The sequence below is a fragment of the Pseudorasbora parva genome, chromosome 9 (genome assembly GCF_024679245.1).
Source record: "Pseudorasbora parva isolate DD20220531a chromosome 9, ASM2467924v1, whole genome shotgun sequence".
NCBI lineage: Eukaryota > Metazoa > Chordata > Actinopteri > Cypriniformes > Gobionidae > Pseudorasbora > Pseudorasbora parva.
In genome coordinates, this window is record NC_090180.1 from 6,751,699 (window position 1) to 6,895,877 (window position 144,179).

General features: G+C 38.9%; 1 protein-coding gene across 1 annotated transcript; it reads right to left on the reverse strand.

Annotated features, from left to right (window-relative positions):
• Positions 1–20,593: 20,593 nt before the first annotated feature.
• On the reverse strand, positions 20,594–82,743 carry cdh18a (cadherin 18, type 2a). The gene is made up of 12 exons (XM_067453677.1): positions 82,600–82,743; positions 68,692–69,173; positions 49,696–49,990; positions 47,467–47,586; positions 37,548–37,715; positions 37,044–37,231; positions 36,654–36,907; positions 35,394–35,530; positions 32,382–32,503; positions 27,972–28,086; positions 24,414–24,665; positions 20,594–21,349 (listed from the first exon to the last, which is right to left on the reverse strand). Exons 2-12 carry the CDS (start codon positions 68,920–68,922, stop codon positions 20,844–20,846), a joined length of 2,388 nt encoding a protein of 795 aa, XP_067309778.1. The 5' UTR covers positions 68,923–69,173; positions 82,600–82,743; the 3' UTR covers positions 20,594–20,843.
• Positions 82,744–144,179: the final 61,436 nt, after the last annotated feature.

Below are 144,179 nucleotides of genomic sequence, written 5' to 3' on the forward strand. Positions count from 1 at the left end.
GTTATTTTCTATGAGTGCCACTATGAGAGTAAAAAACACATACATACAAATCCATATTAGGTAAAACAAATAACATAAATACTGTTCGGTTTCTCGCAGAAACCAATCGTTGCGTATTTTAAAGACATCAATGTATAAGGGTTTTAATATGGATTCATATGTATGTGTTTTTTACTCTCATAGTGGCTCTCATAGAAAAAAACCCATTGACATGCATCACAAGGCAACGGTTGGAGTTTAAAACCTTCATTTGTGTTCTACTGAAGAAACAAACACACCTACATCTTGGATGCCCTGCCAGTAAGCAGACAAACATCAAATTTTCGTTTGCAAAACAAACGTTTGCATATGATATAGCTAAATATTACATGTGGAACTCTTGGGAAATCTTTCAGCACATTTTTTTTTTTTTTAATCATTTTTTTATTTTTTATATATTTATTATATTATATTTAAAAAATGGCATGAAAGGTTGCAGTGATGAGCATATAGCAGATTATGGAAGTTTTGGCAATAGTCCAGAATAAACTCAAGCTGTTTGATTGACAGCTCTGTAAAATGAGTGTTCTTTTCTATTATTGTTCTATTTATCGTTTAATCACAGTTTAAATATCTTATAATTTTCATCCTACTAAGAGAAACAATGTGTTGAGTTTTTTTTAAAAAGTTGATTGTTTAGTCACAGGTTTGATTTACTGACACATAGACAAAGAACATCTGACTGTACATGCATGATCACTTATCAGAACTCACTGTTCACAGATCAGGCATTAGAATTAACACATTTACTTATATGTTGTGGCATTACTTTAGAGTTCAAGTCGAATGCACAAAATGCAGTGCAATGTCCAGAATATAAATCAATGCAGCATTAGGATCCTTAATTGGGAAGGTAGTTATTTTTAGTCTAGTGATCCTGTATGGCTCTTCTCTCCTCGTCATCTCACTAACACGTCAGTGAGCGGGGCCAAACTGGCAGTGATGAAGTAGACGTTGCTTCTCTTCAATAAATGTTTCAACAATTCGTTTTTGGACTAACAAGGAAGCTTTCAGTTCTGAAACTTACAGGATATCCTTATAATATGATGACCTTATGTGTCAAAAGGTCAAGGAAATGTTGATTTCTCAAGTCATGACCTCTTTAAGGAGGCATCAACTTGATTTTCTCATAGGAAACCAATGTCTGCAGATTCTGTAAAGTCCTGCCCATGTGCACGGCAGCACAAACAAGCCTCCATATTTCAAGATCAAGACAATTTATTTACCTAGAAGTTCATTTTCCATTTTACCATGATATTCTAACTGAAAATAAAACATTTAAAATGGGCCAAACCCCATCTGCACACTCTCATAGCAGCCGCATAATGTACATTTGAGTAGAGAGGAGAGAAATTATTCTCTTTTTTCCTCCCTCAAAAGGAGAGTAAACTGCTGCGCTTCCATAATAATGAGATCAATTACACTTCTCCATCGTGTTTTCTGCCTCCATTCCCAATCGATTTTTTTTGACAGTCCTCTTTGAAGTTTTTGCTGCTCCATTTTTCAGAGCCATTCTTCTATTTGTCCTTGCCTTTATGAAGGTATGTACCTGATAAAAAACATACCCAGGGGATGGAACATGGCAAGAAAAAAAATCTGCAATCCTTTGAAGGCGCAGTGAGTCGAACGTTTTGGAGGCAACCCACAATAAAAATTAAACGTTTCTTCTCCATCTTGCTATAAAGCAGGAACTCGGAATGACATTGGCTTAAAAGGAGATCAAAACCCCTGGGTTGCCCTTTGAATATCAGTCAGTTTCAATGTATTGCAGCAACCACGCTCTAACGCCCCAGTTCCAATGTGAAAGACCACATTAAAACTTTCAATTTCTTCAAAGTGTAAAAAACCCTTACTTCTAACAAGCCTTTCTGCCCAGGTATTTCCTTTTCAGTAGTTTAACTATTATTAAGGTGTCACTGTAGCGGAATTTGGAAACGGCGGATGTTGGAAACAGCTCACAAAAAGGCTCTTTCAGACCAAGCAGCTTTTTGTCAGTAAATGCAGAAAATTTGCATAGGGAGATATCCTGGATTCCAACAGAACAACAATAAATAAGAGTTCATCTTTATTATAATTTATATTATAGCTTTCTGAATATTGAATTCTAGACTGGTAAACCGTGCCATCCATTTCGCTATAGCCATGAGATGTACAGTTCGTCTGCGCTACACTCTTAGAAGAAAAGGTTCAGGATCAGGCTCTACGTATTTGGAACCCCTTAAATGTTCTATATAGAACCCTTTTTAAGGGTTCAATCAAAAGAACCCCTTAGGGGTCTTTGTAACCAGGAAAAATGTTCTATATGGAACCTTTTAGAGGTTCATTCATTATCATTTATTTTGTCCTTTCCGGATTAAATATTTCATATTTTTGACAAACATTTCACCACATTATTACACAAATTACAAATTGTGTATTACACATACACAAATGCATTCATGAATACATGTGAATGATCACAAAATTCAAGATATGGGGGTTAGAAAATGTGTATATTTACATGTGTATAATTTTATGTAGTTACTCAATATCATTTTTTCTCCTCCAAAAATCAGCATGATTAAAATGTGATATTAAGTTACTACAACAGTTTAATGAACAATAATATAATTACAACTACAAAATGTTGCAGAATAATGAAATATATGAATGAATAATAGCCTAAAGAACCTTTGTGCCAAAAGGGTTGTTTCTTGTCATTATAGAACCTTTTTAACATAAAAGGTTCTTTGGAGTTGAGTAAGAACCAAAATAAACCCTTTTTTCTAAGAGTATACTTTCATGGCTCATATCACACTGCGGACTTACTCCAAATTGTGCCATATTTCATATCAGTTATCAATTGAAAATGACATTCAGTGTGTATTTTTACAATGTTCATCTTGTCAAAGCCAATTGTTTTGTACAATGTTTTTTTACCGGCAACTTTTTGATAATATACAGATGAAATTATACGTACATTTTGAACACAAATCTATTTTATGGTCACCTTTTTATTTATTTGCTGAGTAGAAAATGTACACGTCTCCCTTTTGTAAGATTTGTGAGCATTGTCTCTACTGCTCTTCCTTATATGTCACCAAAATATCATCAACTTCCCCATGCATGCCCCGGTGACATCTCCGGCAGACAGCAATATGTCAACTCCCTTCATCACTCTCGTGTCATCAATCATCCCGCTGAAGCAATCAAGCCAAGCCAGGGAAAATTGTTTCGGAGGGATTGTGGTGGTCTGAAAAATCAACATGTCAAGCACAGAACTAAGAACTGCAAATAAAAAAAACCCAAAACAAAACAAAAAATCTGTATTTAGCTAAACGCTGTTGCTGACAGCAATTGTGTGGCATTGTTGTTACCATGTTCTCAGACATTATATTTAGGTCTTGCTTTTTATATTGCTGTACCATTTTGACAGGCAGCCAGTTTTAAAACACCCTGATAACTGAGTAAAAGCGTTTGAATCTCTGTAAGTCTGATACAGTGCGATCCTATGGGGCTGGGGAACAGTCAAAGTGCTGTGTCACAGTGGACTGACATTATTTTCTCATTCTCTTTGTCTCTTCCTTGCCTGTCAGCCCCCCCACTGTGGTAGACAAGCAGGGGAGTAATCCCTCTGACTCAACCTACCCTGACATTCACAAAGCACCTGCGTCTGGATCCAGACAAACAGCAGGATGCTTGTGCCTCCATATCAAAGCATTTGAGATGAGCTAAGTTTATGCCCATCTTAAGCTCACAACTCTATATTGTCCCTCCTGTGGCGCCAACATGATTCATTACAGTCGTGCATTAAAACACTATTTGGACAAACAAAACTGCTTTCTCACCCCCTGCTGCATTAGAGTGAGCCTAATTTCATGAAAATAACTAATAAAGGGGGTAATAGAGTGTGATTTGTCTTTTTAAAAACGGTACAATTTAGGTTGTTTAAAATCTCTTGATTTTGTTGTGAACGGTAAATGCCTCTAGATCATGGTTGTTCTCTGTTCATGATACTTAACTGATGTCATGCTAATTTAACAGCAAAGCTATGGCAAATCAATCAACATGGCATCACGGCTAAAATAGCAAAGGGAACTATTCATTAACTTTTGTAAGGGGGTCACTTGGTGAATTAATTTGAAATTCCAATTTAAATTGGGAGCTACGGATACATACAAATGGCACAATTAAATTATACAAAAAAAAAAAAAAAAAAAAAAAAAGTCTACAGGATGCTAAGTGATTCAAGCCTTAAAGCTACTTCGACTAAATTCCATTTTACAAAGTATGTTACCCTGACTCACCTGTCATATGGTCAGCTTGAAATGAAGCAGAAGCTTAATACATTCTGTCTTTCATTACGCCTCCATTAAGGATGGAACACCTCATTTGACTAAAGCTTTAATTTAATAACCTTCATCTAGATCTCATTAGGCATGCCTGTTTGACCTAAAAACTGCCATTGGTCACTAATAAGCCTATGAATAGAGCTCTAACCTACTTAGAATATTGTAACATGTTCTGATGTAAGCATATTGTGTCGTATGAAAAAAGAAAAAAAAATGTGCCAAATGCAAGTGACGAATGTTATGTAGCCTCAACTGTTTGGAAAGCATCTGTGAAAAATCTCATTGAGGACATTGACATTATGTTTTAAAGGAAATATGCCATCTCGATACAGGCTACAAAAACACAGGAAAAGCCGAGAGAGAGAGAGAGAGAGAGAGAGAGAGAGAGAGAGAGAGAGAGAGAGAGAGAGAGAGAGAGAGAGAGAGAGAGAGAGAGAGAGAGAGAGAGAGAGAGAGAGAGAGAGAGAGAGAGAGAGAGGGGGGGGGGGGGGATAAAAAAGGATAAAAAGAAGTCTGTTACGTGCAAGCTTATTAATGACAACAGAGATGTCAAAAAACCAACTCATCACTAAACCCCGCCCTAAAAACATCATTGACCAATCATATCTTTAACTACCATATTTTCTTATATAAGTTTATGAAAGTCATGTTCACTTGGATACTGGGAAATCTAGCTAAACCTAGAAACAGTAACCAAGTGGGAGGGCCTTCTCAAAGGCTAATCTATTACATCTCTACAAACCGCTGGACATTAGTCATATATTATAGTCCATTAGTGATGCACGGTAAGCTGTGAAGCACTGATCAATAATGTAATGAATTATTGTAACAAGCTAAATGTACTAATCCCTAATAATTCACTATAATAGACTTAACTTCATTTGATCTAGGTTAAACATTTTTCAATTTTTCTAGTGTATTTAACGGTACCTACTGTCTGCTTAGCAGTTTTTTATTTTTATTATGTCATATCTTTTTCTTGACTACAGAGGTTCTGAATGACTTCAGAAATTCCAGTCACACAAGAGTGGCAGTTAAAAATAACTCTATGCTCCAGGAACCGAGCTGCCAAAGATCTGTGCCCAGGTGAGCTCCACAACCTGAAGAGACGGGTAAGTAATAATACATTACTGTCTCCTATCATATACATATACAATATGCCAGAAAGCCATGATATTGATATTGGATATTGGCCTTGGCTTAACATGTTTACATTTACAAGGTATTTGCCATATAAAAATGAGGAGATTTTTGTTTTTATAATTTTGTAAACAAAGCCAGTAGTCGTATTAAAATAACACATTACCCAATGCTTTAAATAATGTATGTATGTGTGTGTGTGTGTGTACATGTTTTTCTAGCCTGGTGAGGACTTCAAACTGAATGCACACAGACTCATGGGGACTCGTGTCACCGTGGGGACCTAAATTGAGGTCCCCATGGGTACAAAAGCTTATAAATCATACATAATGAGTTCTATTGAAAATGTAAAAATGTAGAATGTTTCCTGTGATGGGTAGGTTTAGGGGCAGGGGCAGTGTAGGGGGACAGAATATATGGTTTGTATGGTATAAAAACCATTACGTCTATGGCAAGTCCCCACAAAGATAGCGCACCAGACATGTGTGTGTGTGTGTGTGTGTGTGTGTGTGTGTGTGTGTGTGTGTGTGTGTGTGTATATATATATATATATATATATATATATATATATATATATATATATATATATATATATATATATATATATATATATATATATATAAAATTATATCATTTTTATATATTAAAACAAACCATAATGAAATATTATTACAATTGAAATAAATACAAAGTTCTGTCATGAAACTCTTGATGTGGCAGGTTGATAGGTCATTAACTCAATTTGCAATCAATTAAAGCAATCACATTCTCTATAGGCCACAACTGATTGTCAAATACTTGCTTAACATTTGCTTAGCAGTGTATCCTGCTTTTTTAGAAACCGTCCACATTCCCCAGCTCCACCTGTATAGATCTGCGCTGGGTAATTCATGTACGCTATATTGTACAGCAGCAGCATGTCTTACTTGCTCACAGCAGCGTGTCGTGTATGTATTGACAGTAGCATATGCAGCATTGCAGACATAACGCAGACATAACACATTGTCATACCCATTACCATGCCAAACACTTAGAGAGTTGTCATGACAGAACAGTTTTTATCATATATATAAGCTGAATTTTCAGTTTATGTATTGCTTAATGCAGCGTCTTTTTGTACAATTATAAAGTTCATCATAAGCCTATACTTTTTATACTAGTTTTTTTTTAAATGAGTCATGAATTGAGAAATGATCTTTCCCTTGAGATTTTGATATAAAAGGTCATGGTGATTTAAGAATATGCTGTATGTTTCAGAGCCAAAAACTTCCTTGTTAGTAAAAGACAGGCTTTTATTGAGACCTGGCCAGAATATGCTACACCTTAACGTCATCGTCAGGTGAAACAGCGCCTCAATAGAAGAAGAACAACCCCTGATTCTGTAGCCCCGCCATCGACTCGTGTCACTGACATGACATAGGCCTGCATAGAGCTAAACAGGATCGAACTTCTAAGCAATAAACATACAACATAAGCTTGATTCGGATTCCAATATTATGAACGCATGGATGAACTTTATTTTTAATGAATATCTAAGAACTGGTTTTACTTCTAAGACAAAAGCTGAGATCCAACGTAAAAGCAATAAAACTCAATAATCGCTAAAAGATGATCTCACAGAAAGAGTGTGACCGTTCTGCCCTTCTCCCCTCGTGATTATTGTTCCAATTATACTTTTTGTTATGAGTAAGCATGTGCGACTCACTTAAATGTAAAATAGTTCATTCTGCAATCCTCTATTTTAACAGAACTGGCTAATTTGTGTCCGTGAGGTAATGTAATTAATTATTAATTTTGCGAGCATTATCCTCTGAGTGACTTCTGTTCCCATGGAGGAACAAATAATGGTGATAAGAAATTCTAAGAAAATCAAAAATCTAAATTTCATCACAACTAATTCTTTAACCAGCCGCCACTTTATAAACGCACCAAACTTAATGCAACCACATACAATTGGAGTCAGATTAAATTATTTAGATTTAAAATTCAATATAAATAAATGAAGTGCTTTTAAAAGAAATGCTGAAAAGTCTTACACGCAGAAGTCCTTCGACCAGCTGCTGGATTCCTACGTTGGGCCAAGCGGGTGGAGTTTACAAATATCCAGCTCACCTGGGGAAGCCGTTTTTTCCCTTTATTTCACCACAGATTCGTTTGTATACATAAGATTGGATTTGTAACTGAACATACCTCAGCACGCTGTCAAAGGCTGAATATTCCTTTATTTGAGGTGTTGTTGGTTCATTGCGATTCAGGATCAGACTCAGACATGTATGGGCCAGGGCTCGCAAAGCCCAATGTCCCGGGGCTAAGTGTTTTCCAGACAGACTAATTGGAAATTGGACAGTTGAGGACTGGAAAAATGTTGCCTTGTCTGATGAGTCTCGATTTCTGTTGAGTCAGAATTTGGAGTAAACAGAATGAGAACATGGATCCATCATGCCTTGTTACCACTGTGCAGGCTGGTGGTGGTGGTGTAATGGTGTGGGGGATGTTTTCTTGGCACACTTTAGGCCCCTTAGTGCCAATTGGGCATTGTTTAAATGCCACGGCCTACCTGAGCATTGTTTCTGACCATGCCCATCCCTTTATGACCACCATGTACCCATCCTCTGATGGCTACTTCCAGCAGGATAATGCACCATGTCACAAAGCTCGAATCATTTCAAATTGGTTTCTTGAACATGACAATGAGTTCACTGAACTAAAATGGCCCCCACAGTCACCAGATCTCAACCCAATAGAGCATCTTTGGGATGTAGTGGAACGGGAGCTTCGTGCCCTGGATGTGCATCCCACAAATCTCCATCAACTGCAATATGCTATCCTATCAATATGGGCCAACATTTCTAAAGAATGCTTTTTAGCACCTTGTTAAATCAATGCCACGTAGAATTAAGGCAGTTCTGAAGGCGAAAGGGGGTCAAACACAGGATTTGTATGGTGTTCCTAATAATCCTTTAGGTGAGTATATATATACTGTATATATACAAAAAAGTCAAACATTAAATAATTAAATGTGACTGCTAACAATGGAAGAAGACACAGAATGTGATAACTCGATTGGACAGCTAAGGTTGATGACAATAGACTATATTACATGTCCTCACAGCATGTCATAGTAGACTCATTGGATTAGTGCCTCTACAGAGGAATGTCCTGGTGTGAGTCTTCCAGTGTCAGAGCAAGCGTCAGATCTATAAACCTGCTCCCAGCTATGCCCGAAGGCACCACTTTCTCATTCAGCCAAACTCACACTTATGACAGCCTGACAAATGATTACTACTGTGGACAGACTATACTAAATACCTCTCATGTGGCAGCTCGCGTTGCCTTTAAAGAAATCAACAAGAGTATGGAGACCAGTGGTCATGGTTTCAGTTAGTGAAAATGTTAATAGCAAGGCTTGAGCGGATAGTCAGGATTTTACAGGATTTGGACATTTTTAGAACGTCAAGAATCTGGACTTCTGCCATTAGCGAGGCACAGTCGTGCCATTTAACCTGCTTGTTAAGTGTCTGGATCCAATTATCGCCTGAACAATCTGCCTAATTACACTTATGTCATTTTCTGCAATTTTCACTCGCAATGTTTAAAAGGGGAAACAGAAAACACTATTTGGGCAAAAATGTTTCACAGCATGCAGTTTTTGCTGCAACGTGTCCTGCCTAAATGTTCCACGGGGATGATGCTAATTGTTTTCATAATTTCCATAGTCTAGTAAGAGTGCCTTGAGTTGTTGCTGTCTGCTCTCTTGATCATCGAAAAGCAGAAGCAGTCTCATTCAGCCATCTGCCATTTTTAACATCACTAAGCAAGTTTGCGTGTATGCCTCTGGGATGTCTAGACTTAAATGGTGTGTTTTGTCAGATATGAGCTGATAAGTGCATCTCCTTTCCCGTTTTATGTAAATACTTTAAAACACTAACATTGTAATAATGGACTTTTACGGTTTTCACTGTATTTAAAAACAAAAAATTTGCTTTTAAAATTTGTTTTTTGCATTACAAAAAAAATCTAAATTTTAACACTCCCTTACTGTAAATATACATATTATATTTTTAAAGCATATTACAAACTTCATATATTTTAATTTCAAAGACAATACAGTACCAAGACTTTCCTGGTAAAATTTAATGTGTTCACCACAGTCAATGTTATTAAAACAAATAATAATAAATAAATAAATAAATAAATAAATAAATAAATAAATAAATAAATAAATAAATAAATAAATAAATAAATAAATAAATAAATAAATAAATAAATAAAGTTTCCATTTTAATACACTTTAAAATGTTATTCACTCCTGTAATGGCAAAGCTGAATTTACAGCATCATACTCTAAAATGATATATATACAGTCTTGTTGAAAATAATAGCAGTACAATGTGACTAACCAGAATAATCAAGGTTTTTAGTATATTTTTTATTGCTACGTGGCAAACAAGTTACCAGTAGGTTCAGTAGATTGTCAGAAAACAAATGAGACCCAGCATTCATGATATGCACGCTCTTAAGGCTGTGCAATTGGGCAATTAGTTGAAAGGGGTGTGTTCAAAAAAATAGCAGTTTCTACCTTTGACTGTACAAACTGAAAACTATTTTGTACAAACATTTTTTTTCCTGGGATTTTTTCATTTAGCAATCCTGTGAATCACTAAACTAATATTTAGTTGTATGAACACAGTTTTTTAAAACTGCTTGACATCTGTGTGGCATGGAGTCAACCAACTTGTGGCACCTCTCAGCTGTTATTCCACTCCATGATTCTTTAACAACATTCCACAATTCATTCACATTTCTTGGTTTTGCTTCAGAAACAGCATTTTTGATATCACCCCACAAGTTCTCAATTGGATTAAGGTCTGGAGATTGGGCTGGCCACTCCATAACATTAATTTTGTTGGTTTGGAACCAAGACTTTGCCCGTTTACTAGTGTGTTTTGGTCATTGTCTTGTTGAAACAACCATTTCAAGGGCATGTCCTCTTCAGCATAGGGCAACATGACCTCTTCAAGTATTTTAACATATGCAAACTGATCCATGATCCCTGGTATGCGATAAATAGGCCCAACACCATAGTAGGAGAAACATGCCCATATCATGATGCTTGCACCTCCATGCTTCACTGTCTTCACTGTGTACTGTGGCTTGAATTCAGAGTTTGGGGGTCGTCTCACAAACTGCCTGTGGCCCTTGGACCCAAAAAGAACAATTTTACTCTCATCAGTCCACAAAATGTTCCTCCATTTCTCTTTAGGCCAGTTGATGTGTTCTTTGGCAAATTGTAACCTCTTCTGCACATGCCTTTTTTTTAACAGAGGGACTTTGCGGGGGATTCTTGAAAATAGATTAGCTTCACACAGACGTCTTCTAACTGTCACAGTACTTACAGGGAACTCCAGACTGTCTTTGATCATCCTAGAGGTGATCATTGGCTGAGCCTTTGCCATTCTGGTTATTCTTCTATCCATTTTGATGGTTGTCTTCCGTTTTCTTCCACGTCTCTCTGGTTTTGCTCTCCATTTTAAGGCATTGGAGATCATTTTAGCTGAACAGCCTATCATTTTTTGCACCTCTTTATAGGTTTTCCCCTCTCTAATCAACTTTTTAATCAAAGTACGCTGTTCTTCTGAACAATGTCTTGAACGACCCATTTTCCTCAGCTTTCAAATGCATGTTCAACAAGTGTTGGCTTCATCCTTAAATAGGGGCCACCTGATTCACACCTGTTTCTTCACAAAATTGATGACCTCAGTGATTGAATGCCACACTGCTATTTTTTTGAACACACCCCTTTCAACTAATTCAACTAATTGCCCAATTGCACAGCCTTAAGAGCGTGCATATCATGAATGCTGGGTCTTGTTTGTTTTCTGAGAATCTACTGAACCTACTGGTAACTTGTTTGCCACGTAGCAATAAAAAAATATACGAAAAACCTTGATTATTCTGGTTAGTCACATTGTACTGCTATTATTTTGAACAAGACTGTATATGGCATGCATGTGCAACGTTACTTACAGTCAACATAATGTCTAAAAGGGACCATCAAAATCAAGTGTAACTTATAATTATATATTTTAAACTCTGTTACTCCTAAGCAATTATTGTAAAAGGCTTTTCGTCTATACTTTTTTAGAGAACAGAATAACATACTCAAAAAAACGATTGACCTTGGCGAGAAGTTACCATGATGCATCTCTGCTGTCTAGATTGGCCCCTAGTGCTCCTGTGGCCAACTAGCCTATATAGACTTACTTGGAGATGTTCATGGTAGCAGTTCACTGTAGTTCACTATCACTGAACAGCGTGCACTTAATCATTTTCTGATCCCACACAGGCTGAGCTTAAGGGCCAAAGTTTTAGAAAACAATTTGATCTGACCCAACATAATGGACCTCTTGTTATGTTCTCTTTGACTGAGGGTAATGCTACTACACATCACTAGCAGTGCTAGGACACTCTAGAAACTGGTACATCCCCAGGTGGGTATAGAAAGTTACGGCAGTTTATTGCCTACAAAAACGGCAGGTTTGGACTACAACAAGCTTCTTCCCGGGTTGGTGACATCATAAAGCCTTACTAGTCACCGCAGATGTGGCTTCTGCCCGTAATGGTAAGGGCCGTGGCGTTTCCGGCAACCTGTGCTTGGCACTTCAGCCAATAAAAATACAGGAAACTACATTTGGCCATCTAACCAATCTAAGACCATTGCATTTTTCAGAGGGATGAGCTTCATAGAAGCAGGAAGCAAACGAACCATTCAAAGGACAGTGAAGACAGTGGTGTGGAATAAAGGTCAAACTTTTTGACCCTTTGATGACCAAGAGCAATCTTGGGTCAGTTCTGTAAATATGGAGCAGTACACCTAAAAACCAGGACAGGCTTATAAGGGCATTTGTAGTTCGACAAAGCCTCTGCCCTTTTGATAACATGGTTTCTAGAGAGCTCATTGTTCTTAGCAGAAAAGCAGAAGATAAACAAGTCTCGCACTAGAGCACAATGCATGTCTTGGAAAGGGCATCTAGGTCTTGGGAAGTAATTACCCTCAATCTACAGACAAAAAGGCTGTGTGTCATCTATGGGCCAGTAATGAAATGGGCAATTATGTAGTTCATTATTTTTAATGCAAGCTGCCATGTTGAACAGGGGCGTGGAGAATCACCAGCGTTAGCTCCTGTGCCATAAAAGTAGTCATCAAAGGCAGCGTGGGAAATTGCTGCACACTAGCAAGCTCTGTGTCGTACAGCTCATCACGGTTTGATTCCCCAAGCAATTTATGCAGACGGGATCAAATACATTTGACATTGCGGGACTCATTCAAGGTCTATTTTTGTGGCAACTAGTACATCTGAAGACAAACAAAGAGGGCAAAAAAAAAAAAAAGGAATATGACAAAAGAAGCACTTTTCTAAAATAGCTAAGACTGGGGCCTTGCAGGCTTTCGCATGCATAGTTATGAAAACAGGAATGTTGGGAAGTATTATTATAATTTAAATGAACAGTTTCCATTTTAATACACTTTAAAATGTTATTCACTCCTGTAATGGCAAAGCTGAATTTACAGCATCATACTCTAAAATGATATATATATAGAACAGCATTTGTTTGAAATGGAAATATTTTGTTACAATGTGTTGTCACAACTTTGTGACTGACCTTTTGTTGATTATATAATATATATATATTTTTTTTTACAGTCTATGACTATAAGTAACCGTGCACCTACACTAACCTTGCACCTAAACACCTACAATCACCCAATCAAGCAGTATTACACTGTATTTTTTTTCTTTTTTTTTTTTTTTAATAAGTTACCTGGTTGCCTTAAAATTTTGAGTTAAACATCTAAGTTAATGCAATGAACATTTTTGAGAATCAACAACCTTATTCAAATATTTTGTAAGCATATTGGGTAATTGTATACGTTTATTTGTGAAGACTCAGTGAAACATGCCAAATTGTGCTATTTTCATGATTTATCAAATTTGTATGTGGTTCAGATACAATAATATTTTGAGTTTCTATATATAAAAACAATTTTCTTCATTGTATCAACTAATTTTTGAATTTCAATAAACTAACATTTTTAAGGCAAACCACTTACTTTTTTAAGTTAAACCAACAATATATATATATATTTTTTACAGTGTAGTAGACTGTCTACTTACACATTATTCTACTGACTAGAAGTATTTTTTTAAGTAGGTGTCACCTTATTCTACCCTAATCACGTAGTCTACCTACACTCAACTAATATCCGATGGAATAGGATGGGACTGGGATGCACACACGGACACACACACACACACACACATGGACACGCACACATAATTTGCAGCAGCACACCAAACAGAAGTCATTGTGGGCTCGCCTCCAAATGAAACCGAGAACAATGACAAACTAAAAGACAATCATCAATCACGCAAGAATCACAAATGATTGTTCCAACGTTTCATTATACTTTAGCCCTACAGGAGAATTTGCCAACTGAATCACAAATGATTCCAACCTTCGAGACGTTTTAATTGCTTTGAGAGTAAGAAAGATAAGTTTGGTGGATCTATTGAGTTGTCTTTAAATATATTTGCATAGCAAGTTCCCTGAGCATTCTCCCAGCAGAGATCTGTTAAAGCAGGCTAGCACGTAACAGTAAAACTCATTAGTACAAACCTAACTTCACTTCTATCATACAGCATTATTATACAGGCATTTTATTAACAATTAGAACCATTATGTTTTTCTATATCTTCTGTAATTCTTTAGATTACATTACAATGACTCACAGTTCAGAAATGAATTTGTCTGATAGGTCTAAACAGAACAGAACTGGGCCACTCGCCTCAGCCACGGCATTGATGAGTTCCTCTAACACTAATTGGACTGCATAATTAGAACAGTGCATGCAGGCAAGACAAAGCTGAGGGATATTAAAGGAGAAATCTGTCAACAAAATCTGTTGATTATGATTTTTTTTATCTCTGAATTATGAATATGACATTGAACTAAAAACTATAAAAGCTTAGAAACAGATGACCCGACCTGGTCCATTAGGGTGCCTTTCTTTTTTTCAGCGCCACTGTATTTGCATTATTAAAGGAATAAAAGTGGAGAAGAAAAAGCGAGGACATGAAATTAAGTCCCATGTTGATGCGAAAATATTACTGTGAGCAGCAAGAGTATCACGAATCTGTTCCAACAAAATAGAACAGCTATTAGGTAATCACACGAAAAAGAGGACACGTGCAGGGAGGAAAAAACTTTAAAAAAAAAAACATAATATCTAACAAATAACTACCGTTATTAAAGGACATAACTTTCACTTTAGGATGGGGGTCAGATTGCTTTAGTACTGTATTAGTGGTGGTTACGCTTAATTATTGGCTTATTTTGGTCAATAAACTTAAATACCACTCAATAAGTGCCATAATTAACAAGGATAAAACTTTCACTTTAGAATCAAATTGTTTTTATCACGACTTGTATTATTATTATGACTTGCAGGGTTTAAGATAAGTTGTTTTAAAGCTGTCAGTTCATATTAATAAATAATAATGTGCTATAACTCAGTCAACTCTAATGCTGCGTTCACACCGCACGCGAATAACGCGATTCGCGCGAGTGATTTACATGTTAAGTCAATGCAGAGACGCGAATAGGCTTTCTGCGGCGCGATTCGCGCGAATGAGGCGGCGCGAATGGCGCGATTCGCGCGAATGAAGCGGCAATGATCACGCGAATTGAGCGTTTTGAACGCGTGATTCGCGCGAACCGCGCGAAACACGCGAATCGCTCAAGTTGAAAAATCTGAACTTTGGCAGATATTCGCGCCGCGTTAACCAATGAGGAGCCTGCTTACTGCTGTCACGTGGTGAAGTGACGGATGGGAAACCCATAGGGGAACCCCGAGGCCAGAGTAATTTAAAAATACTACTCTATTGTGTCACAAAATGTACTTTTAATAGTTTTTCAGGCGAGAATGTAGTTGTTTAAAGCTCAAATATGTGATTTATTTATTAAGAGAGCTCCTATTTGAAAATTTGATCTGGTGTTTTCGGAGGTGTGAGACCCAGGCGATCACCGGAGCTCAGCGCTCATCAACCCCGGTGAGAGCAGCCTTAACTCGGCTAGTCTTTCTGCCGACTGCCGCTGCCTGGCAGAACCCACTCCCATGACGCGAATTTGCGTCTGTTGTGTAGTGAATGTCACACGCGAATGAGCACTTTTTGTATAAAAAAAACACAGATTTGAGCATTAAACAACAATATTATCGCCTGAAAAAGTCTTCAAACTACGTTTTGTCACACATTAACAGTAGTATTTTTTACAGAAAAGAAGTCAAGTGACCCAGTCAAAATGACTAGCAGAACCCCCTCCCATGACGCGAATTCGCGTCTGTTGTGTAGTGAATGTCACACGCGAATGAAGCGAATTTGACGCGGGAATGAAGCGAATGGATTCAAAATGTTCACGCGTCCAACTTCGCGCGAATAGCGCGATTTATTCGCGTCATTCGCGTGCGGTGTGAACGCAGCATAATGCTGCGTTCACACCGCACGCGAATGACGCGATTCGCGCGAGTGATTTACATGTTAAGTCAATGCAGAGACGCGAATAGGCATTCTGCGGCGCGATTCGCGCGAATGAAGCGGCAATGATCACGCGAATTGAGCGTTTTGAACGCGTGATTCGCGCGAACCGCGCGAAACACGCGAATCGCTCAAGTTGAAAAATCTGAACTTTGGCGGATATTCGCGCCGCGTTAACCAATGAGGAGCCTGCTTACTGCTGTCACGTGGTGAAGTGACGGATGGGAAACCCATAGGGGAACCCCGAGGCCAGAGTAATTTAAAAATACTACTCTATTGTGTCACAAAATGTACTTTTAATAGTTTTTCAGGCGAGAATGTAGTTGTTTAAAGCTCAAATATGTGATTTATTTATTAAGAGAGCTCCTATTTGAAAATTTGATCTGGTGTTTTCGGAGGTGTGAGACCCAGGCGATCACCGGAGCTCAGCGCTCATCAACCCCGGTGAGAGCAGCCTTAACTCGGATAGTCTTTCTGCCGACTGCCGCTGCCTGGCAGAACCCCCTCCCATGACGCGAATTCGCGTCTGTTGTGTAGTGAATGTCACACGCGAATGAGCACTTTTTGTATAAAAAAACACAGATTTGAGCATTAAACAACAATATTATCGCCTGAAAAAGTCTTCAAACTACGTTGTCACACATTAACAGTAGTATTTTTTACAGAAAAGAAGTCAAGTGACCCAGTCAAAATGACTAGCAGAAACCCCTCCCATGACGCGAATTCGCGTCTGTTGTGTAGTGAATGTCACACGCGAATGAAGCGAATTTGACGCGCGAATGAAGCGAATGGATTCAAAATGTTCACGCGTCCAACTTCGCGCGAATAGCGCGATTTATTCGCGTCATTCGCGTGCGGTGTGAACGCAGCATAATACAAAAAAAATGTCTTACAGTGTTATTTTGTTAAATTGCCATTCACAAATCATGAACCATGTTTTTTTTTCTGGCACAAGATATTCAACGAGAAAAATATAATGCAAAACTTATAAAGGAGTAACTGATAGGATGACACTACTTCTACTAATAATAATACAAAAAATGGATTGTGAATTTTGAACTATAAAATGTTATGTTGTGTTATGTTAATTTTGAGTTCATTGAAAGGAAATACTTGAGTTAATACAATGAAGAGGATTGGTTTACTATATAGAAACTCAAAATATTATGTTATCTGAACCACATTCATTATTCAAGTAGATTTTTCAAAAGATAAAAAGTTGTGATAAATCATGAACATTTTTTGTTTTGTTTTACAGTGTGGGTCTATGAAATGCAAAAGTTTAAAATAAAATGCATTTAATTTCTTTAAAGAAACAAAAAACATCCAAGTTAACTAAAGCCATCATAACGTATCTTTTGCTAAAAGCAATTCATTTTTTTATGATAAAACCAAAAATCGCTCTATTCTACTGTCACAGATCTCAGTTTCATTACAGGGACTTCTGGGATCTTTTGCTCAGTATGAAACTCTCAAAATGGTGCACGCTACACCCATCAGGCAAGCGTCAAAACTAGACTTTGAAGAAAGGAGTCACCAGATCGAGGCTAAATCACATATACTTGCCACAAAGTCAAGTCATTAAAAGTATTTTAGTCCAATTCTTAAATCCCCAACCTGATATTTTTTCTTCATTATTATACATTTTGAGTAGACTGGTCTTATACAATACCTGAATTATTTCCTTTCATGCTTTTAACAGTGTTGGTGAATTGCTACATTCTGCTCAATTCACTTTGAATTCAGATACCTACAAAAAAAATAAAAAAAAAATAAAAAAAAATTCAAAAGAAGAATCAAAAGTGACATGGCAATCTGTGTACTTCATCCAGCGTCAATCACCCAAATTGAACAGGTCATTTACTATAAACCCAGACTCATTTCACCCCACTTGAACTGGTGTTAAACATTTATCTTCTTTTTGTCGCATGATAATGATGCATTCGGCTCACAATAATCAGGGTGAGAGTGTTGATGAGCTGCCAGATTGTGTAGGAAAAGTCCATATCTGTGATGAGGCTAATCAACAGTCTAGATCATCATCCCCACCACCACCACCATCATCATTAACTGCAAAATAGCCACTTCTTTAGTGCAAACAAAAACAACAAATTATCAATCAACACTGAAGGCTGAAACAGGAAGACAAATGCACTGGTGAATTGGGTGTGGTGTGCGTGAGTAATTTTTATTCTGTGTTTGTTGGACGGGTGTAGAGGAGTTTATAGAGGCACAGATATAAAAAGGTAAACATTCAAAATGATCAAATGATATAGTTTATATTAAAAACATTATAATAAAATGTCCTTAAATAACTTTAACACCTTTCAGGTATTGAAGTAAAAAATCTAGTCTTGAGAAAAGGCTGTTGGTACGATTATCAGTCCAGTGCATATTACGCCGGTTTCACACTGCATACGTAAGCAGGGCGTAAGCGGTGTATTTTTTTCGACGCTCATGTTAACAGATGAGTGCATTCACACCGGCAGCAGAGGCAGCGCAGCGCAGCGGCGCGTAGCAGGAGCAGAGCAGAAGCGTCAGTGCCGCGATCGTTTTGGCGCCGGGTCTATTTTTGACTCGCTGCTCACGATGAATTAAAGCCACAGTACATTGTTCTGATCAAAATTAACCTGGTTAACATGAAAAATAACACATTTAACCATGAAATAATTTAGTGAAGTGTTCCGTATGTTTCTCAGTCACCATATGACATCCGGCGATGTGAAAAAAAAAAAAGTTCTACACAAAAACCGAAGTCACTGCCATAAGTTTTTGCCTGAACTACAAAACTAATTTTAAATAATGTATGCCAGTTTAGCTTAAATTAAATATGAATTAAATTATGTATATATTATAACTATATGCTGGCATAAAAACAGAAACAAAAGCACGTGGTGTCACAGGCAGTGTTCTTCAGAGTGCACCTGGAAAGACAGCAATGGACGACACTCGTCTCATCGTGGAGGTTGAGAAGCACACAGTTCTCTATGATCCACACAATTTGCTTTATAAAGACTTGCAAGTGAATGAAAAAGCATGGGAGGAAGTTGGTGAAGGTGAGCGGCTCTTGGTGCTGATGGTAAGTCATTTTAAAGTGTTTTTGACAATCTTTCGTTGTCTCACGAACAAACAACTAAATATGGAATATACACACATACAGTATAGACATGTAGATAGACTATGATGTGCGTTATTTTGTCATTTAAAAAAAAAAAAACTTTTTTAGATAATTTGCTCATTTAGCCTACAATATATCATTTAGAAGTTTCCTCTTAGTTATTACAGTCATTTATGAATTATCTTTAAGAGGTTTATGATGGGTAATGCATGTAAATTTGATGCCTATCCAATATTTCAAGACAATTTCCTGAATTTTCTCGTGGTCTTTTCATGGACATATAGTGTGATGGCCTTTCTTCTATCAAAAACTCGCACTAAACGAAATAAAATACATCAGAAACAAGTGAAACGATTTTTAAAAATAAAATTAGCTTCATAATAAATCTTTGCTTTATTTCCATTTCAAATGCATTAAAGAGAAATACAAACTTATCCATTATAGAGTACTCTGTACACAACTGCACGTGACGACTGCGCGCAACAAACGCTGCCTGTGTGAAAGCAAAAAGTGTGCGCGCTGCTATTGCTTTACACACGCGCTGCTTCGGCACTGCCTACGCCCTGCTTATGCGTGTAGTGTGAAGCCGGCGTTGGCCTGTCAAAAACAAGGTTCATATCATCATTTTAACCAACTGTCTCTTTAAAATCATTGATTTTGCTGTCAGTAGGTATGTTCCCGGCTTAGGCTTACCAATTAGCTAATGCTGCTGTCAGAGGAAATGATCGCACTTTTGAAACTCCCTCTGTATTCAAAAAGTCGTCCTCTTAAACAATCAAACACTACTTGTGACAGCCGTGCACATTTAGATCAGTAAAAGCGGCCTTCGTGTTGACGCTCTCGAGTCATCATCATCATTATGCTGGCTATTAAAGCAGTCTGTGGGCTCTTTATCTGCATGTTGTGAGGCTCGTGGGAATTGATCAGGACTGGATTGCAACACAGACTTTTCACAGTTGATTTATAAGTCCTAGGAAAGTAATAAAAGGTGCCCACTCAAGCATTTGAATCCAATTATCTTTCACAGAATGCTGTTGTTATCCAATTAAAACTCTCTCTGCTCATGAGAATTATAATAAGTTATTTTCTTGCTTTTGACAGAGGTGATTTATACTAAACGTTTCACACTATACGTTCAATGTCGATCTAGTATAGAAGGGAGAAGGCATCATATTGGTGAAAAATGGAAACTTAAACACCGCAGGCTGTGAAAACAGAAATCAAATTTCTATTTTGAGAAGGAAAATGATCAGTGTAGTGCGACAGATGTCATCACAAACCAGCCAGGATATTGAACTGGATGCTTTTGTAGCTGGAAAAGAAGGAATATTCAATAGATGCATGTTTTACTTATCTGGAATCATGAATTTTTATTAAGCAATAGAAAATATACACCAGGGAAAATAGCTTCCTTTATGAGTTCTCATTTTTTTCTCAATTTTAAACTTTTTCTTCAAAAATCAACTTACTTCCACTTTTGGAGGCCAGTGAAAAACAACAGTCAAATAATCCCACATCAAAACTGGATGACAAAAAACCTTCAGTCTTCACCAAAGTCCCATTTGACCAGACATCAGGGAAACGACACAAAACGTCTGGTTTATGGAACATGCGCAGCCATTAGGGGGTGTGCTGCTGGCCTTTCTCTTGAAATACTCTGCTAAGTATTTGTACCTCGGGGCCCCAGTTGTCTACCTCACTGAGGTCCAGCTCCGACTGAAGCTCTGGCAGGTCCAGAGAGCTGATGGAACCAGACAGGGAGCCGCGGCCCTCATAAGCGTACGTCTGAAGAGAATCATACGGAGGGCCACTCATGTCCCGGTCTGCCTCGACCACCTTGAGCTTAATCACCTCGTGGATGTCCTCGTCTGGTAAGGTCAGCGATGGGCTGAGAGCCTCAGTACCCATTGCCCTCCACACCTCCGACCGCAGGTCCTTCCTTATTCTCATCTCCTCTGCTGCCTCAGGGTTCCTCAGCGCCGCGATGTCAAAGGCCTCTGTGTCTTCCTCGCCTCCCCCCTCGTCATCGTACGTGACCACGTTCTCTCTGATATCCTCTGCTGAGATGATCAGAGGCTCCTTTTTGCTCTTCTTGCTACGCAGAGTGACAAACAGAACCACGATGGCTACAAGAGAGGAGACATAAGCTCAGTTTGTTCATCCATGTAAATTATGATGTGAATTAGCTTTATTACTATTGTGAGTTAGTTACGTATCACATGGGAGTGCAATCATCTGTCTGCTGACATTTTCATACAGAGAAACGCTTTGTCTGGGTAAATATTCACCTAATCACTCATGTATTGATGTGAAATCAATGATGTTTTGCCATAAATAGCTTCATGAGCCTCTTTATTCGAACAGATATAGCACTGTTCTAAAACCTAGTGAGCTGCCATACTGCCTATAGACAGCTTCTTTTTAAAGCCAGCATACAAAATATCCCAATACTAAAGCAATACTGATTTATAATGAATGGAATTTAATTTAGATTGCCTAAATCAATGTGCCACAAATAATGAACCTCATGTGAAGGGCAAGGGAGACTCTTGTTGCAAACAATACATATGCCCCCAGTTTCAAAGACAAGCCTTTAGCTTGTCCCAGACTAAAATTCACGTTTAAGCTGTTTCAACTGACATATCTTAAAAGATGTCACTGCCATATATATATATATATATATATATATATATATATATATATATATATATATATATATATATATATATATATATATATATATATGGCAGTGACATCTTTTAAGATATGTCAGTTGAAACAGCTTAAACGTGAATTTATATATATTATTATTTTTTTTTTTAAGACATGTTTATTAAATATACTTACATTTCCTAATTGAACTAAGTCCTTAATCTAAGCCCTGTGTGAGAAACCAGACCTTACATATCATACATACACTCACCTAAAGGATTATTAGGAACACCTGTTAAATTTCTCAGTAATGCAATTATCTATCAACCAATCACATGGCAGTTGCTTCAATGCATTTAGAGGTGTGGTCCTGGTCAAGACAATCTCCTGAACTCCAAACTGAATGTCAGAGTGGGAAAGAAAAGTGATTTAAGGAATTTTGAAAGTGGTATGGTTGTTGGTGCCAGACGGGCCAGTCTGAGTATTTCACAATCTGCTCAGTTACTGGAATTTTCACACAACCATTTCTAGGGTTTACAAAGAATGGTGTGAAAAGGGAAAAACATCCAGTATGCGGGAGTCCTTTGGGCGAAAATGCCTTGTTGATGCTAGAGGTCTGAGAATGGGCCGACTGATTCAAGCTGATAGAAGAGCAACTTTGACTGAAATAACCACTCGTAACAACCAAGGTATGCAGCAAAACATTTGTGAAGCCACAACACACACAACCTTGAGGCAGATGGGCTACAGCAGCAGAAGACCCCAGCAGGACCACTCACCTCCATTACAAACAGGAAAAAGAGGCTAGAATTTGCACGAGCCTACCAGAATACCAGAATTGGACAGTAAACAGAATGAGAACATGGACCCATGCCTTGTTACCACTGTGCAGGCTGGTGGTGGTGGTGTAATGGTGTGGGGGATGTTTTCTTGGCACACTTTAGGCTCCTTAGTGCCAATTGGGCATTGTTTAAATGCCACTGCCTACCTGAGCATTGTTTCTGACCATGTCCATCCCTTCATGACCACCATGTACCCATCCTCTGATGGCTACTTCCAGCAGGATAATGCACCATGTCACAAAGCTCGAATCATTTCAAATTGGTTTCTTCAACATGACAATGAGTTCACTGAACTAAAATGGCCCCCACAGTCACCAGATCTCAACCCAATAGAGCATCTTTGGGATGTGGTGGAACGGGAGCTTCGTGCCCTGGATGTGCATCCCACAAATCTCCATCAACTGCAAGATGCTATCCTATCAATATGGGCCAACATTTCTAAAGAATGCTTTCAGCACCTTGTTGAATCAATGCCATGTAGAATTAAGGCAGTTCTGAAGGCAAAAGGGGGTCAAACACAGTATTAGTATGGTGTTCCTAATAATCCTTTAGGTGAGTGTATATTAGGTGAACTAGTCTATGTTTTTTAGATATGACTATATTACTAACATTTCTCTCAACTGGATGAAGGATTTCACTGAGTTAAAGGAAAGATAAAAAAAGGTTACCTTAGCTTAATGTTGCTGTCTACTTCGTTAGTCATAACCTACGTAAGGCTGTCAACCCTGTTGAAAACACCCAGTTAAACCAACCTAAGCTGCTCACCTTTGCTGGTTTAAGACTTGCCAAGCTGATATTTATTTAGTTTAACTGCACAAAACCCCTCTAAAACCATGCAGCCAACAAACCAACATGACCAGGCAGGGAGACAAACTGACATTTGAAGACCAGCTTAGGCTTGCATAATGTTATCATCAGCAAAGTAGGTAGGCAGCTCAATAGACTTTGAAATAAACCTATTGAGTTTGAGTATTATGCATTGGTCTGGCAAAATCGTCTGTTTTGTGTTTTGCCATAAATGAACATCTAAATTCAAGAAGACTGTTTTGCCCAAAATTTGGATGTCTATTAAGTTATGTGAATGTTTTACCCGTTGTTCCTGATTTCAGCCCACACATTTGTGCGGAATTCTTGAGTAGTGTCTATATTTGGCTTTGTCAGTTCCAGAGTGAGAGAGGGGGTTTTCACACTTTCTGCAGGCTGAAACTTCTCATCTACAACCAGTGAATTTTAAGCAGTGTTTCTTAGGACGTCAGGTCAAATAAATAAGAAGAAAAGAACATCTTGAATATACATCATCCCACAATTCCTTGGATTTGTCTATGAAAATTATAAAAAAACAATGTAAATATCATATTTGCTTGGTTATCCTGCAGTATCCATCAGTCCATCCATCCGTCCATCTGTCCATCCATCCATCCGTCCATCCGTCCATCCGTCCGTCCATCCATCCACCCATCCATCCATCCATCCATCCATCCATCATAAACAATGTGAAAACAAAATACATAATAATTTTTTTTTTTTTTTTTTTACTATTTCACTCAAAGAACTATTTTTTTACTATTTCACTCAAAAATAAATAAATGAATACGTTTACTAGAGGATTCAAAACTTTGGACCCCATTTCTTTGATGGCAAATTCATTGAGGAAAGAAACAAGCTTTTCTCTTGGCCCTTGAGTTTTGAGTCTTACCCAAGAGGATGAGCACACATAGCAGGATGGCAATGAGGGCTCCAGTGCTGAGACCGGCCGAGGACAGGAAGGCTTGAGCCCTGCACACTGGCGTTCTGGCCCCGCGCTGGCACGGGCACACCCTGAGCGTAAGCGTGCTGGTGCTGCTGAGGAGGGGCTCTCCTCCATCCCACACAACCACGGGCAGCTGGTACAGCTCCTGTTCTGCCTGGCTGAAGCCTTGCCTGCGCGCCAACACGCTCACGCTGCTATCTGTCAGAGAGAGCAGAGGTTTATTCTCGCTGGCTGCATGCATGACGACGCCGTGCAACAGAAGCCAACAAAACAATTCGCTCCCCATCCTTGGCGGTTGCCTCTGAGAATGGAGAACAGCTTTTTGAATATTGCATTCTGTTACTTCATTTTAAAGCTGTCTGATATGGGTTTGGATTCTTCGCTGTTGAAATGACAACGTCTATAAAACGGCAGCCACAGCAGTATGATAAAAGACAACATTTATTAGAAATGTGATTTTTAATGTTACTGGTTCAATAAGTAAAGCAGGCCGATATATTTAGACAAATAAATTATAGCCAAATGATAATGGGACCCCATAATTTTCTAGTTGGCCTATCCACCTTATTTTGCAAGGCGGAAGTATTTTTTGTGAATGTAGGACACTTCTGATTAATTAGCCATTATAGGTAAATACCTAGAATAACACATTGCAGTAAATTGCTAACCTATTTGTGTTACAAATCTGTGTGTAATAAAAAATTATACAAAAATATATTAAAATAATATGGTAAGGAATACACATTTTTTTCTTGAGCTCCAAATCAGCAAATTCAAATGATTTCTGACTGATCATGTGGCACCACTGAAGTTCAGCTTTGCCTTCACAGGAACAAATAATTTTAAAATATATAAAAATAAAAGTCATTTTAAATTTTAAATGATATTTGACAGTATTATTGTTTAACTGTACTTTGTTTTAAAAAAAATGCACAAAAAAAAAAAGAAAAAAAAAAATTATTAGGCCCAAATATCTGAACAACAGCAGCAGTCAGATCATCAGAATTTAGTGTTATACAAACCAGAAAATTTGCAGTCAGCAATAATTATTTACATGTTCATGTTTATGTTTTCTGATTTATATTGGTCCATCTTACAAAAAAAAAAAAAAAACCTTTGCTTTTCTGCTGTTCCTCCCTTACAGGAGTGTTGGAGCGCCGGTGTGCTGACAGACTGTAAACCCCACACAGTGACAAAAACATCATGCTTTATTAACTCCCTACAGTGCATGCTCCAACTTTTCTTATTTTTGAAAGGCTTGTGCAAGGTTTATCACCTCCTCTCTAGCTGTCGCTACCTTGCTTTCTTACACACGCACACACCCACCAACAGGCATGTCCTAAGCATCTCAGTGTATGCATGGTCATGCAGCTTCTTCACATTGCAAATGTGGTTTGATCTAGTGTCTTCAGACTCTGCAGCCTGGGAGGATTTGAGGGGGTTTGGGATCCAACATTAACCCTGTCTCCCTCTGAATATTAGCCAGCGGGAGAGCAAGAACGTGAGTTTGGGCTTAGCACTGATGGGGGCATTTTTATGTCAATCATGCTATTCAAATGCACCATGTTTACATCGATGGAGAAATTGTCTGTTTTCAGTTCCATTCGTTAACTGTGATTGCTAGAAAAACGTGATAGTATTTACTATTCTCTTTGGTGGGGTCAGTGGCATCCACACCCAAATCTTCACCAGTGCAGAGGATGCAGGGCCGTTTCTCTTAAGGGGTTTAATGCTTGCAGCACCAGCACTGATTGTGCATGCAAGATACTAGGGAAAGAAAAGTTTTCAAACTCAAGGTTACGTTAACACTACCAAAATTAGCATCTCTGAAATATTTACGCATAAATCAGCCCTTCATGTAGTGACCCCTAGGTTTAGCTCATTTGTGTTTGATTTCATGCTGTAGGGGTTTTATGAAATGGCCTCCAGGTAGACTCCATTTAATCTGTCCAAACACTATTAAAAAAATGGACATGAAAAGACAGAGGGTGGAACGATCATTAGCGCATCTTTACAAACAACATAGAAAACGTGGTCTGTAATTATACATGGATGGGAAATTCACAGTTGTGCTTTGATTTATGTAGCAGTGAGTCGTAAACACTTTCCCTGTTAAAATACATGAGAGCGAATCATGCATGTACTGTGGATAATTAATCATCACTGTGAGATGGGTCGTGCAAAAAATATTCAAAAAATAAATAAAGTAATAGGAAATAGCAACAACAACAACAACAACAACATATACTGCCAATACTGCAGTTCTGGCATGAGTCCTGATCTCTCTAGCTGCTATAACTTAATGTGAGTGTTTAAATGGTGGAGATAAATGGCCTGAGAGAGACCTGCAGTGAAGTGGCCCAGGAGGAACCCTCTCGATGTAATGTGTTCCATCCCAGATGACACAAACACAAACACTCTTGCCAAAGCCGTGGCACGCTGTCAAACTTGATGTAGGCTATCTTTGTGAATGTGGCGCACTGTGCATTCCCTCACCCATTCTAGTGAAGCAGTGGAGAGCTTCATTACGAATGCTTCCTGGATTCAGAATATGAACTATGTCGAAAAATGTAACAGTCAAGATGATTATTATTCAATTGAACTCACCGCCATTTCCCGGGGGGAAAATAAGTGCACCTCCGGAGGGAATTTCCATCATATTTTCTTCCGCCTCACCCTGGCGAGCACTATGGTCATGTGGACGCTGGCATAATGACAGCAGTGCCAGGAGAGAAACATCTACGTGATCAAGGATGACAGCCCCACACGCCCACTCAATCACAGCAAGCGCAACAGAGCATTCCTCAAGTGTGTTCCGAGGAGTGCGCCAACCCCCAACGCGTAAAATGGCCCATAATGGTCCATCCGGTGGGATATTATTTAAGGATGAAGTGGCCTGGGGGGGACCTTGGCTAGGATACAAATTCAAATAAAGCTCCTCTGAACTCTGCTTTTAGCATCTGCCTTGATTGCCCTGTTAAACTCAGACCGGTCCACCTGCAGTCCCGATTCACTGAAGCAGCAGTACGGCATTAAAAGAAAATCATTACAGCCCGGCCGTCTCCACCAGGGAGCCTTGAGCTAACATAAACACAGACCTGGTTTCCAGGGAAACGGTACCGTTGGCCTTGCAATGATATTAAAGAAAGCGCAAGAAGAGGAGGGGAAGGCAGAAACTGAGGGTGATCTGTGTGACAACATGTGGTACTAAATATGTTTGTGGAGAGGCACTGAGGGTTTGCCCTGAGCAAACATCAGGAAATCAGTTGGAAAACATTAGAAAGATTCCATTACGGAGAAGCCATCGGAGAGCCTCTTTAGATCAGTCGGATCTTATTTGACTTTCATGAGAGCCTGTGTACAACTTAAGTACTGAATATAGAATTTGTTTTTGCAACCAACTCTTTAAATACAGGCTTGATTCATCAAACTATTTCTAATGAGATGTTTTACCAAGCTGAAACAAACCCTATGGGAGCGGCTTTGTTATTGTTTGTACTTTACCTTCATTGTCCTTCAGAGTGAAGTTTGGATTCGTCGGAAGGTCTTCTGGTAGAGCAAAGGTGAACCTTCCGTTGGCGAAGTTGTCCTTGTCTGTGGCCCTGATGATCTGAATGACCTACGAGGAGAAAGAAACCGTAGAGAAACCGTAAAGCTCAAGCTTAGTTTTTTTCTTCTTTCAAAATTAAAGTTGAATGGTAAGTGGCACTAAAAATATCTAAAACAGATGCCTTTGCTTCTCTGAGAGGCGGGTTGTTTCACTCTCTATAACCCAGAAATGTAATTGGACCACCTGGGCCTCTTCTTCCTCTCCTCTTTTGAAAGACATTAACTTCAGACTGCTGACCCGAAGCCCTTTGGCCAGTTGGGTGTCTGGATTACAGTCATTGAAAAGATAGCTGGTTTGAAGCATTGCTCAGCCTCATGATGTTTTGTCAGCTTGTTAACCTAATTGGCTCCTGCTAGCACATCAGTTGCAAGTGGGAATCTCCTCATGCAGAGTCTGGACCAATTATTGAAGCCTTTCACCTGTCTGTGCTGCACGACCCATGTTAGACCAGGGGTTTCTCTCTCTAGGGCACTTTCACTTCAGAGCATGTGGTGTGGATTCGAGTCGGTTTGACGGAAGAGTTTGGAGAGTTTGTTTGGTTTTATGGTAGTTCTCTTGCAATTGGTATGAAACCAACCTGTTCTAATATGTGGAAGGGAACCGATATTCATTACATATAATTATGTAACTCTGCCTTCTGCCATCTGGGAACAGCTCACATTTTGGTGGTTAATCCAAAGGGATACATCAGAACTAAAAAAATAATATTTTTTACGGCTGCATCAGAAAATAAATGCAGCCTGAGTGAGCATAAGAAAAGACGATTCGGTAACACTTTACTCCAAATCTCACAATTAACTAGTTGCTTACTAGCAGGCATATTACTAGGATATTGGCTGTTTATTAGTACTTAAAAAGCACATACAGTATTAATGCCTTATTCTGCATGACCATATTCTACATCCCTTATTCCTAACCAATTTCTATCCAACTCAAATTTACTGATGCAAAAGTTATAGTTAATAGTTAAATAATAGTGAGAACTGGACCCTACACTCTTAAAAAAATAAAGGTTCTTAAATGGTTCTTTGGCAGGGTGTATGGTTCTTTGAAGAACCTTTAATATTTTCTAAAAAACCTTTCTATTGCACAAAATGTTCTTTGTAGTGCAAAAAGCTTCTTTAGACTATAAAATAGTTAGGAAAAGAATTTTCTTTAAAGAACCTTTGAATGAATGAATGAATGAATAAGACATTTATATAGCGCTTTCATATGTACTACCAAAGCGCTTTACACTCCTGTCAGGGGTCTGACCAGGCTCAGCCCTGCTTAGCTTCAGTGGGAAACCAGTTTTGGGCTAAAGGGTGATATGGCTGCTGTTCACAAAACGGTTCTTTGGAGAACTCAAAATGGTTCCTCTATGGCACCACTGTGAAAACCCATTTTTGGTTCTTCCTGGCACCTTTATTTTTACGGGTGTAATCGAATGTAATTACCAGCTTTGTAAACATTGACACGGTTGCTGTTTAATTGTTTGTATTGACAGTATGTGTATGTTTTTATTGTGAATATATGTATTGTGTATGTTATTTTATTGTTTATGCTGACCTGCCAAAGGACTGCGGGTGAAAATTAGCTTTGAGCTAAATATGGTAGCCTACAATACATGAAATGGAAACATTTATGTTAAAAATTGTACATGGTCCTTTTTATAAATAAATTAAAGTAAGTAAGTGTGTGACCAAAAATTCTACATGCCACAAACTTACATCCATAAATTCAACACACTTTTAGCTGTAAAGGTATGGCATAGGGATGCACGATATTGGATTTTTGCCGATATCCGATATGCCGATATTTTTCAGCTCATTTTTTGCCGATGCCGATACCGATGCCGATATATGTTTATTTTTTCCCTTTGTTTGGAAACAACACCATTTTGAGCAAAAACTATTTTTTTTCATTCTGGTTTCAGATTTCTGAGGTATCCTTACTAAAAGGATTCTTGTTGAAGATAAATAAATGTTAATAAAGTTCTTTTTATGATAAGAGTACATTAAAAGCTCTGAAAATAACAATAATAAAGTCAGTAATTTTTCACCCCAGATGCAGCTGTAACCTAAATATTGTATTTTTGGATTTAACGTTTGTGCACATGAAGTGGGGGTGGCATGACATCCATTGATGCTGTCTTTTAATTCTACAATTATTGTAGAGCTCCTTGGATTATTTTTCATCATCCATTTCGTAAATTTTTATTACAGATTAATACACTGTATATAAAAGTATTTAATTTTAATAAAAGTGTCATGCTTGTGATTTATGACATCATTACTGATTTGTTTATTCAGAACAAGAAGTAACTTCAATTTATTTGTGTATTCTACTTTTCATTGTATTACTGTAACAACAGCGCCCCCACTACATGTATAAATATATAGCGGTCTAGCTGGAGGGCACTAGGACCTGGAGGAGCTTCTGCTGCTGTGGAGGCTGCCGCACGCGCTAGAGGGGGAGACGCGATTGGGCTTGTTTTGGGCTAGTTTTGTTGTGAAAACGTGGCAAATCTGCTGCTGATGGTCACGTCCTTCTGTACGTGCATTCAGAAATTCAAGGCAGCCTTTAAAAACAGTCAATATAAATCACTGTACATGCAATGTATTTTCTTGTTTTCACTTGAAGAATGACTGCAGTGCTGACATGGTCTCATCGCTGTAGCACTCCTTGCACACGTGAGTTATTGCAGGCGCATATCAACACGTTATCATATCGGCAAGGCATATCGGCATAATGTTTTCATATCGGCCGATGCCGATTTTTATATTTTAAGCGTTTATCGGCCGATTCCGATGTCGTGCCGATAATATCGTGCATCCCTACATATAATGTCAAACATACTGAGTGCTTTTTTTTAATCACCTTCAAGACTTGATGCTTTCAAATCTATCACACTTTTCTCACACTTTCAGTGGTGCAAAGTAGAATAGAACTTGGGTTCGGACCAAGCAAGAGTGTGAAAACCACCAGTGTCACTACATTACAACTTTCTTCCCTAATTACAGTGCATGGCCTCATGCAGAGCACTGTTTTGGATCAGTGCATTGCAGATCAAAAGGAAAAAGCTTCCAGTGAGTTGATGCCAGTACAAGTAACATGGTTCTGCCTTATCTCTGTGGAAACACTTAATCAAGAGCCACAGCATGACCACAATCCCTGGTTATCTTACAAAGTTACAATCACAAATTTCAGTAATTGGGACGAGGATTTTATTTAGATGTTAGATGGACCGATTTGAGCCCAGCAGACCAAAAGTCATAATTAATGAGAGCCCGTATCTACGCTTATGAATGGACCGCTGCCTTATAAAAAACAGTAAATGGGTTACTGGGCTTGAATGAAGTAGAATTTAACAAAAAAAAAGCACCATGGTGCTTTAAAAACAGCCTTTAATTAAGCAAGGCTTCAAAATGAAAACACAACTATGGACATTAATCACACACATTCTTTCAGGCAGAATAATTTAACCATACCTTTAGACTTGGATTAAATCGCTCTATTCATATGGATTCATGTTATAACACTTTTATGACCTTTTAGGGTCTTCTACGATTTGGTTACCTGGACTATCAAAGGAGAGACAGAAACTTCTCAAGTTTAATTAAGAATATCTTATTATGGGTTTGGAATGACATGAGGGTGAATTAATGATGACATAATACCTTATATGGTTTACCACCAGCACAGCAGACACAAATGACCAGAGAGTGATATTTAATCACCCAAAAAAAAAAAAAAAAAAAAATAGGAAACCCTGCATTGTCGCCCACTGTGTGTGAATTGTGTGTGTCAAACCGCTTAAATCATAATCTCATTCAAGGGTAAAGCTATAACGGCTATGCCGCTGCACTGCTGTGCAATGCTGCACATGGGCCCACATTTCAACGTGCAATGATTAACATTTCCTGTGAGCCATTCTTAGTGCGCTTGATGCGGACTCCTATCTGCCGGTGAATACATTGGTACATGCTGAATTATTTATAGGTTTAAGAGCCTCCGAAGTCTGTCGGGCCACAGATAAATCCATCCTTGATGGTGTCAGACATATCATAAAGGAAGCGTATGCGTTTCTCATTTATGCATGTGTCCCTAGCATTTGTGTACATGGGAACGTGTGGGTTCATACATATGGGAGAACTGAAAGGCAAAATTAAAGCATGAAAAAAGACTGTTGGAGAAAATAACAGGGCAGGAGAAAAAGACAGGGGAAAAGTGCAGATAGGAAAAACGGTTTCAGATGGGAGCTGACAGGTCGAAAAAGAATGATAGGGACACACACAGAAAAGGACTGAGAGGTGATAACTAACCTGGCCTGCCTTGGAGCCTTCACACACAACCAGAGCGCTGTCTGTGGCAATATAGGGGGCATTGTCATTGACATCCAAGACCTGGACTGTGACTGGGACATAGCTCACCAGATTTGGATTGTCTGGAAAAAAAAAATATGACAAATATTCAATCATGGATATTTTCTGTCAGGACAATTATAAAATAACTGGCAAAACAACAATGAATGAATGATGTATGAGGGATTTCACATGATTGAATTCATGCCATATCAGAACAAACTGGCGTGAAGCTTGAATCAGCAATATTTGCTGATATACACCACATTTGATTTACAATACAGAGATACTGTGACCCTGTGTAGACTTTTTAGACTCTTACTAGTTTATTTGTGTCCAACAGTACATGCGTCACAGATGAATTGTTGTTTCACCACAATGTAATTAACAGCAAATTTTAATAACTCTGTATTGTGTTTAATAATATTCTATCATGGAATTGAAATTTTAGACATTTATTGAACAAAACGACTGACTCCTTTGTTTTGTTAGAGCTAATTTTCCATTTGCATGTATTTCAAATATGAAATTAAATTATATTTTCAAATGTTTTGCTTAATTTGACAAAATCACTGCACACATCACATCTCATATTTCATTTCACATGACTTACATGGCAAAATTAATGCATTTGTTACATTATTTATTTTTGATGAAGTCAGTTCATAAAAATAAAAACATTTTAGTTAATGTTGGCTCAGGTTTATTAAATAATATCAATAGATACAACTTTTAATTTTAAATTTTAATAACGCAGACCTATTAGCAAATGTTAAAATTAACATCAACTAAGATTAATAAATGCAACAGTATTTTAAGCATTGGTTTTACAGCTAAGACAAAAGCTGTGATCCAACGCCCTGCGTTAAAATAATAAAACTCACTAATCTAAGGTAGAATCTGTAGAGAGAGACTGTAGGAAACCAAGACCAAAACCACCTCCTCCCCCTTCCCTTCCCTTCCCTTCCCTTCCCTTCCCTTCCCTTCCCTTCCCTTCCCTTCCCTTCCCTTCCCTTCCCTTCCCTTCCCTTCCCTTCCCTTCCCTTCCCTTCCCTTCCCTTCCCTTCCCTTCCCTTCCCTTCCCTTCATACTACAGATGATGTATTTTGTGAATCTATTGTTTTATCCCTTTCATGTCCAGTGTCTTTTTAAAGGTCTCGATTGGTAAATTGGCGTCAACTTTACTGTATAGTCACTAGTAGGATGAGAAGGATTGAAACATATGAGATTTCTGTGCTCTTTTTTGAGTGATCTTTGAAAGATATCTAAAACCTCTCCTCTGAGACTAGGTGATTGTGTTGCAAATATTTACAACCTTTTGTTCTGGTATGTGTATATAAGGAAGGCCAGCAGAGCTCCCATTTGGGAACATTCTTTAGCCAGGGCCCCCATGCCGTGTCGTGTCCATGTCATAATAGTACTCACACAAGCAGTATGTATTGTGCACGATATAATGACTCTTTGAAACTATTTTTATATTACTTAGTAATTGTGTTTTATATTTTTATGCTGAAAGTTGTGGACTAAGGAATCGTGATTTATTCTGCATCTTTCTGAAATCATTATTCTAGTAGTGTCGCATGAGGAGTAGTAGGAGTTTCCGTAAATCCTTTCGTCATGACTGAAGCATAGTGCTAAGCATGAGGGAAATCCGATTTCTGACTGTCACTGTTATTAACAAGTTGCAGCTTCGTGACTATTACTAAAATTACACTTTTCATTATGAGTAAGTGCGACTCACTTAAAGGTAAAATAGTCACTTGGCCTCCTTTGTAATATCAGAACTGACTAATTTGTGTCCGTGAGATGATGTAATTCGCAAGCATTAGCCTCTGAGCGACTCCGGGTCCCAAGGTGGAATGAATATTTGAAATTAAGAGGTACTAAGAGAAATCAACAAACTAAATTAAATCACAACTAAAATGATGAGCTGTTAAGCTGCAAACATAACAAATTTAAGGAAGTCACATAGAATTGGAGTCAGATAAAATTATTAACGGAGTCAGATATGGAAATCGATAACAATAAATAAAGTGAATTTAACAGAAATGGTGAAAAGGCTTGTCCTTCAACCAGGCCGTTAGATTCGGTTATTGGGCGGATTAACGGATGGACCTTACAGTATTTTTCATTGTTAGTTGATGTTAACTGATGTTAACAAATTGAACCTCAGTGTAAAGTGTTACCAAAAAAACTTTATTAAAGCAAAACATTTTGTTGGGGTGGAAATGACACCACAATCATTTTCACACAATACATTTTGAGAAGAATCCTTAAGGTTTTCAACATATAAGTAAAGGCAAAATGTGAAAAATAAATCCTGAAAAGCCTGAAGTTACCATTTTGAAAACCTTACAGTGAGATATAAATGATTCATGCTTCTCTCGTGGGATTCACTGAAGCGTGGCATGAATTTAAAATTGGTGTGGGAAACATTAGACCCATTTTGCAGTTATTGGACCCATTTCGGACACAACGTCATTCCGTATGATGCAACTGAGATATATAATGCCCTATAACATTATCAGTCCACTATCAGCAAGAGTTAACAGAGGGCAGGTTTAGCTCATTAGCTGAACACCACTGTGAAGAAAAGCGAAGAGGAAAGATAATTGCTTAGATAAGCATCTGTAAAAAAAGAAAAAGAAACAAATAGGAAAAAGAGAAGAATTGATTGACCCTGTCCACCTTCAAAACCACACGAGCATGCTAGCAGCAGCCTCAACATCAATCCCACAATGCAACACTCCTTCAAGGAGACATTTGTTTTGGTCAGTATCGATGATTTCGACTTCAGGGCCTATGATTCCCTCTTGGACAAGGTGTTCCCTGTCCAAACTTCAAGAAGAATGCTTGATTCAAAACGAAGATATCATTGGTAAAATGGTTCCCTATGTTTTTCTTAGAAACCAACATACAAAAAAAAAAAATCAATGAATACAGACAGGATTCTGGCCTGAGAGCAATACATACCAATCTCTGAAGCCATCACTGTGATGTTGTGCCAGGCTACCTCTTCTCGGTCTAGACTCCTGGTGGTTGTAACAAGTCCACTGTCAACATCAACGCTGAAAAGTGCATCACCTTCTGCATTTTGATCAATGGAATACCTAAAATTGCAATACAGAAGTAAAAATTTAAACTCAAATATATTATTCAAGTTATGATGACGTACTTCAGATGCAGTTATAAAGATTTTAACGCTTAAAGAAATGGCGTTCTTGAGTTTAAAAATGAATTCTGTTAAACAATGATTATCAAAAAGTAGAATTAGTAAATAGCTTTTATGAATGCCGTAGTTGTTCTTTTGCCGGGGAAAAACTGAATATGAATGGACTTTATGCACTACTGTGGCCACTGCGACTTCTGGTGAAGTGCAAGGCATGGAAATTAAAAAAAAATGTCATAATGACTAAGTCATTGAGTCATTCATTCAATTTGTTCAAACAGCTGATTCATTCAAGAGTGAAGTAAATGATTCTCTTTATGAATGGTCCACTGAATCATTTGTTCACCCGATTTGTTCAAAATCAGAACGCAAATTCAATGTGTGTTGAGAGGAGACGAACAGCTCTGCCTTGTGTTTATATTTTCATTGTATTGTCACTGTAAATTAACACAGTATTAACTTTTAATTTATTTGCACTTGTGATATTCAGAACAGAAAAACTATGCACTACCATATGATGTAAATAAAACATAAACCGGGGCATTTTTTGCCCCCATATCTTGTATTTTAGGCTAATTTTAACAAATTGTATAGGCTCTATAACAGAGTGAGTTGTTGCCCTGCATCATATTCATCATCTTTCAAATAATCAGTTAAATTGACAGCTATAATATATATATATATATATATATATATATATATATATATATATATATATATATATATATATATATATATATATATATATATATATATATATATATATAATGTTATACTTGTTATATATGTATACTTGTTTTTTTTTTTTTTTTTTTTTTTTTTTTCTCCACTCCGATTTCTCAATTATTTTACCTGCACTCTCAATTGCCTACTGTTGTTCTGTCTACTCTGTTTGTCAATTGGCTTTATTATTGTTTGTTTATTGTAAAGTGTCCTTGAGCTCTGAAAAGGCGCTATATAAATACAACTTATTATTATTATTATTATCAACAGTTAGAAATATGTCAGGAAGAGGAATATACTCAATGGCGTATATATTAGCATTATTCGCTCTAAAAACTCACCTGACTTTGCTTCTAGTGCTGTCTGGGTCTTGAGCTGTTACCATGGCAACCTCTGTCCCAGCCGGAGCGTTTTCATACACGTCCATGATATAGTAGTCCATAGTAAACACTGGAGGCTCATCAACATCCCCAATGATGAGCTTGAGCGTAGTGGTGTCTTTAAAAGGGCCCAGGTAAGAAAAACGCGGATCCAGATGGGTGTTGACACCTTCAATGTTCAAAGAGTATGCCTTCTTCTTCTCGTAGTCCAGAGGCTAGAAAGAACATCAGCAATCAGATCAAGGGAGAAGCGGAAATTGAAAAGACAGGGCATGGCTGAATGAGCAAACATAAGTTAACTGTAGAACCCAAATCTGAAGCATCGGTTCTGTGTGAACATCTAGTTCAGACCTTTCTGAGGGAGATGATTCCTTCTCTTTTGTCACTGTCTGTAGAGATGGAAAACATGGCAGCTCCTTCTTCATTGGTAATTCTGTATGTCATCTCAGCATTGACACCAAGGTCTTCATCATTGGCTTTGATTTTACCAACTGCTTTCCCCACCTCAGCAGATTCTGGCACATAAAGCTGATAGTTCTCTGAAGTGGAGAAAAAAACATAAACACAACAGATGGGATTTCATTAAACATCTCAAAGCTTTTGATGCAAATATTAAAAAGTGTTGCTTGCGATCAGTTAATTTAGAGGGTTTATATGGGATAAACCTGAGCAAGCTCAATAAAAGTTGTTTATTTTCACAAAATAAATCTCAAACGAATGCAGCCATTTGGGATAAATTCACGGTACATTCAAAGGATTTAGGGATTAGATGGTCTCTGTAGAAGGGGTGTACTTTAAAAAAATCCAGACTTTTTTTCAATGGTGAAAGAGACTGAGTGAAACTGAGACTCATACTTTGAGGGAATCGTGGTGGATTGTCATTGACATCGGTCAGTGAGATGTTGACTGTGGTAGATCCGGACAGACCACCAACAGAGCCGGCCATGTCTTTGGCTTGGATGATGACGGAGTACATCTCTCTAGTTTCTCTGTCCATGTTCGGCAAAGCTGTCCTGATGACACCTGTGACCCAGAGGACAGAAAGCATACATGACCGCGGACCAACGTGCCACATGTTCAAAATGGTATTCCCATTTTCTCCTGTGTTAAAATGAAGGTGTTAAAGTACAAAAATTAAAATGACCTACATTCCTACACCAAGCAATGGTCGAAAAAGAGCAGTTTAAACATTCAGACATCTTCATGTTTTCAGAAAGGAAGTGAAATAAGTTTAAATATTTTTTTTTTTTTGGGTGAACCATGCCTTTAAATCAAGCTTCTAGTCGTTCGATGGCATTTCCAGCAATAAGAGCCCTGTTCACTGGAAGGGTACGTGTCCAGAATATCATGTGCACACTGCAGATCTTTGACCCCTAGTTATTGAGGCGGTGAGCTCACAACGAGTGGTTATCCTCTGATTTGCCCCTGCTCTGACCTGGTACAGGTTCTTTTCGAGCTTGACAACACACCAGCGGACAAGTGCTGACCCCTCTTCTCCATGCACTGTTCGTATATGGCGTAAGCCCTTAGCATGAACCTTCCTGTTCAGATGTGCACATACACATGTGCAAAAAGCACACTGGTGATCATCTCCAGCATACTCCACAACTCTAAAGCAAAGTCTGCCATCTGCTCCAACTGTTCCCTCAGGAGATGGAGGATAAGATATGGATGAAGGGAAGGCTGCAAAGCAGAACAGCTTGGGTTTGCCATGTGAACTTGCATTTGAGCCCCTTTATTCCATGAGATCCCATGGTAATATTTACTGTGAAATGAGCACCAACTGGCAAGACAAACTTAGGCACCAGTGCACCAACACCCCCAACAAAGGGTGTCTTTACAAAATAATGGAAATCGATAGCATCATTTAAAAAAACATAACCTCTGTCAGTACATAGCACTATAGATACATTTTATTTACTTGTTGGTATCAGTATATATGTCTTGACAGTTTTATCAAATAACTGTACGAAAGGCCTTGAAATACTCAAGGTTACCCATCATCCTTATGGAGAAACCATAGTACATATACATACAAGCAAATATAGTACATATCTCATTGTTTTCTATTGATGTTTTACAGTTAAGTAAAACCTAAGAAGACCTAAATGTGTGTGTGTGTGTGTGTGTGTGTGTGTGTGTGTGTGTGTGTGTGTGTGTGTGTGTGTGAGCCTGTTTATGTGGTTTATGAGGACACAAATTTATATAACTACATGGGTATTTCACTGGTATTATACTATAAATGTGGTTTATGAGGACATATCAAATGTCCTCATAATTCAAATGGCCTTAAAAACATACTAAATGATGTTTTTTTGAGAAAGTAAAAATGCAGAATGTTTCCTGTGATGGGTAGGTTTAGGGACAGGGGCAGTGTAGGGGGATAGAAAATACGGTTTGTACAGTATAAAAACCATTACGCCTATGGAGAGTCCCTGTAAATCACATAGACCAACATGTGTGTGTGTGTGTGTGTGTGTGTGTGTGTGTGTGTGTGTGTGTGTGTGTGTGTGCATGCTTGTTTTTGTGAAATATCAGGACACAAATTTGCATAATGACATGGGTATGACATTAGCCTGGATGCCAGCCGAACTTAGCCCCACCGACAAAATTTTTAGGTCGGGCAGTTCGGTCTGGCCTCGCTCCATAGAGGAGTGATTATCTCCAAACAGAAACTGTTCGGACCAATGAAACCATCAAGGTGGGCTTTAGACGATGACGGACAGATGATCAACAGTAATGTAATCATCACGTCATCAAAGGGGTTTGAATTATATCAAATTGTCAAATTTTAAATGGAGAGCTTGTTTGTATATGCATTTACCTTCACAATTTCTCTCAGAAATGATGATCATGTTGGGTAAGTACTCTGTGTATCATTAAATTCTTTAATTTTTTTACAAAACCGGCTAAGATCGTTTATTCCAGCGCACGTGCAGACAGGGTTGCCAAGTTTTTACAACAAAATCCGCCAACTACTAGCCCTAAACAATAGCTTCTTGGGGGGTTCTCTGGGGAAAAAATGGTGTTTGGGGGGTAAAATGTGTGTTATTTTGGCAAGGTTGCCTGCTAAAATTCGCACTCATGGGTCTATATATATCTATATATTACACATAGTCGCTTCAACCCGCGGACATAGAAAACAACCGAAAAAAAAAGGACTTGGCAACACAGTGCAGTTGAACCCTGTCTGTTGACATTTGACAATGCGTCGCTTCATTGCTCTGATTGGTTGTAGGTCTATCCAATTGAGGTCTTTCCTGGTTCGGTTGAAACACGCCTCATAATCACAGCCCAATGGAGCAATTTCAGACTCATATTCTGACTAGAATTGAGTATGACCACGTCAGGCTAGTATGACATGGGTATTACAAGGAGTTGGTGAAATATGAGGACATTACCCATGTCCCCTTTTTTCAAGTTTTTCAGAGAAAGTAAAAATGCAGAATGTTTCCTGTGATGGGCAGGTTTATGAGCAGTGTAGGGGGATAAAAAATACGGTTTGTACGGTTAAAAAAAATTATGCCTATGGATCACAACAAGAAACGTGTGTGTGTGTGTGTATGTGTGTGTGTGTGTGTGTGTGTGTGTGTGTGTGTGTGTGTGTGTGTGTGAGTGCACATGTTTTTCTAGCCTGGTGTGGACTTCAATCTGAATGCATGCAGACTAATGGGGACTTGTGTCACCATGGGTACAAAAGCTTATAAATCATACAGAATGAGTTATTTTGAAAATGTAAAAATGCAGAAAAGTTTTGTGTGATGGGTAGGTTTAGGGACAGGGGCAGTGTAGGAGGATAGCATATACGGTTTGTATGGTATAAAAACCATTACGTCTATGGCGAGTCCCCAGAAATATATTTATAGTATATAGCCAATTTGGCTAATTTGCTAAATGTTTAAAAAGTTACCAGTCATTCAGAACTTCTAATAACCAAAACAAAACAAAGTGGAATTAATGAGTTTTAATTAAGTTCTTTGAAAGAAAAAGAAAAACAGCGCGAACGGAAACAAAAAGAAAAACAGCACAAACGGAAAGATAAAGTGTGAACTATATTATTTATCTCGGAATCATATTTATTCAAGCCACAAAAGAAAACCTTTTTTCTGTTACTGAAAAATGCACAATACACAATCTCCAAGGGTGAAGTCATTACATACATATACTTATCCTAAACTATTGTATTTCAATGAAAAAAACTATGATGAGTGGCGTGTTGGTGCAGCATGATTTTGAACAACCGGAGTCTTAGGTGCCGCCGGTGTGTGTACAGTCATTAAAAAAAACAATGTCTTCAAATGTTTAAAGCACTGCGTTTCTCTCAAAGAGTGACCCTAGTTGTTTTGCTAATATTTGAGGGTCCTTTTAGCGGAATGATTCTGTTAGCGATGCAATGCAAAGTGATAGAACATCCTTTATTAATCATAACCCGCCAAATTGGCTATAGTGTGTCGATAGGCGTTACCAGCCACAGTAAATTTTCCCCTGGTGTTTATTTGAAACCCTGATTGTAATCATTTTGATCACACCTTTTAATAATTGCTTGAGATCATTGTTTCTGCTAAACGAATACATGATGTTAACTAACTGCATGACTATTATCTCATAACTGTACATTTTTGGACATTACTTTGAACGGTTACCTTACATTTTTTTTTTGTTTTTTTTTGGTAAAGCTACTTTGAAACGATATGTATTGTAAAAAGTGCTATACAAATAAATATGATCTGAACTACACCATCAGGCATAACACTATGGCTACCTTCCTAATATTGTGTTGGTCCCTCTTTTGCTGCCCAAACAGCCCCGACCCATCGAGACATGGACTCCACTAGACCCCTGAAGGTGTGCTGTGGTATATGGCATCAAGAAATTAGCAGCAGATCCTTTAAGTCCTGAAAGTTGTGAATTTGTGACTCCATGGCTCGGACTTGTTTGTTAGCACATCCCACAGATGCTTGATTGGATTGATTTAAATCTGGGGAATTTGGAGGCCATCAACACCTCACACTCGTTGTTGTGCTCCTCAAACCATTCCTGAACCATTTTTTGCTTTGTGACAGAGCGCATTATCCTGCTGAAAGAGCCACAGCCACCAGGATATACTGTTTCCGTGAAAGGATGAACATGGTCTACAACAATGCTAAGGTAGGTGGTATGTGTCAAAGTAACCTTCACATGGATGGGAGGACCATCCAACAGCAGAACATTGGCCAAAGCATTACGCTGCCTATGTATCTTTGTATTAAAGTGGTCATGAACTGGACTTTTTACTTTTTTATACTCTTGTCTGAAGTCAGCTTATTACATTCATATATTTTACATTCAAAAACATTCTAATGAATAAATGTTTTGAGCCTCTCTCCTGAACGCTCAGTTCTTATGGGCATTCCAAACTGAAGACTTGGAAGCCAATGCCCCACTGCTATGATTGTAAAATAGATTTGCATATTATAATGAGTTTCAACTCCCCCGTCAGAACACGTGGGGAATTGTTTTGAAAATGTCCAATGTGAAAGAATGGCAAGTGTAATGATTCGCCCATACATGCCCCGAGTCTGATCCTGAATCGCAGGACAAGAACACCTCAAATAGATATGATATTGCAGCCTGTGACAGCTTGGTAAGTTATTCCTAATTAAGTTTATTTCTAATGTATCTGTTTTTTCTAATTTTATTTGATAGTGTAACTGAAAATGATCTGTAACAATGCAATGCAATTCTATATATTCTTGTCGGATCCAATATAGAAGGCACAGCATTGTGTTTTAATCTCAGTATGTCTGCAAATCTCGACCTGTGTCATGAAATGTGAAATGGAAGTCGGGGAAAAATGTGTCTTACACACGTGAGTTGGAACTACATTAAAAATGAAGTGCATCCACTCATTCCTGATATTAGAATCGGAAAGAAACATATGCAGGGACTGTGTTCTTCAACATCCAGGCACAGTGCAGTATCTTACTCTCTTCGTCATGTTTATTGCTAGGCAGTGCGATCCGTTTAGCTCCGCGAGTCGGTGGGAGGGGCTACAAAAGCAGACATACATATTTATCTGTTGAAGCAGCGTTTCAGCATACAATGACCTCAGGGGTCGACATATTCTGAGTCAATAAAAGCACTTTGACAGACAAATAAGTTTTCAGCTCTGAAATGTACAGGAAATTCTTATATCACGATGAACTTTTATATATCAAAGGCTCAAGGGAAAGTTGATTTCTCAATTCATGACCCCTTTAACTTTTTGAGCAATTCAAGCTACAGTAGCTTGTCTGTTTGATCGGACCACACGGATCAGCTTTCACTCCCCACGTGCATCATTGAGCCTTGGCCGCTCATAACCCTGTCGCCGGTTCACTACTGTTCCTTTTCTTGGATGACTTTTGATAGACACTGACCACTGCAGACTGGGAACACCCAAGAGCTGCAGTTTTGGAGATGCTTTGACCCAGTCGTCTAGCCATCACAATTTGGCCCTTGTCAAACTCGCTCAAATCCTTACGCTTGCCCACTTTCTCTGCTTCTAACACATCACTTTGAAGACAAAATGTTCACTTGCTGCCTAATATATCCCATGATGAAGAGATAATCAGTGTTATTCACTTCACCTCATGATGTCATAATGTTATGGCTGATCGGCATATACACATACACTTGAAAAAATGCTATATACAGTATAAAGTATTTGCCAGAATGACAAATATGGAATTTCAATTTTATGCTATGTGTGAAAGTGCGAGATGGACAATTTATATATTTGAACGTGCAGTTCTCTTTTTAAATGGACATGACCAGTGGGAGTGAGACAAAATATGCAAACAGATACCTCAATCCGCCAGAACAAATAAACACACGCCAGTGTTCAGCCCCAGAGAATGTCATAGAGATTGCACCCAGCCCATCGAGAGCAGACACCACCTGCCAGGACAGGGGATTTCAGCAGACAACACAACGGAAAAAGCAAAATGTTCATGTTAAACAGGCTCTTAGTATTCAGCTAGTAGCCACAAAGCACAGACAGAAAGTAAATAATGCAAACAGGACCAGACACTGATGCAGACTTAGTAAGCCCTGCTCTATATACTCGAGTTTGATTTCCTATGGAACAACAGATAGTCAGCCCTTTCTAGCGAAAGTGCGAAACATCACGCAGGTTAAGCATCACCCGCCGGCAAATGGGGCAATCTAACTACTACACAAAGGTAATTCTCAGCTAAGAGGATTAGACACAGTGATGCAACTCATTGTTCTTTATACAGAAGTGAATGGGTGGAAGCTTCTACAGTTGGAAGAAAACCAAATAAAGCATCCTCTACGATACCAAAATACACAGCACAATGCTACACTTTACCATACTGTATACTCTACAGTACATCATACTAATATATTATACAATACTACACTATTCTGTAGTTTACTATACCAGACCACATTATACTGCACATATTGAAGAATAGACTAGATTAGAACAGAACAGAATTAAATAAGCAAAACAAAAACATTAATGTTTCACATCGAACACTGGAACTGTTTAACATTTATGAAAATGGATTTCACCTGAGAACGAACTCAAGAGATCTAAGCTGCAATAAGACAAGAGAACTTCAATCATCCAAATAAAAGCTCTAAAAGAGAAAACAAGACTCCACCTGACCCAATCTTATCTCCCCCTGCTGAGACCTGACCTTCTCACCTTCTCTGTCTCAGGGCCCACACAATCATGCAAATCTCACGGATACTGCCACAAGGTTTCTTTGCGGTCAATATAAATACTTTTGGTGCAATTGATAAAAAGATTTTAATACCCACATCAGTAGAACAGGACATAAAGACAACAGGGCTTGTTACTTTGGTGTGGGAAATGCTCATAAAGATCTTTGATAAACCTTTGCTGTCATCCCCCAAAGGTAGGCATGACTATTTTTTCGCAAGTTCAACCAAAAGATGCATACATATTTGGGTGCAAACTATAATAATCATACACTGTGTGTTAATTGGCCAGAGGAGAACTGGCACCCTGACTGAGCCTGGTTTCTCCCAAGGTTTATTTTTCTCAATTATGCACCTGATGAGTTTTGGGTTCCTTGCCACTGGCACATTTAGCTTGGCTTGCTCAGTTGGGGACACTAAATAACCAAATCAATTTAATTACTAATCAAAATTAACTCTGTCAACTTAATTACTGATCTGCCTACATTGTCGCTATATGAAGAGATGAGTTTGATAACATCACCATTTTTTTCAAAACAGCTGTACAGCCGAATCAAATTCCGTAGCATTATTTTCCTGTTAACACTGTGAATCTGCTTTGAAACAATTGCCATTGTAAAGAACGCTATATAGACTTGACCTTGACTTTGACTTGACTTTTGACTGTTTATTGTTCTTTGTTCTGGTTGAGTATTTAAAGGGAATCGACAAACCACTGAAGGAAGCAACTGTTTTCAGAACGCAACACTGTTGCGATGTGTCTTTGAAACTATTTTCATGTTATTTTGTCATTGTGTTTTATATCGTATGCTGATCAGTTGAGTATGATGGATACAATCAGAGTCAGATCAAATTATTCATGGAGTCAGAGTGAAAATTGGATCTTCACATTTTAATAAATTAAAGTGATTCTTCCAGAAGCGCCAGAAAAGACGTAGAAGTCCTTCAACCAGCTGCTGGATTCCTACATTGGGCCAAGTGGGTGGAGTTTATACATTGAAGATTAAACATTACCAAATATAGACCAGAAAGTGGCTAAGTCACTGACAATAATTACCTATATAATGTGTTGGAAGTGGTTGACTGATGTGGAATTTTTGATGGTTGATGCCACTACTGTAATTTTACATACATTAAACAGTGAATATAGCAGCCAAATGGATATAGAGCAGCAAAGTTCAAAATCAAGGATGACAGAGATGAAAAGAGATGAGCTTATGTACATCTGCGTTTTGAGTGCTGGCGTTCTCATTGTTGTCTGGTGTTATCATTATGAGCATATACACTATCAAACGTTTTTGGACGGTAAGATTTTTGAATTTTTAGTTTTCATTTATTTGATCCGAAATACAGCAATATTGTGAAATATTTTTACAATTTAAAATAACTATTTTCTATTTGAATACATTTTAAAAAGCGAGGAGATGAGCCTCCATCAGTACCCTATCCCTCTCCTAGAGCAAAAATGCCTCTAGACCTGGAGTATTGGCACAATTCAAACACCCACTGCTCTCAGTGCTAAGGGAACAGACACGTCCTGCCAAAACAAGGAAGCAATGCTGATATGCAAGAGTGCAACTTTAAACCAACACCCAATGATACAACCCTGATGTGAACATTATCATATGGCCTTTTAATCCCATCAAAACCTCCATAATAGCTACAAACAGGGGATTAGAGCTGAGAAAAGAGTTGAAAGAGTGGCCGCGGCAGGATTACAGTCCATCCAATCTCATAGTTTTAGCGCCAAATACACCACTAAAAGACAAACCGCCATCAAAGATCCCGCTTCAGTGGAGGACGACGACAATCCCACGGGTCCCAGTAGGAGGGAGACTGAATGAGCAATTACACATAATAAATAAATACACAGTGGAGTACCCATGAAGCAATTCTGTGTAAATTGGCATGGTTTTGTGGCAGATATTTGAGGGATGGAAGTATGTTTTGGTGCTAAACTGAGTCTCTGGGGTCAATAGCTCATGCTGTTACTGACAAGGGGCTGCTGAAGAACTATACACCCAATAACAGCTGTGACAGATGCTACTCACCAGATTACCTTGTACACTGCTGATATAGACGTGCATACAGTTGCACACACCACCCTGGCACGCTCAACAACATATAAGCCAAGCAAATTTATCCTGCACCAAATAGGCTCTATCGTGGGATAAACACTCTGCAGGTTGGCGCTTTCAAACTGGGACAAACACCCTCCAGGCACATTCAACCTGACATAAACAAACACCACCACTGTGGAAATTGAACCAAATGGCTACTAAGCACAGAATGAAAAAAGGAAGGAGCAGAGGAAACATTAAATTAGGATATACACTGTAGGCGAGTGGTACATCATAACAAGTAGGCCACGGTTCGGGTGCTTTTTGCCACCACAGAACACTGTAGTCTGGGTCGTGCAGTCTATGTTTCAATCATGTGTTGATAATATTATGAAAAAGATTTGTTTATCCACCCGGGCTTTGCAAAAGTAATTGAGTGTACCATGTAAGTCTCAGTAGAAAACCATCCATATTCATCACCCTCAGTTTATTGATTTATTTCTAAGATACGATTGAAAGTGACATATCCCACATTTCCCGCATTATTTAACGGAATTTGAGTCCGAGTGCCTTTCGAAAGAGCATACAAATCTAAATATATTCTTTTAATGCTTGACTGATGTCATTGTGACAAAAGACGCATTCTGGAATTGGTCAGGAGGGTTTTTTCCTCCTCACTCTTCTGGGCTTTTTGCTGTTTTCATTTCTTCAGAGGTGGAAACATCTATGACAGCCCATCAACAAAGTGAGAACACATCAATTATGATCCACTTAGGGTACCGCAATAAATTGGGAGTTCCTTTGTGAGCCTGAAAGCAGTTTAACAGAGAAACTGTATCTGTGTTTCCTACAGCCTATTATTGTGGAATGACTCATCCGCTGGTGACTTTGCACAAGCTGGCAGGAACAATCAGAAAATATTCAAGTGGAGCCTTCTGCAAATCGAAGGCATCTCAAAGCGCCCATAAAACAGGTTATTCGGAGAAAGCGAGGTCTTTGCGTACCGGTTTTGGGGTCGACGGTGAAGAAAGGCTGCCCTTGGAGAATGCTGTACACGATCTTGGCACTGTTTCCATACGTGGGATCATCGCCATCTGTGGCAGTGATCTGGAATACCGAAGTTCCTGTGTGGACAGAAAAAATATGTCTAAGTTAAACTGCTAAAATTATTTACATGCATTCTCATTAATGCATGCCACAAGCATGCTCTGACAGAGGCAGACGCTGTACTGATATGCAGCTTGATAATTCATGGGAATCATCTCATGCCTCTTTGACCTGTACCAGGTTGTATTTCACCTGCCATGAGCCTCTCTCATCAAAGCCGTAATGCATCTAATGCTATTACAAAGAGTCTGGGGCTTGGATGGTGGTGATAATACTGCTCTAGCCCGAGACACATTTTCAGTTTGAGAAAGAACACAAACACAAAAGAGAGAAAGCCACAGGCTCTAGAGACCCTCAGCTGACCTATATGGGCCTATCAATGGTGCTAGTGATTACTCCATCACAGATTGGTGAGTGGAGTCAGATAGCTTGAAAGCTCATTTGTGGAGTTTGTCATGTACCCGAAACTGAATATCTTATTTGGAAAGGCACAGTTAATGACCCGTGAATAACGAATTCTATCGAATAATAGGCAAAAAAGCGAATTATTTAGCAAAGAATAAAGCGATATTTAAATGCACATTTTTAAAACGATAATGAAAAGGCATGCCTGTGATGCTAATAAACTAAAGTGAGAAATGTATTAATGAAAATGTGCACGGTGTGATTTTAGGCTCAATAAAATTGCTGTTATTGAGCACTGATATATTGTTGTAAACTAATATTCTACATTACGCATATTACTTACATGTTGAAATGTCTAGATTAATGTTTGAAACATTCTGAGCAACATAAAAAATAGGAAAAAAGTAAGGTGTACAATTGTGCATAACTCTTTTTCTTAATACTTTAATTCAGCATGCATGCATTAAATTGATCAAAAGTGACAGCAAAGGCTTTGATATTGTTACAAAAATATGTTATTTATTTAAAAAATATATTTTCTTAAAAAAAATGAAGCAGCACATCTGTTTTCAACATTGATAATAATCAGCATATTAAAAGATTTTTGAACGATGCTGAAATTTCAGCTTTGCCACCATTCAGATAATTTTTTTAATAATATTTCATAATATTACTTTTTTTTACTGTAGTCTTGATCAAATAAATGCCGCCTTGGTGAGGATAAGAAATATCTTTCATAAACATCCCTCAAACTTCTGAACAGTATTGTATAATATAAATCATTTATATAACTTTTTTTTTTTAAATATAAAAAAGAATAATTAATTAATTAATTAATTTTGTACATATTTGAAAACTATAATTTAGTTTTGACACACTTCCAGTTTAAGTGTCGCCCACATCCAGTTCTATATATACTGTAGAGATCATTTTGTCAGTGCAGCAGATATATATAATTTGTAAAGACGCAATGCATTTCATTAAAAACAGGAGAGCAAAAAAATAAGGCCAGAAGTGAGAAATAAACCTTGCCCTTATCCTGGCTGTGCCGGGGGGAGAACATTGTGCCGAAAGGTTGTGAGGAATGATAATTTCACAGCTCTTTGGCTTGAATCCAGCCAATTGATTCGGATAGGAAGGAAGAACTCTACGGACAATTAGCACTTTCCTGACAGTCCATTTACTGCAGGGTTGATGTGCACTGCCATTGACGCAGACTGCAAGCTCTGCATGTGGATTACTCATGTATTAGGGGTGGATAGCACAGATCTATAATACATTGACATTTCAAATTGAGATACGGGTGAAAAGAGGTGAACACAGCTGATTTTTGTTGATCAAATGCTGTATTAGTTTAAAAACACTAAAAAACATTTGCACCCCCTGTGTGAGAGAACACACTAGGCTTTTATGTGAGATTCCAGTTGGATTTTGACACTACTCCTGAAATCACTTTTTTTCTACAACAGACAATACACCGTATCCTCTTGAGAGGCTTTCTAAGAAACAATATCTTTTATAAATCCACCACAACCAACCACCAGTATGCGGTGAGCTCGGGTCCAGGCCAGGAAGACTCCGATCTGCAATTGGACTCTGTGGTCTGAAACTGATGAGCCAACTAATGAAACCTATGCTCTACTGACAAAAACGTTCTTGTGTTCCCCCAGGCACAGCCCCAGACACCCCCCAGAGCCAGGAGGTCCTGACTGTTGGCTCACCGATGTCTGCCATCTCAGGCACGGAGGCTGAAAAGAGGCCGTCGGGGAATTTGGGGGCATTGTCGTTCACATCCTGGACCTTGATGATGAATTCAGACTCTGGTTCCACGGCTCTGTTAGTGAAGCGGTCAATGGCCCGGGCATGGAGCACGTAATGGCTCTTCTTTTCTCTGTCCAGACTTTTCTTTGCATGAATATCTCCCGTTAGCTCGTTGATAATGAATATGGTACCGGCACCTTCTCCAGAGAGTAGATACTGGACGGAGCCATCGCCTTTGTCTGAGTTTGAGTGCAACTGAAAGTAACAAAGAAAAGATGGTTATCACACTGCTTTTTTGCCTTAAAACAAATGTAAATTTTCTTTGGTGTTAAAACTGCATAATTAGTTATTCTAAATTTCTGACACGTCATAGTATTTTGAAATGCAGATTATTTGTGCAGTTTAGAAAGACAAACATAGTTTAGAAAGACAAACCCAAATGTTTGAGACCACATTAAAAACCAAGGCAGGGTTGAGACAAATTCAGAATTGAAAATCTGAAAGTCTCCCTTTCTGTTGATTAGTTAGAATTTGACCTGCAATTCATTTCAAATTCTCTCCGTCCGTCCATCCATCCATCCATCCATCCATCCATCCATCCATCCATCCATCCATCCATCCATCCATCCATCCATCCATCCATCCATCCATCCATCTGAACTCCTTTTATCAGTGGCAGCTAAAGCAGAAATGAAAATGTATTGAAATTTGGATTGCAATTTAGTCTTCAGAGCTGAGTGCCTAGAGTTCAAATTATTGACTGGTGTGTCTAGTCTAGTCTTTATTGACTTTATTGACAAACTTTGCTTCTAGTTAAAAATTACAATTCATTTAAATGCTGCTTCATAATTTGAACTGTAATTCTACATGCTCTTTGCTAACTCAACTCAAATTCAGGAACTTAAATTTCAAATGTACCTCCAATTCTGAATGGTGCACAAATAAGAATATGAATTGGGATTTAAAATCAAATTCAAACCAGGATGCAAAAACAATTTAGTTATAGAATAATAATAATAAAAAAGTAACATTTTAGATTGTAATTATAGTAGGTCACACTAATCATATTAGTGGCATTGATCATGTGACGCTTTGCACAGACAGTCTTCGAATGTAGCACAACATTATTAGGATGCTCAAATCATGCTGGAGAATATGATCATATGGTTTGACAAACTTCAGTAGAAGTTCATGTTAATTATGACGATAAAAATGATACAATTTTAAACCAGCAACATTGTCTCCATTAGAAATACAGAAACTTCATAGCATTATTTTTAAATGTCAGTCTTTGCACTTTTTCATCCTCTAACTTTAAGAAAACAGGAAATTAAATGACATAGAACTAAAAATATCTGATCAAAGTCAGAAGACAAAGACATGAAAAGTCCTGTCATAACCTTTACATATGTGGGACAAATGACATCATACAGTTCAAGCTTTCACATCATTTTTTTTATGACAAATCTATCACGGTAATAACTGTGCTGCATCCCAGCTCCTGTCACAGAATGCTCTTGATTTGTAATTAGCATGCTCTTTAAATAGAACTCACATTACATTTACGAAATGAGCACAAGGATATCACATGTGTTCTGAGAAAATACTTTTCAGAGGAAATGGTTGTCATTCAACCATCATTTTTTTCAGACTAAAAGAAGTTTAAAAGTACCATTGCTGTTTTCTGCATTGGAATATAATTTTATAATTATAAAATGAATTTACCAATAAATGAATATATATATATATATATATATATATATATATATATATATATATATGTATGTATATATGTATGTATGTATATGTATGTATGTATGTATGTATGTATATATATATATATATATATATATATATATATATATATATATGTATGTATGTATGTATGTATGTATGTATGTATGTATGTATGTATATATATATATATATATATATATATATATATATATATATATATATATATATATATATATATATATATATATATATATATATATATATATATATATATATAATTAATTGGTAAAAGGGCATTGTAGAGACTTAGCTCCCCTGACATTATAAGGCTAAAGCCTGTGGCTCCGAACCAGAACAAAATTGAGTTTCATGTGAAGTACACATGCATCAAAAGGGCGAAAGGATACCTCCTAATAAACATGGGTTAATCCCACCACATTCATATTAGTTATGCAATAAGATATTCTGTAACAGAATATTGCTTTTACTGCCTCAAGGTAAGAATTTTCTGTAATACCAAATATAAATATCCAAACAAGTATTTGGAATTTGCATAAGGAAATATGCAGTCTACAGCTATTATGCTGATCCTTCAAAGACCTCATTTTGCTTATTTGCTTATTTATTTATTTACGCACAGGCAAAGTAAGTTACATCTCTTGGTCTGCTGATTTTTCTGTATGTCTGACTACTTATTTTATATTCATATGTCAACCACAATTGATGGTTTAATATTATAGCATTCTCTCACCCGCAAAATCATGTGGTGCAACCAAATTGCATAAAAAATGACATGAAATATCATCATAAAGATAATTCTTCAGGTTGTGAAATATCATGTGGTGCGATTCCCCAAAAACTAGAGACGCTTGTATGTAATTGACTCATATGTTTGCAGAGATGCAAAATGAAGGATCACTTCTGTTCATGTCAGCTTTTAGTGTAAAATCAATATATGAAACCATCTGTGGCACATGTTTCATTAGTATCACATATGCTATGCTCATGTAATTAAAGTAACACAAACTGAAGAAAAAAAAATGCATACTGGATGAGACCACCTGAAACGGAGACACCGCTATTTTCAGGCCACTTATCCAACAATAAATGTTGCAATTTCAGTTGCTAATTATCACTAATGTGGCCTCGAAAAGGCAATGTGTCTGATCCAAAAAATAAAAATCTGAGCAGCAGGAATTGGCAGAGCTTGGCCTTTGGTGTGAAAAAAAAAACACATTAGTTGGCATGTTGCTGGGTTGCTATTCAAGCAGCTTTCTTTTCCCACCGTGTTCCCATAATTCTTGGCAGCCTGTGTAATCCCACTGCAGTGAGCAATTAGTCAGAATGACGTTCACCTTCCAAACCTTTTCCCCCTGGCTAAGAGGGACATTCACCTTCGTAGATATATATGGGAGCCATGCCTGAAACCACACTATTTCTGGGGCTATTACTTTATCCACAAAACTCTGTGTACATGCCTGGTTACCGCTGCAATGCAGCAGAGCACATACAGTATTAAAACACACCAAACATGAGCTCTCTTACACACACAGCTAAACCCGAGACCCAAACCCAAACAGCGCCATTGTTTGAGGATCCTCTTGTCCACCTCTTTCATCCTTCTATCCTAATGTTCACCTGCTCCATCCAGCAGTATGAAATATTGAAGGATCCTCCTACACTGTACTCGAAAAGGAGTAACCCTTGTTTTGAACTTGCCTTATATTTATGGAAGCACCATTCACTCCTCCAAATGCATTAGATTCCATAAAGGATTGATAGAGTATTGAATAATGTGTTCTATCACTGAACAAATCCTTAGGATACAATTGATTTATTTTCATTTTTATTTTTATTTTATTTTTATGAAATGTCCTATTGCAATCCTTTTATTTTTCAAAACAAATATGCACATAATGGGTGTTACAGTCCAAGTATTTGTACCAAACCGTTTTGGTACATTGCTTTCACATGTGTACCGTTCCGAATTCAATCTTTAACTGTTAACAATAGACTTGTTTTAAGCACCGAACATACTTCCGGGTTCCCACACAAGCATATTAAGTATTCAGTCCTTTTAATCATGAAATTGAAACGATAAATGCCGTTTTGATGCTCTTTAATGTGACGTTACTGATAAGTGTATAGGCGGGTCAGTTCAAGCGGCAGCGCGGCACGCAATATGTTATTTGAGTGTTGATTATTATATCTAAAAAATAAATAGCAACTGAATTTAGGTTAATAGTTTGGGCTCTGTTGTTAACCTTTAATATTATAGTAATGTGCAAGTAAGGGCTCCCCATACAGCAAACTGTTTAGTTCTAATTTAATCCATTTAAGGACAGACACATTTTTTTTTTCAGTCAACCACTGTTTATTAAAAATAAATAAAAAGCAATTTTGTAGAACTGCTGTACTGAAACCGTACCATGTACTGTGACTTCAAAAGTGAGGTACTTACCAAACCGTTGGTTTTGTGTACCAGTACACCCCTAATGCACGCACACGCACACACACACACACACACACACACACACACACACACACACACACACACACACACACACACACACACACACACACACAAAAATAGACTAAGATTTTCAACATTACAATTATTCTATTTATTTCCATGTTATGCCTATGAAAAAATTGCTTTCATTTGTAAATCAGCTGATATTCCTTATGCCAAGCAAGCTTTTAGTGAGTCAAGTTTACCACTAGCCAAATCTCACATGTGAGGATGCTGCAGGTGATGGATCATTTATAGCCTTTTCTCACAGCAGCTGGAATAATTAAATGTATAATTTTAATGCACACTAAATACACATAGTCACACAATGCTGATGTTGTTAACATTAGCTATTTGAGAACAGAGTATAACAATAGTAATACTTTGCACGGTTTGATGTGATATGAGCTAAGCGATTGTTAGATTCAATCACCGTTGGTAGCACAATTCATTGTTATGTTTTTTTTCTTCAGTTGGTTAAAACGTTACTGTAATAAGGTTTGTAGATGGGAAGGAAGGAGGCGGGAACCGGCGAACGTTCAAAAACTATAATGTAAAAATAAATAAAAATAACTAAAGTAAAACCCACATAATAAACTGTGGGCAGCCCCTCACAGACGACTGCCCACCAACACCTAATAAAACAAACAAAACAACAAAAATCCAGGCCTGGTCCTCTCTCGTCTTCCGCTGCCTTGGCTCCTCCTTTTATGCTCCCGTCACTTGGCCGCGAGAGGAGACCGGTGTGTCACGCAGCTGGTACTCATTACCACTCGTCACCGGCCCGCTCTCGCGGTCCCTCGCCCCGCTGCTTGCCAAACCACAGTTACTTGTTCAAATGACATTTTCCAGTGAAAATTCTTATTTTGGTTATACTTCTCCAAGATGTAGAATCTGTGATCTGTGCTGATGCACAACCCATGGGGAGACGATAATTCCGCAAAAAAAACAGACTGCAGCTTTAAATAAGTAAATTGTAAATTAAAATATTTACTGACATTCAATAGTAATAATAGTAGTAGTAGTAGTGGTGGTAAATTATTTTTTGAAAATGAAAATAAACATAATAACTTTTTTTTATTACCATCACCTTGAAGGTATAAAGTCAAGTACTTCTTTAATAAGAAGACTATATAAAAGTGGATATGAAAATTGCCATTTTGTAAATAATAATAATTAAAAAAAAGTTTAAGAGTGCAGACTGGCATTACAATGGCTTTAAGAGTTCAAATCCTGTGTGCCAAAGGTCTCAAAAAACAACAAGAGAGGAGGGTAGGCAGATGAGTGGAAGATAAAATGTGTGACGCTGTACCCCTTCACAACATTACCACACAAATAAAAGGCTTTGAGAAACCTGCCAGACAGATATAGACACAAATCTGAAAGCAGCCAGCCTAGAAAATACAAATGCATCAAATGTGATTAATAGGATTATAAATGAAAGCAAACGCTTGAGCACAATGAAAACTCATTAACCATTTGAAACAAACTGGGTGTGTTGCACATTTTGCATGCCAAGCAGACTGATCCGACTCGGAAATACATTCTGACATTAACGTGTAATGGTGACCACTGAGTATTTGCGTACACACACACACACACACACACACACACACACACACACACACGTCATGTTTCCATGTTTTATGGGGACTTTCCATAGGCGTAATGGATTTCATACTGTACAAACTGTACATCCTATCCCCTTACACTGCCCCTGCCCCTAAACCTACCCATCACAGAAAACATTCTGCATTTTTACTTTCTCAAAAAAAACTCCCTAAGTGTGATTTATAAGATGTTTTCCTCATGGGGACCTAAAAATGTCCCCACAAGGACTTCGGATATTGCCATCTTTGTGGGGACATTTTGCCCCCATAATGTAGGGATTACCAGGTCTCTCTCTCTCTCTCTCTCTCTCTCTCTCTCTCTCTCTCTCTCTCTCTCTCTCTCTCTCTCTCTCTCTCTCTCTCTCTCTCTCTCTCTCTCTCTCTTTCTCTCTCTCTCTCACACACACACACACACACACACACACACACACACATGTTGTGTTTCCATGTTTTATGGGGACTTTCCATAGGCGTAATGGATTTCATACTGAACAAACTGTATTTTCTATCCCCTTACACTGCCCCTGCCCCTAAACCTACCCATCACAGGAAACATTCTGCATTTTTACTTTCTCCAAAAAACTCCTTTTGTGTGATTTATAAGATGTTTTCCTCATGGGGACCTAAAAATGTCCCCACAAGGACAAGGATTTCGGATATTGCCATCTTTGTGGGGACATTTTGTCCCCATAACGTAGGGATTACCAGGCCACACACACACACACACACACACACACACACACACACACACACTTAATCCTACGCTTCATTCAGGGCTCCAAGGCATTTTATTGTGGTGCTAAAGCGATGCATTTAGATGCATTAGAGCACCTATTATGGATCAGAGGCCTTTTAATGTATGCATGTTAGGAGGTGACACTACTTAATCTTGCAGCACAAACACTTAAGTGCTTTACAGGGACAGAGACCCGTATGGCATCCCAAGCCTCTTATTCGTTCTGTGGAACACAAAAGATGATATTTTGGTTTCAGTTCCTATTCACTTTCATTGTATGGACAAAGTCCATGGGAACTAAAACGTTTTTTTTTTTTTTTTTTTTTTTTTTTTTTATATCTTCTTTTATATCCCACAGAAGAAATACAGATTTTGATCGGCTTGTGAGTGAGTAAATGATAACAGAATTTCCATTTAAAAATCCACTTTTGTATAAATGAGACTTTGAAAAAAACCATATTGTCAGAACAATAGCCTCATTAGAGGTGTCTTAGTTCAACCAACCTCATTCCTACAGCTCTTTTAATATTCACAACAATGTCTACATTAAGAATGCACAGAAAGAATATATACGAAAAACATGTATCCCTGCAGAATGCAGACATGACCGTGATGCAGGGTTTGCGGTTACTGCTGCCGCAGACTTGAGAGCACAGGTTGCCTTGTGCAAGGGCTTGATAAACTGCCCACGCTACAAGAAGGAAAGGACTGATTAAATCAGGGCTCAGCCTTCACTGCTAACCGCAAATTAAAGCCGGCGTGCTGATGGAAAGGTCAATTTTACACTGCACCAAGAGCCCTTCACGTCAGAATAAGGAAGCGTGCATGGGCGGCACTGAGTTTGGTAATTTGCCATCAGTGAGAAAGAGGTGAGCGGTTTAATGTAATCCTCCATTTTAAAAGATGCAGTGACAGATATTCATCGGCCAGACTGACTCCAATAGTGGACTGATCTCTATCGGTTTTCCTCTACTCAAAAGTCTATACTGTAGACCCTCTCTAGTTATCACACATTCACACTAATGTGTGCTACCAGTCTGCTAGTAAGGAGATTAACAGAGAAAGAGACCATCCAGAGCGCCAGCAGCTTGCTAGCTCTCTATTACAAATTTCAAAGCTTAAGCTGTTTGTGTGCGTATGCATCTCTTTGTGTGTGTGTGTGTGTGTGTGTGTGTGTATATGCATCTCTTGCTGTGTGAGTGTGTGTGTGTGTGTGTGTGTGTGTGTGTGTGTGTGTGTGTGTGTGTGTGTGTGTGCGCGCATGCTTTTCTACATGAAAAGAAAGCATATTTACCACAGCAATAATCTACAGTATGAAGAGCAAATTGTATCTGCTAGGCAAAAATATACTAAACAAATATTTTCTCTTTTCCTTTTTTTTTTGAACTGAAAAAGCTCTCAAGTGCACGCTGGCAACATTTTCACGTTATTCATTGGATATAAAAGAGAAGCGTGAAGTAAATCAAAGAGCAGCTGAATTGAACCTCATGAAAGTGTCATGTCTCTTTCTCAGCCAGAAACTTTGTCTGCTATTGTGTAGATGTGTGACCAATGGATACCACTGATTACACATGTATGGCAGTAACATAACATGAGCATAATGCTACTTGACAAAAAAACAGCCTTCTTCCACTTCAGAAAAATTATTAAGCTACGGAATACGCTATCTGTTTCTGATGCAGGAAAGTTAGGTCATGCATTCATGATCTCTAGACTAGTCCTGCATCCTCAACAGGGATGGGAGTGGGACAGTATGAACATCTATTAGTGACCAAAATGATCACGATTATCAATATTATCATGGTTTTGTTCAAATGAAATTAAAGTGTTCAAAATTGCATTTTACTACATCCCTTTACATAAATCCTATTGGTAACACTTTACATTAAGTTTCCCTTTGTAAAGGGTTTATAAAGGTGTTTGTTAAGTAAGCTTCGCGGCGGGGTCCTGATCACTCTGTCGGGGTTTATTCTGCGATAACAACCGGCTGGGTGTACATTATCCCGCTTATTACACGGCTACTATTCTCAAATAAATAATTATTAGACACAAAATATTGTCTTGAGATTAAATATTTTATTAGTTCTTAAGCAAAGCTTCCGCGAAGAAAAACTGTTCCAACCTGCTTTAAGCCTTTATCTATTGCTGCTTAATGTTGAAAATGAATGCTGAAAGGGTTAGTTCACCCAAAAATGAAACCAAGCCTATGATTTACTCACCCTCAAGTCATTATAGGTGTATATGACATTCTTCTTTCAGACAAATACAATCGGAGTTATATTTAAAAAGTCCAGGCTAACGTTAATCCAAGCAGTTGTTGTAGTAGTGTTTGAAGTCCATAAAAATGCAGCTGTCCGTCAAATAACGTGCTCCACACGGCTCCGATGGGTTAATAGAGCCTTCTGATTCGAATCGATGCGTTTGTGTAAGAAAAAGATCTATATTAAAAACGTTATAAAGGAAACCTGCCTCGATGTCTTCCATTGTAACCGGCTGTTTAAGCCACAAGATGGCGCCAGCGTTAAGCATAGAAGTAGTACCGGTCAAGATAACTCGTAGTACCTGTATGAGCGGGTGTTATCTGGAAATAACGTACCGCTGGAATGCGCGATTGACCAATCAGAATCAAGTATTTCACAGAGCCGTGTAATAATGACTAATAACTCATTTACAAATGCATTATAAATCATTGATAAGCAGTTATAACTGCATGAATGAAAGGGCAACTTTAACGCAATGCCTGCCAAATAGTGATCCTTTTTTTACTAACATGTTATAAATGCTTAATAAATGTATTTATTAACACTTATTTAACTCAAAACAATATTTTATTTAATGATGCAGTAAAATAGACTTTCATAGTGAGACGGAAGGGTGTTGTATGTGGTTCACTCATTAATATCTCATGACTAACACTTTTTAATAGTATTTAATATTACAGAATTTATATCTCATGACTGCCACTTTTTTTAAATGTTCCTTAAGTTACAGTCTTACCATGATATTCCACAAAAGGTTCATGATGCCCATCCACAGCATGTATCAAAACCGATTCTTTTTCATGAAACTGGCACAATAACTTGATGAAATAGTAGTAATGAATATTTTAATTCCAATATCAGTTACTTCTGAACCTTAAGTGGAACCGTGTGAGCCATTTATTAATGAGTTACAAACATTAATAACCTGTGAAAGTGAACCTTTGATGTAAAGTGAATACATGTGAACCATTTATTAATAAGTTTACAAACATTTATAACCTGTGAAAGTGAACCTTAATGTAAAGTGACACATGTGAACCATTTATTAATAAGTTTACAAACATTTATAACCTGTGAAAGTGAACCTTAATGTAAAGTGACACATGTGAACCATTTATTAATGAGTTACACACATTAATAATCTGTATGTTAAAGTGAACCTTAATGTAAAGTGATCATCAGTGAACCATTTATTAATAAGTTACAAACATGAATAACCTGTGCAAGTGAACCTTAATGTAAAATGAACACAAGTGAACCATTTATTAATGAGTTACACACATTAATAATCTGTGAAAGTTAACCTTAATGTAAAGTGATCATCAGTGAACCATTTATTAACAGTGTTGTGCAAGTTACTTCCAAACTGTAATATATTATAGATTACTTATTACTGCTATTTAAAAGTAATTCTTTACATTACAATATTACTGTCTCAGAATTGTAATGCGTTACATTACTCCTGTATTACTTTTGAGTTACTTTCACCAAAATAACTTCAGAAGTAGCTCTTAACATTCTAAAATGTAGGCAGAGAGCATTTTACATCCAGTAGAAGGCGATATGATGAAGAATAATGACATGGGCCATCCAGGCTAACAATAGAGAATTGGCAAAAAAAAGTGAATGCTCAAGACAATGCAAGAAATTACGACGATCCAACTATGTTATAAGTATTATTTTAGAGGTAAAGTGATTATCTGGCAATATCTGGGAATAGCTTAGGTCTGTTCATAGACACAACAGAACTGTGTAAACTCTAAGTTATGACAATATGCGCATTTGTTCTTTTCTTATTGTTGCGACAAAGTTGCGATATAGTTATTTCGGTTTTAGAAAAAGGTTGTATTTGACTGCGTTTGCATTTGACTAGCCTACGTTCTTGTCCTTATCTCTGATAAACTAAGCAATGCGCATCCATCTCGCGAATGTACGGTAGGGATGAGACGGTGGGGACATTTTCCCATCGGTTAATCAAAGTGTGATGACATCACCGGTATCTGGGCTTTTAAATCACTATTCTATTTAACCGAAAGGAACATGCGCACTGCCGCTTGGGCATTAATACCGGGAGCGGATGCAAAGCGAGTTCTTTCAAAGAATTCTTATAAAAGTTAAGCTTCCATATGAACTGAAAACGCGCCAGTGCGCGCACACCATGAATGACAGCTCGTTAAATGCGCGCTCTGTGCTGCCAAGCAGATTTTAGTTTTGGTTTAAAATTAGCCTATTATTCTTAATGAAATACACAACACAATGACAAACCGCGTTTAATAGGCGCTTTTACATTTCACTTTGAAACCAAATCTTCCGCGATCATCTGTCAGCTCAAGATCACATGTTCGGCTCATGCTTATGCAGACACCTTCCGTTTTTATTTGAACAGTCTGTTCTCTAACTGAACTAAATTTCTTTATTACTATAAAAAATCTAAACGACGGTGTCACTGTGTGCAGTAGTCTTATTCTGTCATCTTCACCCAAGTGTGTTTGGCTCAGCAGCAGCGCCTTGTCTCTCGTCCGTTCTTCGACGCGCTTGTCGTTGTGCTATTCTTTGAAACGACAGAGCCTTTAAACCTTCTTTAGCCACTTTTCCACAGGCCAGCGCGAGCACAGAGGCTGAAATCATGCCTGCGGCACTTCTGTAAAATCCGCAATAAACACGTATGCCTTCACTGGACTATGTCACACAATATCCAAATGTACACCAGCAAGAGGGAGATGAATTGAAGTACTGAATTGAAGGAAATTGAAGTAAATCGCTATACAAAAATATACAAGAAGCTGTCATTTAGTATTTAATTACTAACCTGGACACCACACACGGCTATTGAAGGACCACGAACAGGTAATAACTTGCATTTTTCATGCGTTAATGTATCACGCCTTTTTTTCCTTTTCCTTTTTCGTTTTATTGTATTTTTTGTGGGGGAGGGGGGGGGGGGGAAATAACGCAAGCGTTACTGGAAATGTACCGAGTAAAATATCACTGAAAATTGATTAGTAATGCCTTACACTACTGCGTTACAGCAAAAAGTAATAAGTTACTGTAATGTATTACTTTTGTAATGCGTTACTCCCAATACTGTTTATTAATGAGTTACAGACATTAATAACCTGGGTTCCACTTAAGGTTCAGAAGTAACTGATATTATAATTAAAATATTCATTACTACTATTTCATCAAGTTATTGTGCCAGTTTCATGAACAAGAATCAGTTTTGAAAAGGTGGCAGTCATGAGATATAAATTCTGTAATATTAAATACTATTAAAAATTGTAAGTCATGAGATATTAATGAGTGAACCACATACAACACCCTTCCGTCTCACTATGAAAGTCTATTTTACTGCATCATTAAATAAAATATTGTTTTGAGTTAAATAAGTGTTAATAAATACATTTATTAAGCATTTATAACATGTTAGTAAAAAAAAGGATCACTATTTGGCAGGCATTGCATTAAAGTTGCCCTTTTATTCATGCAGTTATAACTGCTTATCAATGATTTATAATGCAGTTATTAGTCATTAACAAACACCTTTATAAACCCTTTACGAAGGGAACCTTAATGTAAAGTGTTACCATACTATTTCTACTTAAAAACTAGAATTTCGTAACTTTAATGACTCATCCAGGCTTTCAAATAGTTTGCACATGAGGGGAAAAAAGTAGCTTCCTTGCATGCACTTAAGAAGGGTTGTGCACTTTTAGGCACTTTTTATTTTAAAATATCTATTTACATAAATATTTTGTTCTCCTTAAAAAAATATGATTTTGTTATTTTACTAACCCTACTAATTACTTATCCGAGCTTTTCATCGAAGAAACTTAGAAATTTAAACATGGTCTATAGTGAAAGATATTAGAAATTTTTTACCCACTTTCCGCAATCAGTGATGGAGCTATTACATTTTGATGTTGCAAACAGTTTTTTAAACATTTTTTTTTTTTTTTTTTTTAAATAAGCGTAAATCTGGCACTAGATTTTTTTTGTGTTAAGGGTGTCATGGCCATCCTAAAAGGTTTGTTGCCGCCCCCACTCGTTTCCCCACTACTGGATCAGAGTACTGTCAAAAAGAAAAGTTTGCGTTTGGAGCGCTCAACAACACCATATAAATCAAAGAGCTCGGTCAATGCTTTGGCAAGGTAACACTTTTTTAACCAAACTATAGATTAAATTCAAACGAAAGGCAACTTACAAAAACAGGTAGAGTAAAAAGTGCACAAATCTGTGTTTTGTTAGAGCAGTATTTATGGCAGGTGAGAAATCACGCTGTGAAATGGGCAGATATTGGTGTGTATGTTAGAGGTAAAATATAACTGCACACTCTTCAGCATGTCATGATAAAGTGAGTGTGTTAGGCCTATATTTTGACTCTATAAAGATTTCTTCTCTTACTTGCACCTCCAAAAGGTTTGTGCGCCAATGCATTTAAAAAAAAAAAAAAGTGTTTTACTGGGAATGCCCACAAAACGTCATATTGGTCTGAATGTGCGTAGACCTGCTTAGATGCTTTATCTTTACTTTTTGTAATGATTATGATTTATTTTGTCTTATAAAATATTTTTTTCTAAGATGCTGTGTGGCATTCTGCACCTATAATAAGTTAAATTTGAATACTGTGCAATTCATCCGATTACAATTAAATATTTGCACTACATGATGATTTTTGCTATTAATGCAAAGATGAAAACATAAGAGATTTCATTACTGCAATCCCAATAAAAACACCAATATAGTCATTGTCACATGTCTGTCTGTTCTTTCAATTGTTTGTGTCATTCTGTCACATGTTCCTTTGTCCACACGAAGCCAGAGCTTTCCCAATCGGATCTTTTTTTCCCTTGTTTCAAGAAATATCTGTGTACACACAAGATCACTGTAACCGACTCAAAACGATGTAGTATACATGCCAGGCCAGTGTGTGGAGCTGTAAATCTGCCACAGAAATACAAAATGGAGAAGAAGAGTTGTGGCTAGAAGGGGGTATAGCAATGGTAGGAGGTAAGGCAAAATCTCACGATAAAATAACAATAAATACATTTGCTACGTAACAGATGTGTTTTATTAACACCTAGACCTACCCCAACCCTAAACATACCCTTACAATAATGCAAATACGGTAATTAAGTTTGGATAGTGCATTTTCATGACTATTCTCAAAAAGGGGGGTGACAGTTAAGGGGTTAAATAAAGATTCAAATGGTCATGAATCAGCATATTGATTCATGATTCAGGTCGCCATTGTCACGTGATTTCAGCAGTTTGGCAGTTTGACATGCGATCCGAATCATGAATCAATATGCTGATTTAAGATGCCATTTAAACACTGAATGGATGAATCATGTGCACCTCTTGGTTATGGCAAATGGGTGGCATCTAGTGGAGAAGACTAGTAATTAGATTTACGTTAATCTTATGTTCAATGTTAGCGGAAATAAATATGGAAAAAAAATCGATTTGTGGCCTTTGAGAATCGATTTTGAATCGATCAGATTTTAAAAATCTTTTTGCCCAGCCGTACTTGTAAGGGAGCGATTTGTGCATGAAGGCACCTCACAAAACTGATTTTGGACAGACTTCTAAGGCAGTGTAACAGTTCAGTGATCTACAGCAAAATAGAGTGAGCTTTGGTGAGAACTAAACACATATTTAATTACTACATTAGTAATTTCTCGCTAGAAATGACATCAGAAATGGAAAATATTTGGTAAAAAAACATACATTGATAAATAGAAAGTGACCAGCAAACGCAACTTTCGAAAGATTTATGAAGCAGGCAAGTAATATCTGGGGGAGCAGCATGCATTTTGCCAAGAAAATGACACCTTTGGCTATTGCGTTGGGTCATTTTTCCAGTCGCAGATATTATACGGACAATCCAACCCAATACAGCTATGTACAGATATATGTATCTTGCTCTGTCATGTGACAGAAGTGATTCTATACCGGGTTAACAACATGCTTTTCCAGTGTGGGAGAATGGACTGTTTTCCCCCACGCCGACTCTAACTCCGCCCCCAGCTATGACACGACACCAACCAAGTCTACAAGGCCCTAAACGACTCCTGTGTTTCAAATGATATTCTATCACCCTACAATCCATCATGTTCTTTAAGGTCATAAAACTCTGGACTTTCTGTGAAGGTGCTTTGAAGCTATATGCACTGTGAAAAGAGCTATACAAATATTGAATAAGTATAATATATAAGAGTTTCTTTTCATTTGGCTGATGCTCTTTTGCAAAGCACAATACAGTGTTTTGCTCAAGGAATAAGTGTTGAAAGACTGATTCCAGTACTTAATTAACTCTAATTCACCCTGTTTTAGAGTCCGCCTGATTGAAAATTTGGTCTGGACTCTTTAGAGGTTATTTTCATCAACTATATAATCATCTGCCATTTTAGTCTGAGAAAAACAGAATAAAATTAATGCAGTTATGATGGAAAAAAAAGTGTTTTAATTTAAAAGAGATTTTCAAAAAAAGACACTGAAAAAATTAATAAATACATGCATTTAAAACTGTTTACATAATTTTCCACCAAAAAAGAAAAAACCCCAAAACATTGACCTAGAAAAATACATTATGCAATAAATCATTAGGGAACCTTAAAAACCATACATTATTCATTTGTTTTTTTGTAATTTATCATGATTTTTTATTTTTTTATTTTATGAAATACACTTGCCAAGCAGTAACAAAATCACTGGTTTCCAGAGCTGTGCAGGTGTCGAATGGTATTTCAGCCAACAAATTTCAGGATCATTTCTTTCTAACCAAATATCATATGTGCACGTTATATTTCTACCCCACAAAAAATGGTCCCATGGAAATTTCTCATCTGTTTTTTTAAAGTGACATAGTTTATGTTCCCTCACTAGATATTTGAGGACAGGCAGGGATTTAATAGAACAGGTTTGTCTGGGCCACCAAAATCTTTTTTTGTCTGACCACTGAAGTGGAGAGAAGAAAAGATGGTGGTCTGAAGGGACCAGACAGGAGAAGGTGTGAAAAAAAAAAGTGGAGAGGAGAGGAGTGTAGGAGGCTACTGAGAGCCTCAACCCATTTCTGTCACTACAGTTTAAGAAGGCCGGAGAGAAAATATTCAGCTCACTCAAATCTCTTACAGACAGGTCACACCACAGCAGCATAAAAATTAAGTGGCACCCATGTGAGCAGAACAAGGGTTATGTTTGGCTTTATATATTGCAGTTCAATACAAGTAAGAATGTTCTCACACTTTGCTTCCAGGCAGGGGCTAAAGCATGTCTGTTCCACTGCAACAAGAGCTCAATTTAATTGACTGCTGATTTTTAAAGACTAAGTTTCAATTTTTAAAAGACTACTTGCAGTGTGACTAGTTTAGCTCAATTCCTGACTTTTCCGATATCTTTCTTATGAATCAGTTTTTCTCAGTGAATGAAAATCATACAGCACAGCCAGTGTGGTCAGACATTCAAAAGAATGACTCTTTTCAGTGTACAGCATGACCGGTTCATCAGTTATAGAAAGAATGACTCCTATGCGTAATTTCAGCGAATCAAAATCATACAGTGCATATGATTCCAGAACAAACGACTCTTCTAAGCCAGCTCTTCTCTGTGAAACAAAATCAGTGTAATCCAATTGCAGTATAATGAATCAGTTCTTGTCAGTTAATCAAAACCTATATAGCGCAACCAGTAATCCAATTACAGAAAGGGAATCTTGTAAATAATTTCTCAGTGAATCAAAAGTGGGACCTTATCCTTAAAGGGTTACTTCAGGTAACTGAACTGATTTTATGAAAGTTAACGCAGTGGGAAAGTGATCCAGTAGCCGTGGATTTGGGATTGGCCTTACAGGGCAGCGAAGTAAGTGCATTCTGGGAGTTGTGGTCTTTCATCCCCATAAGACAAAAATACATTTTCTGTCTTTTCTCAGTCTAGAAGGCACCAAAATAAAAATAATAATTTCACATTTTTACTACATTAATGACCCAGTTAATGCTAAATCACTGAAGTTACCATTGAACTAATCCGGTGTACTAGTTGTTCAAAATACTTTTTTTTCTCCAATACTTATTTCTTAAAAGCACTAAAAACCATTATAACCATTATTGTTTCACATCCCTAGCACACGTACACACGTATGCATTTACACTCAAGTATGAAGATCTGAAGCAAACCTGTCCAGTGGTGCTGAAGGAACATGGCACACACACTTGACTCTTTTCCTGAGGTGTAGACAATCGATGGCTCCTCAGCCTTTTCTTCATAAACTCTGCTATCTTCACTTAACCTTCACCTAGCTGAGCCAATGTCAAAAGCTGTCAGTGTCACCCTGCATTATTCCAACCCATGAAACACAGCGGTTTCATCTGAGCTGACAGAGTTGGCCAGTATTCACAGAACCGAATGAGCAAAATAATTGATTGTACCGCTACTGACGTTTATAAGTCGGAGAAGGATCTCTGGATTTTGTCCAGAGTCACAAAAAATAAGGTGTTTCAAATGATTATCATATGAACATGTTAGCTGTCTCCAATTTTGGGTAAGAAGTCAATGGAATAAACAGGGACAAAAAAGGCATCTGGATCCTCTCATTTCTCCGTAGTCGACAGTCAAAATAATTACACTCTTATTAGCAGGACTGATGTCAGTCATGGGTCAGTGTTTCATTTTGCAAGCCAAATACAAAAACATGCTGTTCTGAGAAAAATTGATTTTGTTTCTGATTAGTCACCTGCATTATTTACTCAATTCCAAGGAAAGATGATTACGGGAATATATTGACATTGCACATGCAAAAAAAAAAATATGCACAGTCTCTGGTTATAACAGTGCTCTTTCAAGGAACCATTTGCAGAACAAACCATACAAGATTTTCTTTAGATAATCACCTAATCACAGGAATAGCAATAGCAAGCTAGTTTTGAAGGCATGAGATGCCACTCTCCGTTCAGAGTACGCTTGCTAAAGCCACAAGGTTTGGAATTACACATGCTGACAGGCAGGTAGGACATTGTACAAGCCTGGGAAAACTTCTAGCAAATTTAGATTTGCTCTTAAAGTAGTCTGGCAAAGAGCTCATTCAAACCAATTTCTAATCCATCAAAATCGCGGCACCAATCAGAAACGTCGGGGCGGGCTTTACACGATGACGACAGCGCAGTGACGGTGAAGGGTGAAGCAGATGCCGCCATGGAAAATCACTCATTTGAATCAGCTATCGCATCTGTTTTAAACGTATTTTAAATGTAAACTGTATTTAAACTTTTTCTTTTCGTTAAAACCCGAGCAAAGAACAACACTCGGCTACCAGATGTGAATTACACAAGCTTCTTTGATGAGGAGGAGTGTGATCATGTGCTAACACACACAGCAGCTCTGGATCTGTCCTTTCTGTGCATATTTCCTCACACTAGATCTGGTAGTCATGTAAAAATGGTAAATTATTGTAAATAAATAACTAGCGTAACTATGCTCAAGTCTGAAAACACATCTGAAATGACATTTGAATGAAGTTTGTGAAACACAACTTTCCAAAGACTCCTAAATACTATTTTATTTTATTGCAAATTTAGTTTTAATCGCAATACAGACGCCTTACAACGGGGGCAAATGCGATCAGAGATCAATGTTTTCTGTTCGACCGTCAATCCGAGATGTTTCAATCGGTCTGAGATGCTATTAGGGTTTCCAAATGTTGCCAAAATGTTGACGGAGTGGCGGTGGACACCAGCTATTATCATATTTCTTTTCTTTTTACAACAACGGCAAAAGTCATCAGAAGCCATTGCAAGATCTTCCTTGAAATCACACGCAGAGAATTGCTGTCTCAGATGTTTCTCTGTCCCTCTGCACACATCATTGTCCATTGGTGATGCCCCTTTGGAAATGATTCGTCTATGAAGCTTTGTCCGACCACAACTCAGTTACTCCTGAGAATGGTCTGGTTTTAACCAGGCTAACATTGTACCATTGCAATTGGACCAACTGCAATGATTGGACAAACATTTTTAAGTCCAGAGACTTTCACAGAACATATATGTAAAAATATATATATTTAACATTTTCATATTTAATATTTACTTAAACAAAGAGAGGGCTCTTACCTTCCCCACATACTGGGGCTCCGGCCCGATGTGCTCTTCCAAAACAAAGAACTGATTCCAGATCCAGCCTCGCTTGGGACGATGGTGCGAGTCCTTGTCGCCGTCGGGCAGTTTGGTCTGGTTGTGGGTGAATGTAGGGCTGGGTGGAGAAGGGGTCCCATAGCTCCTCTGGAGCACACATAGGCACAGCAGCAGAGGGGACAGACAGGCAGGGCTGCTGGCTGCTCTCATGTTAAAGAGTCGCAATGTTTGAACTCCCGCTCTCGCTCACCCAGAGGTCTCTCTCACGGTGGGCGGCTCTAGACGCCGATCGGACCAGTTCGCAGGACTTGGCGGATGGCCATGGTTTAAAATCCTGTTGTCGCAGAGACCCGGCGGGGCAGCACTCACATCGTGGGCCAAGAGCGAGACGTATTGATTCGTTGGGGAGTCGCCTTCCACTGGAGACTCACTGGAGGCAATGGCAGATTTCCACAAAACATCTGTGTGAAGGAAAGAGGACAAACTGTACTTTCATGGAGGGCGAAATGAAACACAGCCAGCAATTACATTTTAATTCCACATAAAATTTCAGATTAGCTGATGCCTGTGAAGACCTAAGATATGAGATTTGGCCTAAAACCCCATTGCGATTTTGCTGTTTGCCATTCAACAAAGTTTCGAATACATTTTTTATGGAACAGCTGTTCCCATATAATAGCAGAAATCATGACTGCTGGTGCATGGGACGTGTAATGAAAAGCTTCAGTGTGCGAGTCTATTCAGATGGCTGAACGGCAGTCCGAGGATCAATGGTCTGCAATGCATGTCCGTGGATACCGCAGAAAAAAAGCTGATCGTTTTCAACTCCTCTGCCTCCCTGACAATTCAGATTTATCACTTGTTGAAGAGAAACTCCCTCATACTCTTCATTTCTCTACGGCATGAGGGTTCTGACATGGGTGAGTAAAAGTGCTTTAGGGTTAGTCTCTTTCTAAACGAATAAAAATTGCAGTGCAGAGGCTTAAAAAAAAAATCTAAACAAAATGGATATGCCGTAGGGTGGGTATTTCCTGTCAACTTCGTTACATCTGAACATTTCATATTCAAGACGTGTTTTAAATAGTCACAGTAATGCTGAAGACATGTCCCAGGGGTCTAACATTATATGACCGGAATAAATATTTCACGGTGCAACGCAACCTGACAGTGAGATATCTGAGAAACTCAAACTTTTTGTTTGAGTGGAAAGATGGCAGTGTGTGACATGTGAATGCAACTTTAATCGCTCAAGAATCTTTTTTGCTGAAATTTTACAGAAAATGTTTTTGAAGATGCAGAGATTCGGCACTAAGGATGTGTATTTATTATGTGAAGTAATTATTCCACATCCGCTAGGTCAGTAATTCAATAGCTGAAATAGAAGTGGTCAGAATTAATGAATGCATCTAAGACACGGCGATATGAGTCTGAATGAATTTCATTAAAGGTGCATGTTGTTTATCTCAATAAAAGAACCACTAATATATCAAATGATGAACATGCTGAGAGAATAATTTTAGAACCCAATAGGTAGAGCTTTTTCATTATTATTCCCATGAAGTTTTAGTCACAATACCTTGGCAACAACTACAACAGAATAATAATACAAAAATCAACAAACAGTTAGGGTTAGGTTTAACAGCCATTAGCATATTCTTCAAGACTAAAGACAGTTTGAGCATTTACAGTTCGACACATGCAGTTTCTGTCATAAGAAATTGATATAAACCTTACTGTTGGGTTATCTGTAAATTTAAACCATCATAATGCAAACCAGAACAACAATAGTATAGTTAAATGTATTGTGGAAACGGTGAAAATGGTGCATATCCGAAAATAATTGCACAACTGCCATGACATGCTGAACACTTATTTACAAGAGCAACACATTTTTGAACGAGCTAGACAATGAAAATAATCATAATCTATATCATTCATGCATTGCACACAAAGGTCGTTTTCAACCACTTTCTTTGTCTTGCTGACAATTTCTAGAGCTATTTAAGTATTTGCTTATATCTGAAACTGGATATTAGATGTATGCGCTAATGTAATGAGAAGAGGTTCAGACCACTACTGTGACTCTTTAACTTCGTACAGCAGGAGAATAAGTGCCACCCTTCTGTCACTGGTAATTGTATTTTTCATACACTATGAGCTATGGAAATATAACCAATCAACATGATTTTATAGAAACCTCTTTTTAAGTTCAAAAGATACATTTTCTGTTCCGATTCTCTGTTTGCTGTGTAATGGTTATTTTAAACCCTGAAACCCGTGTACTAATCTGAAGAACAGACATCCGTTACTGAAACGTATTAAGTAACTTATCGGTTAGTAAACTATTGAATAATTAAATAGTTTTGTAGCATACTGAGTCATGTCGACAGTATTATTGCATGTAGCATTGCTTCTTCTATTTAATAGTTGAATAAGTTAGTATTGAGTAACTTACATTTATGCTGCCTTCATGTGCTATCTACGGAGCCCCTTACAAAAAAAAAAAAAAGGTAAAAAGTGTGCACGATTTACTATTTCTTTCCTACGATTTATAAATCGTTCGCACGTTATGCTAATCCGTTCCCTCGATTTATAAACTATGCGCACGTTTTAGTAAATCGAGCGAAACAAATTAGTTAAACGTGCACACTATTTATAAATCGAGGGAACGAAAAAGTAAATTGTGCACAGGATTTAGCCTACTAGGTTTTTTTTTTTTACTGCATGTCATGTGCGGGGCTCCCTAGCTATCGGAAATGTGATAATTCTGACGTTTGAAGTCATGATTACGAGCTCATTGCATCCAAGTTTCAAAATGTGAGGGCGTTCATGTACAATTTTTACCTGGGAGACTCATATTTACGCTAATTCCTAGAGCACGTGAAGGCAGGATTAGATGCACTATGGCTAATTACATTGCCAATTTTACATTGCCGATGATGCCAAGGAAGATTAGTTTAACCCCTTAAGTGTCACTGGCCCACCGGTGGGCCCATTTGCCACTGCATGTTTAAAACAATATATCCTATATTTATCCTGATCTAATGTTGACAAACTATATATCAATCGAAAGCTTACGAACTCAAGATTCATCCTGTGCAAACCGATTTGAAATCGGACCTTGCGTTACCATGGAAACGGTGCTCTAAATTATTCTAGCGGGCTCCTCCCCAAGTGGCGTTGTCATGTTTCATATTTATTTAACATATTTATTTAATTTATAATAAAAACCTTTTCTAATCTTGACAAAACGCATATCGTGGGAAAGGTCTTAGTCTCACCGTTCTATATCTGCAAACTTTTTTGTGATATTTACACAAAAATATGTACATTTGACACAGGAAATTGCATTTAAAAAAATCAATGGAATTCGAATGACACCCGGTGGCTATTTGTGGTACAACGCCTAAACAAAATCTCATGGGAACTTCAATTTTTGTGATATCAACTTCAAATTTGGAACACAAATTGATTAGACATATGGCTTTGATTTGATAGTAATTTTAGAGTCCACATTATTTTGTAACATATATATTGTATATTAAATATTAAATATCTAGTACAGTATATTTGATTTACAGTACATTTAAACTTCCATAACTTTTTTAAACTTAAATTTTTTGAAGTGATTTCACTTGCACAATACTCTGCTGACTGTCTTCTTTAAAATGAGACCAAACTTATGTCTATATTCCAAAGCATTCTTGAATTGCAACCATTTAATTTTGGATAGTGAATTTTCATGTATATTTTCAAAAAGGGGGGTGACACTTAAGGGGTTAATAGATAATAGAGATATCTGTACTGTATACTGTAGCTATACACACACAAATTCATATGAAGAACAGTCAGATTAACAGATTAACAGCAGCTCAGATTAAAAAATGTTTATGGCATTTTACACTGTGCCATTACTTATTCAACCATAACAATAGGCCCAAATGGAGAAGACATATGTGACAAACTAAGTACACCCTTACCAGTTTCACCCAGTTTCCATAGGAATTAAAAGGGTCATTAGCATTCAGGTGTTGCTAATCAAATGCCTTTTACGGACTGATCATCACTGATCATCAGCAAGTGTGACCGCCTCTTTGAAAGCAGAAGTTTTTGTCAGTTTGCTGGAGCATTCAGGTGTGTGTGTGTTAACACAATGCCAAGGAGGAAAGACATCAACAATGATCTTAGAGAACCAATTGTTGCTGCCATCAATCTGGTAAGGGTTATAGGGCCATTTCCAAACATTGAAGTCGATAATTCTACAGTGAGATCAATTATTCACAATTGCAAAGCATTCAAGACAGTTGCCAGTCTTCCCAGGAGTGGACATCCCAGCAAATTCACCCCAAGGTCCGACACCCAAAAATTACACCTTAGACTCTACAAGCCTCAGTTAACCTGTTACAGTTCATGACGATACAATTAGAAAAGATTGGACAAGTATGGTTTGTTTGGAAGGGTTGCCAGAAGAAAGCTTCTTATGTCTAAAAAGAACATTGGCAGTATAGCTTAGGTTTGCAAGATTATCTTTGAACAAAACTCAAGACTTCTGGAACAATGTCCTTTGGACATGTGAGCCTAAAGTGGAGCCGTTTGTTCATAATGCACAGCGCCAAGTTAGGTGAAAACCCAACAGAGCATATCAGCACAAACACCTCACACCAACTGTCCAGCACGGTGGGGTTTGCACCTTGCAGTCTCTATGAACTACCATGAACTCTTCTGTATACCGAAGTATTATAGGGTCAAATGTGAAGCCATCTGTCTGACAGCTAAAGCTTTGCTGAAATTGGGCAAAATTTGCAAAAAACATTGATCCCAAGAACACCAGCAGTCTAAGTGCAGACCTCTGCGAACTTCTGTGGCAGGAGCCAGGGGAGCTGAGTGCATAAACAAAATGCACACAAACCACAAAGAAATGAAGCAAAGTTTTAAAGAAGAGTGGTCACAAATTCATTCAGAACATTGTGAGAGACTGATACAGAGAATAATTACTTTAAGTTATTACTGCTAAAGGGGACTCTACAAGAAACTGAAATATAATGTTTAGTTAGGTTTAGTGAACGCTTCTCCATTTTGGCTTTATTTTTGTTAATAATAATAATAATAATAATAATAATAATAATAATAATAATAAATACAATAGGTCATGTGTTGTTCATCTGAGGTTGTATTTACCTAGTTTTAAGACCTGATAAAGACCAGGGGCTGTATTCACTAAACATTTTATCACTAAGTTTTCTCCTAAAAGTTTTTAGTTAAGAGTTCTCTCAAATCCTTCTCACAAAGCTGCTGTGACCAACATTAATGGAATAGAGAGAAGTCTTAATTTTAAAAGTAAGGGTGGGGTTATATAGAATACAAATGTTTGGCATTTTGCCTTTATATTATGATAGGACAGTGAGTAGACAGGAAGCGAAGTTGAAGAGAAAAGAGGGAGAAAGGTCAGCAATTTGGGATTTGGTCCTAGTGACCTAGGAGTTCTCTTGACTGCTTCTAACTTTTCACAGACCTAAAATTAGGCCTGATATGTCCATTATTTATAAGATTTTCTCTTAAATCAGCAAGTTAGGAGCTAGTTTTAGCCTTAAAATGTTTTAATATGATTTGTATTATGTCCTGGGGCTGGGTGCATAAACATAGGGGGATTTTAACATCAATTGGGAGAACGAACCCTCTAGAAAAAAACTCACAGACTGATTTGACACAAGTTCTTCGTGGGCCAACAAGAATAACAAACTCCTCCAAGACAAAACTGTATCTCATATTTACTAATAGGCCAGAAAGTATTGCAAAATCCTTTACAATGTTAAAAGGTTTATCAGATCACAATTTAACTCTTGTCACTAAAGCTTAACAAAAACCATTTTCATCCTTGTGCGAGAGGAAAAAAAAAAGAAATGATCACAAAACTAAATATCAAACCTTTATAGCTGAAGCTAACCAAATTCAATGGGATGATATTTTACCTTTTGTTGATTATGAAAAGGAAAATATTTCTGAAAACACAGGAGAGAACTATTAAAGAATTCACTCAAAATATCAAGCTCAAACAACACAAAAACATTTTACCCTGGATAAACCAAGACATTATAAAACTTATACAAAGAATGAGATCAAGCTCTAAAAAAACAAATAAAACTAAATCAACTCATAATAGAGAACGCTTCACCATGTTGAGAACTAAAGTGTTACGTTCATTAAGAAAAGCAAAGGCAGATTTATTTCTCACTATAATTGAAAAATCAAATGGAAATGCTAAAATAATATGGAACCAGATTAGAAAAATGAAAGGTGATCACCCCAAAGAACAAACCATTTTAGAAATTAATATAAATGAACATTTAACAAGGAGTATTCTGGTTATAGCAGAGGCATTCAATTACCATTTTATTGATTCTGTTGCTATAACATAGCAAGCTGTTTTACACCTGAGAGCACACACACTCCTTCAATAGATACAAGTCAATCAGTTTTCAGCTTAAAAAACATTACAGAATCAGAGGTAGATTGTTCAAACTATCTAATCAAATCTAGATGACCATCTAGACCATCTAGATGTGAATATATTTTTGGTATGGATACAGTGCTGCTCAAGGAGCTCAGGATAACAGTCACATGCCCCATTACCAAGATTATTAATCTGTCCATTTCGCAAAATATGTTTCCAAGCACTTAGAAACCAGCTGTTGTTGGTCTGATTTTCAAATGCGGAGATCCGCATTCCACATAAAACTACACACCCATAAGTTTTTTGCCTACAGTGTCTAAGATTGCAGAGAAATTGATAGCAAAACAAATGATTAACCATCTAAATACCACACCCTACGCTCTTCACCCTGTGCAGTTTGGTTTTAGAGCCAATTATTCCACAGAGACTGCTACTTGCTTCCTTACTGAAAACATCAGAGCTTTGTAGGATCGGGGTGGTGTTGCTGGTGCTGTGTTCCTGGATCTCAAGAAGGCTTTCAACACTGTTAATTCTAGAATCTTGTTGTCAAAATTAGGCAGTTTTATTTTTTCCTCAGAAGCACTTAAAGGGTTTGAGTCTTGCCTCACTGACCACTCCCAACAAGTTCAGTCATTTAAATAAGTGGCCCTCAGTCTGTCCACTGGTCTTCCTCAAAGATCAAACTTAGGACCTTTGTTGTTCTCACTTTATATAAATGACCTCCCGTCTGTCTGTCCTGATGTTTCTGTGCAGATGTATGCTGATGACACTGTATTCTATGCTCATATAGTAACATCTCTCAGGTAGCTGAGAAGCTCACTAACTCCATGGTTAAAATCACAGCTTGGTTAAAAAAAAACTCTTGCCTGCTGTTGAATTAGGGCTGGACGATATGGCCAAAATTCATATCACGATATTTTTCTTAATTTCGGTCGATATCGGAATTATATCGTATCGATATGAACTATATAAAAGCTTTAGAAAAAAACTACTAAGAACTGCCACAAAGGTATTTGCCAAGTCTACGAATAGTCCTCCTATAAAACTATATAATATTTTAGAAATAAAACCAGTACAAATAAATTAATGTTCACCTTTTATTTGTATTTAGCCTTTATATGAAAAAGAAATGTGAAATCAACATCAAATAAACATAAGACTCTCACTTTATTAATATTAATATCTTTAAGTTTAAACTATAACATAGGCTGATTATATTATTCTTAATATAGATTAAACAAAAGTGCTTCAGCCAGGATTCAGCCTGACTCAGAACATTCTAGCGGATGGATCTGCTTCAGATGGTGGATCTGCTTCACAGTGTACAGTGCTCCTATGCCGCAGACGCAGTTTATTGAGCATTTTCTTTTAAAGTTTTATATTTCAGTGAAGAACAATTCATAGCGCTCTATTTTCCATTAAATGCAAAACTATAGCATATATGTAATGCTGCAGTTATTTAATTAAAATGCAGTAAAAAACGTAACACAGTGATATATTATTCTGATCTACATCATCTGTTCACTACGTGAATATATAGTAAAGTGTCATTTATTTCTGTGATCAAAGCTGAATTTATCATCCAGTCTTCAGTGTCACTAATTCTCATATTGGGATTTGATGCTCAACAAACATTTATGATTAATGTTATTATCAGTGTTGAAAACAGTTTTGTTGCTCATGATGCTCCTTCATTGCTTTCATATATTGTCGCATTCGTCTGACTGTCATCGTCACTTTTCAGCTCATAACGATTGTTTTCCTTCAGCTGCAGCTCCAGCGCGACAGTAAGTTTCTACGAATCCGCTTTTGGACTTTCTGTGAGAGTGCCCTCCTCATATTTAGATACGAATAAAATGACAGGTCATGCATAGATTATTTTTTGTCTCTGAAATTAAATCTTGATGTATTCACGTTGGTTTCTATGTATACACTTGCCCGTGACCTCAAGAAGCGCGCAATCAACCGAGGTTAGAGAAAGCGGTCTTTAGCGTCCCTGTTAACTTGCCCGCTTGCCCTCGCTCCAGATAACGCCGTTTCGAATCCCGCTCGGAGCGGGTCGACTAGAACCGGTGAGACCCAGTAAAAGTGCGGGGGATGAAAATACACTTTATTAAAAGTGCGGGGGACACGCCGAACCACTTCCACCCCACTGAATTAACATTAGTCTTTCTTCTCTTATCAACTATTTCTTTCTCCTTAATTGTGGAAGTTCATTCAGTCACATTTCTGTTGCGGTCAGGGAAACTCTTTTTGTAGCTAAAACTTGCCGCGTTGGATCTATCAGCCTACTACTGCTGAGCACTGACTGCGTTTCTGTGGTGTACGTCATCACGCAAGTAGCCAATCATGTTCTGCTCTTTCTGACGGCTGCGCCCTGAACGTCAGTCAGTGAGGAATGCTGTAATGTATTTATCGAAATATCGGAAATGTGTTTAAAAATCATATCACCGTTATTGAAAAAAATTATATCGCGATATATATTGATATTGAATTATTGTCCAGCCCTATGTTGAATGCATCGGAAACCGTAGCAATGTTTTTCAGCAAGTCAGACATTAACTTCAGTGTTGAGCCCATTGTCTTTGTCTCAGAGGAAAGGCTGCAGATTGTGTCAGAATGGGGGTTTTAATTGATTCAAAACTATAATTTAAATCAAATGTAAAAATGGTCTGTAAAAGAATCAAATTCAATCTCAGTAACTTTACACGCATTCTCCATCAAATGTCCACACAGGCAGCAAAAATATACATGCACTCTATGCTCTTCTCACATATGTTTACCCATTTGGTCACAAGCTAGTGTCACAACTCTGAAACCTCTGCAATCACTTTACAAACGAACTGTAAAAATATTGGATAAGAAACCATGCATTTCTCATCATTGTCCAATATTACAAAAAACAAACAAACATATTATTTAACTGGGAAAACATGGTAAAATCTGCAGAGCTATGTTTTTTTCTGTAAAATGATTCATGGTCTATCATCCCCTCCTCTACGCCAGTTTGTCAACATTCAAACGGTTGATTATAGCAGAACCAGAGGTGCAGCGAGGGGAGATTGTATTATTCCTTTTAGGAAAAGTGTCTTTGGCAAAACCCCTTTTTTTTGTTTGAACTGCAATTGGGTGGAACCTCACCCCCATATACATTAGAAAATGTAACCACATATAGTACATTTAAGATACAGTTAAAGAAATGGTTAATATATAATCAGAGCTGTCAACATTAGCCCAATACTGACCTGTTTTTCTCTGCCTACTACTTGCTTCTTGTGCTCATGTATTTGTCTGTTGTTGGTCTGTGTTTGTATTGTACATCTTAACTAAGTCATTTTTTAAAAAAATTATTGAAGTTATTATATTGTTATGTAAAATGAAACTTTTTATTCTTTTAGGATGACATCTGTTTAGGGACTGCAGGTGAAAAATAGCCTTTTGGCTAACTCATATTGACAGACATGTTTATTAATATGCACTTTCCATGTAAAAAGAAAAACAAAATTGCCATTATGTTCATTCTTATGAAAAGGGTGATTCATTTTACTTAGGTAATGTTCAAGTATAATTGTATGTAGTAAGTCAACTCATTTCAATATACTAGTAGTAGCAAACTTGTAAGTGTTCTATTTCAGTACTGCTTATTGGGACTAAATTGGCCTACTTTAGTATATAAAAATATACATACAAGTGTAACAACTAGTTCACTAAATGTTTCTCATTTGTACTGAATCGTCTTTTATCAACACTTGGCTGCAAGTCTTATTTTGATTTATATTCTGTTTAATGATTGGGGTTAAATATTTGTATAAGCAATCTTCTATCACTTGTTTCAGCTTCTTCTTCACCTGTGTTTTGATCCAGAAATTCTGTACTCTAATCTGTAAAATTCAGTCAGTGGCGGGGAAAGAGTAAAGTAAAGTAAATTCCTTTATACACCACCAGTGGAATAGTCCACACAAAAGTTCAGATAGTCAAAATTAGGATTTTTTTTTCCTTCAATATATTAATATTTCAAACAATGTAAGTTTATAAGACAGTATGTAAAACTGTGTGTGAAAAATATTCAATAAGGTGCTCAATAAAAAGAGTAAACATAACTACAAGCCAAATACACCGGTACTTAGAATACTTAAATATACTTTTAAATATATCGCAGTCAAAATAATGTTTAAAATACTTTCTGTCAGTATAAGTCAAGTAAACCTAAGTGGAATTTTAAGTCTATTTCTGTGAACATTTAACATAAAGCATCTTTCTGAAAAACACATACAAAGTAGACTGAAAGTATTCTTTCTTATTTTTAGGAAAGAGGTAATAGCACACTTGAATACACTTCTTTTTCATAAGGGAAGACAATGTCTTGTGTTCTTGTATGACCCACTGGCATTCAGTCTTACTTTTGGCTATCAACTTAGGCCAATCTAACTAATGCAACAGACTTTAAAAAGTTAAGAACAGTTGAATAAAACTATTTGATGTCTAACTTGTAAGACTAGTCTTAATGGTCCAAGCAACCAGGCCCTGATATACTAAAAACCACAAAAAGATGTCTTTTCTTTTTCACATGACATTAGTCAGAGCTCAAAATAAACATCTAAATACAGCAACTCACATCTGTGACTTTGGACGAATCTGTGTAATGAAACGTAATTGATGTGAACCTGCCTGACTGAACTCACTGCAGTTGATGCAACTCTGAGCACCAGTCTGATAAGACGCTATTGGCCTCAGGCCACTGGACAGCAAGTTTGTCACATAGGAATGGATCGCATTTTGAGATTTTTTGACAAGGAATCTCAGCATGCTTGACACCTTGTACCTCGATTAGTGGGAGCAGGAGTGTATAAATGTTGGACTGGACACTATAGTCTCAAAACAAAGAAGAAAAACCAGTCCCCGTTTTATAAATGTATGCTAATTACACACAAATTAAATTCTAATTATGCAAATTAGTTTGTCTGTTTTGTTCTCCTTCTAACAAAGTTGCCATGTCAGCCAGATGTGCTTTTTAAAAAAACAAACATCTTTAAAAATGGAAAAAAATTAAAATGTGAATGCTTCTGTCTAAACATGAAAGAAAAAGAGCAAAAGAATAAAAGCAGAGGCCCGAGTCTAGTTTCGAAGGGAAATTAATATGCTAGCTTCTCATTCAGAATAATGTCCATCTGCTCAATCAGAAGCACAATTTATTTACTGAGTCTTGCTGAAGATTTTTCAAGAGGAGGAGGGAGGGCAAAGCCTTTACTCGCTCTTTCAAGCTCATTGTGTTGCCTTGAAAAGAAATAGCTTTTTGAGTGCATTTTGACTAATACTGGGCGACAGCTCTCTTTCCTTTCATGCTCTTCCAGTGGTTTATGTTAAAACGGACAGTTGTAAAAGATTTCAGTTGCTTAACCCTTATCTTTGCAATTTGTCATGCAAATTCTGTAATATTTTTATGTCCAATTTTCCAAATGTGACCAGTTTTAAGGTCAAGCTTTTTTTTTTTCTTTTTTTTTTTGGCAGTAGTGTGAATTTGATTGAAAAAATGTATTCATTAGTTAAATGAATTAAGCTGAGATTCACATCAGGAACTGTTAATACACAATACCCATGTGGTGTTGTTAAAGGTTAAATAATGAACATTTCAGCAAGAGAAAAAGGTGTTACACATGTGAAGGAAACACTGTTCCAGCAACACCTGAGAGCACAGTAGGCCAGCAGGCACCGACAACTCGCATGCCCTTGTTCTGCACTTCAAGAGCAAAGGGTTCTCGACTGATTCACGCAGGTTTCTTGAGGTCTTCAAAACAAATTTGTAATACTGATTAGAATCCAGTAAAGCTAATTAGGATGCTAATTGGAATGGAGTGAGGCTCAGATGGAACAGTGGCTGAGAGGCGTCTTCTCACAATGACATTTTTCCACGTTTGTTCCTGTCGGCTCTCTACCCCACTCATTGCTTGAATTAATCTTTTTATACATGCACGTTAAAAGAAACAGAATTTAAATCTAGGAGTCATCCTATATTGTGAGAATGCATTAAATTAATATTCCCTGGGTTCAGTGCAAGTTAAGCTCAATGGACAGCGCTTGCTAGAAAAAAGTTGAGACTTGATCCTTCTTTTCTTAAAAGAAGCAAAAATCTGGGTCACAGTAAGGAACTTACAATGGAAGTGTGTTTAAATAGTTTAACCAATAATATACATGATTTTACTGTGATGTTCACTTACTAACCTTTTCTGTGTTACAACTTTGTTGCCTTGGCAACATAACACCCAACACCCTAAAATGAACATACAAATTTAGAAAAAAAAAAAAAAAAGTGTTAAGTCCCTAAAGATTTCACATTTCTAATGTCTGCTTTTAAACTGACACATTCACCTCTGTTTTTTAGTAACCAAAATGATGTCAAAAGTGCTTGTGACTGAGCTGAACTTGTACTAAACCCAGAGTATTCCTTCCACATTGAAGTCGGCTCACGCATCATAGGGAACCTTCGAGACATGAAGCAGTAAAATTTCCCTAGTGTAGTTGATTCAGTCCACTTTATTCAATTTAATATTTTTTTCTCTCTACTTCTCATGTCTTATTCACTTCTCAGCAGTAAATTGCAGTTCTTTTTATAGAACTGAAGTGGTTTTGTAACCTCGAAGCTCTCCCTGCCGTTTAAAATATCCAGTGGCATGAGGAGAAGGTGATGCTGAGACTGATTGCCAGCTACAGGATTAGTAATATCAGGGGAGGGACTCCAGGGATCCATTGATGTGCATTTGTCACCTTGGCATGTCCACTGCATGGAGGCATTAGTTGAAGCACACCACTTCCCCCATGAATCAAATACAGGCTGGTCTAATCACTTAATCATTGTCAGACAACCCTCTGTGTCTGATTGTAAGACATCCCCAATTTACTCTTAATGCTTTTTTAAGAACAATAAAGAATGCACTTCTGGATGTACACACATATATAGCCTACATATACGCCCACTGCAAACATTTATTTTGCTTTAAATGATTAGCTATAAATGAATACAAAAAATAAACAAACAAATACATTACCTTAATTAAACGTGCAAAAAAAAAGCTTTCAGTCTTTTTTCACAAATCAAATTAACAAATGCAACCAAAAAGCACCATAGAGATTCAGACACGAGAGCTTCCAACAGTTTCACCTGCTGTGCTGTTTGTTCACTGGAAAGAGAGAGGGAGCTTTGAAGAATTACACGATCACAATAAAGTGCTGGAGTAATGAAAGAGGCATAGATTAATGAAAAGACACTTCCTCCCTTCCCTCGTCCCGCAGCTGAGCAGCTCCCTTTCGTCTATGACCAGATGTACACTAGAACAACTCTCAGACTTTCTCTAAATGCCTCCTCACCACGAGCCAGACAAACAGAGGCAGCACTCAATCTTCAGTCAGCAGATGAGTAAAGAGAAAAACACACTTCTTACCTTCTCAGTCTTTCCTTAAAAGATGACAAGGCCTTGGAATACGGAGGAGCACTCCTGATGTTCCACCACATTTTTTGAGTCACACAGAGAGTATGTGTGCAGCAGCTCAATCCAGTCCAGAACAGAACTGCTAGAGCTCCCAAATCTGCCAGCCTGCTGCAGCTCAAGAGGCGCGCTCTGATTGGCCGGCTACACGCGCTGTCATATCCACACACACACACACACACACACGAAGGAAAAAGTCAGCTCTGCTTTTTTCCCTCTCACATTTCCTACCCGTTCGCTCGCTCTCTCTCTCTCTCTCTCTCTCTCTCTCTCTCTCTCTCTCTCTCTCTCTCTCTCTCTCTCTCTCTCTCTCTCTCTCTCTCTCTCTCTCTCTCTCTCTCTCTCTCCTCTCTCTCTCTCTCTCTCTTTACATCTCTGACTCTACCTCCCTCACTTTATCTTTTAGTCTCTTTCTCTCTCCCCCTCCATTTGCAGCAAGGAGAGGCACATGTTCTCAATGGTGAGCAGTGCAGGCAGTGTTTGGTTTAAGGCAATAATGTGGCTCCAGAAGGAAACCTAATTAATAATATAGGGGGAGTGTGTGGAAAGCAAGAGGGATGTGAAGCGTGTGTATGCGGAGCCCCTCAAGAACCGAAGGCCTTTTTTTTTTTTTTCAAGAGGAAGGCTACCCTGTCAGCTCATAACATAACAGAGGGCATCATGAACTGGGCGGTAGCTCTGTGGAAAGGTAAAATGAGATAAAACAAAGGCCTTGAGGGAGAAGAAGGAGCTTTATGTACCGCAACTCCGAGTCATCAAACTCTCAGCTTGCTCTCGGAGGCTATCCATCATTTACCCCCAGGTTTCTCCCTTTCCTTTCAGCCTCAGTACAGGTTGATGATTTATCTTTTCCGACTCCATTTATTTGTTTACATTCTCTCCACCCATTTCTTAGCTCTGTGGTGTCCTTGCAGGTGGGCTTGAGGATTGCTCTGAAGCTCCACTAAAATTATGTTATATTAAATTATTATATTATGTTAAATACTGTCATTAAAAATATGCATATTTTAAAAGCAATTTTAATTTGTATTTGTGTGTGTGTGTGTGTGTGTGTGTGTGTGTGTGTGTGTGTGTGTGTGTGTGTGTGTGTGTGTGTGTGTGTGTGTGTGTGTGTGAGTGTGTGTGAGTGTGTATATATATATATATATATATATATATATAGAGAGAGAGAGAGAGAGAGAGAGAGAGAGAGAGAGAGAGAGAGAAAGAGAGATGCTTGCCTTTACATGCACATAAACTTTGCTAAATTGCTAAAGGTTTAATCTGTTAGACATATACACATAAGCAAAACAATCTATAACAATGCAATACTAATATAAAAACACGTTTTACTCACAAAAGTGTGTTGCACCATTCCTGTCGGATCCAAATCCAGCATCGACCGGAGACTTGTTTACAAATGTTCCCACAGTGAAATTAAGTGAACATGTCTTCCCCACGTCTGCTGGAACTTCATTACAAATAAAGTTCAAACACATTCCCAATATTAGGATCCGAAGGAAGCTTATGCAGCGACTGTGTCCTTCCACAACCAGGGATAGCGCAATATCTTGCTATCTTCCTCTGCATGTTTATTGTTGTTGGCTAGCTAGCACAAGCTGATCACCTCCATGAGTCGTTGGGCGGGGCTACTGAATTAGATGCGCTTTAGAGGTGTTTTTCGAATGAAGAACAGGATAGTTTTCTGGGCCTGGTGTCTATAAAAGCTTTTCTTTGACTAACAAAGAAGTTTTTAGCTCTGAAACTTAGAGGATATTCTTATATTACCATGACCTTTTATATATCAAAAGCTCAATGGAAAGTTGATTTCTCAATTCATCACCCTTTTAATGACATCCCCCTTTTAATCCGTAGGGTTTAATATGGAGTTAGCTCTTCTGGGATGGCTTTCCACAAGGTTTCGTAGTGTGTTTATGGGAATTTTTGACCGTTCTTTTAGATTTTGTGAGATCAGGCACTGATGTTGGACAAGAAGGCCTGGCTTGCAATCTCCGCTCTAATTCATCCCAAATGTGTTCTATCGGGTTGAGGTCAGGACTATATGCAGGCCAGTCAAGTTCCTTCACACCAAACTCGCTCATCCATGTCTTTGTGGACCCTGCTTTGTGCACTGCTGCGCAGTCATGTTGGAACAGGATGGCCATCCCCAAACTGTTCCCACAAAGTTGGGAGCATGAAATTGTCCAAAATGTTTTGGTATACTGAAGCATTAAGAGTTAATTTCACTGGAACTAAGGGGATAAGCCCAACCCCTGAAAAACAATCCATGACACAATTCCTCCTCCACCAAACTTTACACTTGGCACAATACAGTCAAGCAAGTACTGTTCTCCTGTCAACTGCCAAACCCATACTCATCCATTGGATTGCCAGACAGAGAAGTGTGATTCATCACTCTAGAGAACACATCTCCACTGCTCTAGAGTCCAGTGGCAGTGTGCTTTACACCACTGCATCAGATGCTTTGCATTGCACTTGATGATGTAAGGCTTGGATGCAGCTGATCAGCCATGGAAACCTACTCCTTGAAGCTCATTATGCGTTGTTCTTGAGCTAACCTGAAGGCAAAGTTTGGAGGTTTGTAGCTACTGAATCTGTCAAAAGTTTGCGACTTCTGCTCACTGTACACCTCAGCATGCGCTGACCCCGTTCTGTGATTTTATTTGGCCTACCAATTCATGAATGGACTTATTAGGTGGCATCCTATCAAAATACCACGCTTGAATTCATTGAGCTCCTGAGAGTGACCCATTCTTTTACAAATGTTTGTAGAAGCAGTGTGCATACCTAGGTGCTTGGTTTTATACATGTGGCCATGGAAGTGATTTCAACACCCAAATTCAATATTTTGGAGGGGTACCCAATACTTTTGGCAATATTGTGTGTGTGTGTGTGTGTGTGTGTGTGTGTGTGTGTGTGTGTGTGTATAGGAGACTGTAAAAATGTAAGCTTTTCTAAAGATTAAGAGCTTTTTTATTGCATCTATAGCAGTTTTAGTGGCAAATTAAATTAAAATGTCAATATATAATGATTTAAAATGATAATGTCATCATGTACTGCTTTTAAGTTATATGATATTTTTGTACAGCTATATATTATATATATCATAATTATTCAACCCTTATACAAGGAGATCCAGTAAGACAAAGGAATGCTGATAAAAATCCATTTAATTTCTTAATAGCAGATGGTCCATCAATACATAAGTAAAATTTGGGTTAATAAGGATTCTAAAATGGATAGACGAAAATAAACGTAACAGTTAAAATCACTTCTTATATCTCTGAGTAAAATATTCTTGCCTAAGAAAGAATAAAGTTGACGAGAGCTTTCTTGCAGGGAGCCAGACAGTGTGCAAGAAAGATAAAGATTTGAGTCTGAACAGAGACTGACTTAACCAGGAAAAATGCCATACACTTCATACACTTTTTTGATCAGAAAAGCAAGGGCAAGTTCTTTCCTGTTATGAACAAGACCATGGTGACCTCTTGGGCCACAGCTGCAAAATAAAATATAGCACACTGTGATTGAAAAATGAAATAGCACACATTGCTAGACAACACGTGATGGAAACTCTTGGTATACCTCAATTAACAAAGACATGTACTCATGCTGATGAGTATCTAACTGAAGATGCTCATTTGGACAGTGTAGACTTGGTCACTGTGGCAATCAAATATACCATGTACTTTAGCACTTACAGAAAAAAACTACTTGTTCCATGAGTCAGTGGAAACTTGCTCAAGTCTTTAGAACAAAAGTTTAACATAAATATAGATCATTATGAATTTGAGAAGCAATATCATCAAAAGAAACACTAATAAGAAATTAAAATTGATAAAAAATAGGCTAAGTGTCAATAATTAAACAAGTATACTGTATATTCAGATAACTGTCATCCTCTTACATGTCTTCATCTCAAGAGATTGCAGAATTCAAGCGACAAATTATGTTTTATAAACATAGTTCCGGAGGAGCACTATCTAATCAGCTTGAGTTTACACAGCCGACTCACATAGTTACCTCCACCGCTTTCTGCATCCCTCCACCACCCCGGCTCCTCACTCTCGGCCCAGCCGGGGATTCGGGAGAGACCTCTGGGTTTGGGATAAATTCTGAGCTTGATCCCTTTGGACAGCATGTCAATTAGGCTTATTTTACTCTTTTACTCTATCTGATCATTTGTAAGTGTGAACTTGTGAAACAACTACTACAGGCGATCAGACCTTTTTTATTATGATAGGACAGTGAGTAGACAGGAAGCGAAGTGGACGAGAATAGGGGAAGAAAGGTCTGCAACAGTAATTTAATAATAATAATAATAATAATAATAATAATAATAATAATAATAATAATAATAATAATAATAAATTGTATTTGTAACGCACTTTATATTAGACAAAATCTCAAAGTGCTACAGATTTAAAACAATCAACAACAACAACATCAAAATAAATACATACATACATACATACATCTGAAAAATTAAGAAGTAACAAATCAAATAAATCAAAAGCTATTCTAAAAAGGTGGGTTTTAAGACCACGTTTAAAAACATTTATAGTCTGTGGGGTCCAAAAGTGGTCAGGGAGAGCATTCCACAGACTAGGGGCTGCTGAGCAGAAAGCCTGATCTCCTGAGTTTGGTCCTGGAAGTCCGGAGAAGAAGATGGTGAGAAGTTCCCTGAGATAGGTGGGTGCGTCACCATGGATGCACTGGGGATAAGGAGGGAGATCTTATACTCGATCCTGAGTGAGACAGGAAGCCAGTGGAGTGATTTGAGAATAAGGATGATATGGTCGTATTTGCGCACCCTCATGAGGATCCTAGCAGCGCTGTTCTGAATATACTGCAGCTTCTGGAGATTTTTGCTAGGGATGTAGATACGGAGCACATTGCAGTAGTCCAGCCTGGAGGAGACAAAGGCGCGGACAAGCTTCTCTGCATCTGTCAGTGTTAGTATGGGACAACGTTTGGCAATGTTTCTGAGGTGGAAGAAGGAGGTCTTACACAGATGTTTGATGTGAGCTTCAAAAGTAAGCTGCGATTCCATTCTGACCCCCAGGTTGGTGACTGATGTAAAAAGTGGAATGTCCTGATCAAAGAAAGCAATGCTGGTGATAACAGAATTCTGGACCTGAAGAAGAGTGCTGACTAGGATATAGCTTCAGTCTTGGAGCTATTTAGCTGCAGAAAGTTTTGCTTCATCCATGCCTTTATTTCATGCAGGCAAGTGATCAAAGTGGATGGTGTGAGGTCAGCCGAGGGAGATAAACTAGTCCTTAAGTAAAGTTGAGTGTCATCAGCATAGCAGTGAAAATAAACCCTATGCCGGCTGATGAGACGGCCAAGGGGGAGCATGTAGAGGATGAACAGGGTGGGGCCGAGCACTGAGCCTTGAGGGAAACTGCAGGTGACATTTTGTGACAGGGATTAGCTTCTCCCAGTGCAACATATTCAGTTGTCCCAGTGAGATCAGAAGAAAACCAGTTGTGGACAGAGTCAGAGAGACAGATGGTGGAATGTAAATCAACTGATTAACTGATTACTGATCAACAGTACTAAAAGCAGCAGTTAAGTCCAGGAGGATGAGAAGGGATGGGCAACCAACATCTGCCACCATCAATAGATCGTTTGTGACCCTGACCGAAGCTGTTTCTGTGCTGTGTCCAGTGCGGAAACCAGGCTGAAATTGGAAAAGTGGAGAAAAGCTTATTGGAGTTTCCAGGGTTATTGTTAATGATGCAAGAGTAGAACTGTGACTGGGCATCTCTCAAGGACCTTGTGTAGGCCTTCTGATGATCTCTATAGGCTTGCCTATGAACACTGAGTCCTGAGAGCTTGAGACGCCTCTCAAGTACACGCCCAACCGTCTTCATCTTCCAGAGTTCGCTGATGTACCAGGGGGATGAGCGCGAGAAGGTGACAATTTTTTGCTTTGGCATTCGATCACACATGAGTGTGTGCTAGCGGTGTTTATGCTTTGTCTTATGGGCTTTCCTATGTAATTTTATTTTTTATTTTTTAACTGTGGTGGTGTAAGGAAATTGAAGTTGAATGTGATTGTATAATTATGTAGTATTTGGCCCTTGTACAGCACTGTGGTCAACTTTTGTTGTATTACTATGTGCTTTATAAATAAATTGAACATTGAACATTGAACCATTCTAGTTTTGACAGAGGCGTGTAGATCTAGAAGGCTGCTCAGAGTTTGGTTGTAGAAGTCAACCGACTCCGTGGCTGAGGAGAGATACTATTGGGATGATGCGGTAGATGTGCGACAGTGGTCCAGATGGATGGTATGGCTGAAGCCGAGAGTTCAGGCTGATGGTAAACAAGCCCACGGTGAGAGCCTCTATGGATGTAACGCGGTCTGTGCAGAAGTCTATGTTCCTTAATGACCGCGATGCACGCCGGCGATGGTGCGGTTGTTGAAACTCAGCAGCTGCTGAATGGAGAATTTGAGCTTCATGACGGCCACAGAAAAGTTTTTGATAGAGCTAGAGATTAGTCAAACACAGAAATGGAACACTGTCAGGCATTGTGAGAAGATGGTCTATAGCATGGCAGAGGAGTTCATGAGCCGACTCCCAACTCCTGGCTAATACTGCAAGGGCAGCTGTCCTAGGCTGGAGGCCAAACCGCAGCGGGACAGTTGAAAGGCTGTCCGGAGGAAAATACCATGTAGCTTAAACCTGAGGGAGATCACCAATGAGCAGCCAACACCCAGAAGAGAGAGCAGTTGCAGTAACATTAAATGTCCTTCAAACTAGAAAGCAACCGTAACAATAAAAAAAAAAAAAAAAAAAAAATGACTGTCTAAAAAATGACTGTCTCCCCCTTGTTGAGCAACAAGGGGGAGAGTCATTCTCTCCCCCTTGTTGCTCAATTAGGATTCTTTTGATTTGGTCTTAGTGACCTAGGAGTCCTCTTGACTACTCCTAATGTTCCCTTTCGAAAGGGAACTCGCGCTGCGTCAGCTGACGCTACGGGGGAAGGCCTTCAGCGTGACAGGTGTCTGAAATCGCTATCAAATCACAATCCTACTGACCGTCGGCAGCTGGTGATGTCATCACCGTGCGACCAGGAAGTATAAAAAGGCACCGTGCCAACATGACAACATCCTTTCGTCTTCAGGGACTGTTTTGTCTGGTTCGCTGGAAAGTCAAAAAAAAAAAAAAAAAAAAGATGAAGTGCACACGCAAAACGAAGGGAGCGTACAGGAAGTGCGCTGATCCGTGTCCCAGGTTTCTCACACCTGAGGACACACACACCCTTTGTGTGCTCTGCCTGGGGGAAGAGCACGCGCGGGAGGTTCTCGAGGGGGCTTCCTGCGCAAACTGCGAGCGTTTTCCGTTGAGGACGCTCCGCTCTCGCTTGGCCTTCTTCTCGAGGGAGGAAGAGCCAGCATCTGGGAGCGGTCCCGCTCAAGCTGAGGCTGAGCGGCGCCGTCTGTCCTGGGGCTCCCAGATGGACCTGGCTCATCGTCTGGAGAGTACAGTTCTCGCGGACGATCAGCCAGGTCGCGAGAGCAGGCTGACGGAGGAGGAGTCGGATGGAGACTCCTCCTCGTCGTCAGTCCGTGCTTTTCCGGTCGATCAGAGGATGGCTGTGGATGAGGAGGGAAATGAAGCTGAGGCTGAATCCTCCCAGCCATCCTGCCCCGTGTATAGGGAGCTGATAGATGTAATGGGGCGCGCGGCGCTGAGACTTCAGCTGCCGTGGCAGAGAGCCAGGGGAGAGGCCGCCCGCCCTGACAGACTGGGCGATCGGTTTCTCCCCGACCATAGCCGCCCAGCTCCCGGGAGCCTTCCATTCCTCCCCGACCTTCACGAGCAGGTCGTGGGGGCATGGAAGAAACCCTACTCGGCGCGAATCCATCGACATCAGCGTTTTAACTTCGCTGATGTCGAGGGATTGGCCGAGGCAGGGTATGTGTCGATGCCGCCCATCGACGAGACGTTCGCGAACTATCTCGCGTCTGGGCGGCCGTCGACACTAAGAGCTCCTGCCCTGCCGTCTAAACCATTGAAGACGACCTCGCGTCTTAACGGCAGGGCATACACGTCGGCGGGTCAGGCGGCGGCGGCCTTGCACACAATGTCAGTGTTGCAGGCCTATCAGGCCGATCTGCTGAGGGACCTCGATCAGGGGGAGGGCCTACCCCCTGATGCGATGGCTGAGTTGCGCCGCACCACGGATCTCTCTCTCCGGGCGGCCAAACACACAGCAGTCGCCATCGGACGATCGATGGCGGCTATGGTCGCCACGGAGAGGCATCTGTGGCTGAACCTGGCGGACATCGGGGGGAAAGAAAAGGCCTTTCTCCTCGATGCCCCGGTCTCGCCCTCTGAACTTTTCGGCACCTCCGTCGAGGCGGTGGTGGGAAAGTTCAGAGAGGCGAGGGCGCGCTCAGCGGCGTATAGAACATGTATTCCGCTGAGGTCCGGGGTGGCGCCCAGGCAGGAGGGTGTCCCTGGCTCTTCGGGATTCGAGGATCACCGACTGGGCCAACGCAGCAGCGTGGCCTCTCGTGCGCCCCCTCCGTGGAGGAGTAGGACGCAGAAGAGGCGGGACACCCGCAACAGGAGGAGGGACATCGGGGAGAAGAACCGCTTCCAGCGCCGGAAGCAAGGAGGTGGTGAGTCTCCGCCCCCGAGGGCGCGGAAGTGAGTTTAGTGTCCCCTCCTTTGTTTTCTTTTCTTTTCTCTCCCCGGGCGCGCTTTACACCAGGCCGCGCGGGCCGATGATGAGCGGATGTGAGACTCTCACGGCCTGCCAAGCCGGTGTGTGAGAGCGCCCCACCCTCAGGTTAGTGCGACGAAGCATGCATGTTACATGAAGCGATGAGGCACTGAAGACAGCGGGTGAGTCCCCTTTTAGGGCAAACATTCTTCTTTTCAATGCCGTATGTTTGGACTCTATGCTTCCCTGAGGGATATTTTGTCGAGGAAAATATTAACAGATGGAAATGTGGGCCTGTAGTTCCCTGGCAAAGGTGGCTAGAACGATGTTTGTATAAACACAGTGGGTGTTTGTAGGCTGATGTTTGCTAGTGTAGCAACAGTAGTTTATAAGGCTGCTTCTCTTCTGGATATGTGTAATATGAGCAGATGAGGCCACCGCACATGCCGCGGGCATGTAGCGGCGATTTAAACTGACGTATGTTCTCCTGGCGAACGTTTTTAGCTGTAGCCACCTCTGGGTAGCGGTGGCACCTCTGCTAGTGAAATATCTAGATGAATTTGTGAGGTTGGGCTAGCGCATGAACTACAGTAAGGTCTGTCCCAGTCCTTCTTAGGGCCGTTGTTGTGGGATTATCAGACCGATGCTAGTGCATCAAGTTGGCCTAGGCTGTTGATGGGATGACGGTGGCGTCTCGCGGTGGCATATCGCCCTGGCAGTTGCCCCGGGCTCCTGTCGGTATCCCCGCAGGAGCTTTGTATCCCTACCCGGCCTCCCCGTAGTAGGGTTGTCCGGCCAATGCCCACCCCCCTTCTGCATTTGGGGGTTGTTATTAATGCAAAAAGGTGTGTAGCAGATTGAATCGCGACTCAGCCAGTGGTCGTGGGGACGGGGTAGGCGTCTCTTCGCGGTGCGCAGTCAGACTGGTTTTGCTAGCCCCGCCCCCCAGAGCTAGTGCGGCCGCCACTTCGGGGCGGCCCCCCGGCTTGGTTCAGGAAATGGCCGGTTGTGTGTGTTCAGTATATTTCACTTTTTGCTCTGTGTCTTCTGCTTCACCTTTTAGGCTCGGGTCGAGCTGTACTTCGCAACCATCTGAAAGCATCGGTTGGTAGGATGCTCCCCTGGAGTCGAAACACTGTCACGGCTGACGCCCTTGCGCGGACGGCGGACCGCTGGACGACCAGACGGCCGCCCTGGAGGCAGGTGGCGTAAGTTGTACTCCCCTCGCTTTAGAGGGTACAAGGCGTTTTATGCTGAGTGCACTGCTGTGGGCATTGTGTTTTAGGTCCACGCTGGTAGGCGCTGCCTGAGAGACTGCGCCGTCGCAGAGGGCTGCTATGGGCCGCTGGGGCGGACCGACAATAGAAGGCGGGCTGGCGGGAGACGCCAGCCGAGGCAGTCCGGGCAGTTAACTCTGGGTCAGGTGGTAGGCCTCAGTAGGCCTCCCTGCGGGTGAGTTCCGACATCGTGGCCCATGTGAGCAGGGAGGGTTCTCCCCAACGATGTCGGCGGCAGCAGAAACCTCGTCATAAGTAGGCCCCTAACGGCCTCCCTGTGGATGAGTCCCCAGGTAGTGACTGGATACCCAGTCCTCATCAGCCAGCGGACAGCCACTGTCAGCCCGACTTTAAGGGCTCGCTGAGTTTCAGCACGCCTCACATGGCGTCCCCTGAGGGGGTGACCTAGGGTTCCGACCATTGGTTGACAGGATCTAGGCCGCTTTGGCCTCCTGTAGGGTGAGCCCCGGTTCCCAGGTCTTGCGACAGTGTGCGTGGGTGCTAGCCAGGCGGCTAGCATAGTCTGCTATCAGGGACGGGCCGCTGCAGGCCGTCCTATGATCGTTTCCCGGCCCTGCGGGGTTTTCCGGTGGGATTTGCCATCGGATAAGCACCGTATGTCACCAATCTAATAGGGAACTGCCATTCGGCAATAGGCCTCTCCAGGCCGCCCTAAAAGGTGGGAGGGGATTCCCGGACCAGGTCTCGGTGACAAGCTAGCCATTAGCATAGGTGGCTTCTGGCGTTATGGCCTCATGAGCCCCTGAGGAACCAGTAAAGCCACCTTCCTGCGGCTCTTAACAGCTAGCACTGGCGGTGCCAGGTAGAGGCGCCTCCTGGCCTCCCTGGAGGGGAAACGTTCCCCTAAGCGGGAACATAGAACTGGCTTTGGCTGACAGCTAGTGGCTGCCTGCCGTTGGGTCCCGGCCTGGGCCGGTATAACTCAGTGGCGGGCTCGTGCCCTAGCACAACGAGACTCCGTTTCTGCTGCGCAGTCCCTTCAGGACAGGGACTGGCTAGCCTACAGCATGGGTTACCTACCAAGCTGGCTTAAGAGCTCCCCTCATTGAGGGTCGTCTGCGAGCTTACGGCCGCTTGAGGCTGATCAGACGGGCAGGCCCCCCTCGGGGCCTCCTGGGCAGATCAGTCCATAGGCCTTTTTAGGCCTCCTGAGCACCCCTGTAATAAATGTGCTCAGTAGATCCTAGGATCGAGCAGAAGAGACTCCCCTCGATGGCAAGGGTAAGAAGCACTAAGCTGAGTACTGCTCTCCAGGATTCCCGTCTCCGAGTTCCGGTCTGAGGAGGACACTGCCACTTTGCAGTCCCTCAGTCTGGATGCTCATAAGTAGAGCGATGTCCGGAGGCTCTGTTTTGACAGACAGGGTTGGCCAAGCTGGGGTGTCCCACAGAAGTGATGCCAGGTGAGGCCTCCCTGGTGGCATTCGGTGAAGGGGTTTCCCGAATTAGTGACGGCTGGTGGCGCCCTCGGGTCCCCTAGCCACATTCCCTTAAGGGACTCCTTCCTTCGAAAGTAGTAGGTCCCAGGCCCTCGAGCAAGCCGAGAGTAGGAAACCTCAGTTAAAACTTGTTTAGGTTCTCTCTTAGGCATATAGCTTGGGCTATGACCGTAGGGAATGATGTCACTGGCAGCCGGTGTGGCGAGAGGGGGAGTGGTTCAGACTTTCCGCGAACACTCGTCCAGGCAGTTCTCACTGCCAGTAAGGGGCGTGCACTCCCCTCAGCATGGCGGCGTGGGTATATCGTTCCCCGTAGCGTCAGCTGACGCAGCGCGAGTTCCCTTTCGAAAGGGAACGTCCCTGGTTACGTATGTAACCTTAGTTCCCTGAGAACAGGGAACGAGACGCTGCGTCACATGGCCATGCTTCAAGGTGTGCCTGCCCACAGTCCCTTCAGACGAAGCGGATGTTGTCATGTTGGCACGGTGCCTTTTTATACTTCCTGGTCGCACGGTGATGACATCACCAGCTGCCGACGGTCAGTAGGATTGTGATTTGATAGCGATTTCAGACACCTGTCACGCTGAAGGCGTTCCCCCGTAGCGTCAGCTGACGCAGCGTCTCGTTCCCTGTTCTCAGGGAACTAAGGTTACATACGTAACCAGGGACGTTTTACAGTTTTATGAGCTGGTTTTAGGACTAAAATGCTCTATGAAATACTCTAGAGCAAAAATGTAGGAGCCCTATAGGACTATGACACCTATTATTTATAAGAGTTTCTCATAAATTCAGAGCTACTTTTAGCCTTAAGATGTTTTGTGAATACGGCCCCTAGTGTCCAAGTTTAGTCTACAGTACACAGATTTGCCACACCATTTTAATAAAAAACAGGCTTGTTGCTTAGGAAACAAAACTGTTAGGCTAGTGCCTTTAAGTGTAATGAGATTTATAATGGGGGAGAAAAAACATCACCTTGACAATAAAACACCTGTCAAGGTGTTAACCTGGCTCAATTTCGCCGCTAATATAGAGTTATCTTTCGTTATCGTTCTTGGTGTGAGTGTGCCTTCAGGGTACATTTACACGACAGCAGTGTACTAAATTTTGCATACAGATGACATGATCTCCTAGCCTAGAAATCTAGACGCACCTTAGCGGCAGCAAATTTAATTTGCCCGCAAGTGTGGTCTAGCAACTCTCAAATCCTATCTGAGCTGTATTCCTCAGAATCTGGACGGCCCAATCACATCGTGTAGGCTATAGAGTCGGCGGGCGGGGCCATAATGACGACGGCCGACAGTCATTCTAGTAAACACAGAAACTGGCGAACGGCGGCGGTCTTTCGAATCAGCTCTGCCCGCGCCTCCGGAAGACTTGGAGTTAAGCTTTCCTCTGAGAAAAGAACAAAGAGCGGCACTGAAGTCATTCTTAAAAAGGGAAGATGTGTTCGGAGTTTAGCCGACCGGATACGGCGAATGTTTAATCAGTCAGCGAGCTCCCCTTCACCGTCGTTGCTCCGGTTGGTGTACCGCTATCCTATCGCGTGCAGAGGGAGTTTGAAAGACAGCCGTTTATCCCGCCCCTCGGACTGAGCCCCGTCTATGGTGAGTTTCTAGACCAAACATCTTGATGTGGGTCTGGCTTGTCAGGCTAATGATCTTCAAGATATCCCGATGCATTTATTAAAGATACATTTATTATCACTTTTGCCTCAATTTTGTATAGTGTCTTTGGGTGGGTTGCAGCAACAGTCATTAGGATTTTTTTTTTTTTTTTGGTCTTAGTGACTTAGGAATCCTCTTGACTGCTCCTAATGTTTCTTGGATTGAGGAGCTAGTTTTAGTGCTAAAATGCTTTGTGAAATACTCTCAGAGCAACAAAAAAGGCACGCCAATTTTTTTTAAGAGTTTCTCCTAAATCGGCAAGTTAGGAGCTACTCTTCGCTTTAGGATGTTTTGTGAATATGGCCCCAGATCATTGCTGGAAAAAACAGATTATGCACTTAGATGAATCTTACGCTTACTCAAAGATTCAAAATTGATTTATATACCTCTCTTTTTTTCCCTCCATAGATTTATTTATTTTTTGCAATAGGCCTACTGTAGACAATACAAACTGACATCCACAGAAACCAAATGTTGAGACATAATTTGAATGAATAGTATTTAACTTTTTTAAAGATTTTTGAAGATTTTTTATAAACGATTTGAGTAATCTTTAAATGGGTGCACATAATGAGAATTCAGAACAATTGTTAAATAAACCACATTTTCTTTGGCATTAATTAAACTAATTAACACACTTTGAATAGAATAATACAGTGAAAGTGTTTGGATATATCAGAAGAGAAAAAAATAATAATAATATAGTGTTAACAATTCAGCATTTTGAACTGAGCAGATTCTTGAACCAAAAAAAACAAATTAAGCTTAAACTCAAAGTGAACCCAGAGGACTAAAAAAGTAAAGTCAAAGAACTGAATCTTCACAACTGAGCACCTGTGGACTGGACTTGAGAGCAAAAATGCCTGCAAGAGGATTATGATCTTCAAAAAATACCATTTGAATTCACCGTGCACAAAATGCAGGCAACATTTCAGTGAGAGATTTTACGCTTCTACTCACATAATATTACATAAACATCTCAATCCAATATCTGAAACGCCTTCTCTCAATTCGAAGCTCCATTGAGAAGCATGTTTAATTTGGTTTGGGTGGAGGATTCGTTTGAGGCCCGTCCTCACACGCTTTCATATGTCGCTTTAAGCCTGTATAACCCAGAGCTGCTTGGGGCTAAACAAAAGACCACATTGCACACTGTCCTACTGTCCTTCTCTAAAAAAAAAAAAAAAAAAAAAAAGATTATCTCAATGTTGAGAGAGAGAGAGAGAGAGAGAGAGAGAGAGAGAGAGAGAGAGAGAGAGAGAGAGAGAGAGAGAGAGAGAGAGAGAGAGAGAGAGAGAGAATGCTTTTTAAATGAATATGACAGAACATGAAAATGACTTACTGCTAACAAATGTATATATTTTGTCATGAAGGTTCGGTATAGCTCCTCATTTTCAAGACTGATGCACTGCCTCTTTTTCCATTATTCTTGAGAAAATGATCTGCATTCTCCAGACTGGGTTTATTCATTCAACTTAAAATTATAGCTAATGAAAAAGATCATACGTATTTCAATTACATCCTTCGTTCCCTTATCTATTCAAACATCCAGACACAACAGGATACATTATATCATAGTGTGACCAACTATAACTGTGTCAATGTGCATCAAGTCTTCCAACCCACACGACCCAATAGGTCAGGATTCAGAAAATACATTATGGGTCGAGTCGAGTGACTGAAGACTCTTTAAATTCTCATGTGGGAATGAACTCTATCTGAATAGTCTTTCCCAGTCACAGTATTTTGCAACTGTCCAGTTATAACAAATACTAATAGAAAAAGCATAAAGATGAAAACGCATTGGCAACACTAGTCACAGTATGTGTCAAGACAAGAAATCCATTAAACAGGTATCTGGTTAACGACCCGTGCTCTCAAGACAGAAGTGAGAACCTATTAACTCCGTACCAGATGAAGCACTTAGTCAGTTCATTCATACTTTATGGATGAATAGCCTTGATGGTTTTATTTTATTTATATATGAATCAATCTTTTTTTCAAAATAATATTTCTGTCAAAATAATAAGAAGAAAGTAAGAGGAATATTACGGAAGCTTATTGCATTCACTTGAGAAAAAAAAATCTACTCTGTTTTTCTGAATTAATGACTTAATTATCTCAGAATTATGAGATAATTTTTCATGAATAATTTTTTTGCTCTGTTTTTCTGAATTAATGACTTAATTATCTCAGAATTATGAGATAATTTTTCATGAATATTTTTTTTTGCTCTGTTTTTCTGAATTAATGACTTAATTATCTCAGAATTATGAGATAATTTTACATAAATACATTTTTTTTTGCTCTGTTTTTCTGAATTAATGAGATACCTCAAAATCCAGCCAAGAGCTCTATTTTAGCTGGATTGCATGGAAGTAAACATGTCCCCCCTTTCAAATTTGTGCAGACAGCCGATCTCATGAAAATTTGTATAAATAGTAGTATAAATAAGTGTGCAATCTTGTGGAATGTATACGCTAAAATGAGTTTTGGTGTGCATATGGTACACAGTTTTTCACGTGCTTATGATACGCACTTTATGGCATATTATACATACGAACCCCCCATCCCACCATCCCCAACCTACTCAAGAGCATGTCATATGCATGCACGCGAAAGACTGTGTAGCACGTGCATTATCTCAGTAAACATTCCACACAATATACATTCCAGACGATATACATTAGACACGATTTCACACTCGTACTATTGATACGCATTACTATGTGATCGTGTTAAGATGATGCATCTGAAATGCATTCAGGCTGGCTACGTGGTGACACAAGAGACAATCAGGCAATTGTTGAAAATACTGGATCCCCATGGAGTGCAATAGCAATGTCAAGCAGATCAGAATGTTCATTTCTGCTGTCTTGAGGTGTCTGCACAAAGTTGACGCACTAAAAACAATACAATTTTTATTACTTAAAGACAATGTCACAAACCCAAAGTAAAATAAATCCGGATTAAATTTGAAAGGCGGGACATGTTTACTTCCATGCAATCCAGCTAAAATAGAGCTCTTGGCTGGATTTTGAGGGATCTCATTAATTCAGAAAAACAGAGCAAAAAAAAATTTATTTGTGAAAAATTATCTCATAATTCTGAGATAATTAAGTCATTAATTCAGAAAAACAGAACAAAAAAATTATTCATGAAAAATTATCTCATAATTCTGAGATAATTAAGTCATTAATTCAGAAAAACAGAGCAAAAAAAATTATTCATGAAAAATTATCTCATAATTCTGAGATAATTAAGTCATTAATTCAGAAAAACAGAGCACAAAAAAATTATTCATGAAAAATTATCTCATAATTCTGAGATAATTAAGTCATTAATTCAGAAAAACAGAGTAGATTTTTTTTTCTCAAGTGAATGCAATAAGCTTCCGTAGAATATAGAGCAATAGAACTGGTTTTCTGTTAAATATGGATGTAAGGCCATTATCTGTTACAGTTACTGTGCATTTATGTAAACAGTCGACACATTTCCGCACTGACTTCATTCTGCAAATGGGGATCACTTCCATTTAGCTTAGCTAGGAGCCTCATTTTTGCAGCAGTCAGATTCTTGAGTCAATTTCAGTCAAGGTCTTGTGGCTCTAATTACTATATTCTTTCCTATTATAGTAGAGGTAGTGTGAGATAGTGCCACCAACAGCCCCATAAATCACTCGACATCCATCCCGGAGGTTAGACCTTTACTCTGAGCTATCTCCCACGGACACTTTACAACTTCTCTAATGGTAATAGATACATCAGTGTGCAAGAAATATCCAAAACTCATGTATTTGTCATAATCACAGGCCTTCAACTATAGCATCAAATTCAAAAATTTCTCATATATAATTAATTAAATATAGTATGTGCTATATACAATTACAGGACTTTATTTAAAATGTCTGTTATAACTGCAGATGTATAGAGTTTTGTGACAAATGGCATCATAACTGACATTGTTAGCAGTCTGTGATGATAAATACATTTGGCTGCATGATCAGAGTATGTTTTAGGCTTAATATAAAGGGATCTGACATCCCAATACTTTCATAGCGAAGTTAAACCAGACCCTCCAGCCATAGCAATGACTTAAAATGAGCAGATTTGACAGGGGCCCATTATCCGATCTCTTAATCTGGCATCTGTGTTACACAGTGTCAGAGAGCATTTATCCCTGAAGCAAATCAAAAATGTAAAAACTAAACTTGTTTTCATGCAGAACAAAATCAGTGGGAGGACTTCTTATAATTACCAACTTGTATAATTGCCAATTACACTTCTGCTTTGAGAAAGAGGTAAAAGAGTAAATCTTTGAGAGGGAATTAATTATAAAGAATTATACCACAGTTACTTCCGGCCCTTGAATGTGTATGGCTGTACGTCATTCGAAATTCACTCTGCTATGTTTGTGTTCCACAGAATGTCAGTTCTTGCATTAGGGAATGTTGTTGGTAACACTTTACAATAATGTCCCATTAGCTTGTTAGTTGTCTCTCGGATAGATTACTCTAATGCCCTTTTAGCCTGAGTTTCTAAATCCACTTAACAAGCTGCAATATGCACAAAACTCAGCTGCCAGAATCCAGAATGGGACAAGGACACGCAATCATATTACTCCTGTTTTGTAGTCTTTGCACTGGCTCAATGCATGTTGATTTTAAAATGATGATGCCGACACACAAAGCGTCACATGGCTTGGCTCCACATTATTTATCCGGATTGTTAATTCCTTATACCCCGAATCGCAGATCTCATTCCTCGCAATCTAATTTTGCTGGCTTTTCCTCTAACCTGCTTTTCACAAGTTTACACTTACAAATAATCAGATAGAATAAAGTATTTGCATATTTAGCGTGCTGTCCAAGGGGAGGGCTCCGAGCTCAGATTTTTGGCCCAAACCTAGTACCCTTTGGAACTCAGAGACAAGCTATGACATTTTTAAATCTCAATTCAAGACATGTTAAACTATAGCATTTGCTTATTGATTTTTACTTTTACTATGCATTAACTATCATTAACAAAAAATGCAAAATACACTTATATTTTTTTATCTTTGTTAATGTTAGCTCGGGTCCTGAAGAGGCAAACAAACGCAGCAGAGACTGGACCTGCACTTCCAGGACAGGAAAGTGACTTTCAAAGTTGCATTCAACACAAAGGGAGATAGCAGCCGTGACAGAAAAAAATGATTTAGTCAGCAACCATGTACAGTCAATCCAAAAAATAGCCAGATATAACTTTTACTAGTGGGTGCAGGGCACCATAGTTCATCTATGTAAGCCAGAATAGCAAAATAAACAGTGACATATTATACCTAAAAATTTTTCATGGACTACCAGAAACAAAATTATTGAGACACTTTGACCTTACCATGTTTTGCTTAAAGGGATAGTTCAAGCAAAAATGTAAATTCTCTCATTAATTGCTTACCCTTATGTCGTTAGACAGAGACACCTGTAAGACACCCGTTCATCTTCAGAACACAGATGAAGATATTTTTGTTGAAATCCGATGGCTCAGAAAGGCCTTCATTGACACCAATGTCATTTCCTCTCTCAAGACCCATAAAGGCACTAAAGACGTCGTTACAAAGCCCATCTCACTACAGTGACTCTACAATTATTTTATGAAGTGACGAGAAATAGTTTTTGTGTGCAAAAAAAAACCTAAATAATGACTTATATAGTGATGGGCCAATTTTGTGTTTCGGATCGCCAAAGTCATATGATTTTAGCAGTTTGGCGGTTTGACACGCGATCCGAATCATGAATCGATACGCTGATTCATAACCATTCGAAGCTTTGTTTTGAAATCGGCCCATCACTATATAAGTTATTTCATTTTTTTGCGCACAAAATCTATTCTCGTCGCTTCATAAATGTATTGTAGAGTCACTGTAGTGAGATGGGCTTTGTAACGACGTCTTTAGTGCCTTTATGGGTCTTGAGAGAGGAAATGACATTGGTGTCAATGAAGGCCTTTCTGAGACATCGGATTTCAATACACATATCTTCATTTGTGTTCCGAAGATGAATGGAGGTCTTAAGGGTGTCTAACGAAATGAGGGTAATTAATTAATTACCGAATTTTCATTTTTGGGTAAACTCACTGTGGCAAGGGGGGCGTGGTTCAGCGAGGTCTGCAGCGGGAGAGAGGGCCACGGGACGAGCGGTAAGTGAGTGGGTTGGACGCAGATGAATAACACCTGTCTCTTGTTCTAGTAATGAGCGCGGAGACGGGATAAAACACCAGCGGAACCGGAGACCGAGGAGAGAGAGAGTCGGACTGTTGATGCACAGAGACCCTGAGTATACCGGAAGCCGGAAGTGCGTGACCCGGAAGTGATACAGAGACTGAGCGATATATGAGAAAAAGACACACGAGGAAGTGTGCACGTTTGTGTTTGAGTGAATAATAAATAAGCATCAACAGTCCTGCCGACCCCCGTGTCCTCTTCCTTCCTTACCTCATCGAACTCGTTACACTGGTGCCGAAACCCGGGAAGGAAGCAGGACAGAGCCGCCGCCATGACAACGCCCTCCGCCTCGCCATTTGCGGAGATCATCACCTCCCTCGCGGTCCTCCACCAGGAACATCACAAGGCATTGCTGGACCTTCGGACCGAGCAGGAGCGCCGCTTCGAGGCCATTGTCCAAGGCCAGCAAGAGGACCGCGAGCAGTTCCGGAGCTGGATGGACCGGGAGGTTCGCGCCGAGGCCGCTGGGCGGGCCAGCGCACCGGTGCACGTGCCCCTACAAAAGATGGGGCCGGAGGACGATCCCGAGGCCTTCGTGGACCTCTTCCAAAAAGCCGCGGAGGCCTGCGGGTGGCCCCGGGCACAGTGGCCGGTGCGCCTCATTCCACTGCTATCCGGCGAAGCCCAGGCGGCCGCGCAACATCTACCGGTTGCGAACCTCCTGGACTACGATGATCTGAAGCGGGCCATTCTTCAGCGGGTCGGCCGGACCCCAGAACAACACCGCCAGCGTTTCCGCTCCCTGGAGTGGGGCGAGTCCGGTCGACCCTTCGCCTTGGCCCAACAGCTCCGGGACGAGTGCCGCAGATGGCTGCTGGCCGGCGGCAGCGACGTGGACCATGTCGTCGATCTGGTGGTGCTGGAGCAGTTCATCACTCGGCTCCCCAGGAAGACCGCCGAGTGGGTCCAGTGCCACCGGCCCACGTCGCTGGAGACGGCCATCAATTTGGCGGAGGACCACCTGGTGGCGTGCCCGGGGGTCGGCGCACCCCCACTAACTTCTCCCTCTCTCTCTCCCCCTTCTCTCTCTCTCTCTCGACCTGTCCCTCTCCCCAGGTCCCGCCCTCCAGGCCCTCCTCGCGTTTCCCCCAGAGGCCGGGGTGGGATGGGCCCTGGACCGTCTGGGAGTTCGCGGGTCCCGCCCAGGGGGGCGGGGCCGCTGGGGACGGGTAGTGACTATGGATCCGGTTCCGCCCCCTATCCGCGCTCAGCCTCCAACCCACTCCCCGCCGCCGGGGCGGCGGGTAGGCCTGGGCTGGCCTGCTGGCGGTGCGGTGATCCGGATCATTTTGTGGACCGATGTCCGATGATGGACATCGGAACAATGATCCGGATCCCGGACGTCCAGCGGACCACCCCCGATCAAGCAGGAGAGTACCAAATTCCTGTAAGTATCAAGGGGGGTACATATCAGGCCTTGGTGGATTCAGGATGTAACCAAACCTCGATCCATCAAAGCCTGATTCAGCCTGGGGCGTTGGATACAAGCCGCGTGGTTAAGGTGCGGTGTGTGCACGGGGATGTGGTGGAATATCCGGTTGTCCCAGTCACGATACAGTTTAGGGGGAAAAAGCATAGTGTTGAGGTGGCGGTTAGTCCCCACCTCCGGCATCCGCTAATTCTGGGGACGAATTGGCCCGCCTTTTCGGCGTTATTGGGGTCGTTGTGCGCGGATGCCGCTTGGGGAAACAAGGCTAGGAACGGGGCGGTGCGAGTGCAGGTTGGCGAGGCTGATACGGGGCCCTTGGGAACAGCTTCAGAGGAACCGAGCGGGGTTGAGAGACTGATTCTCTCGGACCGCGATGACTTCCCTCTGGAGCAGTCTCAAGACGAGACGCTAAAACATGCGTTTCAACAGGTCCGCACCATCGACGGTCAGCCCCTTCAACCCGCATTGCCCGTCACGTATCCTTATTTTGCCATAATTAAGGATAGGTTGTATCGAGTGACCCAAGACGCTCAGTCAAAAATGGATACAACCCAATTGTTAGTACCAAAGAGCCGCCGGGAAATGCTTTTCCAGGCGGCTCATTCGAACCCGATGGCGGGCCACCTGGGACAGGCGGCCACGCTGAATCGTTTAATGACCCGATTCTTTTGGCCAGGCATTTATGACAATGTGCGCAGGTGGTGCGCGTCTTGTCCTGAATGTCAGTTGGTGAACCCACTGGCCGCCCCAAAAGCGCCATTGCGCCCTCTACCATTAATGCAGGTCCCCTTCGAGAGAATTGCGATGGACCTCATCGGGCCATTAGAACGATCCGCACGCGGGCATCGTTTTGCGCTAGTTATCGTGGACTACGCAACACGATACCCGGAAGCAGTGGCTCTCCGCAACATCTCGGCGAAGAGTGTTGCGGACGCACTGTTTCGTTTAATCTCCCGGGTGGGGATTCCGAAAGAAATCCTCACTGATCAAGGCACGGCGTTTATGTCACGCACGTTAAGCGAATTGTACGGATTACTGGGCATTAAATCCATTCGAACCAGCGTCTATCACCCACAAACAGACGGCTTGGTCGAACGATTTAATCGCACTCTTAAATCCATGATCCGTAAATTCGTACAAGAAGACGCCAAAAATTGGGATCGGTGGTTAGAACCCCTCTTATTTGCTGTGCGCGAGGTCCCGCAAGCCTCCACGGGGTTTTCCCCCTTCGAGCTTCTCTACGGGCGTCAGCCACGGGGGGTGCTGGACGTCCTACGAGAAACTTGGGAGGAGGGGCCTTCGTTGGCCAAAAACGAAATTCAGTACGTCATGGACTTGCGAACAAAACTCCACACATTGGGGCGGCTATCTAGGGAGAATTTGTTGCAAGCCCAGGACCGCCAGAGCCGGTCATATAACAGGGGTACTAAACTGCGCAAATTCACACCGGGAGAGAAGGTGCTCGTCCTACTCCCAACCTCGAGCTCAAAATTAATGTCGAAGTGGCAGGGGCCGTTTGAGGTCGCACGGCAGATAGGAGAGCTCGATTATGAAGTGATACGATCCGATAGGAACGGGGCACGTCAAATATACCACCTCAATCTGCTGAAAAAATGGAATGAGGTGGAATCGGTGTTGTTGGCAACGGTGATCGGGGGAGAGGATGATCTCGGGCCAGAGGCGAGCATTAAAGCGCAATCAGTCGCGCTGGCCCCTGGGGGAGATCACCTCTCACCGTTACAACTCGCTGATTTATCGAAATTGCAGGCGGAGTTCGCCGACGTGTTCTCGCCCCTACCGGGACGTACCGACTTGATTCAGCACCATATCGAGACCGAGCCGGGCGTGGTAGTTCGCAGCCGGCCGTATCGCTTGCCTGAACACAAGAAAAAAGTAGTTCAGGACGAATTAGGCGCAATGCTCGACATGGGAGTAATCGAGGAGTCCAACAGTGACTGGGCGAGCCCGATAGTTTTGGTCCCCAAAACGGACGGCTCGGTCAGGTTCTGTGTGGACTACCGCAAGGTGAACGCTGTGTCGAAGTTCGACGCGTATCCAATGCCACGGGTTGACGAATTGCTTGATCGGTTAGGCTCGGCTCGATTTTATTCGACACTGGACTTAACAAAGGGCTATTGGCAGATCCCCTTGTCTCCATTGTCCAAAGAAAAAACAGCTTTCACCACGCCGTTCGGATTACACCAATTCGTCACGCTTCCTTTCGGCTTGTTCGGGGCACCCGCAACCTTCCAGCGACTCATGGATAGGATTTTGCGTCCCCATGCTGCATATGCTGCTGCGTACCTAGATGACATAGTGATTTATAGTCACGATTGGCAGCGGCATATGCAGCATGTGAGGGCGGTCCTGAGGTCGCTGAGGAGAGCGGGGCTCACGGCCAATCCGAAGAAGTGTGCGATTGGGCGGGTGGAAGTAAGGTATCTGGGCTTCCACTTGGGTCATGGGCAGGTGCGTCCCCAAATTGATAAGACTGCCGCAATTGCAACCTGTCCGAGGCCCAAGACCAAAAAGGAGGTAAGACAGTTCTTGGGGCTGGCGGGATATTATAGACGGTTTATACCAAATTATTCGGACCTCACCAGCCCTTTGACTGATCTTACTAGAAAGGGGCTCCCAGATACGGTCCAGTGGACGGAGCCGTGTCAACAGGCTTTTACCCAAGTAAAGGCTGCCCTATGTGGCGGGCCGCTGTTACACTCCCCTGACTTTTCTCTCCCTTTCTTGTTGCAGACTGACGCGTCGGACAGGGGGCTGGGCGCAGTCCTGGCCCAGGAGGTGGAGGGGGGAGAGCGGCCGGTGCTGTACATTAGCCGCAAGCTCTCCAAGAGAGAAGCTAAGTACAGCACCATAGAAAAGGAGTGTTTGGCCATCAGATGGGCCGTTCTCACCCTCCGCTACTACCTCCTGGGGCGGGAGTTCACTCTCTGTTCGGACCACGCTCCTCTCCAATGGCTCCACCGCATGAAGGATACCAACGCGCGGATCACCCGTTGGTATCTGGCTCTTCAGCCGTTTAAGTTCAAGGTGGTCCACAGGCCGGGTGCTCAGATGGCTGTGGCCGATTTCCTCTCCAGAAATGGGGGGGGGGGGGGGGGGGCTGCAGGCCGGACGGCTCCCCGGCCTGAGTCGGGCGGTGGGGGTATGTGGCAAGGGGGGCGTGGTTCAGCGAGGTCTGCAGCGGGAGAGAGGGCCACGGGACGAGCGGTAAGTGAGTGGGTTGGACGCAGATGAATAACACCTGTCTCTTGTTCTAGTAATGAGCGCGGAGACGGGATAAAACACCAGCGGAACCGGAGACCGAGGAGAGAGAGAGTCGGACTGTTGATGCACAGAGACCCTGAGTATACCGGAAGCCGGAAGTGCGTGACCCGGAAGTGATACAGAGACTGAGCGATATATGAGAAAAAGACACACGAGGAAGTGTGCACGTTTGTGTTTGAGTGAATAATAAATAAGCATCAACAGTCCTGCCGACCCCCGTGTCCTCTTCCTTCCTTACCTCATCGAACTCGTTACACTCACCCTTTAAGTTTTTTATTTTTTTTGTATTGCTAATGTGACCTTTTACACCACAAACTGAACAAAATGAGGCCTTTCTTGGTAATTGGTAATAACCTAAATTGGTATTCTCTAATTGTCTGTTTAAATGTAACAGCTGATTGGTCGACTGTAGTCCATTGCGTACATTTCTATCAAAGTTATCTGACATTATCAAAATTAATTTATTCTGACACAGTTTAACTATGAGTTATTGTCTTATTTTATTACCATTTTCTAAACTATAGTGAATAATCTGTGATAATGTGCGAAAATGTTAAAGGTGTCTGAATAAATTTTGGTTTGACTGTAAGTTGTCTGTATGAGTGAGTCATTACAACACATGTAAACATGTTTTAATTTGACAGTTTTATATATGATAGCTACTCTTATTCTCACTGAATGTGATAAAGTCCACACAGTGTGAATAGCAACAGAAAGACAGTGTGCGGGGTCAAAGTGTGGACATAGACACAGAATTCATCACAGTGGGTAATGGTCCGTTAGACAGTGGGCTAGTCAGAGGCCACTAGCTTATTGACATTCAGGGGGCCACACAGTGCTACGACATACTGGCGGGCTTCTATACTGCTGTGACAAAACACTAGCTCTGCTGAGACAAACACAACAGTGTGTGTGTTACACCTCAGTGAAATGGAGAAAAGCCTAGCAGTGGAAAACATGATAGCCTCTCATTTCCTGCGATGCCCATCTTATACTATATGCGAGCGCATCAGTGTGGGTGTGTGTGAATGAGCAAGAAAAGGACACAATTTTTATCATGGCATGTTCACAAACAAATAAAAATGTTTTTATCCTGATATGGAGCTTTCCTTTCAGCCACGGTGTATATGCCCCGGCAGATTATTTGCTACCGTATAATGCCCCGTTCTGTTGCTTGGAAAGTTTCTCACCACATTTACTGTCATTTTGGCCTGACTCCAATAAAGGAAGACTGTTCCATAGCCAGAAGATGAGAATAAGAGTCTGTCTGCAGTTAAAGAACATAAAATCCAGTTTCATTTGCCTTTTTTGGAAACCGAATAGCATCATTAAGCATTTATGGCATAGCATATGGAGACAAATCACGGATACATTTCAGGAGGATATAAGTATAATTCAGTAGCTGAGGTGGTGTGTTTGTTGTTACATGATTGTAACATCTTTTTAAAACATAATTTTTGTAATTGTTCATTTTATATGATCCTTTTTGTAATATTATGATCAAATCAGCACACAAATTAAAATTATGAGTTATTGTAAATAATCAAGACTCTAAAGTAAAAACATATAGAGCTTGATCTGTTAAATATTGAATACAAATATTGTGTTGATTGTTACTGTGACTTGATTTGGGAATTGGTAGAGGATTACATATATTGTGTGTATTGAGTGTTACATGGCTAAATGCCTTCACATAAATGCATATACAAAATAAATAATTTCTATTATACACACATTTATCAGAATGAACAAACAAGAGCAAGAATGAATATATGAATGAGAGACATATGTAGTTGACAGCTTATTTTGTAATTTGCTTGGCAGCTTTTGCTTGTTTATTTTTAATCAGTTTTTTTTTTCTTCCTCCTAAGTACACCCTCAGACATTGATTGAATGTCAATGTTGAAAGAAAATGCTGTCATGTGTTTATGGACGCGGTTCTCCTGAGGTTTTATAATGAGATGGGAGACCGCACATCTCATATCTTTTGAATTTGGGGATAAGTGTCACATTGAAATTCTACACTTTGGCATTAGTTAGACGTGATGGATGGATGCGGCAACTTGTAATTTATTTTCATGGCCAGGGCAATGGCTCTGAAAGACGAGATCACTAAAGAGGAAGCATTAATCTGGACACTGTCACTCTGGTGGCCATTTGAGTTACAAGGTCAGAGTTGAAGTTTACTCCAAAAACGGCCATACTAAAAGGTATATTGAAATGTTTTAGACGTTTTAAAATGGAAGATATTAGAAGTAGAGACATCGCGTCTGAATATAAGTGAACTCGAGGCTTTGATTACTAACAATATGGACATGTTTCTAAAGAGCTTTTCACTTTAATGAACCATTAATGTAATTTAGATAAGCTATACAAGAACGGTAAGGTGCAGTACTTAAACCTAATCCATTTTTTTAAGAAATCCATTCATCCATTCATTCATATATTCCAACAGCTGAGGAGATAATTTAAAACCAGTGAGCAATGAAATCCCTCCTGGAGAGTCTGGACCTGGTCAGGAAAGTGACTCAACCCCTGCTGGAGTATAACTGGCTGCCGCTTACACTCAACACAAAGGGAGATCACATTCAATGCATGGTGTTCTATTAGCAGCCGTGACAACTTTCATCCTACATAAGCTTCTTTATCCTTTATTACCCATCCTTCTTTGAAAAGGAACTCATTGCCCATTGCAATGTTGCAAATGGTTACTGCACTAATGAACATTCTCTGTGGTGCGACGCAGTAGTAGGGCTATTAACCAGAACACAGTAACTACTACGATTATTGCAACAAGCTGTTGCTAAATTATATTTAAATTTGGTTGTTTTTCTTTTTTTTACCAAATTGGTCTCAGAGAGAACTCTTTTAATCTTCTCAACCATTGACATTCTTCTAAATTCTGCATCTATACTGTAAAATCACCCTCAAATTCATGTAAAAAAATTTAAAAAAATAATATATATATATAATGTTATGTACAATATCTCACAAAAGTTAGTACACCCCTCACATTTTTGTACACATTTTATTATATCTTTTAATGGGACAACACTTAAGAAATGACACTTTGCTGCAATGCAAAGTAGTGAGTGCACAGCTTGTATCACAGTGAAAATTATCTGTCCCCTCAAAATAACTCAGCACACAGCCATTAATATCTAAACTGCTGGCAACAAAAGTGAGTACACCCATAAGTGAAAATGTCCAAATTGGGCCCAATTATAAATTTTTCCTCCCCGATGTCAGTGTTAGTGCTACAAGATCTCAGGTGTGAATGGGGAGCAGGTGTGTAAAGTTTGGTGTTATCGCTCTCACACTCTCTTATACTGGTCACTGGAAGTTCAACGTGGCACCTCATGGCAAAGAACAAAAGAAAAGAGTTGTTGCTCTAAATAAAGATTGGCTAGGCTATAAGAAAATGGCCAAACCCTGACACTGAGCTGCAGCATGGTGGCCAAGACCATAGAAAGGACAGGACAGATTTAACTGGACAGGTTCCACTGAGAACAGGCCTCGCCATGGTCGAACAAAGAAGTTGAGTACTTGTACGCCGCATCATATCCAGAGGTTGGCTTTTCAAAATAGACATATGATGCTTATGAATAAGCGCTCACTGATTCTGAAGACGATCGGACATCGATGAAAACGGTTTAATAAGACTGAATAATATCCCTAATCTACAACGGAGCGAAGATGAAGAAGAGTAAGAAGTATCGGACTGGTGTTAGACAAGTTGGACCATAAGATATCAGAGGCTATATTGACAGTAAAATTTGATACATAAAGACAGAGAAATGGGGAAAATCCGTAACTTGGACTGTATAAATGCTACACAAGGAGAAAAAAGAACTCTCTGCATGCACTGTAAAAAAATATTTAGAAAAACAGTTACCTGGTTGCCTTAAAATTTTGAGTTCATTGAAATTAAAATTTTGAGTTAATATAATGAACATTTTTGGAGATTCGACAACCTTTATTAAAATATTAGGTAACATTTTAGAATACTGTTTCTTACTTAATGCATAACTAATAAAGAGTTACTGCAGTACTAATGAATAATTCTTCATTAACACTCGAGTCACTAATATTAACTACTAAGGAATGAGTGTTAACTAATCAATATGTAATAGCATTTTTTAATTGTGTTAAGTATCAATTAGTTAATCAGTAACTATTCAATTCAGTTATGCCTCCTTAAGAACTACTATTAAGTAACTACTAATTCAGCTTCACAAGGAATAACTATTAAGTAACTACTAATGAACAGTGATGCACAGTATCTTTAGTACTAATGTTGTTAGATAAATGTACTACTGTTATGTGTACTATATGTAAATATTAATTTACATTCATTCGCAAATGTGCCTATTAATGTTTCTGTCTGTGTGTGTGTCCACACTATAATGTTGCAGGTCTTGCAGCATTAAATCAGAGAAAACAATTCTAGTGAAAGAGTACACAGAGATTCATGAGTGCACATGCAGAGTGCACAAAATGTGAGCGCACACGCAATTTCTGTGAGTCCAGTTTTGTGCGAGAGAATGGATTGAGATTCCGCTTGTAAGCAGAGATTCATTGCTTGTAAACTTGATGTGCTCTCGCGGTACAATATTAATACTACATTAATGAGGATGTTGATGATTTCTCTTTTTTTAAATGTAAGTATTGTCTGCAACCAGAAGTTCAGGACGGAACCCCATCCCCAATCTAAGTGCCTTGCCAACATGGCTCAGGCATTTTATGTTTATGTGATACCAAATGATTTCTGTATTTAAGGCAGTGACTGAGGGGAAAATGAGAATACAGGGAACCTATGAGTCATTAAAAAAGAATTACCAAATAGTTCTCAAGTAGTTACTTAGAACCTGGAACAGTATTCTAAAGTGGAAACAAACCCATTCATAATTATTGAAGAATTACCAAATAGTTCTCAAGTAGTTACTTAGAACCTGGAACAGTATTCTAAAGTGGAAACAAACCCATTCATAATTATTGAAGAATTACCAAATAGTTCTCAAGTAGTTACTTAGAACCTGGAACAGTATTCTAAAGTGGAAACAAACCCATTCATAATTATTGAAAAATTACCAAATAGTTCTCAAGGAGTTACTTAGAACCTGGAACAGTATTCTAAAGTGGAAACAAACCCATTCATAATTATTGAAGAATTACTAAATAGTTCTCAAGGAGTTACTTAGAACCTGGAACAGTATTCTAAAGTGGAAACAAACCCATTCATAATTAATGAAGAATTACCAAATAGTTAATAGTTAAATAATTAAGCCTAACTACCATTATTACTACTAATAAAGGAAATTTGACCCTCTATTCTAAAGTGAAAGTTTTATCCTCATTATGACACTTATTGAATTATATTTAAGTTTACTAACCAGAATAAGCCACTAATTAAGCCTAACTACCATTAATACAGTACTAATAAAGGACATTTGACCCTCTATTCTAAAGATAAGTTCTTATTGTTTAGCAGTTATGTGTATTTTTATGTAAAGTGTGGTTCTACGTGAATCTAATACGTAAAACATTAAAAGCAATAAACATTCTGCTGCACACTCAGTTCAAAGGATTTACATTAAACAAACTACACCTTAAAACCCTAAAATGAATAAGATTTCTGTAATCATTTAACCATTGTTGCTTGCCATGGGCCACAATGACTAGAAAGTACACCAAAACGCAACATAAATTCACAAAAGACACTAATTTAATTCGTTCGGTGTAATCCACATCTTTAGAATCCATACGAGGAACTTCTTTATCCAGCGTTCTTCATCTTTCTCTTCAATAGCGACCGTAAACAAATCCCGCGCTCCATCTTTCTCTTCAACAGCGACCGTAAACAAATCCCGCGGTGGTTGGAAATTCAAACATTGCGCTTTACAGCAGTGATATCAAACGCTCATTGGCTCTCGCCTGCTTCGTCACAGATTGCGACAAGCCGTGTTTTAGTTTTTAGTCTGTGGTGAATGAGAAACGCGCGCGCCTTCAAATAGTGGGATTAAGTTTAAATTAAATAACTTAAATTCTCTGTAACGTTACCTCATACAAAACTATATCACAAGACATGACTTCGACTGCAACACATCGTCACTCGGACTACTATTGGTACCGCTTTTGACATTTTCACTAAAGAAAGGATTGTGATTACACTTTTGTTAGTTATGTTTTTCTTTATATATTTTCACTTAAAAAAAAATCATTATGTGTATGTTTAGAGGTTTGAGTGAGATTAGGGGCTCAAAATATAATTGTAATGCTAGATTGCCCATTTACCCATTAAGTTGTATTGTCATTTTTAGTCTCTGTTAAATTGCTATGTTTGTGTTTAGGGAAGTAACATGTATCTATAAAATGGTAAAAGGAAAATTGTAAATGTGTATATGATATAAAATATATTTTATGTATTTTGAGGTAAAAACACCTTTGTTTAAATGTTGCCAATACGTTCATGTTGTACCTTTCACTATTTATCCAAATAGACAAAAAATATGTTTTGTGTCTGTAGAAGCTGCTTATTAACTTTTACTTAAATTACTACCATAATTGAGGATAAAACTTTCACTTTAGAATAGAGGGTCAAATTTAGTACTGTATTAATGGTAGTTAGGCTTAATTATTTAACTATTAACTATTTGGTAATTCTTCATTAATTATGAATGGGTTTGTTTTCACTTTAGAATACTGTTCCAGGTTCTAATTAACTCCTTGAGAACTATTTGGTAATTCTTCAATAATTATGAATGGGTTTGTTTTCACTTTAGAATACTGTTCCAGGTTCTAAGTAACTACTTGAGAACTATTTGGTAATTCTTCAATAATTATGAATGGGTTTGTTTTCACTTTAGAATACTGTTCCAGGTTCTAAGTAACTACTTGAGAACTATTTGGTAATTCTTCAATAATTATGAATGGGTTTGTTTTCACTTTAGAATACTGTTCCAGGTTCTAAGTAACTCCTTGAGAACTATTTGGTAATTTTTCAATAATTATGAATGGGTTTGTTTCCACTTTAGAATACTGTTCCAGGTTCTAAGTAACTACTTGAGAACTATTTGGTAATTCTTCAATAATTATGAATGGGTTTGTTTTCACTTTAGAATACTGTTCCAGGTTCTAAGTAACTCCTTGAGAACTATTTGGTAATTCTTCAATAATTATGAATGGGTTTGTTTCCACTTTAGAATACTGTTCCAGGTTCTAAGTAACTACTTGAGAACTATTTGGTAATTCTTTTTTAATGACTCATAGGTTCCCTGTATTCTCATTTTCCCCTCAGTCACTGCCTTAAATACAGAAATCATTTGGTATCACATAAACATAAAATGCCTGAGCCATGTTGGCAAGGCACTTAGATTGGGGATGGGGTTCCGTCCTGAACTTCTGGTTGCAGACAATACTTACATAAAAAAAAAAAATACTAATGTCGTATTAATATTGTACCGCGAGAGCACATCAATTTTACAAGCAACGAATCTCTGCTTACAAGCGGAATCTCAATCCATTCTCTCGCACAAAACTGGACTCACAGAAATTGCGTGTGCGCTCACATTTTGTGCACTCTGCATGTGCACTCATGAATCTCTGTGTACTCTTTCACTAGAATTGTTTTCTCTGATTTAATGCTGCAAGACCTGCAACATTATAGTGTGGACACACACACAGACAGAAACATTAATAGGCACATTTGCGAGTGAATGTAAATGAATATTTACATATAGTACACATAACAGTAGTACATTTATCTAACAACATTAGTACTAAAGAAGAAGAAAGGGCCTCGATCTGATACTGTGCATCACTGTTCATTAGTAGTTACTTAATAGTTATTCCTTGTGAAGCTGAATTAGTAGTTACTTAATAGTAGTTCTTAAGGAGGCATAACTGAATTGAATAGTTACTGATTAACTAATTGATACTTAACACAATTAAAAAATGCTATTACATATTGATTAGTTAACACTCATTCCTTAGTAGTTAATATTAGTGACTTGAGTGTTAATGAAGAATTATTCATTAGTACTGCAGTAACTCTTTATTAGTTATGCATTAAGTAAGAAACAGTATTCTAAAGTGTTACCAAATATTATTAAAAGATTTTGTAAGCATATTGGGTAATTGTGTGTGTTTTATTTCTGATGACGCAGTGAAACATGCCAAATAGTGCTATTTTCATGATTTATCAAATTTTTTATGTGGTTCAGATACCAAAATATTTTGAGTTTCTATTTATTGAACAAATTTCCTTCATTGTATCAACTCAATTTTATAAGTTCAATAAACGCAACATTTTAAGGCCACCAGGTTAATTACTTTTTTAAGTTAAACCAACAAAAATCAACATTTTTTTTTACAGTGTGGGTGCCAGAAACTTTCTCCAGACATTATGTACAAAATACGGCTGGATTCTTTAGCTGCGGAAAAAGAGTGGCTGGACATGCAAATTATTGGACATTAAGAGGCAAACAGATGTACAGTACAAACTTCGGAGATGGTTACATCCCCTAAGAAGATCCAGACAAACAGAAAGTGTGCCCTAACAACTTATTTCATTGGAGGCAACCGGATCTGCAAGAATACTTCTCTGTTTCTTTTGAGGTGAGTTTCCATAAACATCAAAGTTTGCTGTTTTGTGTTCATTCACGTACACGATATGTTTAGACCTTCCCATCCCTACACTGTAAAAAATTATATGTTCAATAAGTTGTGACAACATATATTGATGAGTTAAAACAATGTAAAAACATAAGTTAAGAAATGTTAAACTTGTTTTTATCAGTTATACAAGATGTAACTCATTTTTTTAAAGTCAGTTTAACATAATTTAAGTTTAAATAACTTAAACATCCAAGTCAATTGTACCGCAAAAGTTCAAAATTTGCCTTTTTTTTACAGTGTACCTATTGTTATTAAATGTCATTTTAATTGTAATTGTTAGCATCGGACTACTTGCCAATAACCCCCATTACTATAATGGGCTTTTAGATGCTTATGTTAGCATCTGCTATCGTTTATTATTAATAGTATGCGGTCCGATTTTTCCCGTTGCGTTTGTAGTTGCTATGCAACCATGCAGCTTTACAGGGGGCATGGCTTATCTAAATGAGATGTAAATAAACCCTATTTTTAATACCAGCAGGTGAGAACAGGTGAGAACTGCATATTCTTTAGGGGTGTTTTTTACTTTTTGAGCTTTGTAAAATGCTTACCTTCAAATGGCCACAACTTCTCCAAATATTATCAGATATGTTACACATCGTTGAAAAGCTTGGAGACTACACTTTCAGAATCTGTGAATAACTCAAAATGCCTCTGAACCGACTTGTGTCCCTACTTTCCGTGATTGGTCACATTTGGTTCAGATGGTGTCAAGCACGTGTGGCTGCAACCAGGTGAGGAGTACAAAAACAAGTGTGTACAGTCTGGTGATGGGAGTATCATGCTCTGGGGCTGCATAAATTCTGCTGACACCGGGGAGTTACAGTTCACTGAAGGAAATCAAGAATGCCAACATGTACTGTGACATACTGAAGCAACGTGTGATTCTGTCCCTTTCGGAAACTGGGCCCCAGGGCAATATCCCAACATGATAATGACCCCAAACACAACTCTGACCACTATGGCCAATATGACCACTGCCTTACTGAAGAAGCTGAGGGTAAACGTGATGGCCAGGCATGTCTCTAGACCTAAACCCCATCGAACATCTGTGGGGTATCATCCTCAAACGGAAGGTGGAGGTGCGCAAGGTTAAGGCAGGGCTGGTAAATAATGGTAGCCATACACAATATTGACACTTTGGGTCCAGTTTGGACATTTTCACTTAGGGGTGTACTCGTTTTTGTTGCCAGTGGTTTAGACATTTATGTCTGTGTGCTGAGTGTTGAGTTGAGTTTTAAGGGGGCAGCACATTTTTACATTATACAAGCTGTTCACTCACATTGTAGCTAAGTCTCATTTCTTCAGTGCTGCCCATGAAAAGATATAATAACATATTTACACAAATGTGAGGGGTGTACTCACTTTTGTGAGCTATTGTAAGGCGGAACTTAAGAACTTTAAACATATATATGTTAAACTGTCTAATTACACAATACCTCACTACAAGAGGCCACTTCACATGCTTTAATGCAATTAATGTGAATGTACAACAATTCTAGCACTCCGCTTACGTCAATCCAATACCCCTTATATATCTTTAATTGTAGTTGTAATTTTTTTTTTTTTTTTGGTCAGTTGGAATAGAGGTATTAATAGTGTGCACATTATGTCACTAGTTGCTCATTCTTAAAGGGGGGTGAAACACTCAGTTTCAGTCAGTGTCATGTCAATCTTGAGTACCTATAGAGTAGCATTGCATCCTGCATATCTCCGAAAAGTCTTTATTTTTTTTATAATTATATAAGAAAGATGCGCTGTTCCGAGTCTTTCCGAAAAAAGCCGAGCGGGTGGGGGCGTATCGTGTGGGCGGAGCTAAATAATGACGTGTGCGCGCCACTGTTATTGTGTTGAGTGCGTCGTAAAGCTGTGTCATCCCTAACAGCGGAAAAAAACTTTATTCAAAATAAAAAAAAATGGCTTTTAATCAGATACAGCCATACATCTATGATCCGGAATCAGACCCAGAGGCTGAAGTTGAACAGGAGCAGCAGCAGAAACGACTAGAGCAGGACGTCTCTATGTGGTACAAGTTATACACTAACAATATAATATGCTTAGCGACTTGTGTTATTTACATATTTATACTTGAATTATATTGTCGTATTTTTTGTCTTTGAATGTGTACATGTGGGAAGTGCAGTTGTGCACGTGTGTGTGTGTGTGTGTGTGTGTGTGTGTGTGTGTGTGTGTGTGTGTTTACGCGTGGTTTGTGTAGACAATTGTAACGTTAGTAAGCGGACTGGTTTTGCACCGCAGGCTAGTGTTTACATAGATAGACACGGAATAGTAGCGCATTTGAATGAAGAAGCGCGCTTATTTAGTTCAACATATTTCCCCCCTCTTTGTGTATTGTTGTTTGGAGTGCTTTTACAATACACAAACATAAAGTTACACATATAGTGGCCAGCTAAACAAATGTACACGCACTACATTGCATGCTCCATTGATCAATTAACTATACGTGATCATGTTTGGGCTACTTGATGAGCATAGGCAAAAACACAGACATTTGAAGCAGTCTTACTCACCACCTGCGGTTCTAACGTTGGGACCTTTATCGTTGGGACTGCTCCATCCTTCAGCATTAGGCGATCGGAAAATCCGGCGTCGAGCTGGGCCTTGTTTATGAAACAGTCGGCACCGAAATGCAGTGAACAGACATAAACCTTTGCGCAACTCAGTTGCTGATCCGGAAAAGCAAATTCCATCCACTGTTGCCTTAACACGGGGTTTTTTGGCAATCTGTACAGGACTGTCTTGGTCTGGCAACCAAAAACGCACTTTTTTGGTGACATTGTTAATTTCTTGAAGTCACATCACCTGTGCAGCGCAGCCTACGAGCCAGCGCTTTGATGGGCGTAGCCTGTTGCTTTCGCTCTCTCCCTCTCTCTCTCTCACGCTCTTCCGGTAGAATTGCCCGCACGGCCCATACAAGGAAAATCCGACCTATTAACGTCAAGTGGACGCATGAACGAAAAAAACTTGCCGAAACTTATGACTAACCGGAAGTAGTATTTTTGACAAAGAAATACTCCCTTCAAACGTCCACCTTAACTTTTGAAACTTTGTCTATGTTTAGTATGGGATTCCAAGTCTTTAACAGTGTAAAAAGATCAGTATGCATGAAACAGCATTTCACCCCCCCTTTAAGCCATTCTAATGATTTTGTGAAACATGAAAGAAGTTTAGCCAAATGTAGATGCTACTCTTTTTTGATATCAAGCTCCAAAAATGATAAAAGCTCCATAAAATAGTCCATATGATTTGATATTTGGCAGAGAGAAAGGATTTTAATAAATAATGGCATAGACTCCAGTTCGGGAATATTCGACATGAGTCAGATGACCTACTTTTATGGGTCTTTTGTTACATTTTTGAAACTGTAGTCTCTGGTCACCATTCACTTTCATACAGAAAAGAGCAATGTCGACATCCTGAGTATTTGTTTGTTCTTGCAACAAAGAAAATCGCACAGGTTTGGAACAACAAGAGGGTAATTAATGATCATTTGTGGCTAAAATATTCCTTTTAGACTATATCAAAATTCCTGGTAATGTTCTATGAGGAAGCATTGATTCTGACTGGGTTTTATCTCAAAATACTGAATATCCTGTTTATTTTGAGCTTAAACCTTGGATAGTGTTGATGCAGACACCCATTATTCTGACAGTGATTGATTCTAATGTCAGCTGCACTGACAGGGATCGAAGAAGGACTTTATTTCTGTACAGCTTGTGTGTTTTCCAAGGGTAATACTCTTGATCAAAGTGAAGGGGTGGTCTGCTGTTATACACTAAACTTCAGCCATACACCAAACCAGTCAGATCTAGTGGACCTCCCAACGGGAAGCTATGGATTAATTCAGGAAGATTTAATATTCAGATGTCTCTTTTAAAAAAAAAGTTTTTTTATTCTTATTCTGCAGTCGGCCTCTTTTTCGTTGCGTATGTGGGGTAACGCAGTGCTGTTTTTAAAACAATCATACTAAATACATTTGAGTGTGTTGAAAGTTATGTTAAAACTTTACTCTGTGCATTCGCTCGGTGGCTGGTATGAGACACTTTGCAGTGATCTAAATCGATATTAGAATATCATATTAATAAAAACTGGACTAAATGACTTTTGCTAAATTACATGCAATTCACCTTAAAATGTACTGTATGATAGAAGGCTCTTTTTGATTATGCCATGTTAGCCACTTGACAAAATAGTGTTGTCTCTGAGACAAAATTTGTGGTGATACTAAGTGATATCAAACAATAAGACTAAACCTGTTGATAAATGTACAGTATATCCAAACAGTTGCTCATCTGTCTTATAAAATACATACTATATTAAAGTGTTTGGTGTTTCCATAGTTTCTGCATAAATTAAAGGTAGCACGGATATGATGTCATTGACATTAAACGCAAGGACACTGGTCCCTGACAACGGTTAAAACAGCTGATTTCTCTAAATATATAATATATGTTATTTGGATATTTTACTAAACAAGTCTTGTATATTGGGCCACTAATAATAGACAGTTTAGATGGAAAGAATCTCAAGCTGACAAGCTGAAAACATTAGCTATACCTATTAATAGACACCGTACATCCTTGAAAATAAATTCAAGCACTGTGCTGCAATAAACATAATGAAAGAGAAAGAGAACAAAAGAGAATGCTTTAGAATGAACTGTTAGAGAGCTACATATGGCAAATGATCTGTTCAATAAAACCCCTCATACTCACCTGTTGATCTCAAGCCTGTGAACTGGAAACCGATCGAACTCCGGCATCTTGAAGGACATCCCAGTTCTCTAATTGCACCACGAGGAGGAGGAAAATGTGGAATGTGGAGCGAGGAAGCTTGAGGAGTCATGAGTGAGGATACACAGGTGTATTCTTCCCTTGCGTCCTAAGGTGTTGGAGCTGAAACACAAGGAAAGGAAGCGGGGATGCACTAAAAAGAAACGAGAAGCACCCATAGATATATCCTTCATGGCATTCTGTGGCAGTTGAGCTCAAAAATAAAGTTTGTGTAAATGTAAGATATCGACAGACATCTTTTCCACTTTTGATGTGGAAAAGAAAAAAAAAAATACTATTGTAGTAATTAAATGTGCTTGGTTATTAGCGAAGCTTTCTATATTCTTCTGTAGATCATTAAGCCATTACATTACGTTGCCTCAGAAGTCGGTAATCAGTTTCATTTTGTGCGTTAACGCTGCTGCCTGATAAAGCAATGACTTCGAAACTCCTGAAGCGTTTCCAATTTCAGCTTACAGTTTTGCTTCAAGTCAGCCGCTTTTTTTTTACACACCAGTCTGTTATTGTAGGGACATTTTCATGCCCCTGAACAAAAAATAAAATAAAACTGATTGCTTCTTTACGTTATTCAGACAGACTCCAGGCAGTCAATGAAATGCTACAGAGTCCAGACCTTCTGCTGTCAGTCTGAAGGTCTGGCTATGCATTGTAAAAAAAGTCACAGCCTGTTGAAGTACAATCAACTTGGGTTTTTAAGTTATTTCAACTTAGATTATGTGAAACTGACTTTAAAAAAATGAGTTGCATCTTGTATAACTTAAAAAAAAGTTTTTTACAGTGTATAGGCTAGGTGGGATTAACTTGAAAGAAGTGTTGATGATGTATTGACTCGATATTAAAATTTTGCTAAATATTATTATTAAAAAATATAGAGAACAATTTTACTTCCATTTAACGAATGGTTTTCTAACTACCACTCAAAATCAATACATTTTTGAATAGATTTTTTTAATGACTTTCATTCAGAAAGACACAAAGGACATCAATAAAAAAAAAATCTATACCAAATTTTTTTTTCTTTTTAAATTTTTATTCATCAGAAAAAATCCACAAAAAAAGATGAACTATAAATATATATATAAAAAATATAACTTTTTTCAACATTGATAATAAATGTTTCATGAGCTGCAGATCAGCACATTAGACTGATTTCTCAAGGATCGTGTGACACCGGAGACTATTTGACAATGTAACTGTTTTACTGTATTTTTAATCAAATGAATGCAGCTCTTGTGCAACCTAATTCCTGAGCTATGTTCATTGCTTTACACTTCAAACTTGAGCATGTTATTGTATTTAAACAGCGGTGATACATGAGACAATTCACAGCATGCTCAGTCCTGAAAGAGAAAACGCCGACAGTGACCTCTCTTCCACTCCATTTCCTCAATGCTCTCCTGCCCCGTGTGAACTGAAGCTTTGTTCTCTTTGCTTTCTTGCTCCATGGCTGGGAGCGTAGAACATGTGCTGATTATTTCACTGAGAGTTTCCATCACAATCTCTCTCTCTGCCTTTCTTCAATGTTAATGTCCTCACATTGTCTGCCCCTACAAGAGGTTCAAAGCAGTAGTAAGCTGTTGTGAATGCCAATCTCCAGGGAGACCTTGAATTCAGCCAGTGCATCAAACGTTTCCTTTTCTTCATTCCCTGTTTCTGGCTTCAGCTTTTTTCCTTGTCTGAGAATTGCCATTTCGACCCGCTGTCACTCCACTTTGTCTTAACCCACGGCGCTGTTGTCAGATATGTAGAAGATGGAGAGGTGGTAGAGAATGTTAATATTTCCTCTGCCCTCATCTCTGCTCCTGTCACAGGCCAAATGTCAGAGGAGTGTGAGATGTCTGTGGGATGATGCTTAGAGGATAATAAATGCTGTCAGGGGCTGTAGAGAAAACCAAGAACAGAACCACAGGTCACTCATTGTAGAGTTATTGTGTTAGAAATGATATACAGTAGGCTAGATGATATCTACATCTGTTCTCAATGAAGAACTTCTACAGAAACACTTTACATATGTACAGTAACTGTGCATTATCATACATAATAAATGCTTGAAAAATAGATTTCAGAATGATTTGTTATTTTACTAGATTAGCCCACAGCATATTTGTAAGGTTGTAGCAACTCACAATGCAATAACACTTTTTACATTATGAGAAATGACATTATAAACTCAGAAACAACATTGTCATATTGTCATAATTATAATAAAAAACAACAACTCAGAATTACATTCAAATCAAATTCCAGTCTTAACCTGCCACACACAAAAAGAATACATTAAGAACATTTTATTACAATAATAATGTAATTCGTATAACATAATGAGTTGCTACAAAGGTTAAAAAAGAAATTTAACATGTAAAAAAACAATCTGTAACATTATGAGGAAGAGGGAGAAAATGTGCACGAAACCAGAGTCAGCTACACCAGAAGCTAACACTTCTTCTCACTCCAATTATACCACTAACTTGTTAAAAGTTGCTTGCTTCACTTCTAGATCCATAGATTTTGCAACTGCAATTGGTTTCCAGAGTTATGACAAAGCATCTGTCCATGTGAGTGACACAGTGACCAGGGAGCACGCTGTAACAGAAGGCATTAATCATCTGCGCGTTCAGCCTGAGAGCTTTTTGATCTGGGCTAGAGGCTAAGCCCTGGCCATGGCAGCAGGTTTATGTCACCGTAACAAGACAGGTCAGTGATCAATGTCTTTGGCTCGCTGGTAGACACCCGGCAGTGACTGCCCTCACTCTTTGTTCTGCACCTGAAAAACTAATGCAAATCAAACAGAGTGAAGTGCTGTATGGGACACTCTTGTTGCCGTTTCCAATAATGCATCTAAAAGAGATATTCCACTGTTAAACTGACAGAATTTCTAAACGTCTTTTTTCTGAAAGGCCTTGATGGACCTGTTTACAGTTGCCTGCCAATCAGCTGCTCTGTCTTTTCAATTCACAAGACAATAAATAACTTAGAGAACTTTTGCGTTTAAGCCTCAGATCTGCACTTTTTTTTCTCCCCCTGACACACAAGGTTCTGATTGTTGAAGAAAAAAAAATCAATATCTGTTAGCTTTACCTTTGAAAATGAATGTTTTCCCTGACCAAAAGAACTCATTATTAACCAATGGAGGCTCTCATTATATCTCTTCATACACTCTTTGGTAAATAGTTCAAACTTATTTGCTATTGATAAGAACAGACAGTTTAGGAAACACATACCCAACTCTCTGACAAACCAAATCTGAGCAAAGAGCTCTCACTCAATCTAATCTATCTTCATATGGAGCAAAACCGTGCTTAGATTTCATGTGAAAAAGGGAAAGGCTGATTTGAGAGCATCTAATGGTGAACATTATCTAGCACACACCTTGTGATTCCAAACCCTTTCATATCTTGCCCATAATGAGGAAAAAATAAAAAGGCTCTTATAATAGATAATACCAAAAAAGGACAATTTTAATGTTTTTTGTTAATTGGCCTTATAAATTATGAATATTCTTGCTGTCATTTCCAGCGTCAAATTAGAAGGACAGTTAATATACCAAAGCAGAACCAATGTCAATTGGTATATAACTTTATAATGGCCTGCATTTTAATTGGAGCTATCGACATTTCACATAGTCAAATCATTAACTGCTAATATATCATTAAATATTAATTATTTATTCTGCTAAAAACAGTTCATTTCAATATAGAAAGCACCTAGTAACAATTTTTCTGTCATTTCTGTCAGACGATATGTTTGGTCTTGGCAAAATAGATCTGCTATACGCTGCTGCTTCATATCAAGAATGCTTGCTACAGCCAATACATACACAACACACAGCGGTGAGCAAGTAAGGCCTTATTCGCACGGGATTAGTATTATCTGGGGACCTCATGTGATTTAGAAATTAGCCCCCCACATCTAAATTTCGGGTGGCACATCCGCACGTGATAATCAAAGCCTGGGATTTTACTTGAATTTACTGACTTATGTCCCGGATATGATGCCAAGTCCTGTTCTATGGTTTGGTTAGATTGATACATTAAAGAAACAAATATTCTGTGCCCTCTGCCATTTACATTCCAGCAGGTTAAAATCTAATAGCTCAAGCTTTATGCTTGATTTTTTTGTTGCACATTAACCTTGAATTATGAACGATGTTGTAACGTATAATCCACTGCGAGGTGATGTTAAGAACCCAAGTGCAGTTCTTTATTAACACAAATTTATAAAACAAAGACTTGGCTTAAACAAACTTGACATACGATGGACTCACTGACAGTGGGTACACACTATCAGACAAAGACTATGGCAACACGAGGGCTTAAAGGTAGGGTAGGTAAGAATTGGTTAAATTTTTTTTTTTTTAATGAAATTATGAAATAATACATTTTATTAAAAATGAATTAATGCTAATATCAACTGAATATTAAAGACTGGAACTTTAATATATACAGTAAATGTACCGACGTTGTAATAGCCTTGGCGTATAAGACCAACACTGATTAGTGTGTTTTGCCAGAAAGGTAATAGCTTGTTTGTTGTCTTCAAAGCAAGTTATTTTTTTATTTATTGTGGGGAGAAAACATATCTTCTGACCCTTGCAGTGATTAGGTGTGGAGTAATTTGATTGCTATCACCTTTGAGGAAATTCTTCAAAACCTTTAATGTGTTTCAAAGCTTTTGGATTAATTAACATGTAGAAATGTAAAGACATCAAATTGTCTAGTCTATTTTGGTGGATGAGCATCAGTATCACCTTTAGGCTATGTTGAATGAGATTGTACTCTGAGCGGTAACAGTGAACCATTAACTGACCCTGCCATGTTAACATGCACCCACTGCCATGATATATCACCCAAGGATAATGTCATGTGTCTCAACACATTTCTGATATGATTTTATGAAGTCTTATCCTTAATTTCAGTTCAGAATTAGCTTGTTCTAAGTCTTTTATCAGGATATTAATGTGTAATGCCCAAGATTCAACTCACCAAAGATTGGCTTTAGCTATGCAGGAATGATTACCCATAATCCTTTAGCATCTAGAATTCCAGCAGTGTAGAAGACGTGCATCTTAACACATGATTACGTTATAATAATAGTCCACTTTGGTGGGTGAACATTTTATTCTGCAATTACTTTTTTGTGCTTCAGAAAGTACATAACAAAAATCTGCAAGTTAAACAATAACATACATATGCATGCTTTTCAGTGAAATGTCAGTATAAAAATCCTCCAAATTGGCTGCCGGCAAATTCATTTGACTGCATAGCACTAAGGTAGATCCAGAGGGTGTTGTAGGTGAGGCTTTTTACTGTTTACTTGCATGCAGATTTACAGGAATGTCATTGTGTTTTGGTTTGTATGTTTCTTATGTTGATTTTATTAGACATACATCTCACATTCTATTGTTTAGCCTTCTTTGTGTATTTAATGTGCATTATGTAACATTTACAACTAGTGGCTAAAAGGGGTACTGTATTACAAATTACAAATTGGTTGCCAGTGAGGACATGTAACAGGAGCGTGGGAAATGTGCAATGGAAATCAACAAGCCTTGCACCGTGTGTTGATTATTTGATTTATCCACATTTTAACAAAGACTTTATATATAGAAACTATAATGGGAAAAAGTGCAACATGCAATATGGCGGAATTAAATGGAAAACCAACCCTGCAGAAATTAAAAATAAATAAATGAATGAAGTAAATGAATGAATAAATAAATATGCACATTTGTAAATTAATAAACAGGTAAATAAATAAATAAATGTGATAATAGGAAAATAAATAACAGAATAAACGACTTGATAAAATAAATATGATTCATTTTTAATAATTTTTTTTATTAACTTCCTCTTAATTTATTACTGCTGCAAACATTGATAAGTTGTTTGGTGAAAGAACTATCCGGCCGTCATTTACCGATAACTCTCCTCAGCTGGTCTGACGATTATATTAATAAATATTATATTATAATATAAAATAATATTAATTTACATATGTGTATATTTATTTATTTATTCATTAATTTATTTACGTATTCATATATTGATTTATTTTTAATTTATGCAGGGTTGGTCCTCCATAGAATTAGTCCCGCCTTCTAAATGAAATAACCAATTGCTGATTGAGAAAGTCATTGCATCATTGCAGCTGCCATTAGAAGCTCCGGTTTGCTGTAGAAACAGTCAGGGCCGGATCTTAATTATCTAAATGCATGGTCCGACGTACAGGTTCACTTAGGGCATGCCCGAATCCACTTTGGCTAATTTAACAATGAAAAAAAGTGCCAGGTGCATGGTCCAAAACGGTTGTTCCTATTTTCAGCGGCGTAGCACCAAATTTTGGGCCCTGGGTACAAACCATCTTACTGGGCTTCCGTACCAAATATCATATAGTGATACCAATGGGTGCAGGGGTATTGCATTTTTTTATCATAAAAACACTTAATATGTAAACAAAATAAGCTATTTGTACATAATTTCTATACAAATGTTAGTGCGTGACTTCTAAGCCCCCCGCCTCAGGCCCTGGGTTTTCGGTACCCTTTACCCCCCCCGTCTGATGCCTCAATTCTCTTAATAAATCATGGGTGTGTTTCTCCCATTCTCTTTAAACATTTGCAGTTGCGCTTCCACCATAGCGGATTCGCTATGTACATTGTTTAACGTTTGAGCAGAAAGACTATTTGTAATATTTAAAAACGTTTGAGTGTATGTGCAGTGTGAATCCGCCTGTAGGCGCATGAGACTAACGCTCTTTCAATAGCAATAAATAAATGCTGCAACTTTAGACCAGGTTTTTGTGTTTTTCAGTTGCCTCAAAAAATAGCAACGTGCCAACAATGCACCTGAACACACCTCGTTTCAGACCAGACCAGACATGGGCGAGCAGATGGGCACGAGTGCATTTGCTATTTAAAGAACACGGCACTGGACGTGAAAATGATAACTGCGTTGGGCTGAAAGTAGCAAAACACACTTGTGTCGTGCCTGTTGTCGCATTGCATTGGGTGTACGATGCACTCAATGTTCTAAGAGGCGTTTAGAAGATGAAATCACTTGTCTTAAAGGGACTTTGTTTTTTTTATGCCTCTGGACATAGAGCTTTTTAAATGGATGCCGAGGCTTTTAAGGTCAGGTAGAATCTGCGATCTCTTTGACCTAGTTTGTTTGCATGCATGGCTACAATACAGTGGGCAGCAGGATCACACAGACCAGAACAAAAACTGACATTCTGACACGGAACATATTTCAAAGTAGAATAAAAGACTGTATACTTTTGTCGGAGAAACAAGTGTGAACTTAGCATGTTTCCTAAATCGCTGCAAAACATATAAGGTGTTTTTGTGCTGTATTAGGCCTACAGTCAAAAAATATACATGTAGTACCTGTGTGTTACTCCATCGTCATTGTGTGCTCATTACAGCCACAGCCTGACAACTGCCTCAGGTTGAAGTAAATTACTGAGAATGTATTAAAATTATTCATACTGTACAATCATAAACCAGAAAAATTTGAGTTATACAATTGTTTTAATAAATATGCTTATATTAACAGCTTATAACAATAATGATCAATAATCCATTAAGAATTCAACTGGAATGCCATTTTCACTTTAATTTGATCATGTTACTGTAATATCTGCGAGTTGTAAAAAACTACAGTGCACAGATACACTCGATTTGCCCTTTATATGTTATATAAGCTGGTGCTAAAAGAACAATCTTCTTTTAAGCATTGGTCACTCTGTCTACTTTACATGTTCTGCCTATCTTTGCAGCATATTTGATGTTATTTTGAATATATTACCCTCTATTTTTCTAAAGTCTCTTATATAATATTGCCATCCACTGTGAATGTGCAGCATTATGTATGATTAGCAGGTGCCCTTGTATGTATACCTATATCTATTTATATCATATTAACATCACTCAGTGATCTCAAACTAAAGAATTTGTTAAGGCATTTCTACCCGAGGTTTAAAAGGCGGTGCATATTCATAACTGATGTCTCAGAATGTAAATGTTCATTCTGAGATGTGTGAAGAGGCATGACTGTAAGGAATGACGATTTCCTTTTTCCCCCCTATAAGCCATATGCTTGTTCTCTAGAGCACGGAACAATTTAGTGAGTCACAAAAAGAGAAAACAACGTGACATCCTACATTCACATGAAGGCCAATATGTGCCTCATATGAATTAAATAGAACAAGCAGCAATGAATCTTCTGAACCCTAAGCATTCTGCTCTGAAGACAACATTTCAATCCAGTGCATTTTTATTTCTGCTTCAGCTGCCACTAATAAGAGGACATTCATTTGTATGCATTTTATTAAACACATTTTACCCCACTGTCTAGATATAACCAATCACAATTTTGAAAAACAGCAAAAAACAGAGAAGGAACAGCATTCTGCATCTGTGATCACGCACAATAAAACCTTTTTAACCCTAGATTTATATTTAGATTGAGTTCCTCATCTTCAGTACTAAAGGTTTATCCTGATCTCTTATTACAAGAAGCTTTTCTCAACACCCTGCAGATGAAATTTTTCATGCTACGGTGCTCACCACATTGCTAAAATGGGCTTTGTTCAGGTTTGTCATGTTTTCTGTTTTAAAACAAGACAATCGAGACATGAATTTATAAAATTCTAGATTACGTGTTATATCTTTTCATATTAGATATGGTCACACAGCATTAGCTGATTCAGTCATATCATGTATAGTACAGTCACAAAAGAAGCTATTTTAGGAATGAATTTCAAACAACAAATATCTTCATCTATGTTCTACAGAAGACAGAAAGTCACACAGGTTGGAAACGGCATGATGTCAAGTAAATAACGATGACCTATCACTTTAAATGATGTGTGAATTATGAATGTGTTTTCTAGTTAAAGTAAAAATTTGCAATGAGCTCGTAATCACGCCTTCGGAAGTGGGAAGTAGGACATTTCCGATAGCACATGAAGGTAGCATTAGTCTTTGGTTTCCTCCGCCTCCAGTTGCTCTCATATTATCTGCACTGCATTGTTACATCTTGGCCCTCTTCAGGCTCAGAACTAAATGTCTGCCTCTGGTCAAATGGCCTATTACACTGTCTGCTCCTCTCTGCTCTCCTTCATTACTTATTATATCCCATTGGATCAGGCCCAGCTCAGATTCTGTGCCAAGGTCACATGGCTAATACAATTTAGTGATTCTCACAACAGCACTTCCAACTGGCAAAGAACTGCACTGTCAGGTGGTCTACAATAAGGTGCCAAGGTTCTTTGCTCTGGTCAAGGTTTTTGTTCAACTACTTTTTCATGAATAGGCTATACATTACTTAGAATTAATAACTCTGATTTGATATACGTTACTACATAAATGTGCTCATTATAATAGTTGGCTGTGCAAATTAATGTTTAAAATTATAAAATGACATTTTTTTACATACCACAGTAAGTTAATTTATGCACCAATCTCATTTTTTAGCAAAAGACCTCTGGAAAGAACTTAAAATATGTTAGATTAGGAAACTTTTTATTACAAGTAAAGAATAAACATTTAAAGCTGTCATGAGTTCAACTTATGACGTTCGCTTGGTTTTTACATTCTAAAACATCATAATGATTATGAAATAGGCTATTTTCTCCCCTGGTTTTGAGCCTAGCTCCCGGAATGCTGGTTTTTTTAGGCGTGCCCTAAACTTAATTGAAGACTAGGAAGTACACGTCTACTGCTATGATTGGATAAAAGCTTTGCATAATGAGTTTCAATCCCCAGTGAGTACACGTGAGGGATTGTTTTGAGAACGTGCGGAAAAACAGCAACTGGAATGATTCGACAACAGGGCTCACAAAATGTCTTTATCAAACAAACACAATGATTTATCTCTTATCCACCCTCGATTAATTGGAATGCTATTTTTTTATTACTTGGCCTGTACGATCGGTGGATATAACTGCAAACCGTGTATCTTATTTACGTGAGCTGGAACTTCATTCAAAATAAAGTTCAACCGCATTCTTAATATTAGAATCTAAAGGAAGCTTATTCGGCATGCTTATTGCTTGGTAGCTCAAGTGCCATGTTGGCCTATGTTATTTATCTATAACATGTCATGCACGAGTCGGTGGGTGGGGCTACAGAATTAGGCGCCGCTTTGCTGCTCTCTGACATCTCAGGGAAGCAATTTTGCAGATTGAGTGTTTGCTGATCCAGCTGTCAATAAAAGCTTCATTTTAAGCTGAAACTTACAGGATATTCTTATATTAAGATGACCCTTATATATCAAAAGCTCAAGGAAAAGTTGATTTCTCAATTCATGACCCCTTAAAGACATGATCTCAGCTCAAATGCAAGCATTATTCAATTATATCGTACAGTATTTACCTTTGTTGATGACAGTGGTTAGTGATTAACTGATTGCAGTCAGCAGGGAGGGATGGGAATCAATGGATCAACCTTCCATCCAGAAGCCAATTAACTCTGTGTGGTTCTCATCTGCTGGGAGTTGAGCTTAGTCTAAACGTGGGTATTTATGAAACACACTGATTTGTCCCTAGAGTCCAATCACTGTCTACAAATAATTTAATGAGAATCTTGGGAAAATTGTTGTCTTCTTTTTTTTTTTTTTTTTTTTTCCTTTTCATTTTGCAAAAGTAATCATGGGTTTAACGTTTCAATTCCCAGCACAGGAAGTGTGTGACTATTATGTTGATGTGATTTCGAATTCTGGCACAAATCAAGCCCTTGATGCTGTTATGAATGGTGTATTGGTAACTCTGAAGCCATAAACTGCTGGTATTTATTTCTCAGATGGCAACATGAACATTCATTTAAGCATTTCAAAATGGCCAGCATCAAATATTATACAAGTATATCATCATTTGTACACTCTTGAACTAAACCCACACAAAATAACGGCACAGCAAAATCTAATGATGCTGTTAATCACTACCTGGGAGATTATTTCCTTTTACAATTGCATGTTTGATCTGTCAAATACCTGAATTGATGTTTGGTCATTTACAGTGCCTTCTGAAAATTATATCAAGAGAAGCTCATTGAGGTGACAAGTCAGCCAGTTTGACCAAAGGCAAATTAACAGTGGTGTTCCAATACTTTAAATGATCCTCCTGCCATCGTATGCATTAGTGTTTGTGTTCCAATAAGCTAAATAGATGATAGACAGAAAGAGCCTGAAGCCTTTGTTTTACCACTCCAGCAAGTTATCAATCACACCATTTATTGCCACACAGGGCATTCTCACTTGGTCAATGCACTGCTTACATGCACAAATCTACTCACACCATGCCGAGCAGGATTCGAACTGGCGTTTTCGGCATGGGAGTGGAACAGCCTCCAGCGTGCCTCTCTTGAGGCCAAGGAGTGAGGTTCTGGCACAGTTCTTATTAGCTGGCCTCTGTTATGCTCACTCCCCTAAACCTCATTTCCATCCGGGTCATGGCACCAATGTAATCCCTCCGGTTCTACTCACACCTCTCCGAGCAGGATGCAAACTGGCGTTTCCGTCATGGGAGGCGGGCAGCCTCTAGCGTGCCTCTTGAGGCCAAGGAGTGAGGTTCTGACACAGCTCTTATTAGCTGGCCTCTGTTACGGTCACTTCCATCTGGGTCACGGCACCAATGTAATCCCTCCAGTTCTACTCGCACCTCTACGAGCAGGTTTCAAACTGGTGTTTCCAGCATTGTTTCCAACATATTGTCTAATACAAATAACTTGTATTACTGCTTGCTTATTTTAAAATGTAATTTATTTATTTGATGGCAATATATATATATATATATATATATATATATATATATATATATATATATATATATATATATACACACACATTGATATATATGCACATCGTTTTATTTTGTACTTTGTTGCTCTCAAATATAAGGGGTAGTTAGCCTGACAAGCCAGACCTACATCAAGAGGTTTAGTCTGGAAACTCACCGTTGATAGGGCTCAATCCGAGGGGCGGGATAAACGGTAGTCTTTCAAACTCCCTCTGCAAGGTGTGCACGCAATTGGATAGCGCTTGCAGAGGGAGTTTGCAACCAGAAACCAACCAGAGCAACGAAGGTGAAGCAGAGCTTGTTGTCAGCTATGGTTGATAGATTAAACTTTCGCCGTATCCGGTCGGCAAAATTCTGAACACATCTTCCCTTCTTAAGAATGATTTCAGTGCCGTTCTTTGTTCTTTTCTCAGAGAAAAGCTTACTCAAAGTCTTCCAGAGTCGCGGTCAAAGCTGATTCGAAAGACCGCTGTTAGCAAGTTTCTGTGTTTACTAGAAGAACGCAAGCGCAGCTCGGCCGTCATTATGTTAAGCCCCGCCCACTGACTCTATACATGATGTGATTGGCCCGACCAGAGTTTGGCTTTTACAGCTCAGTAGGATATTCAGAGTTGCTAGACGACACTCACCCCAGAATAGATTTGCTGCCGCTAGGGTGAGTCTAGATTTCTAGGCTAAGGGGTAGTAGTGAGATGGGTTTGTTTCAGTTACTAGTAACTGGCTGTACTAGGTCCAACAGCATTGTATTCATGTCAATATGCTTGAACTCATACCTGAGAAAATGGACCAGTTAAGTGTAAAAGATGCCCTGCCTTGAGTCTATGACAAAGACTATGTATTCATACATATTCCATTGTAGGTCAGGGATGCCCGATTTTACTATTAGATTAGTGGAAAGTGGCGCTTTGAATTTAAAAAAGCTTTTAATTTGCTTAGGTAGGTGAGCCAGATCTCTCAACATAAATGAACCATGAAGGAAAAGCCTTGATTTGAATATAATTACATGATTGATGGCTCTCATTTTTCTTTCCCCCTAAAACCCTACTTTTCTTCTTAAAAGGATAAATTGTCTTTTTTTAGAGCCGGTCTTTTTTTTTTATTTTTTATTTTTTTTAGAATAATAAAAGTCTGTGGGGTCCACTGTTGTTTTGGTCCCCACTGACTTTCATTGTTTAGACAACAACAGTTGAACCATTTGTGAATGTGTAAATGGTAACAGAATTAAAATTTGGATGAACTCTGGGTTTAATGGGAAACTGCAATTCTGAAAAAAAAATGCTCTCAAAATCTACATTTATTATCATTTGCAATGAAATTCAGGATTAATTGTTTATTATATTATTAAATAAATTTGTATTGTGTCATATTGTAAAAAAGAAGATACATCAGTGTGTTTTATACAACTGCCTACATCTGCTAGAAACATCAGACTCTTTTTTGTTGTTTTAAAAAGTTCTAGATGGAAATTGTAAAGTGCATCAATCTATCAGAGCTTTACATTACCTGTGCAGGTAAGCAGAAGTGATCTTTCACCATTCCACAACGACTATTTTACTGAGCAGGCGGCCTATGAAAGGCATTCCTAGATTTCATTTCTGTGCCTGGATGACCATAAATTCACAGCAGAGTGATCAATAAAAAACATTGAAGGTTTGAGTTAGAAAGAAATGGGGATGAATGCACACCTCAGTACACTTCACACTTTAAGTTCTTATCACTAATACAGCTTCAGATTGCTTTGTTGGCCTTTGCCATCCGCTTTGAACATCTGTGGTTCTGTGTATGGGTATGTACCGGTTGGATGGAGTACAGGTGGGTTTGTGTGGTTTAGGTTAATCAGGTTGAATATTATTCCGGGTGTGGTATTCAGAACTGTCTGGTTATGTTTTCCTTGGCTGAACAGGTTGGCATTTTCAATGTTTTCTTCATCCATATCAATCAGCGATGGTTGTAAATGCTCTACTGCTGGTTGTCATAGATCAGTGGTTCTTGACTGTCGGATCTTGGCAAGCATCTGGACCTAAACATGCTTTCATCCAGATCAACCGGTGTGCATTCTGATAGTATGCTGCATAGGAGTGTGCATCATCTGGCAGCTTGCATACTGCTGTTGCTATGGTAGCCTGTTCTCCTCGTGGGCTCTTGTCAATGAATGTAGACTTCTAGCATTAGATAAAATTGAACAGCTCTACATACTTTGCTGGGTTACTCGTAATTGTCTGCATTGTATACACTCTAAAAAATGCTGGGTTAAAAACAACCCAAGTTGGGTTGAAAATGCACCGACCCAACAATTGGGTTGTTTTAACGCAATGGTTGAGTTGTTCTTACCCAGCAATTGGGTTGTCTTAAGCAACATTTAACCCAACCACTGGGTTAAAACAACTCAACCATTGGGTTAAAACAACTCAATTGTTGGGTTGGTGCATTTTCAACCCATTTTGGGTTGTTTTTAACCCAGCATTTTTTAGAGTGTAGTAAGTAGGCCATATCATTAAAAGTTCATAAAGGAATTTAAACCATTGTGCAATAACTATATTTGTTAGCACAGAACCTTTAAATTTTTGTACTTTAACAGATTTATAAAAAGAATTATAAGTTATAAACAGATTCTAACTGGTATAAAAACAGGCCATACAGGTGCAGTAAGTAATTTCTGAGACACGGTGCTGAAAGTGGATCAGTCCAAGCACCACAACACACCAATCAGCCAATCAGCACTAAGAGGCATGTACTCCCATGATGGCTCCTGACTGAGCCTGGTTTCTCCCAAAGTTTTTGATCCCACATTCGGTCATCTGATGGAGTTTTGGGTTCCTTGTTACTGTCACTTCTTGGACCGACTTGTAAGGTCCTGAGACACTGCGAACCTGCTCCATCTCTTCCATCTCAGATAGGGGAAGAGAGTGAAAAATGAACATCAAGAAAGGAATGTTATTTCACTATTTAAGATATCTTGTCGGGGAGGCCAGTGACACATTTTGGTAGTCCGTCTGGAAAACACATTAGCCACGGGACGTCGGGCTTTGCGATCCCTGGCCCATACATGCTCGAGTATGATCACAAATCGCAGGACAATGAACCAATAACACCTTAAAAGGATACTCCAGCCTGTGACAGAGTTATGTTTAGTTAGACAAATACACATAATCAGTAGATACCAAACAATGCTATACTATCACATTTAAAAAAAAAAGTGTACTCACATAAATGTGTTGCATCATTCCTGATGGATCCAATATAGAAGGCAAAGCATCGTTTTAGTCTCATTCTGTCTGCAAATCCAGTCTCTTGTTTACAAACAAATCCACGGTAAAAGGAAGCAAACAAACGTCTTCCCCACATGAGCTGGATCTTCATTAAAAATAAAGTTCAAACACATTCCCAATTTTGGAATCTGAAGGAAGCTTATGCAGCGGCTGTGTTCTTCCACAACCAGGCATTGCTTTCTATCGTGTAATCTTCAACGGCATGTTTATTGCTTGGAAGTTTGATCCGGTTTAGCTCCAGTTCGGCCTTATGTTATTTATCTATAACATGTCATGTGCGAGTCGGTGGGCAGGGCTACAGAATTAGGCAAATTTGAAGATCGATTGTTTTCTGGGCCAGCTGTCAATAAAAGCTTTTCCTTGACTGACAAGGAATATTTTAGCTCTGAAACTTTGAGATTATTCTTATATTACCATGAACTTTTATATATCAAAAGCAATCAAGGGAAAGTTGATTGCTTAATTAATGAACATTTTTGTAAGCAAATTCATTAAGTGCCATTGTTATTGTTAAAATTGAGTCTCTGGCTTTGCAGAATGTGACTATAGAGCAAAATGAATGATCCATTCATTCAGAGTAATATTGTGAACAGGTGAATATGTTGTGAAAAATAACATACTATGTTGTATTGGCCAATCAGCATCCTGGACTGGAACTATCCATTTTATTATAATAATATTTTGATGTTTAAAATAGGTAGTTATACAACTTTTGCTTGTCGTCAGTAGTCTGTTTGTAGGCCCTATAATCTAACTCTGACTTCAAAACATGTACAGAAAAAGATTTGCTTCACCTTAGTGACTGAAAAACTAAAAATACACAGCAATATATTTATTTCAGGTTTATTAATGAGAACACCTCCATGCCTTCTTTCATAAGAATCATAATGATCTCTTTGGTTTCATGTTCCAATGGCAAATTTGACATTTAGGTTTAGTAATTTCCTCCTCTCAGTCCACTTCATCAGTTTCAGTGTGTTCCTCTTAGAGGTGCTCCCATTAATAAACCTCATCAGCATATGAGAGACATAGAGCATTATTCTACATCTTATCTTATTTCTAATTATACTTGCAAATATGACGGCATGTGCTTTTCAGTTATTTGTTTGCTTTGTCCATTATCTAATGTATTTTTTTTTTTTTTTGTAATAAAATATACATGTTTTTTGGGGGGTTTTGTTCCATCATTCATTTAAGCTAGGTCAGGTATTGCAGAACATGATCAATGGGATATTTGTCTTGTTAGACTTATAGAACAGACTTTTTTGAGCTTTTATTTCAAAGGAAATTTTTGCAAGAAGGACTTACATAATGGAAGAAGCCGTAATGACAAACTGCAGAAGGTAAGCTAATGTACTTACATTGTAAATATTTAAAACAATCATTTAATGAAATGGCTGTAGCTTTTGAAATATTTTTTAAGTTTCAAGCCATTTGCTCATCATTAGACAGATGTGCTTTTCATTATTGATGAGTTTGAGATTTGTTAGTTGACAAATGATAAGTATCTATTCCTACAAGCAAAGTTGTATTTATGCTGCCTTTACATGCAATCTGAGTTATCATAAACATGAGTTTGTTAGTTAAAAATTGGGCATAAATGCCCTCTAAAGTCGTAGTTACCACTGGGAAACTCTAGGACAATTGTGATACCCAAATTCCTGTAATGTCACTCCCTGTTGTTGCCGCTCTCGTAGAGCCTTATATAAGGATGCCAGTAGACATTGATATCAGTTAATTTTCCAACTTTATTTTCATCTCTTAATCTCACTCACATACACTGTGCATGTGTGCATTGCCTTCTGACGTCATCACAGAATAAATTAAATGCTTATACATTACAGTTCCCAAGATTGCTGCTCTGACTGGTATTTTTTATTCGTTTTTTTTTTTCCCACAACAGCTACATCACCATGTCTTGTTGTTAAATTATTGCATTATTACAAAATGAATAATCATTTGAAGCGTGGTAAATGTTTTCACGGTTGTCAATGAATGGAATGCTAAATATAATTTTGGCTTAAATATGATTTTCCCAAAAAATAAGCAAGAATAAACCTGGTGCACTCTATGATTCCTGTTCTTTTGGACAACAAAGCACTTGCATGCAGAAAGCTCGTAATCACGACTTAAGAAGCGGGAAGAAGGACATGTCCGATAGCACATGAAGGCAGCAGTCAAGGGCAACAAGAGCTGCAATCCAGGACATTGACCAATAGGAGGGCACCAGTGATCACTAGGAAAGCATATTAAATTTACATTTGAGAGACACTTTTAAGAGACTTAAATGCATTATAGAAAAAGATTAGACATTGGCCCGAAAAACAAAACAAAAACAAAGGACACGCCGTGCACATTTAGGAAGGCTTGGAACATGAATATTTATTTAATGTTGATGCAAATTAAGATTAATGAGCCAAACAAGAAGAGTCTATAAGTCAACTCCAGATGTAAGAACACAGTGTAAGAACACTCCAGATTTTTAAAAGAGAGCCACAGGGAAGAGTAAAAGGCATAAGAAATCCTGTTTCAGGTACTCGTCTCTCAAAAGATAGTGCTAACGTTAACTGAATGTTCCCACTGATGCAACAAAACAACCAAGATGAAAGAAGTCCAAAATTCCTTTAGGGCTGCTTGTGCCACTGCTGGTTGGGAACATGGAAATGCTTTATCCAGTCTCTTGTGACTACACCAGTATGCACGGATTACTGCTGTATTGTGACTGGTGTTTCTTTCCCTTTTGCCTTGATTTGTGTTGTCATGGAAGGCTAGAATATGTTGAGGTAACTCAATGCACACTTGAGATCTTCTCTTTCTCAGTGAAGCAAAGCAAAGTAGCTAAGGTACTGTATCATTCAGATCGTTTTATGAGAGCAAAAAAGATGGTACATGGTTTCTTTCCAAGATTAGTTTCTTGGTGGCCAGAAAAACACCCCACTTCTAGAAAAGATAATTTGTCTTTTTTGTCATAAGGGTGTGCAACATTCTAAAAGTGTTGCGTGTAGGAGCCAAATTAAGAGCATAGCCCTTGAATGACGCTGGGAGGAAGTGGATATTAGCAGCACCGTTTGATGGCGCCACTGGTTTTGCCGGTGTTCAGGAGCATACTACTTGGGCAGCGAGCCACTACAGTTCTGCCAGAAAGACTCGGAAGAATTAATGTTGTAACAATAACATTTATTTAGGAGCTCAGCAAGCAATCAAGTTCTTTGGCGTAGGCCCCATTTGTAATTCGCATTCCGAGGGTACGGAATCTGCGTATCCTGCCTGATTACAGAGGCAGGGGCGCAGCTCACCCCCCGCGAAGTACGAAAGGGGGCCATCTGGTGGTGGTGGGGTGGATGGAGGGAGAGACATCCTGAAGTCTTCAGGGTAGTGGGGAGATCCCGTCTGGTGGTGTTGAGGATGATATGAAAGCCTGGCTGGTTGTGTAGAGGGGGGATGGAGGAAAGGTCCCATCTTGGTGGTGGTGGGGAGGATGGTGGTGCTGAAGCGGTAGTATCTGCGAACTCAAACATGAGTAAGTACAACCTTTATATGCTCCGGTAAAGGATGTGATTGGATAGATGAGAAGGTAATTAGTGACGTACGATTGAGTCTTCCTGGCAGAACTTGCGCTAACTTCATTTTTGTAATGGGGAGAATGTTTGCCTACATCAATCTTGCATTTTCATGGTATATTCTTTGTTTTGTTCTTTAAAATATTTCCATTTTTTGATATCGCATTTTGATATAATCACACGTCAGTCAGACAACAACTTCTAAAATTTCATATTCACCAATGACTTCAAGAAAGTTTTAAAGGTCAACAGAATCAATGACGCTGGAAGCAAACCTCCCTAGAACAACAGAGAACAACGAACGTCATAAGTTGCTTTCCCCGCAAACACAGAATTTTGAGTTATTTGTGAAAAAAATGTTTCCCTGCCAAACACAGAAATTTCTGGGTTTCTGTGTTTTTACTGTTAGATGCTAGGGGGTACTTATACGCATCTCCTGAATGAGTACTGAATCTCTTGATCAAAACACAGGCTACAAAGATGCAATAAAACAAGTTATCTATCATATGTAAAATAATGTGATCATCAACATTTAACAGCATATAAATCAAAACTATCTTATGTTACTGACTGCAATATAGACCCAGGACGAGCTACAGTGCAAGCCTTAGGGGTGTAGATAGACTCGATCTACTTCATCTGATCATCGCTCTGAATCTGATTTGGATGTTGTCTTTGACAAAAACGTGATTTTTTTCAGCTTTTTTTTCAAAATGTTGCTTTTTTTATGAAACTTACCCATATTTAAGTGTATATAAAAAAGGAATGAATGAAGCTGAAAGAAATTTATTTTATTTAAAAAAAAAAAAGAAGAGGTCTATTCTTTCTTTTGAGATATTGCTTGTTTAGATATTCATCTAACAAAATATTCTATGGGTCCTTACATTTTTGTGAAAATGATCAAAAACCTTGGCAGTGACTAGCAACTTTTGTTAATAACGCTGGTGGGGAAAGAGTTAATATTATATTTCACCAGTGTTTGAAATACCACATATAGAAACCATTAAACTGTTACTTTAGTTTTTATGTTTCCCAATTTGATACGATCCATCTTCACCCATCCTCTATTTGCAGAGCAAGATGTGTAATGTCTCAGTCACATAGATAGAGCGTAAATAGGTTAGTTAAGATTAGAGGATGCAGACCTTAATTATGTATGATCTGCAAGCATTCCTTTTTTTTTTTACAAAAATGGTACACTATCTGTAAAGTAAAATATACCACACAAGCCCGTCGCAAAGAAAGGGTGTGAGGCCTTGTGGCCCCTGGTTTTATTAATGGGGGTCTGCTGTTGCTATAGTAACAAAACTTTGTTTTGGTTTATGTGGAAATTTAAGAAAAAAAAACACAATTTTATATTCAACAGCATTAGGTTAATGAAGTTAAACTGTGCAACTGAACTGCGATATGCGCACATTTTGGTGCTTAACATTGCGAGAGCTTCATGGCCAAAAGGTTGAGAACCACTGAGTTAGGCTATGCTTTTTTAGCTATATAATGTTAAATAAAAGCCTTTTGTGTATACCGTCAGATGAAATCTTGTAAGCTTCCATGCTTTCTCTGTACATGCAATAAATGCACAGCCTTGAATGAGCGTAAATTTCTAGCACATATTAACTTGAACTTTGATTCGATTCGAACAACTCCGGTTGTGAGTATCAGATAACGCAGCTCTGTTCATTGGATACATTTAAGTGTGTTTAAAATGATGTTATGAGGTTACTCTGTGCGTTCGCTCAGTGGCTGCTGTGACACTTGTTCACACTGCTAAGAGGAAACCGAGGGTAACGCAGATATGACACAACTGACAGGCGACTCCCTCAGACGTCCCAGTTCCTTGGTTAAAATAGCAATTTTCTCACAATCACCTTTTGGATATGGTAAGAACTCAACTGAACAAAATATATAACACTCGCCTGGTGGTTTTTGGATATTTTACTGCAAAATACTATTCCGTCATTAATTAATAACTACAGATGAAAAGCATGATAACTCCTTAACATTGACTGAAGTCATTGTAAGATTTTAAAGTTTTTTGTAAGGTTTTAGATAGCAATGAATCAGATGTTACCACATTCTTTTAAAGGGATGACTATTTATTTGAAACGTTATTCTAAAGTAAAGATCATGATAACTGTTGAAAAATGCATTTAGTTCTCACAACAAGAATAGTCTCACACACTATTTAGCATGGACAAGACATCATTTGCAATGCAGCCTCTGCACCGCTGTCCTCGTAATTAGTGTCACTTTGAATATACACTGTCTGTCTGCTAAATGACTAACAACTAAATACTCCGCAACAACATTTTTCACATTAAATAAATGCTTGACACTTCTCATATTTTAGCTATTTCTTGCTGTCAAAATGTTAAATCTACTACCTAAAACATTTTTTTTGCACTTAGTTTGCAGATTACAAGGCACAGTGAGTGTTAATTAATGACACACATTTCTGCTTATAAACCAAAAAGCAATTCAACAATATTCCGTATGACAAAGATGAATTGTGAATAGAATGATTCTGAAGTACAGGAATTTATCATAAATCGAAAATGTAGTTATTATAGAATTTGCAATGTGAATGAGATTTTAATGAATGTTTCATCATGCCAAATGAAACTGAGAGAAAGGATATTTTCCTCTAGGATGCTGTTGAACTAAACTGTCTTCTAGACCCGCTAGACCAATCACAGAAAGATCTGTGATCAAGAACATTAAGACGAAATGAACCACGCCTCGTTAAAGCAGAGGAACCCCACAGAGCCCACTAACCAAAACCTGTAAAATAAAGCAAATGAAGGGAGTGACTCTCAGACATCTGCTAAGATTTACATGATTTATAAACTACATCACCAGGGACGTGCACAGGGGGGTTGCTCAGGTTGCCCGGGCAACTGCCCATATGCCCTTCTCGACTCACGTTGCCCTTCCGAGGTGGAAAAAAAATAATAAAAAAATCGTACAATGGATGCAGAATTTCACGTAGGCCTAGATACAAAAAAAAACAAAACAAAAAACAAAAAAAATACAAATTCGCAAAGCCTCATTCACTTCCATATTCAGGTACCCGTCCGAAAGTGAAAGTCAAGCAATTGCTTGGGGCCCCGAGCTGGCCTAGGGCCTCAAGACAACGACAGGTTAAGAATAAAATGCAACGACAAACTGCTCGAGAGCCCCTTTCATAGTCAATGCAGTAAAGTGCAATGACACTGTTATCGGAATCCCCCTCAAGGGGGCCCTCTCAGTCGTCGCTGACAGCAGCCACCCAACCACGCGATCTCTGCTGCCGGCAAATACAAAACCTCCTCATGAAGCGGAATTATGCTTTAGGAATCCAGAAAAGAAAAAATAGAAAAAACAAGATAGTGGTAAGTGATAAATTACACTATATAAAATAACTCTATTTGTACAAAAATGGTGTAATTTTGCAGCAGGTAGGCTAGCAAAAATATGTTTATGTTAGCTAACGTTACCTGCCTGATGGCAAATGCTGCTTGTAACGAACAGTGCAACTTTTTTTTCAAACGGACGGAATATGGTTACATTGTAATATGTTTTTTAACGGGATAAGGAAGACGCAGATCTGTTCCAGAATAACTGTTTATCGTATTTAATGACCTAAAATTGCTATAGCTTTTTAATAGGTTTTGATGAAAGTGACATAGCATGCTATAGGCTACTAACTATTTTTATGCTATGCATAAATAACCTGGAATAGTTAATACAGCATTAACTATTATTATAAACATTATTTAACCAGAAAGAGGCAGAGAAACATGATTTTTCCCCCCCATAACTTATCTTAATGTGCTAGTGTCGGGATATACTAAACAGTTTATACAAATATGATATTATTTTTATAAGTTACCAATGGATCTTGAACAGTTACTTTATTCTGTGTGGAAATTTTTACACTGTTGCATTTTGAAGTACAGTATCAGGACAACCCACATGTTTTACTGTTACTGTTTATTAAATATTTAACAAGGTATTAGTTGCTAACAAGGTATTAGTTGCATCTGTTGCAACTTTATAATAGCCTAACCATCCAGATAATGTTTATAGACAGTTTACAAACCAACTAGTAACCCTTAACAAAGTGTTAGGAATATTTGGTCTGTCTATCTATGTAATGTTTATAGATGTTTTAAAAATGGTTTCTTAAAATTTTACAAATTTTTTTTAATCATTAACCGTTTATCTGTAGAAGGTTAGCCATGTCCATTTTGCTTGGGGCCCCCAAAATCCTTCTAACCGCCCTGGCTGAGCCTGCATGAGCGGCACTAGAAGGAGATTGTCGCGGTTGTCGGGTGAGACTTAACGTTGTCGGAAAGGTATAACAAACGGACTATCATAAACTGTTGATGGCAGTTAAATTAATATTGTCTTTTTTTATTAGACTATTGATATTGACTGGTTTGAGTTCTTTATTGGTATAGGCAAGGGAAATGGCCTCAAACGCACCATAATGCAGGAAATCACATCTACGAAATAAAAAAAATTCTTGGGGGAGAAACCCCCAGACCCCACTGCAAAAAAATAGCCCCACCTATTATATTTTTCCTGAGCAGAACATAAATACCACTAGGGGGCATTGAAATAATAATGATAATGACAATAACAATAATATGTAAGTGGACAGATGATTGGGGGGGGGGGGGGTGCCCTTTTTTAGGTCAGAGCAACTGCCCCTCAAAAATCCTGTGCACGTCCCTGTACATCACACTGAGATTTGACTGCTCAGATACAATCCTGAACAAAACACAATACTTTGAACGAAACACGTGCTCTGATGTCTTTTACGCATAATGCATCACTATTAAAAAGTGGTGCTTGTTTTCAGCCCCTTCAAATATTATGAAAACTGTTAATGACATTTTTGTTAACAAGTTAGTGTCAAGCATTCAGTACACGCAAACTGAAATACGGTTATTTGTTTGAAGTGACCATGTTCGTGACCTCTGATTGAGTAGGAGTACAAACTCAAGTAGCATTGCAAAATTTGATTAGGTTTTGTCACGGCAGAGCATAAAATGCACAAACCTATTTTAATATATGGCCCTCTTTAGAACTATAACCCGTCAGCTCATTTTCATTCTCCTTGAAAATAATTGTCTTTTTTTTTCAGGGGGCTTATAGGTGAGAGCGGCTTATTTGGCCAGATAATTTTGAGTTTTATAGCACGCACTGGATACTTGTTTTGTTTTATGCGAGACCTGTCAACCGCTTCGGGCCCATGATGAAGCATCTTGCCTCGGGTTTAAGTGATAACAGAGAAGCTGCTAGGCCATAAAACCGCATGCTCAGAGTCACTAATCACAGCCATTCATCAGCACCACCTCATTTCCATGGACCACAAG

Bases quoted from the DNA above. Each gene is read 5' to 3' on its own strand.
- cdh18a (XM_067453677.1), bottom strand. From the start codon at position 68,922: ATGAGAGCAGCCAGCAGCCCTGCCTGTCTGTCCCCTCTGCTGCTGTGC. The intron at 49,991-68,691 runs GTAAGAGCCCTC...TGTTACTTTCAG, and splicing joins AGCCCCAGTATGTGGGGAAG to TTGCACTCAAACTCAGACAA. The intron at 24,666-27,971 runs GTAAAGTACAAA...TCTCTCTGACAG, and splicing joins CACTCTGAAGGACAATGAAG to ATAGCAGCGTGAGCGTGTTG.